At 35.4% G+C, this 144,179-nt stretch overlaps 8 protein-coding genes, 1 long non-coding RNA gene and 1 pseudogene across 15 annotated transcripts in view; 5 read left to right on the forward strand and 5 right to left on the reverse strand.

The window, feature by feature from the left end:
* The window catches only part of LOC132635850 (ATP-dependent 6-phosphofructokinase 6-like), a 10,961-nt gene extending 6,353 nt beyond the window's left edge, over nt 1–4,608 (forward strand). For 2 of the 3 annotated variants that reach the window (XM_060352426.1, XM_060352424.1), the window contains 4 exons: nt 3,154–3,202; nt 3,284–3,438; nt 4,114–4,288; nt 4,364–4,608. In XM_060352426.1, the coding sequence (XP_060208409.1) occupies nt 3,154–3,202; nt 3,284–3,438; nt 4,114–4,288; nt 4,364–4,416 (432 nt within the window). In that variant the 3' untranslated portion in view covers nt 4,417–4,608. The remainder of the gene's footprint in view (nt 1–3,153; nt 3,203–3,283; nt 3,439–4,113; nt 4,289–4,363) is intronic. The other variant, XM_060352425.1, reaches the window with a different exon arrangement.
* A 748-nt stretch (nt 4,609–5,356) lies between these two features.
* LOC132635851 (serine/threonine-protein kinase Aurora-2) lies at nt 5,357–8,725 on the reverse strand. Its single transcript, XM_060352427.1, has 9 exons — nt 8,537–8,725; nt 7,785–7,922; nt 7,202–7,348; nt 7,004–7,099; nt 6,610–6,705; nt 6,413–6,509; nt 6,154–6,271; nt 5,755–5,827; nt 5,357–5,662 (listed from the first exon to the last, which is right to left on the reverse strand). Exons 1-9 carry the CDS (start codon nt 8,576–8,578, stop codon nt 5,561–5,563), a joined length of 909 nt encoding a protein of 302 aa, XP_060208410.1. The 5' UTR covers nt 8,579–8,725; the 3' UTR covers nt 5,357–5,560.
* Nucleotides 8,726–11,959: 3,234 nt separating this feature from the next.
* On the reverse strand, nt 11,960–12,382 carry LOC132637402 (oleosin Ara h 15.0101-like). The gene has a single exon (XM_060354492.1). It carries the CDS (start codon nt 12,380–12,382, stop codon nt 11,960–11,962), a length of 423 nt encoding a protein of 140 aa, XP_060210475.1.
* A 2,253-nt stretch (nt 12,383–14,635) lies between these two features.
* On the forward strand, nt 14,636–15,424 carry LOC132638368 (uncharacterized). Its single transcript, XR_009581699.1, has 2 exons — nt 14,636–15,104; nt 15,180–15,424. It is a non-coding gene; the product is annotated as an uncharacterized LOC132638368 (long non-coding RNA).
* A 2,885-nt stretch (nt 15,425–18,309) lies between these two features.
* LOC132635852 (uncharacterized) lies at nt 18,310–24,858 on the reverse strand. 4 transcript variants are annotated; one of them, XM_060352430.1, is made up of 5 exons: nt 24,671–24,858; nt 23,149–23,269; nt 22,922–23,044; nt 22,737–22,827; nt 18,310–18,739 (listed from the first exon to the last, which is right to left on the reverse strand). In XM_060352430.1, the coding sequence occupies exons 1-5, from the start codon at nt 24,736–24,738 to the stop codon at nt 18,570–18,572; spliced, it is 573 nt and encodes a 190-aa protein (XP_060208413.1). In that variant the 5' UTR covers nt 24,739–24,858; the 3' UTR covers nt 18,310–18,569. The 4 variants fall into 4 exon arrangements, with proteins under 4 accessions (XP_060208413.1, XP_060208411.1, XP_060208415.1 ...); XM_060352428.1 differs by having other exon boundaries at nt 23,131–23,269; nt 24,671–24,855; XM_060352432.1 differs by having other exon boundaries at nt 24,616–24,697.
* Nucleotides 24,859–46,564: 21,706 nt separating this feature from the next.
* Nucleotides 46,565–47,109, forward strand: LOC132638370 (uncharacterized). Its single transcript, XM_060355281.1, has 2 exons — nt 46,565–46,781; nt 46,883–47,109. Exons 1-2 carry the CDS (start codon nt 46,593–46,595, stop codon nt 47,069–47,071), a joined length of 378 nt encoding a protein of 125 aa, XP_060211264.1. The 5' UTR covers nt 46,565–46,592; the 3' UTR covers nt 47,072–47,109.
* Nucleotides 47,110–62,752: 15,643 nt separating this feature from the next.
* Nucleotides 62,753–78,373, forward strand: LOC132635853 (long chain base biosynthesis protein 1-like). Of its 2 annotated transcripts, none has more exons than XM_060352434.1 (13): nt 62,753–63,040; nt 64,679–64,820; nt 64,910–65,004; nt 67,145–67,236; nt 68,089–68,182; nt 68,271–68,343; nt 68,478–68,610; nt 76,241–76,415; nt 76,903–77,043; nt 77,124–77,219; nt 77,338–77,479; nt 77,575–77,702; nt 77,791–78,373. In XM_060352434.1, exons 2-13 carry the CDS (start codon nt 64,706–64,708, stop codon nt 77,965–77,967), a joined length of 1,461 nt encoding a protein of 486 aa, XP_060208417.1. In that variant the 5' UTR covers nt 62,753–63,040; nt 64,679–64,705; the 3' UTR covers nt 77,968–78,373. The 2 variants fall into 2 exon arrangements, with proteins under 2 accessions (XP_060208417.1, XP_060208416.1); XM_060352433.1 differs by having other exon boundaries at nt 62,754–63,040; nt 64,697–64,820.
* Nucleotides 78,374–81,084: 2,711 nt separating this feature from the next.
* LOC132637403 (calcineurin-binding protein 1-like) lies at nt 81,085–99,780 on the forward strand (annotated as a pseudogene).
* Nucleotides 99,781–105,939: 6,159 nt separating this feature from the next.
* On the reverse strand, nt 105,940–113,121 carry LOC132635854 (protein NAR1-like). Its single transcript, XM_060352435.1, has 11 exons — nt 112,782–113,121; nt 112,237–112,322; nt 110,052–110,205; nt 109,728–109,914; nt 109,514–109,640; nt 108,875–109,031; nt 108,641–108,690; nt 108,385–108,556; nt 107,354–107,480; nt 107,160–107,251; nt 105,940–106,660 (listed from the first exon to the last, which is right to left on the reverse strand). Exons 1-11 carry the CDS (start codon nt 112,890–112,892, stop codon nt 106,508–106,510), a joined length of 1,416 nt encoding a protein of 471 aa, XP_060208418.1. The 5' UTR covers nt 112,893–113,121; the 3' UTR covers nt 105,940–106,507.
* Nucleotides 113,122–121,374: 8,253 nt separating this feature from the next.
* Nucleotides 121,375–131,430, reverse strand: LOC132637404 (uncharacterized). The gene is made up of 3 exons (XM_060354493.1): nt 129,893–131,430; nt 123,669–123,726; nt 121,375–121,644 (listed from the first exon to the last, which is right to left on the reverse strand). Exons 1-3 carry the CDS (start codon nt 131,428–131,430, stop codon nt 121,375–121,377), a joined length of 1,866 nt encoding a protein of 621 aa, XP_060210476.1.
* Between the last annotated feature and the right edge of the window lie 12,749 nt (nt 131,431–144,179).

Below are 144,179 nucleotides of genomic sequence, written 5' to 3' on the forward strand. Positions count from 1 at the left end.
ATTAGATGTACTAAAATTCAAACTATAACTGGTTTCCAGAAAAGAAGGTGCAAATTATCTTCCTAAAAATGATAAGTAAATGTGGAAGAATTTGTTTGACAGAATTCTTCACTGAATGATTACCAAATATTTCAAATGCGCAGGGGCCTCTTATAAGAACTTGTACCTTTTAACTATTCTCACCAAATAAATTCATGTAATACCAAGTAGCCATGTCCATCTTATAAAGCAAACACCATTTGAATAACTTAAAAATAATTGGTGAGGCATTATAATTGTATATATATATATTTATATTGCTATTTTATTTTTAAATACATTGATGTTTATCCATCGCTTTATGCACGGACTGCAAGGTTATCCCGAGCGAGAACCTCACGACCCAACATAGGCTCTTGGTTATGGACCTGGAGATAAAAAGGAAGAGGAGAAAGAGGGTTGTATTGGGTCAGCCGAAGATTAGGTGGGACGCATTGAACAAGGACAATGCCCAGGAGCTGGGGGAGAGGTTGAGGGCGTTGGGAGCCTGGAGGAGTAGCAGGGATGCGAGTAGTATGTGGACTACGACGGCTGCTAACATCAGGGAAGCGGCAAGAGAGGTGCTAGGGGTCTCAAAGGGTTACTCTGGCAGACACAAAGGGGACTGGTGGTGGAACGGAGAGGTACAAGGTAAAGTGGAAGCTAAGAAAGCAGCGTATCTAAAGCTAGTAGAGAGCACAGACGAGGAAGAGAAGAGGACTAACAGGGAGCTGTATAAGAAGGCGAGGAAGGAGGCGCAGTTAGCGGTTACGGCGGCTAAGACGGCTGCTTTTGGACGCTTGTATGAAGATTTGGGAGAAAAAGGCGGGGACAAGAAGTTGTACAGGCTAGCCAAAGTGAGAGAGAGGAAGGCTCGGGACCTGGATCAAGTGAAGTGTATCAAAGACGAGGGATGGGAAGTTTTGGTGGAGGATGCCCTTATTAGACGAAGATGGCAGTCCTACTTTCATAAACTCCTAAACGAAGAGGGGGACCGGAACATCGTTTTAGGCGAATTGGAGCTCTCTGAGAGCCGCCGCGATTTTGGATACTGCAGGGGGTTCAAGGTTGAAGAGGTCGAGGGGGTTATGCGGAAAATGAGCAGGGGGAGAGCGACCGGGCCAGATGAAATACCGGTAGAATTTTGGAAGAAATCGGGTAGGGGAGGCTTGGAGTGGCTTACGCGGTTATTGAATGTTATTTTTAGGACTGCGGAGATGCCTGAAGAGTGGATATGGAGCACCATGATCTCGTTGTATAAAAACAAGGGGGATATCCAGAACTGCAACAACTATAGGGGTATCAAGTTGTTGAGCCATACGATGAAAGTTTGGGAGAGAGTGGTGGAAGCGAGGATGAGGAAGTTAGTTTCTATTTCGGAGAACCAGTTCGGATTCATGACGGGGCGTTCGACTACAGAAGTGATTCACCTTGTGAGGACGTTGGTGGAGCAGTATAGGGATAAGAAAACTGACTTGCACATGGTGTTTGTTGACCTTGAGAAGGCTTACGACAAAGTCTCAAGAGAGGTGTTGTGGACATGTCTGGAAGGTAGAGGTGTTCCTGTAGCATACATTAGAGCGATTAGGACATGTATGATGGATCCAAGACCCGGGTGAGGACGGTTGGAGGTGACTCGGAACACTTTCCAGTCACGATAGGCCTGCACCAGGGTCCGCGCTTAGCCCGTTTCTGTTTGCTATAGCAATGGACGCTCTGACAAGCCACATTCAAGGAGAGGTTCCGTGGTGCATGTTGTTTATAGATGACATTGTGCTTATTGACGAGTTGCGGAGCGGTGTTAACGCGAGACTGGAGGTTTGGCGACAGACTCTAGAGTCGAAGGGTTTCAAGTTGAGCAGGACTAAGACAGAGTACTTAGAGTGCAAGTTCAGTGATGGGAGTCAAGTAGAGGACGAGGGCGTGCAGCTGGATACTCAGGTCATCCCGAAGAAAGAAAGTTTCCAGTATCTGGGGTCGATCATCCAAGGGACTGGCGAGATTGACGACGATGTCACACATTGTATTAGAGCGGGATGGATGAAATGGAAGCTCGCATCGAGGGTGTTGTGCGATAAGAAGGTGCCGCCTATTCTAAAGGGCAAGTTCTACAAAGCGGTGGTTAGACCGGCTATGTTGTATGGGACGGAATGCTGGCCAGTTAAGAAAGCTCATGTCCAAAAGATGAAGGTAGCTGAGATGCGGATGCTGAGATGGATGTGTGGGCATACCAGGAGAGATAGGATTCGGAATGAAGTGATTCGGGATAAGGTGGGTGTGGCTCCTGTGGTGGATAAAATGAGGGAAGGGAGGTTGAGGTGGTTCGGCCATATGCAGCGGAGATGTGTTGATGCGCCAGTGAGGAGGTGTGAGAGGATGGCAGTGGTGAGCCTGAAGAGAGGGAAGGGTAGGCCAAAGAAGGTCTAGGGAGAGGTAATTCGGCAGGACATGGCGCTACTTCAGCTTACCGAGGACATGACCGGTGATAGGAGGGGGTGAAGGTCGAGTATCAGGGTATAGGGCTAGTGGGGGGCTGTGAGGTTTCCTTTCTCATATTAGGAGTATTTTTATCCTGCTTCTAAGTGTTGGGTCTTGTCTATCTTTGCTGTTTTATCATGACTTCGTTGCTCTTGCTATTTCTCATTTTCGCATTATTTTGATTTGTTTGTCCGTATCTGACTCTTTTCCCTTGCTTTTCTTGTTTTCTTTTGAGCCGAGGGTCTTTCGTAAAAAACAACCTCCTTACCTTCCAAGGTTGGGGTAAGGTCTGCGTATACTTTACCCTCCCCAGATCCCACAATGTGGGATTCAACTGGGGATGTTGTTGTTGTTTGAGTAATGGTATGTTGTTACATTTTGTAAAGAGGCTGGACTCCTTCTAAATTAGCCTTTAAATACCGTACTATCTAACAGAGATACCATCATGAAATTTGTTGAACTTCTGAAACAATGCACATAAGTTGTCTTAGATTGCCGTGTATTCTTTGTATACATGGAAATGGTTCTTGGCCTGCTTTTCTTTTCATATTTTCTTGCAATCTATGGGGAAATAGTCATTGAGCTTATTTATATTAGGAGGTATTATTAGGGCCATTATGTACTAGCTTTGTACTCACCATTTTTTACTTCTTGCAGAATCATTTTGAAAAAAAGCTTAAGATGCCCATTACTCTTAAATATATAGGTGGGAAATTTCAACCATCTGAATAGCTGATTTAATTTGGAAAACTCATGCAGCTAATCAGCAATTTACGTTGTTATGCAGACCCAACTTACATGATTCGTGCTGTTCCAAGTAATGCATCTGACAATGTATATTGCACGATTCTTGCTCAAAGTTGTGTTCATGGAGCTATGGCAGGGTACACAGGCTTCACCTCGGGTGTTGTCAATGGTCGCCAAACATATCTTCCATTCAATGTAAGTATCTACATTTGGTTGTGGATCTTTCTAGTTGTATCTCCGCTGTTATTTTATCAACCCCATGGGTCAACAACTTCCGTCCCTGTGCCAATTGGAATCTCACTGGGACTTGGCTGCGAGTTATCATACCACTAGGCATAAATCTTAGTTTCTAGCTGCTTTAAATTAAGCAGCTTCTGGTCCAATACCTGGTTTTGGGGTTTAGCTTGAGAATGCAACTTATATTCTTAAAAAGATTGATGTACTTTGTTCCGTAGCTTGAGAAAGATATAATGCTTGTTTTCTCTAAGATTGGTATGAGCAGCCTGTTGTTCCGTACTTGGGGTTATGGTGCTGACCTATCTGATATAAAGCGTCTTGGTTTTCTAATTTCATGGCATAACTGAAATCAGCAACAGCTGTGTTGGTGTGTAAAAGCTGATGTTGTCACCGTCATCTTGCATGGTAGAGCTTTTTTTGCAATACTATGCTCTTAGGATCATTTTCACCACTGTGACTTGGTGGCCTAAAGGGGAACCAAAAGCCATTCAATAAATTATCCCATGGGTCTTACCTCATAAAAGAAATGCTGTGGGCACTTGTTTTATTTTGATTCGACTTTCATAGCCATTTGACTCCTGTTACTGTGTACACACCATTTTCACAAGTTCAATAAGCATATTTGCTGTGCAGCGCATTACTGAGAAGCAAAATAAGGTGGTCATAACAGACAGGATGTGGGCACGACTTCTTTCTTCAACCAATCAGCCAAGTTTCTTGAGCACAAAAGACATTATTCAAGTGCAAAAGAAGCAACATCCACCGACTCAGTTGTTAGATGGAGATAACAATGAAAATGAGATTTCAGGTAAACAAAACACTAGCACGGCATGAAATAAAAGCACCTTTTAACACTAGAGTTAGTAATTGTTTGCCACTGCAGTTGCTCTCTCTACTACCTTTGAATCTGCAATGCCTACCGTAATGTCAAGTTAATCGGGTCGTGTAGGAACTTATTTGAAGGTTTTGGATCTGTTACCGTGCCTCAGCTGTGGGCACTAACAGATGTATATTGAAGGTTTTGTTGTATCTAGTGAAGTTGTGCCAAAGCTTCGTTGTATTCATGATTATGAACCATATTTATTTCTATGTTGTGGAGGTGTTGTTCCCAAATTTTTTGTTATCTCCTCTCTGCCTCTTACACTTGGAAAATGCTGCTGTAGATGTCTCAAAATTTCTGTACCTAAACAAACATCGATTACTGATTCAAGAATTTCAAAGTTGCAGTTACCAAGGATATTACTACTATGCTCCAATTGGTCTTTTAGTAGTTGGCCTAAATTTATTCATTCTCAGATATTACCTCTTCAAGTGGTACTGGAGTTTTTGGACCCTTACCATGTTTGAAGGTATAAATAATTTCTACGAGGAAAAGGTCTAAATTGTTTTTCAACCGGCAAATTCTTTCGATGTTCTAAATTGTAATGATGGAAGGTAGCGGGTAGGCCGGTGATAGTGCGTGCATAGATTCCATTGTTATCATACAAATAAAAACAAGAGATTGGTTTGGAGAATGGGGGAATTCAAGACTATCCGTGAAGTGCATTTTAGTTTTTAAGGAACTTGCATAATATGGAAAAAAAAAAAAAAAAAAACTAACAAATGATAATGGCTGGGAATGCACATTTTCCCACTAAAAATTTTCGCTAAACCGTCAGCCCAGCCAATTTACAAGAACGCAAATATTATGCAATTTTCTTCCCAAGTGTTGTTCTTTCTGGAGGAACGCCACTTCACCCCATATCACTTGTGAAGTTTGGTTAAGTCAAGAGGAACTCACACGTAGAGAATGATGTACACACTTCAAGATTCAAAGAAATATCCAATGGGATGACAGTGCAGACAACATTGAGAAAAGGCAAAAAATCACTACATATACTCTTGTAACGAAACCCCTCCTTCATTTCATTTTCAGGCAATGCAAGGTTTTCAAAGATCACAAAGTTTTAACATGTTGGTGTGGTTATTTTACATCACAATGTTAAAGAACCCAGCTGAGCAAATGCTTCTACAGTAAAAAATGAAAACAATTGTAGTCCGCCACAAAGATTGTGAGAGTCATTGGTGATGTAAGTACTCATCATCCCTTATAAACGCCTGAAGGATCAGCATTCTGCACAAGCCAAGGATGCTCAAGTACCTTTTTCAGGGGCAGACGTTGGGAAGAGTCCTTTACAAGCATCTGTATCCCACAAACATGAAACAAAATAACAAGATAAGCCCGAGATTATGTGCTTCTGTATTTCAAAGCATCTCAATGGATTAGAGAAAAACCTGACTAATGAGGTCCTTGGCAGCTGATGAGACAACTGGTTTTGCAGGAAATTTGAGATCCACTTGTATAATCCTGTGCACATTCATAGGAAAACCTTTATCAATAATATACCTAGGAGTGTCAAGCTGGTAATATCGACGGAAGGTTTAAAATTGTACTACTTGTTGTGTTCATTATATGTGTAAATTCATTCTGTCATCTCATACTCATCAAGGCATATTTAGGGCCCCTATTTTGGACAATATTTGGTAGATAACGGTAATTTAAAAGTAACTAGTGACAGAAGAATACACACTTTTTTCTAAAAGGAGGACTTGCGTATAAATGTACTATTTCTTCTAAAAGTCCTCTTTAAGTTTCTCATGAAACTTTAGTTTACATTTGGAAAAAAAGCTCACCTTCTATATGTGTCCGAGTGTTCCTTTGCTTCAAATGGGGGCATCCCGTACAGAAACTCAAAGCATAGGATACCGAGGCTCCAAATGTCCACACTTGCATCATGCTCCACACTTTCCACTGCAAGAGACACCACACATGAAAGCCATGTATAATGAGTAACTCTGGGATAGGACTTCCAACATATCCCGTATAACAGGAAACCATGCCAATGTAACTTTTTGCATATAACATTCAATATATCTCATATAACATGCATACCCATCTCGGGTGGCAAATAGTCTAGAGTGCCGCACATAGTCCGTCTTCGATTAAAGGTATGCACTGACCATCCAAAGTCTGCAATTTTGAGTTCACCCTAACAGCAGAAATATTGAAAACAATTAATTCGAGCTCTGTCATTTCACTGCAATGCAGTGCTCTCTCATAAACTGTGTAGCAATCCTAAAATTATATACCTGTGCACCAACCAAAAGATTCTCCGGCTTAATGTCTCTGTGTATTACGTGCTTCCCATGACAGTACATGAGGGCTCGGGCCAACGATGCAACATACTGATCCAAGACCCAACATAAAGAAAAAATTTAGTAAACTTATGGTCAGTTCGAAAGTAGTTAGGCTGTGAAGGGCATGAATATAATTTTTAAAATGTTGGAGATATATAAATCTGCTCACACTCAAGGCTATCTAGAATGGGACCAAAAACTGAAAATTTAAAAGAAAAAACTCCCCATCTGCTCAATTACAAATTTTCTCATCATTCTCTAATTAAAGATTTTGAAATAGGAAATCCTACTGCCTACAGTCCAATAATAAATGTAAAAGCAGTTTTGTAATTCAACAAGAACTCACAGTTGCGGCACGTCTTTCACTAAAATATTTGCATTTCTGCAGCTCCTTATAGAGTTCACCCTTGGCAGCATATTCCAGGATCAAATACACACGTTTCTGCATTAGTAAGTGGTATCATTAGTCTCCTAAAAGTTCTTAAGACCAAAAATTGAGAACAAGCAATGCAAAAGAGGTTACACAGAAGGAACCATAATTTACCTGGTCATAAAAGTAACCGTAAAGCCTCAGAATATTTGGATGGCGAAGGTGGCTTTGTATTTCAACTTCGCGACGAAGCTGATGCTCAACCTGGGACTGTTTTAGCTGGGTCTTGAACAGCACTTTTAACGCGACAATATGATTGCTCTGTTTTCAAGAAAAAATTAGCCTTAGTATTGGAATGTGATTGTAGAATGTAATGTATATCTAATAGAATTCGGAAAATCTTTATGTCTTGTCCATAAGATATCATCCCCAACTTCCCCACACACTATCAGAAGATAGCATAGATGCTACATTAATTTTGTGATCTAGAACCCCAAGTATACAGGCACTTGCTATAGCAGACAGCTAATATTTTGAATGAGAGAACTCAGAAAGCATAAATCTTAAGCAATTGAAAGCGCTATGTTGCTCGGACTCTCTAAAAATGTTGTCGCACCCGTGTCGGATCTTCCAAAAATTCACAACTTTTGGAGATTTCGACACGCACCCGAGAGCATTTCTGAAGAGTCCGATAAAGTAAGTAGCTGTATCATCCATTCTTAACATAGAAACCATGTAAAGCTTTAACAGCACTAACCCTTTTTTCCCTAGCTAGATAAACATGACCAAACTTTCCTCTTCCAAGAGGCTTCCCAATGTCAAAATCATTAAGCGTCCACCTCTTTTTGTCACCCTCTGATGATGCCTCTGACGACGTCTGCAGAAGTTGAAAATTCTGTTGTCCATAAAAAGAAGCACTTTATTAGGAATAGAGATAATTGCAGTAACAATCAATTCTGTTGTCCATAAATCAGCAAAGATCTCAGAAACATTATAACTCAGAAGAAATAGTCTGGCAAAGTCCAAAACCCTAACTTCTTTTTATGGATCAGAGCTGAGTGAAAAATATAAATTACGCTATATGTCTATTTTTGAAAATATTTACGACCTCGTAGCCCATATGCTGAGTTTGTTACCTGATTTAGCCGATATTTGTGTTTATATATAAGGTTGATACATTATGTATAATACTTTCCCCATAGGTATAATGTTGTATATTGGGCTACATGGTGTAATAATTTGTGTTGGGCTGAGTAATTTCCCCTCAAAATCCTGGAAATCTGATAATGCCATTTCAATAACCATCAGAAAAGCCAAAAATATATAATGTAAAAGCAAAATTGGAATAAAAAATTCGTGATTGAAAGAAAAACCCTAATAATATGAGAAAGGAAGCTGGAATTTGTACAAATAGAGGAAGAAAAAGTGAAGCTGTTCCAATGCAAAAGCCTAGATTAGGGAATCCCTTGATCGATATAATACATAAAAACGGAGAGAAAATCGTTTCACCTTGTGTTGTTGCTGTGGTTGATTTTCTGTTGCGATCCCCATCCTCTCTATCTATCTACAAAGAAGAAGAAAATTGGAAGGCTAAACGGAATTGTGCGACTCTTTTGAGTTGTTGGATTTGAATATAGAGGGTGCGGGGACGGGGGACAATTTTTTTTCTCTTTCTTTTCTTACAACGGTCATATTTTCGGTAATGTGCCACCTGGAGTAATAAATTAGGAGGAGGAGCGTCGGGGGACCCACATTTAGGGGGTTTTGTTTTTCTTTTAAAGTTTTTTGGATTGACAACAACTACACCCTCCGTCTCACATTATCTCTCATTTTTTTTGTTTTGCACCCTCCTTAAAAAAATATTCCCTTCACATCAGAAAAAGTGTTCACTTAGCCTTTATGTTTTTTTGTTTAAAAAGAGTATTGAATTAAATTAAACTTATTTTTTCAAATTTATCCTATTAAGTGTTAAGTGACCAAATCCCAACACCTATTTAATTAGGGATAGTTTAGGCAAATTATTTATTTTTGTCTGGAATTTAATATTTTCTTAAAGGGTGTGCAAATGGCTAAGTTGACACTATTTTTGATCCGGAGGTAGAATTAATTATGAGGGGTATCTGACTAACTTTAACTCTTATTTATGTCTAAGTTATAATTTCTCTCTATTAATATTTACACTATTTATGTTTCATCCTCTCTATTAATGACAAAGTTCTACAAAGGGTAAAATAGAAAGAAAAACAAAAACTGATTATGCCTTGAAGTTCTAAAACAAAAAATAATTTGAGATAAATATTTTTAGTAACCGCGATAAATAATTTGAAACGAAGGGAGTATGAATCAATTAATCAACTATGCTTCAAAATAAATTAGCATGAGTTACATGAATCTTCTGTATTAATTCCAGGCTAAGTAAGTTATTTTGTTCTATACCAAATTAAATTTATTTTTATGGTAAGTTAGGAGTTTTAGAAAACTAAAAATTCTTTTATTCTACATGGACATACAAGTCTTTAAGAAAATTAAAGAATCTTAAAACTCTTGGAAAAAACTAAACCTAATGTAATTGTAACAACGATGATTAAACCTTAGTTTCAACGGATTAATATCATCTATATGAATCATTTATACTCGTTCGATTGAAGAGAAAAACAATAGAGGTTTTAGCTCTATAACAAATATTGGATAGGGACCTACTCATGATTTACGGGATTTTTTCCAAATCAAAACTTTACCACCAGAGGCGGATCTAGGATTTAAATTTTACAGGTTCAATTTTAAGATTTTTATATACTGAATCCATTATATTTTTAAAGTTATGGGTTCATATCTACTATTTATTACAATTTTAATAATTTTTTACACATAAATTTATATTTCGTGCCGATAGTTAGGGGTTCAATTGAACCCCCACTTTCTGTGCTAGTACGCCACTGTTTACCACACATGTAAACAATTTATCACGCCGAGAGGAATTTTTTATCTTCTAAAAACAGGTTGCTATCTTTCGTTATCTTAATTAGGGGTGTATATAGATCGGGTTGGTTCGGATTTTTCAAATACCTAACCAAATCAATTATGTCGGGTTTTAAAATCTTTAAACCAAACCAACATATGTCGGGTTTTCGGGTTTTCAGGTTTTTTTTTGCAAAAAACCTTCATCTAAAACATATAACTTTTATTTCAAATATTTCTTTAGTCATAGTAATAAACAACTATATAATTAAGGTGTTTCTTAAGAAAATACACAAAATGTGAGATGAGTGATGACATTGTAATAAAATATTCAACAAAAAAGATAATGAAATCGCATAAAACAAATGTTGCTAATTAAGCCATAATGAAAATGATTATCATCTAAAAATCCTAAGTCATGCTAAAATAAATATGGCTAATAAGTATTAATTAATGACAAAAATAAAATAAAGTAAGATTATGTATTTTCACTGTTTAAACCAAAGCAAAAGTAGATAACAAATATCCAACATCATTGTCCTTCCTAGTGATATAATTGAATTTCTTTTATTAGCATTAGTATTAATTTGGTTTTGGTATGAACTTTATTTGAGCTGCTAACATTATGAGCTATAAAACTTATTGGATCATTTAAAATTTTAAGTCCAAACTTGAAATAATATGTTAAAAGATACAAATTGTGAAAAAAATTAAGAAATATTTATAAATCACATTACAATTAAGTGTGTGTGTGTGTATTTTGTCGGGTTAGTTAAGTTCGTTTTGACTTTTTTTAGTTAAAATCAAACCAAACTAATTATGATTGAGCTTTTTTTTTCTAATACTAAACCAAATCAAACCAAATCACTAATCGGATTTTTTTTGTGATTTGGCTCCCCTTTGCCAAATAGAGACTTCAAGAAGCTTCTATTTATAGGCCTTGGAGGCGCTTAACTTTTTCTTATTATTCGAAATAATTGTTGTCTTAGTTTCAAAACATGCCGATGCCATTTTGGAATTGGGGCCGCCGCTAGTGATTATAAATGATATGATATACACAAATTTGATTTGGAAAGGGGCATGTATCCTTTTTTTGTAAAGAAAGAGGGCTACTTCACGAGCCGCTACTAATAATCGAAAAGGTTCACAGCTAGTTCTTGTTAACAGCGAGGATCTTTCCCTTGAATTGGGAAATGTTAATATGCCTCAAGATGAAGAGAGTGAAACTAACCCTGAAACGAAGTCAACTTATTCAAGAGTCCTCTTTAATTCAGGTCGCATTGTATCGAATTAAACCACATGCTCCGCCGCTTGTGCAGGCCCCCGTCAATTCCTTTGAGTTTCGATCTTGCGACCGTACTCCCCAAGCGGAGTGTTTCACGCGTTAGTTGGGCCCCTGATCCGCAAGTTATCGATTTGACGTAGTTTATCAATTTTGTTTGTACAACCCATAGTCATAATAGAGCAATTTTATGGAATCGTCTGAAAAAGAAAGAGAAACCAATGACGGTTCTATTGGGCTTATCCTTTTCTATTCACGAATAATTAGAAATAAAACAACAATTACTTACATATCCATTTCAGCTCATCAGGATTTAGGAATAGAAACATATCTTCGCAGCGCAAGTTTTTTCTATTCAGATTGTAAAGGGTTGTTATCATCTATTCCCTGTATAATATTTTCTCAACCTAGGCTTCGTAGATGAAAGAGTTTGAATCAATGAGCAACTTTGTTTAGGTACAAAATAAAAGGCCCTTATCTTGATTCATATATATCAGAAAGGAGCAAAATACAAACTTAATTTTTGACATCAACGGTTGACCCTAATTGAGACAACGCTATGCCTAGATCAGTAGGAACAAGACGGACATAATTCTTTTTTTCCCCTTTATTATTATGAGGATAATAATCACAAAGTCTAAGATAAGGTAACACAAATTGCACTTGATAACTGATTTTCCCACTCCAAAGTATTAGGCTTGAGTAGTCTCCTGGCCCTCGTTCTGCACAACTTGTCCACCCGCTTTAGTTCTTTCCTTCATATCCCGGGCTTTGCTTGCAATCCTCATCCTAGTAAAATCAAGTTGGTCTGCCCAAAACAGGTGTCTCTCACGGGCGTTCCTATACATCCAGAATGCGGAAGTTAACCCCCCTATGCCAGACCCAACAGAGAACAAGAAACCGGCAGTGCTCAAGACCAGAATTATCGCGGCCGGAACAAGAATTGGGCTGAACAGGATCAGGAATGGAGCGGAAAGGATCAGAAATATAACTGTTCCTGCAAAGGTAAGACTGGACAAGCCTAGCAACGCAGCACCAAGTGTTCCTGCTGCCATGAACCTCATGCCTTCGTAATTTGGAGGTGATCTACGGAGTGCTTTCTGCTGATCAGACATGGCTAAAATTTCTATGAGAGGTTGTGATACCTTTAGAAGGAACTGAGAATGAATGCAAAGGACTAAGAGAGTTGCATTTTATAGTATTTTTTGTGATAAAGTGGGGGGACCCAAAGGACGTATGGACGCACAGTTGGCATCATCTTCTTGGGTGGTGTGAGACATGAGGGGGTCTAGAAAAGTGTTCGGCATGAGCCGTTGGTTTTATGAGCATTCAGGATCAAACGTTTGAGCCCGTTTGGATTGGCTTATAAGCTATTTTCAGTTTTTTTTTAGTATTTGATTGGTCAGCTTAAAGTTATTTTATGCTTAAAATAAACTTAAAAAAATAATTAGACTCATTTGACTTACTTTATTTAAAGCAGCTTATAGACTGAAAACAGCTTATAAGCCAAAAAAATAAGTTAGACTATCCAACTTATTTTTTTTAGTTTATAAATTGTTTGCAGTTTATAGGCAGATAAGCCCATCCAAACAGGCTCTTTGTTAAAAAACAAGGACAAATACCAAGTACGCACGCACATAGAAGGGAAATAACGAGGAAAAAACTTCAAAATTCTTAACAAGGAATTCATATTTTAATTGTATAGAAGCATGGGTTTAGACCCATGCTTCGTCGTCCGTCCATTAAAAAAAAAGGGTGAACCCCATACTAAACAACATCAAGCAATATAAAAAAAATGGACTCCATATTAACAAAATCAAGCAATATAAAAAAAAAGTGAACCCCATATTTAAAAAAAAAAATAATGTTAAAAAAAAAGTACAAATTTTGTATTCGTAGCAAACACTAAGATAATAAATTTTTAGATACGGAGTACAAACTAACAATGTTATATTAATCGTTTTTTGAACATAGTATATATATATATATATATATATATATATATGTATAAAAACAGTGCAAACTAATAATGTCAAAAAAAGGGGTGGGCCCCATACTAAACAACACCAAGTAATATAAAAAATAAAAAAGTGGACCCCATATTACCAAAATCAAGCAATATAAAATTAAAAAAAATAAACCCCATATTAAAAAAAATGTTAAAAAAAAAGTGCAGACTTTGTATTCGTAGCAAACACTAATATAATAAATTTTTAGATACGGAGTACAAACTACAATGTTATATTAATCGTGTTTTGAACATAGTATATATATATATGCATAAAAACAGTGCAAACTAATAATGTCCTGAAAAAAAAAAGTGCACCCCATATTAAAAAATCAAACAATATTCATGTAATTTCCAAAGTATCTCATTAAGTCAATAATGATGGATTCATTGCCACATGCGTATCAATCCATTAGTGGGAGCAAATAAAATTATTGTACAACAAAAAATATGAACCTCATATTATTGCTTTTCTTCAAAAGGTTAAGTAGCCAAGCCATACAATTTTTTTTTTTTTTTATATTAGCCTGAGTCTAATCTAAATATTGAACTATTGTATTTGTTATTCCGTCATGTCATTTATTTGTTATGTTTACTAAAATAAATATACTTACAATATTTATATTTTAAAATAAGATAGAATTTAATTACTTTTTCATTTTTATTCTTACTCTAATAAATGTGAAAAGAGATTAATGTCGTAAAAAAAAAATATATCAAATGGAGATCAAATAATGAATAAGGTAAATTAGTCAAATTATAATTCTAATCGACGTTTTCTTAAAAAACCATACAAAAGACAACATGACAAGTAAAATGAGCTAAACCGAAAATATTTACCAAAAATTAAAAAAAAAATATTTCTTCGTTTAAATAGAAAATCAATTTCTACTTTGTTTCGTTTTAAACATATAAAATTAATTTAATAATTTGAATTAGAATTATCCAAATCAAAATTTGATAAAAAAAATAATAAGTATTTTACACCTTTAAATTAATCAAATTAAAATTGAAAGTACCAACTGATGCTTAAATATTACTATTATTTTATCTCAAAGAGAGGAAAATAGTTTCCTTTTAAACAAGTCTTCTCTTTTAAAAAATATTAATAAATTTTTGCCGATTTTATATTCGTAGCACACACTAATATAATAAAGTTTTAGATACAGAGCAAAAACTCTAATGTTATATTAATCATGTTTCGAACATAGTGTGTGTATATATATATATATATATATTATCACTATCTAAATACAACTACATATACATAGATAGATATACTATAATCTAAAGTGTTGAGCTCGTGCGCAGCACAGGCATAGGCCGTCTAGTTATTGTTTAAAAGAGAAAAAATCATGGCATAACTGAAATCAGCAACAGCTGTGTTGGTGTGTAAAAGCTGATGTTGTCGCCGTCATCTTGCATGGTAGAGCTTTTTTTGCAATACTATGCTCTTAGGATCATTTTCACCACTGTGACTTGGTGGCCTAAAGGGGAACCAAAAGCCATTCAATAAATTATCCCATGGGTCTTACCTCATAAAAAAAATGCTGTGGGCACTTGTTTTATTTTGATTCGACTTTCATAGCCATTTGACTCCTGTTACTGTGTACACACCATTTTCACAAGTTCAATAAGCATATTTGCTGTGCAGCGCATTACTGAGAAGCAAAATAAGGTGGTCATAACAGACAGGATGTGGGCACGACTTCTTTCTTCAACCAATCAGCCAAGTTTCTTGAGCACAAAAGACATTATTCAAGTGCAAAAGAAGCAACATCCACCGACTCAGTTGTTAGATGGAGATAACAATGAAAATGAGATTTCAGGTAAACAAAACACTAGCACGGCATGAAATAAAAGCACCTTTTAACACTAGAGTTAGTAATTGTTTGCCACTGCAGTTGCTCTCTCTACTACCTTTGAATCTGCAATGCCTACCGTAATGTCAGGTTAATCGGGTCTTGTAGGAACTTATTTGAAGGTTTTGGATCTGTTACCGTGCCTCAGCTGTGGGCACTAACAGATGTATATTGAAGGTTTTGTTGTATCTAGTGAAGTTGTGCCAAAGCTTCGTTGTATTCATGATTATGAACCATATTTATTTCTATGTTGTGGAGGTGTTGTTCCCAAATTTTTTGTTATCTCCTCTCTGCCTCTTACACTTGGAAAATGCTGCTGTAGATGTCTCAAAATTTCTGTACCTAAACAAACATCGATTACTGATTCAAGAATTTCAAAGTTGCAGTTACCAAGGATATTACTACTATGCTCCAATTGGTCTTTTAGTAGTTGGCCTAAATTTATTCATTCTCAGATATTACCTCTTCAAGTGGTACTGGAGTTTTTGGACCCTTACCATGTTTGAAGGTATAAATAATTTCTACGAGGAAAAGGTCTAAATTGTTTTTCAACCGGCAAATTCTTTCGATGTTCTAAATTGTAATGATGGAAGGTAGCGGGTAGGCCGGTGATAGTGCGTGCATAGATTCCATTGTTATCATACAAATAAAAACAAGAGATTGGTTTGGAGAATGGGGGAATTCAAGACTATCCGTGAAGTGCATTTTAGTTTTTAAGGAACTTGCATAATATGGAAAAAAAAAAAAAAAAAAACTAACAAATGATAATGGCTGGGAATGCACATTTTCCCACTAAAATTTTTCGCTAAACCGTCAGCCCAGCCAATTTACAAGAACGCAAATATTATGCAATTTTCTTCCCAAGTGTTGTTCTTTCTGGAGGAACGCCACTTCACCCCATATCACTTGTGAAGTTTGGTTAAGTCAAGAGGAACTCACACGTAGAGAATGATGTACACACTTCAAGATTCAAAGAAATATCCAATGAGCCCGTTTGGATCGGCTTATAAGCTGTTTTCAGCTTTTTTAAGTGTTTAGCTGGCCAGTTTAAAGTCATTTTGTGCTTAAAAAAATAATTGGGCCCATTTGACTTAGCTTATCTAAAGCAGCTTATAGGCTGAAAATAGCTTATAAGCCAAAAAAAATAAGTTAAACTATCTCAACTTATTTTTTTTAGCTTATAAGCTGTTTGCAGTTTATAGGCATATAAGTCCATCCAAACAGGCTCTTTGTTAAAAAACAAGGACAAATACCAAGTACGCACATAGAAGGGAAATAACGAGGAAAAAACTTCAAAATTCTTAACAAGGAATTCATGTTTTAACTGTATAGAAGCGTGGGTTTGTATAGACCCATGCTTCATAAAAAAAAAAAGGGTGAGCTCCATACTAAACAACACCAAGCAATATAAAAAAAATGAACTTCATATTAACAAAATCAAGCAATATAAAAAAATAAAAAATAAAAAAAAAAAAAAAAAAAGTGAACCCCATATTAAAAAAAAAAACAATGTAAAAAAAAAAGTACAGATTTTGTATTCGTAGCAAACACTAATATAATAAAGTTTTAGATACGGAGTACAAACTAATAATGTTATATTAATCATTTTTTGAACATATATATATATATATATATATATATATATATATATATATGCATAAAAACAGTGCAAACTAATAATGTCAAAAAAAGGTGTGGGCCACATACTAAACAACACCAAGCAATATAAAAAATAAAAAAAAGTGGACCTCATATTAACAAAATCAAGTAATATAAAATTAAAAAAAAAATAAACCCCATATTAAAAAAAACAATGTTAAAAAAAAAAGTGCAGACTTTGTATTCGTAGCAAACACTAATATAATAAATTTTTAGATACGGAGTACAAACTATAATGTTATATTAATCGTGTTTTGAACATAGTATATATATATGCATAAAAACAGTGCAAACTAATAATGTCCTGGAAAAAAAAGTGCACCCCATATTAAAAAATCAAACAATATTCATATAATTTTCAAAGTATCTCATTAAGTCAATAATGATGGATTCATTGTCACATGCGTATCAATCCATTAGTGGGAGCAAATGAAATTATTGTACAACAAAAATTATGAACCTCATATAGCTTTTCTTCAAAAGGTTAAGTAGCCAAACCATACAATTTTTTTTTATATTAGCCTGAGATCTAATCTAAATATTGAACTATTGTATTTGCTATTCCGTCATGTCATTTATTTGTTATGTTTACTAAAATAAATATACTTACAATATTTATATTTTAAAATAAGATAGAATTTAATTACTTTTTCAATTTTATTCTTACTCTAATAAATGTGAAAAGAGATTAATGTCGTAAAAAAAATATATCAAATGGAGATCAAATAATGAATAAGGTAAATTAGTCAAATTATAATTCTAATCAACGTTTTCTTAAAAAAACATGCAAAAGACAACATGACAAGTAAAATGAGCTAAACCGAGAATATTTACCAAAAATTTAAAAAATAGTATTTCTTCGTTTAAATAAAAAATCAATTTCTACTTTGTTTCGTTTTAAACATATAAAATTAATTTAATAATTTAAATTAGAATTATCCAAATCAAAATTTGATAAAAAAAAGTAATAAGTATTTTACACCTTTAAATTAATCAAATTAAAATTGAAAGTACCAATTGATGCTTAAATATTACTATTGTTTTATCTCAAAGAGAGAAAAATAGTTTCCTTTTAAACAAGTCTTCTCTTTTAAAAAATATTAATAAATTTTTGCCGATTTTGTATTTGTAGCACAGACTAATATAATAAAGTTTTAGATACAGAGCAAAAACTACAATGTTATATTAATCATGTTTTGAACATAGTATGTGTATATATATATTATCACTATCAAAACACAACTACATATACATAGATATACTATAATCTAAAGTGTTGGGCCCGTGCGCAGCACGGGCATAGGCCGTCTAGTTATTGTTTAAAAGAGAGAAAAAAAATCCCGGTTCCCTCAAGAAAGAAAGCAATATGTGAAGGAAGTAAGGTGTATCACATGTATCATGATGCTTCTCCCGGTTCTAAAATAGGGTTAATTCCTTTCTGCTAATAACAAGGGGCACATTTATGAACAGAACCAACTAAATGTTAATTCATTTTGACAGTATCACATGAAAATTTTGTAAGTAGAACTTTATTCAAGCAAGAAAAATGATAGGACAAAGTAACTCCAGGTTTACAGCCAAAAGAAGGAAAAAAAGTACATAAAGTGAGAGATAGGGTGCGACAACTGCATCAAGTAATGATGCATATCTTAATCAATCATTTGCAATTAACAAAACTAGCTTACACTGGTTAGAAAATTTTCTAATGCTTGAACTCCACGATCTACTACCCATTGTCGAACGTATGTGACTGGTGACAATTACCAGAAATGATCAAGAGTCCTTAGAAATACCATGACTAGCAGCATTTAATCCTTGATTCCCTGGTAGAAGATATGACGGAAGAAATGACGGGATTACAAGTGCCAGTGCCAAGCAGAGAACCACTAACACTACGACATACCATGCTTGGTGAGGGATGCCCAGTAGTAGCTCATCACATACTGCCATGGAAATGCACATGATATTAGTAAGACACTGTGTAAGAGTCAATTGAAGATACTTACAAATACACAGCAGCCAAAAACGGGTAAGACAAGACTGTTGGACGGCAAATGTATCACGACATGGTTCATAATCATCAAGAAAAGCTGTTCATTTGACCATACTGTAGATGACAACAGTCATCTAAATGTTCTAAACATCAAAGGCAAAAGTAACAGGAAATCCATGAGCTGCCCACAGCTTCACAAGTCAAAATTTAATTGAAGGTACGATCACATTGTAGATAGGCCAATATGGATAAGCAGATAAATAATTGAGCTGAGAAGTTTTCAACTAACCAATGCTCCACAATAGTTATTACAATATTTCAACATCAAAGAAAAGGGGCACGGAATTTAATGAGACAGCGGCTGCGGCATTACAGAAGTCACAGCTACTCTCTGTCAATTAGTTGGAACAAACCAAAGTAAGGACCTCATAGAACTACAGATATTTTAGCTACAAGCCACTATTTAGCCTACATTTGCAATCCCTATCATCTCAACCAAGAACACAAGTGATGACTCGAAAATGTTACAACATTTAACACATTTCTCCTTATTTGAATTGAATGCCTTGAGTGATATTTTATTGCTCGGAATTTGCCTGATTATGTTTGTTTTGGTGCTAGGTGTAATTGGAACGAGGAATGATTTTCCGCTTTTAAGTGTCAAAAGCACACGAAATGAAGCTCAAAATCTCACAGCCACAGCAATGAAACTACATATTAAAGGCATAAGGACAAGAGGAGGAAAAGGGGAAATCCCTAGGGAGAAAGGTGAAACAGCAAAGAGCATTGTGTTAATCTCAGTGTGCCGTGATGGCTTAGTGCAAGGTATTGGAAAATTGTCCTAGACAACGGGACACATCGAGATAAAAAAGAATATTAAACTACACAAATGCGACGCATTGAAACATGAAAGATTAATGAAGTCGTACTCAAGTGCATACAAAATCGCACAGTGAAAAATGATTTCTTCAGCCCAGAGCACTGGATAAGTTGAGGGAAGTATTCCGCCAAGGGAAGTTCTATCTTTCCCTTTTTGTGCATAAGCTATAAGTAATTGGGGCTTGTTTTTGGGGCACTCATTCAGAATTCTTGTGAGCTTTTGGAGACGAAACCATCATTCAGGTTTAATCCTCCTTTTCTTCTCTATTTGTATGAGTTCTTTAATCAAATCTATTGTTGTTTTCATGTCCATGCATAACTAAACTCTCATTCTAAGATTATGGTGAAATTGACGTGGACGTTATGCCTTGCATTCTTATTCTTATAAGAAATTATGCGTAGTATGCTTTTACAGAGTTATTTATTCTTTTTTGTCTGATTGTTTGGCCAACAGTTAGGCACCATCTAGGCACCCTGGTTGAACTTCAGAGAGCATATCTAGGGTTGCTTTCAATTGAATAGTGTAAGTTCACGTAACACATGTCACCTCGCTTAGGTGGTGCTTTACTGTCGGTGCTAAGATACAAGGGCATCAACCGTAGACTCTGTCTTTAAGAAGACAATGGTAGACAACAAATATAGTTGGTAAGCTAATAGAAAACATTATGAATGAGTTTTTAATTGTTAGGAAGACAAAATCAGAAATTTAGTACCATAAGAAAACTAGCCCCGAGAAATATAAAATTGTATTTTTTTGTCACCTAAATCAGAAATTAAAATGGTTTTACTTGATTGACATCATTTTGTTTTGGACAGATGGGAAGAAATCACCAAGTGTTTTGTCCTTTCGTTGAGTTTTGAACCTGAGACCTCATGATTTTCAACACACTTCATTGACCACTGCGCTACACCCTTGGGTGCTTGATTGACATCTTTTTTACTTCATATATTTCGCTTAAATATAATTTTACAATTCATTTGTCCAAACAAATATAGTTAGTGTTTGTAGTTCCCTTTTATTGCATTAGATATAAAATATTTTTTTCTTCATTAGCGCCGCTCGTGTTTTAAGTACCGTCATGTGCTTAAAGCCTCAACAGACTTTGGCGTTTTTCTTCACTTTTCGCTTTGGACTACTTTGTTTACTAGTTATGTAATCAAAAGCTTATTTCAACTTGAGAACCGTGAGAGAAGATAAAACAAACTTCAGTTAACTATTCTCATTCACATTAGTTTTCATCTTACAATTTCGAAGTTCAAACTAAGCAAATTACTTATTTTTCTCAGATATGCTAATATTAATGATTAAGAGGATACAACTCGAAAGATATAACTACATAGGAAAGTAAGTTTTAACAGAATGTTAATATCTAAATATAAAAATGAGAGAGACCACGGCTGATATACAAAAAACGAGCCTCAATTCCTATTGTGATCAGGGGAGGGTTTATCCCCATGCCCTCGTCTCCTTTACTCTAGTAAATAATTTTTTCTTTCTTTTTGACGGAGAAATGTTGGTCAATCCACTAGCTGACTCACCTTCCAATCTACCTCCTTAAACTGCCAGATAGTAAGGGGAGTGGCTTATTTTTTCCTTGTTAATCTTGGACAAATAGGTCACAACCTGAAGATTGGTGTGAAATGTGCTAACCAGACTAAAGCTCTAAAGCAACTTGGCTATCCAGAACTGTGTGGTTAACAAAAATCAACCTGTATTTAGCTTTTTCTATTGTTTCTACTCCAGATTAGAAATATCTATACTTCTATGATACCTTTACTAGAACACTGCTCTGAGGCTTCTTACGGCAAAATATGTGACAGGTGCAATTTGTTATAATAGGACTTGATGTTATCAACTCTTTAACATTCCATACCTATTTTATCTTGCAATGCTCCCTTCTTAAGGGAGCGAAGGGAGCATCATAAAGTACCTGCTTAAATTGAACCTCCCAAGACCAAACACATCTCCTGAAAGGAGTTTGCTGCTAACCAATGGCTGCAAAGGCCACTGGTGACAGCAGCTCTCAGAGCTCTGCAGATCATGGCTCATAAATTCTCATCGCCATAATAAACTCTCATCCTATATCATAGAACCTCCACCAAACTAGATCGTTTTAACATCTCCAGCTCAGCACTTAAATATGCACAAGACTCCATCTTTTTTCCCACATTATACATTTCGCCCACCAAATTACCTTTCTTTCTCTTCTTCAAGTGACAAGTAACAATGGAAATCTTTATAGAACCTATTAAAATTCTAGCTCTTTTTAATAGGAGCAATAATAAAAGAATCACCAGATGATTGCAAAGGGCTTCACATGTTCTTTGTTCTTCCCTTTGACAATCTTATGCAACAGGTCTTGGATCTAACAGGGTCTACTTGAAACTTTATTTTATCAAGTGAAGTACGCTTTCATTACATCAATCATCCAGAGGATGCAATTGACTTCCAAAAAAAGTCAAATCTCCTGAGAAGCAAAAACCTCCGAACTACTCAAGGAGCTCACAAAGTTTTAGAGATTTAAACGACTTGACAGTTGGTACATATAATATTAATTTTCTTTGGTATTTGATACATGCTTAAATGGAGCGATATGGGCGATTCATACAGACAACAACTTTCTTGGGATTGGGCATTGTTGTTGTTGACTTGTTGTTATGTGGTGTATCCATATAGCTGATAAGAGCCTAGGTAAATTTCAATAATGCATACCTTCACATTTTTCTGTTTACCTAAATGTATTTCCTAGATCAACGAGTGTTATGTAAATAAGCCTTTGATTTTGTGAATTTCAATTTATTAGCAGGTGTTCGGTTATTGCATTTATCTTTCCTTTTTCATTTGCTATGGCAAGTGACTCAAAAACACAAGTCATACGTGAAGGTTCTTAATTCCTTCCCACTTTTTGTGGGGGTTAAAAGGAGGTTAAGGTGTGTTTGAAAATTTAGCATTACCAATTCGCTTATAAATGATAACAACTTCAGTGAATATTACCATCACATGTGAGAAGATGATTAAATATGTTAAATGGAACTTTGAACTATCTAAATTAAGGGGAAAAGTTTACCTATATTATATATGATGTGTTTCCTCTCCTTTACCCCAGGTATTGCAACAATTCCCTCAGGCTCCACATTTACCAGGACAAATGTTTCACCCTGTAACAACTTCCATTATCAGTGCCTTTTCAGAGGTAAAAATGAGCAAAAGAATAGACAACAATCAATATATATCATGCAGACATAAACAAACCTTGTCACCAAGCAATTGAAGACTGTCCGCCTGAAAAATAATCTTTTCAGTATTCAGTAACTTCCTACCAACATTTAGCCCTGAACTTCCTTTACTTAGTTGTAGAGTGAAAGTAGCTGGTATCTGTTAGATGTTCAGCAGCAAAGGTTTAAGATTTAAATACCAATAGTATATACAAAACTAGCAGGTAAGAATGCAAATGTACATACAGAAGCAGGATATGAGACCTTCACTTCATACCACTTATTCAAATTCAACCCTTGCAGTGCATATAGTCTCGATCCAGATTGTAATGGAAGAGTTTCCTTCATTAGCTCCTGTCCCACTTGCAAAACTTTCACATCCATCCTATAACATTATGAATTTTAACTTCTATACAGTGTAGGTGTAAAACATATTTACTTTATGCAATAATTTAAGGGAAAATCTTACGGAAATGTACCCTACGGCTATCTAGTTTACCAAACACGGCCAAAGTATACACTGCTTATACATTTCGGCTGTATAGGTAGTATATAGGTATGTATATTTAGAATAAAATATACACTACCTATATACTGTGTACATATTTTGTAAACTAGATGGCCGAATCGTATTTGGCTGTAAATTTCTCATAATTTATAGAGCAATTGCAGGAAAAAGTTATACAAATTCCTACTTCCTAAGAAGGCGATTAAAATGGCTACTACTGTCTGCAGAACTTTTCTCTGGACAGGAAGTACTGACAGCTCAAGAAAGGCATTAGTTGCATGGGAAACTATGTGCAAACCAAGGAGTGCAGGTGGTTTGAACTTAATTGATCTTTATGTGCGGAATAAGGCTGCAATCTGCAAAATGCGATGGGCAGTGGCACTCAAGAAAGACACTTTGTGGATTCAATTGCTCCATAGCTTCTACATAAAGAGACAAGATATCACAACTATGAAGACCCCTGAACAAGCTTGTTGGCTTGTCAGGAAGATATTTGATGCTAGATCCTGGTTTCCTCGTAACAACTGCATCACTGACTTGTCAAAAATGGTCACAAGAGGGAAATTCAGGATCAAGGTGGCCCCAGTAACCAGAAGGTAGCATGGAAGAGCTTGAGTGAGCCAGGGGGTTATCCCAAAACGCCAGTTCTTACTTTGGTTGGCAATACAAAGAAGACTTGCTACAGTGGATAGACTAGAGATATGGGGTATTCATCTGTGTGCTCTGCAACACAGGAGAGGTAGAGACATTCTCTCATTTGTTCTTCAGTTGTGACTATGCTAAGAACATATGGAAGACACTGTTAAATTGGATGAGGAATCAGGATCACAGACAGATTGGAAGCTGGGAATGTGAAATACAATGGCTCTCTACTAAAGTGAAAAAGATCAAGCCTAAAACACATTCTATTGCTGCTTGCATCTATCAGGTTCGGATGGAAAGAAATACAAGAGAGATTATACTGCAGCTGCACATCAAGGGACAACAGCGGTGTTCTTCAAATTCTACTGTAGATAGGAATTAGCTTTAGACTCCAAAAAGCTAATTGGTGTACAAACTACAAAACGAAATTTCCCAATTTGACCCTGCAACTGGAAATCATTAAAGCCTATAGTTAACTATCCATAATAAGCATGGATTTGTAACCTGGAAAATATGCTTAACGGTGTCAAACTTATGTATATCTCACTGTATACAAGTTAAATCCAAATTGCAAAACTCACATAATGATCATTTTGTCAAAAGCAGCAAGGTAAAATTGTCAAGATTCGCACTTACGTGTTTCCATGAGTGAATGACACAAGTATCAGAATAGAGATACTTAACAGTGAAGGTGAAAACCTCATACTTATTTGTGGTCCTCAGATTTTCAAAAATGGCAATTTTTATTACGAAAATATACTGTGATTGGGGATAGGGTTTTCATTCCTCGCAGTTGCAGGTGCACTGATGTCAATATTATATTATTACGAAAATATAGCCGGTTCTACCGGTTCAAATGTCACTTTAAAAAAAAAAAAAAAAAACTTTTTATATACTATTTCTGTATTTGCCACTTTCTTTTGAGGAGTTTGCACCCTATTCTTTTATTTTTATGGATTTTCCCATGATCTTTTCACTTCATTGCAAAACCACTTAAGAGTTCGTGGATAAGAATAATACAAGGGACAAAGCAAGATTGCATAGAATAATATAGGCCCCGTTTGTCAATGGTTTAAAAAAAAAAATCACTTTTTTTTGAAATTTTGGAGTTGGAGTTGGAATTGTGTTTGGCCGTAGTTTTTGAAATTATAGTTTTGGGTGAAATGTAGTTGTAAAAAAGTGAAAAAAATTTGAAAAACAAGTTCTTTGAGTTTTTGGTATTCCGGAATACAACTTCAAGTTGTATTCGGAATTCTCATGGCCAAATGCTGATTCCGGAAAAAAGTGAAAAAAAAATTCAGAATAAAATGAATAATTCTTATGGCCAAACGGAGGCTAAAAGTTCAATACATAGTTTACCCCTGCGCTTGTAGTCAAATCCGTTTTACAAACTGTGATTTCATGGGGAACCTTTTACACATCAAAGATATCTAATTAAGTTGTAGCTAATATATATCATTTTATCTACTTAATTCATGCGTGTTTTGCCAACAAAATGAGAGCGTGAAAGTAAAAACAAGTTATCAAAAAACTAAGAGTGAAAATAAGTATACATGTTTATATGAAAGAGACCTGTCAAAAAATAATGGCAAAAAAGATTTAAATTATCTAAATATAAGCCCCATAAAAAAAAAGGAATTTTCAAAAGCTCAAAATTTATTTACACTTCTTGCACCATTTCTTATCAATAAATATGATGGCGTCACTATGTTTACTCCAGCAATCAAAATTTTCATGATCATTGAACGATCCCTCACTATTAAGTTTAATTTAAGAGGCCCAAAGAAGTATCACCTAATTTCTGTAAGAGGTTCAAAGAAATAAAGTACGACAGCAGCGATGAAAGAACATATAACTAACGACTTCGAGTTCAGAATTCCTATCTAGATGGAAATCACCATGACTTCTTGTCAGAAAGACCCAAATTTACCGATAATAAGATTCACCGATGATATTCCAACTAGCACAAGCATTTTACTAGAGATTAAAGTAACTAATTTTAATTTAAACATCTATGTGCTTATTTGAATTTAAGAAACAAAAGTAGACTTTTTGAAGACGGTTACCGGAGGAAAAGGGGGGTCGGTAACCTCCGGAAGAAGACAGATATTTTAAAGAAAAAAAATGGAAATACAAGTGTAATCGTAATTTTAAGTATTTTATAATATGTTTGTGACTTTTGGTTTTGGGTCTTTTATCTCTTTCTATGTGAATAAATAAAAACTCAATTTGGATCAGCCCACTTTTGCCCTAAATCCCACTATCATGCTACATATATAAGACCTCTTTAGGTTTGATTTTTCAGAACACAAGAGTGAATTTACAACAACATACAGAGAGAAATATTAATTTTCGCATAAAAATAGCTACAACAGTCCGCTTCAAATTGTGATTCACGCTTCATTCCTTGTCCGATTCAGTTGATTATGGATCGTTTGTTCTTCTCATCTTAATATTGATTGGGGACTAACCAAGGTAGATTTGGAGTCCCATAGCCCCAGATTTTGGCTCATGAACAGTAGCAGCATTTTGGTGATTTTGCTTTTTTTCTTCTCTAGTTTTGGTGTCATCTTTTATCTAATGTTGCTCGTTGTTTTGACACTTGTTTGGTGGCCAATTTGGAGAACATTATTGTAACTTTTGTTGATTTTCGTGGAGTTATTGTGGGCCGAGGTCCCGTGGTTTTTCCTCTTCACATTGAAGGGGTTTTCCACTTAAATTTGGTGTCTCTCATTTGATTACTTTGCTTGCTATTTTATTTGTTTGGTGGCTACCCGTACATTCATTTGTGCTTAAAATCAATTTGCTCTGCTTGTTCAAATAGTGTAGGAAGTTAGACTTGGGTATTCTTACACTATTAACGTGTCGTGCACTTTGTAGTCGTTTTTTTTTTTTCAACAAAGTGATATCAGAACTTGTGGTTATATTTGATTGTGATATTTTTATTTGAATGATGGAGGCAAATAAGAGCAAGGTGTTTTGTTTAAATGGAAGTAATTACCGTGTCTATAAAGGCAAGACGAAAGATCTTCTTTTTGTACATCAAGAAAATACATTTACCTGTGTTTGCTTCTAATAAACCCGAACAAATGAATGATGAGGATTGGGATTTTGAGCACTTACAGGTTTGTGACAATATCTAGACAATGGGTTGAAGACAATGCGCGTAATCATACTGTGAATGAGACACATGCTAGAAGTTTGTGGGAAAAGCTCGAGACACTTTATTGCTGAAGCAAGTAATGAATATTAGATACAAAGAGGGAAATCCTATTTTTATCATATAAATAATTTTTAGGTTGTCCTTTAGCAGCTATCTAGAACGGGTGTAAAGTTTGATGAAGAAATATAGAGATTTCGGCTTTTGAATAATCTGCCTGGCTCTTGGAAAAACTCTTCCTGTTTCCTTGACCAATTATGCTCCTAGTGGTGTTGTAACTAGAATATGCTAAGAGTGATATTTAAATGAAGAGATGAGAAGATGATCTCAAGTTTCGTCTTCTGCGACTTCACACTTGATGTTTTGGTTATTGAATACAAGGGAGAAGCAATTGTAGAGGTAAGAATGACAGAGGCAACAGTAGAAGCAAGTCAAGGTTCAGGTATAAGAATGTTACATGTGGCTATCGAAACAAGAAGGGGCATATCAAGAAATATTGCTACAGGCATAAGAGAGATATGAAACAACAAAATAAAGATGGTGATAATGAACATCGTGCTGCTAAAGATAATCTTCTTGTTGCATGTGGTGAAATAACATCAATCTTGTTTATGATAAGACTAGTTGGTGTGGATTCAGATTCCACTTCTCATATCACACCAGAGAAAGAATTATTTTCTTCTTATACTCTAGGTAATTTTGGAATGTTAAAAATGGGTAATGATGATGAGGTTGAAATATTTGATATCGGTACAATTTGTTTGAAAAGTAACAATGTCAAACATGCCCCAGATGTTCGCAAGAATTTAATCTCTGCAAGAAAGCTTGATGAAGGTTATTATAGCACTGTTAGTGGTGGCTAGTGAAAGCTTCTTAAAGGTTCAATGGATATGGCTCGAGGTAACATGTTATCTAACTTGTACATATTGCAGGGCTCAATTTCTAGTGACTCAATAAATTTGGTGAAAAATAATAATTCATCAGAGTTATAGCATATAACGCTGGATCAAATAAGCGAGAAGGGGATTGATAATTTGGCTAAGAATAATTGGTTTTCTGGAGTGAAACAAGCAAAGTAAAAGAGATGGGTTCATTACTTAGCCAGAAAAGAGTTTCTTTTCAAAGTCATCCGCCTTTAAGAAAGTTTTATTTGTTGGAGTTGGTACATTTTGATTTGTGTTGTCCTATTAAAGTAAGGTCTCATGGTGTGTGGTGCATTTTACTTTGTGAGTTTTATTGATAATCATTCTCGCAAACTCTAGGTATTTCGTTTGAAGTCCAAGAATCAAGTATTTAGTTTAAGAATTTTCTGGGCTTGGTTGAGAGACAGACATGGAAGAAACTAAAATGCATTCGCTCAAATAATGGTGGTGAAATATTGAACATTTTGATCATTATCGCAGAGAGCTATATATTCAGCATCAGAAAACTACTTCAAGGACTCCTTAATTAAATGGTTTAGCAGAGAGAATGATCTAGCTGGGAAGATTAGATGTGTGCTTTCAGATGCTAAGTTTTCAGATTCCTTTTGGGCAGAAGCACTTAATACTACTGCTTATGTTATCAATTTGTCTCATACTGTTGCTTTGGATGGTGATGTCCCTAATAGATTTTGGTTTGGTAAGGATTTATCTTATGCTTATCTGAGATTTGAGGGTGTAAGACTTTTGTATATGTTCCTAAGGATGAGAGCAAAATCTGGATGTTAAAATCAAGCAGTGTATCTTCATTGATTATCGTCAAGACGAAATTGACTATCGTTCTATGATCTAATTGAGAAGAAACTTGTTAGAAGTCGTGATGTTGTGTTCTTTGAAGACTACTAGACAATTGAAGATTTTGAAAAGGCTGAGAAGGTTGATTCTTGGAGCAATGAGATCTTGATGTTGATCCAGTTCCTGCGAGTATGCACCTGAAGGAAATCTTCAAAATGATGGAAATCAAATCGATAATAAAGTTGGTGATCACGTCCAGAATGACCAGCAGGATGTTGTTGATGCTCTAGTGCAAGATGAGGTGGTTAGCCAGCAACCAGCTGCTATTGATGCTCTATAGAGATCTCTCAGAAGATTTATTAGAGAGAAAACACCTTTATCTTATCATTTTTTCAATAATTATGTACTCTTGAGTTACGGAGGAGAACCTGGAAGTTTTGATGATGCCATGGATGGTGAAGAAAGGTTCGTTTGATGCTATGGAAGATGAGATTAAATCTTTACATGATAACCACATTTTTTATTTGATGCAAAAGGTTCGTTTGATGTTTTGGAAGATGAGATTAAATCTTTACATGATAATCACATTTTTTATTTGATGCTATGGAAGATGAGATTAAATCTTTACATGATAATCACATTTTTTATTTGATTAAGCTGCCAAAGACATAAAAGCTTTGAAAAATAGGTGGATTTTCAGGGTGAAACACGAAGATGACAACTAGGGGTGTTCATGGTTCAGTTTGGGTTGGTTATTGATTAAAACCATAACCAAACCAATTTAATCGGTTTTTAAATATCTAAAACCATACCAAACCAAATAAAATAATAACCACCGGTTTAGTTATTGTCGGTTTGATCGATTTTTCGATTTATGACTAGCAGCCATGAGACTTATCAGAAAACATTAAAAGTTGAAAAAGACATGTCTTTTTTTTTGTTCAAACGATAACTTTTATTTATAGTTTAAGGCGGAACATATATCATAGAAACATTTTCACTACTAGTGATAGTGTAGTACTCAAGTTACCCAAAGTTGCTAAACTATTACATATAGAGCTAAAAACTAACTTAGTAGTGGTTGCACCATTTTTGTCATCTTAATACACATACATGGAAATAAAGTATAGCATAAGAGCTTTTAGTTGTTATTACAAACATACATATTAATTAAACACAAAACCTAAAATTCAAATTAAAATATATGAAATAAAAAAACTTTGTGTAATGATCCCAAACTTCAGATGTTTTTCTATCATTATCCCCAAGGCTAGGGTCTCGACTACAAGGAGTTGTTCTTTTCTGCTTTTTAGGAGGATTACCCATGGAAGAAGTATTAAGGCATTACCATGTGCTTGAGTTGCAGCAAATGCTGATGTTACTGAAGTATCTTCTATAGGAACCTCCAAATCTACAATCTCTGTCCTTTACATATGAAAAATATTAGAAGTTTAGGACTCATTCAGACAAGAAAAAAGAAAGGTATAAATTCGGAAAAAAAGAAGAAGAAACAACCTAAAATCAAATGGCTGAAAGAGAAAGGCTAAAAATTTAAGTTAAAGACATTAGATTCTAACGTGAGCTTCTGTAAGTTGGTTTACACTTAACACTTAAAGAGTTAAAAGACTTGGGCTTGGACATATTCTTAAAAACATGGGCCTTAAACAATCATGTGAAATAAATAGACCAAAAATCAAATTAATGATAAAAAGGTATAAACTATTTATAATTATTTATGAAAAACAAATAATATACATATAAATAATTATAAAATTTATGTATATAATTTATCTGTTTGGTTCGGTTATTTATTCAGTTATTTTTTATAAGAACCATAACCAAACCAAATATTGTCGGTTTTTAAAATTATAACCAAATCAAACCAAATCAAACCAAATGTCAGTTTTTTTATTCGGTTTGATTATATTTTCGGTTTGGTTTTGGTTTTAACCAAAACCGTGAACAGCCCTAATGGCAACATAGTTCTATGGTACAAGGATAGATTAGTTGTATAGGGATGTAATAAGAAAAAGGATGTTTATTTTGATGAGGTATTCTCTCCCGTTGTGAAGATGTCATCCATTCGCCTGGTTCTAGGCTTAGCTACAAGTCTAAATTTAGAGATTGAGTAAATGGATGTTAAAACTACTTTTCTCCATGATGACTTAGATGAAGAAATTTATATGGAAAATGGTTTGTAGTCAAGGGTAAAGAGAATTATGTTTGCAAATTGAAAAAGAGCTTGTATGATCTAAAAAGCTCACAGGCAGTGATACAGGAAGTTGATTCTTTTATGAGTCAACAGGGCTTCAAGAAGACTTCTTCAGATCGTTGTGTTTTTGTGCAAAAATTCTCTGATGGTGACTTTATCATTTTACTGCTTTTTGTCAATGACATGCATGTTGTTGGTCATAATGCTTGCAGAATTCAAAAGTTAAGTGCAAGAGTTGAATAAGTATTTTGCTATGAAAGACTTAGAACCAAAAAAACAGATTCTTGCATGCAGATTGTCCATGACAGAGAGGCTAAAAAGTTATGATTATCACAAGAGAAGTACATTCAGAAAGTACTTCGCAGCTACACATGGATAATGCTAAGGTTGTCAGCATACCTTTAGCTATGCACTTTAAATTGAGCATGGAGCAGTATCTTTCTAGTTATGATGACAAAGAAGATATAAAGAAAGTTCCTTATGCTTCAGATGTTGGCAGTTTGATGTATGCAATTATTTGTACAAGACCAGATATTGCTTTATCGGGGTAAACACAAGAAGCCACTGGAACCAAAGGAACGATCTTTATCCTACACTAACCTATGTAGTTTCGGGCGAATGACACACAGACAAACGCCTTCTCTTCGAAATAGTACTCCCAAAAACATTTCATAACATATGGCTTATTATCCCCTTTTTCATAAACATCATGTCGTGTGGCTCCTTAGTTGATATATTCTTTCATTCAGAATCATAAATTATATATAAGTATAATCAAAGCTCATAAAATGCATAGTCAACATTTGAAAAAGCAGATGCCATCATTTAAAATAAGTAAGACACATGAGAAAGAAGTTCTTAAATTTAAGTCATACTTGAATCGATACAAACTCGAACAACATGATTTCATTGAATTCGAATTGCACGAGGTACATGAATAGAGAAGACAATGAATTGAAAGGGATATGACATTCGGAGTTTAATCAGTGGACTTTAATTTGGAAGGTTTGCCTTACATACCTCAAGTTCTTCCTAACTAAAGTTATCTCGCAAGTTCCAAACGACCCAATAATGTCAATCTCGTCTTCATCTTAAAAGTCTAATGCCAAACTTTTGATTCTTAATTGTCGTAGTTGAACTATACGAATATTCTACCTATATGCAGCTTTTTGGATCAATAATTTATTAGCTACATAGTATTCTACCTATACTTAGATTAAGGAACTGAAAAAGCAAAACAATAAAAGTGTATATTGATAAAGTTGAAAAAAGAAAAAGAAAGAACTTAAAATATACATGTGGTATTGTAAGTTAACACCATCCGGTAGTATTAGACGGTGAAAGGGTCTTATTGCTTTTCCAAAGAACCCCTTTCGTAGGAGGAATAACCACAAATATGAAAGGGAGGGCCGACTTACGAGTTTAGGTTTCAGGAAAAGTGTAAGTATCCTCTCACTTCATATAATGGAATTTGATCTTCTTCCCCAAATTCTAATTCACAACAAATGAAAAGCCCTCAGTTTTTTTTTTTTTTTTTGAAGTTATTGCATCCTTTTTTCATAATTTTAACGGTTTTTTTTATAATGTGATTGGACTGTTACTTTCTTGAAGTTGAAAGGAAGAAACTTTGGCAGAAAAAATCATAACCCTTGATGAATAGACGTGAGTTTTGGGATGTGGATCTTTAATTTTTATAAAAGGGCAGCCCGGTGCACTAAGCTGCCGTGAATCTTTAATTTTTATAATTAATTTAAATTACAAACAAAAGAGAAAAGTTAAAAAAATAAAAAAGGATAAATAGAATTCCTTCAATATGAGATATGTCACATCCCCATCCTTAGGCCCGAATGACAGGTATGCGTCTTAATCTTTCTTTCCATTATAGTGTTCTTTAATCTATACAATAATGTCAAAGCTACAATTAAATTAAGTTACAGGAAAACATTGAAAGGTATTAACTAGTTCCCACTTATGTTTAAGCTATTATGGTTGTTTACTCATTTATAAATTTTAATAGGTGTTCTTGTTACAGAATTTATAGACTTAATTACATTAGTTCTACTTTTGTATTTTGATTATATCTTACATCACTTCAGTACATGTTAACTGCATTGCTTTAACTTATTCAAAATTGATTGTATAAAAAATTCAATTGTTTTCTCATTGTCGCCTGATGTCATGTGTATTAGAATTGTTGATAGTTGCAGATTGCCTACATTAAGGTGCTCTTAATGTTTCAACCGTAAGGACTGAATGATTGTTTATCAATCTTCTATTTTGAGATGATTCTACTAGGGAAAGACAATTTGTAGGCTTTAGAGGTTTTCTTAGCAATTCAGTTACTATCTTACACACAGAAAGTAATAAATGCAGCCTATCCGTTTTTAAATTGTTGATTCTTCTAACTAAGCATGGGATTAAAATAACCCAAATTGAAATTTCTTACTATTTCTTTCTACAGACATAATCCAACTTATAGGCATTAATAAAGCGCAATCATAACTTTAGTGATCAATGGGTCGGTTGGATCAATATGTCGGTACCCAAACCTGAAGGTAGACTTCCCTCGCCCTCTATCTCAACCAACTACTGAGACAATAGAAATTCACAGAGATGCAACTAATCAAGGACTATATTGATATTTTTATAAGGTTTATGCCTACGATTAAAAAATTAAGAGCACCTTAAAGGCAGACAATCTGCAAGTGTCAACGATTCTAAAACACATGACATTAGGTGATAATGAGAACACAACTGAATTTTCAGTTACAGTCAATTTTGAACAAGTTAAAGCAATGCGATTAACATGTGCTCAAGTGATGCAAGAGATTATCAAAATCCAAAAGTAGAACTAATGTAATTACATCTATAAATTCTGTAACAAGAACACCTATAAAAAATATATAAATGAATAAATAACCATAATAATTCAAACATAAGTGGGAATCAGTAAATACCTTTTGATGTTTTTCCTGTAAGTTAATTTAATTGTAGCTCTAACATTATTATATAGATTAAGAAAACCATAAGGAAAACAAGATTAAGTCGTGTACATGTTAATCATTCTTATTCATCAATGCGGAAGCGCGTTGCAGGAGTGCAGAGCGTTTGACTACGTCTTCCTCTTATTGTTCCTCCTACAACTGACAGTTGAATGAGGCGATTGCCTTCTGGTGGAGGATATGAAAGGGAATCTAGCCGTATATTTTATAGGCATCAAGCCTTGACCTAATCAGACTCCCATAATAGGCTTTTTAGGTTTTCAACTGGGCCTACACTACTGCATACATCAATAAATGAAGTGATTCAGGCCCAACAATGAATCTGACATGTAATCGGTCCAAGTCATGTCCACCGACTATATTTGTTTAGCCCATTTTATAAACCACAATAATCAAGTTAATGTTAGTCCACATTTAGTAAAATTCCATAACTCCCACACTTGGACACCATTAACTTGATCTTAAATTTTCAAAAGTTAAAACGATATTTTATTTTATAAAACGAGTCTCGAGCTAAACAAACAGTGACTACAAGTATTTATAGTGATGGAACATCATTTCGAACATGATCCAGTCAAACAAGACTATCGATTTCAAAATGTAGCAGTACTTGCATCAATCAACGATACAATACCAATCAACAATTATAAACATTGTAGTCTTGCTAATATAGACCCAACAGTATGGTAGTGTAGCAAGAAATAACCAACATGGACTCTAAATCAATTTAATTTACTGATGTAACATAGGAAATGCTAGTGCTGAGGATTTGTACTTTGCCAATCTAGAAATTTATGTCCAAGATATGGCTCTGTTTTGATTTTTCCATTATAGTGTCGCCTTGATAATAAATTTAATTTACTTACCAAAAAAAATGAATATTCATTCTCAGTCACGATTAGTTGAAGAATATCCACAGAGGCAAAAATCTTCAAGATTTCTGAAAGGACGAAACAAGGATGCATTAAAATACATGCCAATTTTTCCACGTTTAAGTATTTCAAACAATGAAGCATTGAAGATGCATGTTAGGGACAATAGTAACTAATTATGAAGGATTATACGCCCATTAAATAAATTTATTAAAATGTGTTATCTTCATTTAATATGTAATTGATGGCTTTCCAAGTAAGCATAGAAACTGTTCGGGACATTAGTATTATATATAAGAATGTTATTTGGGTAATTCAACTTTTTGTTTTTGAATCTATTTTTAGTATAATTTGTGTATGAAATTCTTGAGAAAGTACAGTAGGGCTGAATTCTTTCATTTATGTTGAACCTCTTTTAAGGGAATTACTTCCCCTTATAGGTTATTCCTGTAGTCCAGGTTTATTAAGTGTTAATTTGAGTTGATATTTATGTTTATTTTAAAGGTTCATTCATGTCCCTGAATTGGGCTTATCTTCAATTCTATCTTTTGTTTGCTTCATTTAATTTTTGCATTTTCAATTGCATTACAAGATTTTTTTACATACTCTTTCTGCCCATTTTAATTGTCGTTTTCGCTTAAAAAATTGTTTAAAAATCAGTGTCACTTCAATAATCTATATATAATATAAAGCTAGGAATAGACAAGGTGATGTGGCACCTCTCTATGGCCTAGAATTATATTTATCTTTTTTCTCATTTTTTTGGTTTTTCTCTAATTTGTTATTTTATTTTTTCCTCCTAAATGGCTCAATAATTAATACTCCACTTCCTGTTTTTTCTCCCAACTTTCTCATTTCTCAATTACAGTTTCGGCTGTGCATTTAATAATGCAATAAAGAAAGGTTCGTGTCATCGTGCGCAAAAAAATTGTCGCTTGCTGTATATTAGTAAGTCCTTCTCATGATGCAAAAATATGACGACTTTTAATATTATGGGATTAATTTTATATTTATTAGCTATATGATAGTATTCAATGAGAATGTAATGAAGTATAGAAAATGAAAAGTTTTCTACGTAACAGTTAATTACCATTAACTATAAGAAGTTATGAGCCGATTACTATTATTTTTGCCTTCTTATTTCTTCTTCTACAAATTATGAACTTCGCTAGCTGGTCATGCAACCAATTTTATTGCTCCAAATTTTTCATGTAATTGACAAATTATAAGATAAAGAAGGTGGATCAATGGAGCTGCGTCATAACTCACTCACTCACTCACACACACAAAACATCGAAGCTCGGCGAAAAAGATGGCCGAGAAGAATTCGAAGCACAAAGGGTCTCAACTTGAAGCCCAAGTTATTGATCTCAAAGTCGTTTGTCCCATCTGTAAAGCTTCAAACTTCACCTCTATTTTTCGTTTTCCTTCGATATTCTTTTTAGTATAATGTTCTTGTATGTAAATTAGTACATGTTGATGGATTGATCCACTTTCTTAACGAATTAGCAAATCGGGCTGTAATTCGACTGGTGCTTTCATGTGGGAGTAATAATGGGAACCCTAAGAGGTCGTTTGGTTGCATGTTAGGAAAGAGTTATTCATGTATTAAAACTAGCTAATTTGGTAGCTTTTAATTGCTTTGTATAACATTCAGCAAATAATGTTTGATCACCATTGAACAATCTCACATAAATAATATATATATAAATTATGAATTATTTTACAAGGGAGAGTAGATGAAATAACTAATGATAATGATGCAATGAAAAAATGTTGCTTCGCCTATAAGAAGCATTTTTTATTAAAACAAAATAGAAGTGGCAGTGCAGGCCAAGATTGATGGTCAAAGATTTCAGAGAGTGTGTTTGACCCTTTCATTTAATTATTTTAGATTCCATGAAATGCCCATATTGTAGCTGGGCTAGATACACAAACATGGGTTACAAACAAACAAGAAAATGTAGAAAATATAAAGATACGCAGTTTTTCTTGCAGTCAAATTACGATACAATATATATGTATATCTTTCCTCACTGCTTCTATCATCTCTTTTTTAATTATCTTCCCTTTTTTCTCCTTATGTAATGCCTAAAATAGGCTTAGGTACTAAAGTACACCTCCACTTTGTTTTACTTTTTATTTCTTTGGATTCAAAAGGAACTCAATACTCCGCAAATGAAACAAAGGAGCGGTATATCATAAAAATGTAAAGACAATACTAATTTGAGGTTTTCGGAGTATGTTTACTAACGTTCGTGTTCTTTCTTTCGAATATATTGTAATATTCTGCCTTATTATTTGATTTTTTACGTCTTCGACTATATAATGGTGTATTTATTAAACATATAATATATTTTTCATGTTTTTAATATGTTTTGCATAAATTTATTTGAGGTAAATACAATGTATACATTTACCTTTGTAGGATGAAACCATAAAAACTTAACTCTCTGCTTAAAGGAAAAAATAGATAATTAAAAACAAAGGAAGAATATATTCTATTTTAAAAACTTATATTAGATATCTGTATATGCTTAATACTTTTTTTAAACATATAAGCTTATATAGCTTAATATTTTTTTAAATATATAAGCTTATATATTTAAATTTGAACTTTTTAAAATCAAAATGTTCCTTTCTTTATAAAAATAAAGAGAGTAGTTTCACGATGCAAAAAACATCTTCAAAAGACCAAAGACTTTTAGATTGTTCAAAATTACAAAACACATAAAAATTAAGTACTAATAATAAGCTGAATTAAAACTCGAAATTTGATATATTAAAATTGAACACTTAAAGAGTCTTTAGAATATTTTTAGCACTCGACTTTTACAAAAATTGTTTGATAAAATTTACAAGTTACTTTATAACTGCACGAAGCGCGAACAAATTCACTAGTTCAAGACTAAAGTTAACACTTGTTGCCAACTATATCCTTAATATTAAAGAAGTAGTCTTGTAAATATTGCACAATCTCAAAAAGCATCTAATATATAGAGGCAATTTAGTAAATTATAGGGAAAATACATTAAAAAAAAAAAAAAAACCCCAACGTCTAGCCAGATTAATTATGACGCACCCAACCTTTGCGGGCGACCTATTACCTCCCCTAGCCTTATTTTTTCTGTATTTTTGTACTTTTTTTCGGCTGACATGGCACAAAAAAATTTCATACCCAGGTGCACAGGGGAGAGTGTTGCACACTCTCCACCACATCGGCGCCACATCAGTGCCACCTCGACGCCACGTCACTAAACCCTTCTTCTTCTTCTTCTTCTTCTTCTTCATTCCACCCACCATTAATTTTATCCTCTTCACCACTAACCCCCAACTTTAATTCACAGAGCAATTGTTATTTTCCAGACACAGTGCTAGTCCAAGAAATCATATGACATGCCGAAGTTATACAAATACATAGACAAGATTGACAACAAAGAAATTAAACAAAACTTCAAAGTAAAAATGCTCTACAAGATGTGTACTTTAATGTTCCCTATCAGTTCAACCAATGCATAAACCACGACATAGTACTGCCCAAAAGCGTCAATTTCATCAAATTCACAGCAGCTTTCCCATCAGATTTTACTTGCAAACTAATTTTGACTAACAAATCATCAACATACAAAAATTTCAAATTCAAAATTGGTAACTCAACAACATTTTCGACTACCCATTTCAGATTTAAGAATTCGATTACTCCATTTCAGATCCAAAAATTTCAGAGATTACATTCTTCAGTTTCCATTTGTTCAATGCTTTGGCTTAGTGTTGGCATTTAGCTAAAATTAACATTTTGGAAGTGCCACTGGTGATGAAATTTCCAACCATGACTTAGTGTATCATAAACAATATCTTTCAATTTACTTCCATCCTGATCCCACCTTGATGTGTTTACTCACTTATGCCGATTTTCCTTCTCGCTTGAGAAATAACAACCAAGATTTATTTTTGAGTTTGCTGGTTCCCCTCGCAGTTACTCTCTTAAATAGACTGAAAAGAAAACCAACTTCCTAGAAATTGATGCTACCTAAATCATGGCTGATGCTTTTTTGATTTCCTCTAATTTTTCTATCATTGGAGGAAAATGTAGGATTGAATTGACAAAAATGGAGTTTCGGAAGTGAAGAAAAAGAATGAAGAAGAAGAAGATGGGTGGGGAAAATAAGGGATGGGGTGGAATGAAGAAGATGAAGATGGGTGGGAAAATGAGGGGTGGGGTGGAATGAAGAAGAAGAAGATGAGCGGGGAAAATGAGAGGTGGGTGGAATGAAGAAGAAAAAAGGTTTAGTGACGTGGCGCTGAGGTGGCACTGATGTGGTGCCGATGTGGTGGAGAGTGTGCAACACTATCCCCTGTGCAACTGAGTATGAAATTTTTTTGTGTCATGTCAGCCGAAAAAAAGTACAAAAATACAGAAACAATAAGGCTAGGGGGTAATAGGTCGCCCGCAAAGGTTGGGTGCGTCATAATTAATCTGGCTATACGTTGGGGGGTTTTTATGTATTTTCCCGTAAATTATACCTTCTTTGAAATGTCTTTTCTTGAGGTAAGGGTCTATCAGAAACAACCTATTCATCTCCCAAGGTAGGGATAAGGTCTGCGTACATTCTACCCTGCACAGATCTCACTTGTTAAAATATAATGGGTATGTTGTTGTATACCTTATTTTCTTATTTTTAATGAGCGTGAAAAAAAATTAAAACTACAATTAAAATGGGACATAAAAAGTAAACAGTAAGCTAAGAATCGTTGTCGAGTGAATGATAATAATCAAATATTATATATCTTACCTATTTTAAGGAAAAGTATGTCGCTGAACATTTTTATATATGTTATACTAATAGAAATGTATTTTTATTTAATGCTATCACCATAAAGTAATACATGACTATGAGGCTATGACACAACAAAAGCCCAATCATGCTGAAATACAATTGAGCTAAAGAAAATTTCAAATTCACGTCGAGCGAACTGAGTAATCTTTAATAGGAAGCTTTACCTTCCAAAGTGGTATTAATCGAACTCCAAAAGTAATTACGGGCCATTATCATCGGATGTGAAAGTAAGCGCGAAAATTTAACTCAAGGTGACATTCAAGTCTTATACTTACTAGAGGTGACAACTTTGACCAGCCCAAGTCAAAACCCACTTAAATTGTGATTAAGTTAATTAGGGTTCAAAATGTAGTTTTAAAACTTGTTACAAAATACAAAAAAACCCCAACTTAATCCCAAAAATCTCACCATCGCCCCCCCCCCCCCCAATCCTCCTCCTCCCACCCCTCCCACCGCCCTCTCCCTCTCCAAAAAAAAAAAAAAATTAAAAAGTTTTGATATTTTTTTTTGTTTTTTAACCAAACCTCCCTCCTCCTCCCACCCCTCGCTCCCTCCCCCCGCCTCTTCCTCTCCCCCAATATATATATATATATATATATATATATATATATATATATATATATTTAAAGTCTTCAATTCTCTTTTTTGTTTTTTCACCGCCCCCTCCCCCTCCCCCTCCCCCCTCCCCCCCCCCCCGGCCCTCCCACCGAAAAAAATAATTTTTTTTTAAAGAAGTTTTGAAATTTATTTTGGTTTCTTACTCCACCCACCCACCCCAAAAAAAATTAATTTTGTTTACAAAAAAAGTTTTTGATTTTGATTTTTTGCACCACCCAACCACCCCCCACCCAAAAAAAAATCTTGAAAACAAGTTTTGAATTTTTCTTTTTTGTTTCTTAATCCACCCACCCACTCCGCTACCCCGCTCCTCCTCTTTTGATGTTGTTTCTTTCTTCTTTTATTTAGAAAAAAGTTGCTCAAGAAAAAGAAAAAAAAACTCACCCAATTTACATAATTTTCGGACCGGATTTCATTCGTGTGGCACTGGGCATTACTTCATGGTTTATTGCAATTATTCATCTGGATATAGCTGCTGATTTACCAACAATTTACAGTAGCAGTTACAGTTGTTGCAACAAGTGCTAAAGATGTTGTATAAGAGCATCTGAATTTATTGCAACAGTTGTTGTAGTTTTTGCAACACTTGCAACAATTTATGCAGTTGTTGCAACTTCTATACTAATTTGTTGCAACAACTGCTAAATTGTGTATAAATAATTTAGCCTACTTGTTGCAACAACTGTGAAAGCTGTTGGACAACTTCTACTCTTTCTAACAACTTACTGACTAGTCGCAACAAATAAACTTCTTGTTGCAACACCTACATAGCTTTTGGACATATTTTACAGTTGTTGGACAGAGACAACCTAAGTTGTTACCAACAACTAAGTGATCAGTTGCAACAACTCATCTAAGTGATATGTTGATCTTGTTCAAATCACTAATCTATGTTCTGTTGTTAATAAATTGCTGAAAAATTTCCAACAAATAATAAATATGTTGCAACAGCTCTGTAACATGTTGGGGTTTTTCCAACAAGTAACTTGACTTGTTGCAACAACTAGTTAGCTGTTGAACATATCACAACTGTTAATTTGTACTTTTGGAGCCCTAAGGGGGGCTAACGAACAATTATTTATAAGTTTGTATTTTATGTTTTTGGTGGATTATGATGGATGATGAACATTATGATTTCAGTTGTTCAAATTATGTTAAGTAGTTTCAAACAAGTCATAAAGTCATTGCAATAATCAAAGAAGTTGTTGCAACAGATTCCTCATATGTTGGAAAAAATCAAAAAGTTGTTGAGGTTGTTGCAATAGATTCCTCACCTATTGCAACAGCTTCCTCATGTTCAGTAGTTTTAAACAAGTTACAAATCTGTTGGTAATAATCAAATAGTTGCTGCAGATGTTGCAACAAATTTCCTATCTATTGCAACAAATTAAACAACTATTGAAAATAATCAAAGAGTTTCTTTGAGTAAATGGTTACAACAACTGAACAATCTGTTGCAACAGATTCCTGACCTTGTCGGTAAAAATCAAACAATTGAGTAAATTATTGCAATAGTTGAGTAATCTGTTGCAACAAATGTCTCAGATGTTGCAACAAATCAAATAGTTGCTGAAGCTTTTGCAACAAGTTACTAATATGTTGCAATAGATGACTCAAATATTGCAACAAGTGACTTATCTGTTACAACAAATGGCTCATCTGTTGCAACAATGTACTTAGTTGTTGTAAAATATTCACTCTATTGATCACTAAATATCAGTGATTTCCTTTGTTTATCACTAAATATGGGTGAATCAAGTAGTTCACATCAAATCACTTTAATAATCACTTGATTTAGTGCATAGTGACTTAGTTGATCATTTGTCCTGACTCAAAATACCATCAAATTGATTAAGTATATATATTGATCAGTAAATATTATTGGTTTCCTTTTTTATCACTAAATATGGGTGAATTAAGTAGTTCACATCAAATCACTCTATTGATCACTCGATTTAGTGCATAGTGACTTAGTTTATCATCTGTCCTGACTCTAAATACTATCAAATTGATTAAGTATATACATTTATTACTAAATATCATTGATTTTCTTTGTTTATCACTAAATATGGGCGAATCAAGTAGTTCACATCAAATCACTCTAATGATCACTCGATTTAGTGCATAGTGACTTAGTTGATCATCTGTTTTTGACTCAAAACACCATCAAATTGATAAAGTATATATATTGATCACTAAATATCATTGATTTCCTTTGTTTATGACTAAATATGGGTGAACCAAATAGTTCACGTCAAATCGATCTAATGATCACTCGATTTAGTGCAGAATGACTTAGTTGATCATCTGTCTTGACTCAAAATACCATCAAATTGATTATATATATATATATATATATATATATATATATATATATATATATATATATATATATATATATATATATATATATATATATATATATATATATATTGGTTACTAAATATCATTAATTTCCTTTGTTCATCACTAAATATGGGTGAATTAAGTAGTTCACATCAAATCACTCTATTGATCACTCGATTTAGTGCATAGTGACTTAGTTGATCATCTGTCATGACTCAAAATACCACCAAATTGATTAAGTATATATATTTATTGATCACTAAATATGATTAATTTTCTTTGTTTATCACTAAATATCATTGATTCTCTTTGTTGATCACTACATATGGGTGAATCATATCATAGTTGTTTGAACAATTGTAGTATCTGTTGCAGCAAGTAACATAGCTGTTGAACAAGACATATCACTTGTTGGATAAAACACAACAAGTTACCTAGTTTCCGCAACAAGTCCTTCCGCTTGTTGTAAAAATTCAAACAACCAACCTAGTTGTTGTAACAAGTCGTGCCACTTGTTGGACAAACCCTAACAAGTAACTTAGTTGCTGCAATAGATTTGTTAATTGCAACCAATCCTGTACTTATTGGATAAAGTCCAACAGATAAATGGTTGTTTCCACAAGTCCTCCTATTTGTTGTGATATGTTCAACAACTAATAGTTGTTGCAACTAGTCTTGTCACTTGTTCGAAAAACCCTAACATGTTACAGAGCTGTTGTAACATATTTATTACTTGTTGGAAAATTTTCAGCAATTTAGTAACAACAGAACATAGATTAGTGATTTGAACAAGATCAGCTTATCACTTGGGTGAGTTGTTGCAACTGAGCACTTAGTTGTTAGTGACAACTTCGGTTGTCTCTATTTCATCCAACAGCTGTAACATATGTTCAAAAACTTATGTAATTGTTGCAACAAGAAGTTTATTTGTTGCGACAAATCAGTGAGTTGTTAGAAATAGTAGAAGCTGTCCAACAGCTTTCACAGTTGTTGCAACAAGTAGGCTAAATTATTTATACACAATTTAGTAGTTGTTGCAACAGATTAGTACAGAAGTTGCAACAACTGCATAAATTGTTGCAAGTGTTGGAAAAACTACAACAGTTGTTGCAATAAATTCAGAAGCTCTTATACAACATCTTTAGTACTTGTTGCAACAACTATAACTGCTACTGTAAATTGTTGGAAAATCAGCAGCTATACCCAGATGAATATGAAATAAAACAATATTGTTTTACTTACCAAATGAGCGGAAATAACCCATGAAGTAATGCCTAGTGTCACACGAATGAAATCCGGTCTGAAAATTAAGTAAATCAGGTGAGTTTTTTTTTTCTTTTTTCTTGAGCAACTTTTTTCTAAATAAAAGAAGAAAGCAACAACAACAAAAGAGGAGGAGGGGTGGCAGCGTGGGTGGGTGGATTAAGAAACAAAAAAAAAATTCAAAACTTGTTTTCAAGGTTTTTTTTTTGTGTGTGTGTGAGGAGTGGGTGGGTGGTGCAAAAAACTTTTTTTAAAACAAAATTAATTTTTTTGGGGTGGGTGGGAAACCAACAAGAAAAACTTTTCAAAACTTTTTTTTAAAACCAAAATTAATTTTTTTTGGGAGGGTGGAGGTGGTGGGGTGTTGGGTCCCTAGGGGTGGGGGGAGGGGGGATTTTCCCCCATCAATTTTAGGTAATTAGGATTTTATTAAGTTGAGCCAAAGTGTAAAAAATAAAAATTGGGGGCAAAGTGCTAAAAATAAAACTTAGAGCTAAAGTGTTAAAAACAAAACTGTTGGGCAAGTCAGAATATGGTCAAAAGTCCTTAATTACTAATCCAAATATTATCACCTCTACTCAATAAAAAAAACGTGAGTCACCTCCACTTAATTTTGAAACTTTTTAGTCACCTATAATTAATCTTTTTTTTGCACGGAGTGCCCTTCTTTTGGGCTGGTCTTTATATTTTGCCCCTCACTTATGCCTTTTTTAATTTTTGCCCCTGCCGCCTGTTTAATGAAAGTGTTTTGACGAAATTACCCTTACCCCATTAAAACCCTTTCTATTTCGTCGTTTGCCCTTTTCTTTTCTTTTTTTTGCTTCTTCGTTCCTCCTCTGTTTTGTGTCTGTCTTATCTGTTCTAAAATTTAGGTACGAATTTGGATCTTTTGCTCATTTCAATATTTGTTTTTATGTTAAATTATTTTTTGTTGAATTGATATCTTTGTCTTCATCGTTTTTTATATTTAATTATCCTTTTTTATTTAAAATTATAGTGTTTTGTTAAAGTGTCTGTATGATTTTTTGAAATTTAGTTTCGTTCCCTATGTATATATTTTGTTTTTTTGAATGTCGTATTATGAATGTCGTAATATGTTTTAGTTGATTTTGATATGCGTTTTGGTTTTCTCTTTGTTAAGTCTTTGAAGTTTTGCCTGTGAACAACTGTTTTATGTTGTTGCTATTGTTTTTGTTTAATAATCTGGTTTTTGTGAAGAATGTGTTTGTGCGAGGCGGCATATGCCTGTTCCGGCAGAATTTTTGTTTTTTGAAACTGAATTTATGCCTATTCCGGCATAATTTCATGATTTAAGTTAGTTTGTATGTGTTTTGATTTTATGGTGTTTTTTTGTTTGTTAATAATGTTGGTTTTTATGAAAGTTTATATGTTTTCCTGATTATAAACTTTAGTTTAAACTTTTTGGTGTTTTTTTTTGTTTAGTAACCTATGTTTTCATGAAGACTGTGTTTGTCTGAGGCAACATATGCCGGGTCCGGTAGATTTCTTGAATTTTGAAACTGAAGTTATGCCGGTTCCGGCATAAAGTTATGCCTGTTCCGGCATAACTTCATGAATTAAGTTAATTTATGTGTGTCTTGGTTTTTTGGTGTTGTCTTGTTAATAATTTTGGTTTTTATGCAATCTTATGTGTTTTTGGTGTTGTTTTGTTAATAATGTTGGCTTTTTATGCAATCTTATGTGTTTTGGTTCTTTCTTCTATTATGCAGGTATTTGTGTACCAGTCTAGGGGCTGATTTTTTATTATGGTATATGTTAATTATTTTCATTCTCATTTTTGGTTTATTCTTATGTAAATTCTTGGTTTCTGTTGACATTAATTTTTCTTTTATAGGAGGAACATCCCTTGGTTAAGTTTGAACACTGGGTTGAAGGAGGTGGCATGTGGAGTGGTGATTTTCATTTTCGGAGTTTGATTTTATCCTTTTTGAGTGTCTCTCAATTGGACTTGTTGAAAAATGGTGTGTTTGGACAGTTTATGGATTTGGTTGATGTCCACCTGAGTGATAGTATTTTCCATTGCTTGATCTTATCGCAACTTTCATCTAGTAATGATAGTGCGTTAAAGTTTAAGATATTTGATCGTGTGTGTGTATTTGATTCCGAGTCTTTCCGTCTTATTACTGGTTTGGATTCTTGTGTTGGCGATTTTAGTGTTGTGTCTAGCAGACCAATAGATTGTTGAGACTTTATTTTCCAAATCAGGATAGAATAAGGTTGTGTGATCTCAAGAGTTTCTTACAGATCAAGTCAAGTAATCGTACTGGTGATTTTTGGGAAGATCTAGTGATCCTGTTAGACTTGCTGAGGTCTATATAATGGAGAGGGTTTTGTTGGGTCGTAACGAGAATGGAGAGGGTTTTGTTGGGTCGTAACGAGAAATGTGTTGTTAAAGGTCATCTAATGAAGATAATTGATGATGACAGTCTTCGAGTGTCTTATCTTTGGGGTTCTCTTAGTTTTAATCGGTTGGTACGGTCGATTCGTGGTTGTGTGAAGACTTTCAAGAGCATGCCATCTACACGTTATATGATTAGTGGTTTCCCTTACGCTTTAAATGTATGGCTGTTGGAGGTTTTCCCTATCTTTCGAGGGTTTTCAAGTTTTCATGGTCTGAAGTCTCCTCGTATGTTGTCTTGGGGTCCTTCAAAGCAAGTTGATTATAAAGTTATTACTGATAATTTCTTCCATGCTGAAAAAGTATGTGTTTCCCTTTTGTTGATGCTTCTTTTTCTTGGTTCTTTTCCCTCTTGTTATTTTTTATGTTTTTGTCTAATTGATGTGTTTATATTGTGTTATAGAGATTCAAGAAATTTATTGTCCATGTTGTTGTTGTTGGTACGGAACAAGAGATGATGGATTATCCAGTTGCACTTAAATTTCCTGATGATTCAGGCCCTTGTTCTTCCCGTGCGGTTTTGCCATCTCAAGTTACTTCTCAGATAGTTGATGTAAGTTGTACTTTGCCTTTTGTGTTTTTGGTTGTTTAACTGAATTCTGAGTTAGAGGCCTTGTGGTAGAATATTTTAGTAGGAGACATTTTTGTAGTCTTTTCTGTTTTGGTTATGAAAATTAAAGTTTATGCCCCTTAAGGCATACTTTTTGGTTTTGCAAACGTAGAATCTGCCCTTTCCGGCATACATTTCTCCTTTCATATTTCAGTTCTGCCCCTACCGGCATACTGTTCTCATTTTGAGACTAATTTTAGTAGGTAACACATTTTGCAGTCTTCTCTGTTTTGGTTTTGGAAATGAAAGTTTATGCCCCTTGAGGCATATTTTTTGGTTTTGCAAACTTAAAATCTGCCCCTTCCGGCATACATTTCTCCTTTCATATTTGAATTCTGCCCCTACCAGCAAACTGTTTTCATTTTCAGACTTCAGTTCTGCCGGGTCCGGCATACTTGTTCAACATTAATTTAATGACATCAAAAGTAATGTGTTGTTTTATTGATCTATTATACATGGTGTTTTGTCTAGTGTGAAGAAGCAACTTGATGATGAACGATCTACAATTGTCAATCAAGTAAAGGTATGGCTTTTTATTTTTTTTATTTTTGAGTTTGTTAATATGATATGTATACTTTGCATGCTGCATTCGTTGTTTTTGTTTATTCTCATTTTCTTTTCTTCTTTGTTTAAATTTTTTTTCGTTGTTTTGTAGTCTTTGGATAGCCGTTTCGAAGAATTGGATAAAAAAATTGTTGGTGCGCTTAATGTTATGGATAGCTTAGTTCGTGTACATGATGAAACAAAGTCATGTGTAGCAGCTTCTGAAAGTGCTAAAAGAACTTATTTAGAAAGTAGACTTGACAGTTTGGAAAGTAAATTTGATTATGTGATGCATTGTGTTGAAAGTTTAGTTCGACTGCATAGCGAAAACAAATCTTGTAAAACTTGTGCATCTGGTAAAAGACAACCTGATTTGGGTTATTCAGTGAATGATGAGGTGAAGTTAGATGCACATCTTGGAAAAGATTTGCAGGAATGTATGGAGAATATGCTTTGTAAAGCAAGGTCTACAAAAAATGAGACGCCTCCCATGCTCGATATGTTCTGTGATTCTGCTGTTTCTTCATCAAGTCAACTGTCTGATAAAACTCAACCTCTTTCTCAGTTTGAAAAGGAATTTGTGAAAGAAAATGAAGACCGCGCAAAAAAAGAAGCATTTAAAGAAATTGCTGCAATTAATAATGCTTTTCAATGCGGAGATTATGAGTTTTCTTCTAATGAAGCATCACAAAATGTAAATGAAGTAGCAGCTGCTGTTGAAGATAGTAGAAAACGTCCGAGATGCGAAGATGGAAACAAAGAAGATGATGGTTATCCTAATTGGTATTTGCTTACACCAAGCAGTACTCCAGTTGAGAAACAGTTGAGTTCTACTATTGAAGATATATACTGTACTGCAGAAGAGTTAGGAAAGTGAATTGATTTTTTTGTTGTTATTTACAGCAAGTGTTATGTTATTGTGTTTCCCCCTTTTTTCGAATGATGTATATGTAAATTGGTCTTTCATTTCTGTACATATAATGAAGTTTCACTTTTTCAAACTGTGCTCTATTGTAGTCTGCCTTAACTGGCATACTTTTGTCATTTTTGTGAACAGATGTTCTGTCCCTTCCGGCATACTTCTAAGATGGAAGTAACTATTTTTCCTAAAAATAAAAAAGATAATTAAAAAGTGACTCTTGTTCCAAAACATCTCGAATAAGTGCGACAGTTACTTCCAATTAATGTATTAATTGTTTTGTTTTAAAATAAATAAAAATGGAAAGAAAAACTGAAAAATTCTTTGTATTTTTGTCAATAGTTGCGACAGTTACTCCAATTTAAATTTGAGTAACTGTTTTTTGTTTAAAAAAAAAACTGCAAAACTTGTTGTATCCTCATCCAATTGAAATTCAAAGAGCTTAATATGCAAAAGTCAAGCCAAATAATCTTGCCGCCTCCGGCATAAGTTTGCCCGTTGGGAACAGAAGTTCTGCCCCTTCCGACATACTTCTAAATTCGTAGTAACAGTTTTTTTTCCGCTAGAAATAAAAAAAGATAATTAAAAAGTGACTCTTATTCCCAATATCTCTAATAGGTATTGCTACATTTACTTCCAATTGAAAATGTATTAATTCTTTTTAAAAAAAAAAAAAACTGAAAAACTCTTTGTATTTTTGTCAATAATTGCAACAATTACTTCAATTCAAATTTCACTAACTGTTTTGGTTTTTTTTTGTTTAATATGTATTTGCCCGCTCTTCTTGTAATTTACTTTTTATTTTCGTTTGTTCACTTTAAAGCTAAAGAAGGCAGTTGCTTTGTCACGTTTCCAATATCATCTTTATCAGTTTTTTCATTGATTTCTCTTAGTGGGGTTTCAATTTCATCTGTAAGTTATTAGTTACTATTTTATTACTTGTTGATAAGTTATTTCCTTCAATTGTTTGTGTCTGTATTTTATTTGAATAGGGTTTTCTGTTTTTTTTTTCTTTTACGTTTTTCGTAATGCATTGTGGTAATGTATTTTTGTTGGTAATGTTTTTTATGTGTTTTTTTTTCCTGTTTTTTTCCTGATTGAATTTTATGTTTTGCTCATGTCAGTGTGCTAAATCATGAGACGTCAATTTGGACAAGTTGCTGACTATTATATTCCTCCGGAAGAGTGGACAGACACACGCATCAGTGCTGTATGGCGAGGGGATGAAAAGTTTGTTAAATTTGTTGAGAAATTTCTTACAAAAGAACAGTTGGTAATTTTGAAGAATCGTCCTTTTGGGAAATTTATGGAATTACATAATATAAAAATGTCGGGTATCTTGGTGAATTTTATGTTGTTGTCGGAAGTTCAGTGTTCTGAAACAAATGAAATGCATTTTAACATACAAGATAAACTTGTGACATTTACAGACCAATCATTTAAGAGAGTCACTGGGTTATCAATTACTGAACCTCCTAGATCTTTCTATGCTAAATATAACAAAACCAATGGCAGTCGTCTTTTGAGAAGATATTTTGGTGTTGAAGATGGTAAAAGGAATTTGGAAATGAGGGATTTGAAGAATGTGATGAGTGCTGAAAATGTAGATTTTGAAGATGACCTTGATGCGGTGATGCTAGCAGAGGTATACATTCTTGGTCGTGTTTTATTGGGCGGTAGAATTGATAAGAAGGTATTGTGACAGCATATTGTATACATAGAGGACAATGAATTGTTTGAGCATTTTAATTTGGGGTCTTTGTGTTTTGCTGAACTCCTGAGGTGTTTCAAATCAATATATAAGCAAGGGATAAACAGACATACCATTGATTATGGTGTTGTTGGTTTTGTTTATGGCTTTAGCGTTTGGGTTTGGTCTAGGTTCAATGACTATAGCAGACAATATGTTGAAATTATTGACGATTGTCGTGAACCTTTGATGTTGTCATATGTCAGTAATAAATCTCCACATTTCAAAGATGTCAAGAAATTCCTGGTATCCGAAGAGTACACGAGAGGAAAGGTAATGGTGTTTATTGCCCTTTACTTTTCGTGTCAACTTTTAATGTGGTTTTCTTTTTCTATTTTGATGTAATTATTATTTATTGTTGTATGGATTTTATTTCAATAGCGAGGTAAAGGGGTGGTTGATGAATCTCCGGACAATTCAAGTGGTGATGGAAGTGAATCTGAAGATGCCAATATTGCTGGCAAATCCACTGAAAGCTCTTCTCTAGAGCGTCGCATTGAGGTATTTCTCATTGTTCCTGTCTGTTTTTCCTCTAAAAGTTTTGTTCTTTTTTTTCTCTTGAGTTTAACACTTTGCTGTATTTGTTTATTTTCACAGTTCCTGGAAAATGTTTGTGATATTAAATTGGATAGGATTTTCAATAATCAACAGCAGGAGAAGGTCCGAATGGATCAGCTGATTTCTGCTCTGCAAAAAGCAGGATTAAATTTTGAATCCCAAACTGCTCCTGATGCTGAAAATGTTCGTCGACATGTTGATTCTCCTTGTCATGTTGAAAAGGGTAGACGCAAGAGTGCGAGATCTGTTCGTAAAAGTGTTGTTGCTAAAAGGAAAACTAAACAAGCCAGGTCTCGTAAAAATGTTGAGCAATCTTCCATTGGCCAACGAAGAAGATCGGTGCAGTCTCATGTTAGTGAAGATATTGCTGATATTGAACATGCATTTTGGGATGTTGAAACTGCCACCGGAGACGAGGGGGGCGACTCGTTTGGTGTTGATTTGTCTAATGTTGAGGCTGAAAGTAATCAAGAAATTCAGATGGAAGATGTGCAAGCCGTTTCTAGTGAAAAAACCTTTGATGAGACAAAGTTGGGAGGTAAAATCCGGTTTTACAAGAGAAGAAAATTACACAAGACAATACAAGATGTAGATGTTTCTCCTAATCTATGGCTTCCGGATGGTCCTCAATCTACAAATGTGGCAGCTGATAGGGACAATGCATTTGAACATGTTTTTGGAGAAGGCCAAGCAAATGTGACATGTCCTATGGAGACAGATGTTGAACAAGTTCAATTTCTAAATGCAACTGAAAACGTTGAGGCTGAATTGCCTTCAGTAATTTTACATTTATACTTTGTTATTTTCTAAACCTAAGTTGCCTGGCACACTTTTCTGGCAGTTAACACTTTGTGTGCTCTTTTTTTGTTTTGCTTATGCAAATGATAGTTTTGCCCCTCCTGGCATAATCCCCCCTTTTATTTCAAACTCATGTTCTGCCTACTCCAGCATACTACCTTTTTTTGTAAAGTTACATTTCTGCCTACACCGGCATAATTTTACTTTTTGAAACTTAGCTCTTACCCCTTCCGGCATACTTTCACATTTTATTTTGCAAACTCATGTTCTGCCTCCTCTGGCATACTCATCTCTTTTAAAAAGTTATTTTCTGCCCACTCCGGCATAACTTTACTTTTTGAAACTTAAATCTTGCCCCTTCCGGCATACTTTTCCCTTTTTCATGCATAAGGTTTGCCCCTTCCGGCATATTTTTCAAAATTTGTTGATAAATTTTCCTTTTTGTGAACCTAACTTCTGCGTGTTTTGACATAATTTTCCATCTTTTACCACTTGCAAAATTTATTAATTTTTTATTTTAATATTTTTGCTTCGATGATGGATGTTGTGTTTCTTAATTTGTTACTTTATGTAGGTTGTTGTGGAGGAACAATTGGGCGGTGAACAACTTCGTGACGCCAATCATGAAGAATCCAACGTATCTCCACCAAAAGGAGATATGCCTCAAAATCTTGAGCAAACAGCAGTTGAAAATCGTGAGACTATAAGATGTGAAACACCTGAAGCTCAAGTTTCTAAAGAGGGTGGTAAACGCGTTGTTGTTCCTCATATTGGTGTTATGCCCGAGCCTATTAAAACGGTTGAGCCATTGAGGACCGAACCTGCCAATGCAGACGCGGTTCAAGTCATCACTCCAAGGGAGTCTGCTGTTGTTGATGGAAAGGGTGATAACTCTCAAGGAATGGAGGACAATTTTCGATATGTGTCCTTTGAAGATATTGCAAATGTCGCTTCTTCCGCTGTCAAAGAGAGTACTGTTATTCAACTCATCCTCTTGCTGAAGAAGAACCTATTGTTGAAGTGGCGGAAGTGCTATCTTCCTTGAAGACAAGGCGCCAGAGAAAAAGGAAAGCAGTGGGTGATACCCCGGCGCCCGGATGGATGCTATATTCTGCACGTAGTGATCTTCCTTTTGAGTCACGGAAGGACGAAAGTGACTGGAATGAAGAGTACAGAAGGATGTGCCCATTCCATTACATCAAAAGCAAAGTTGCTGTGAACTTTTGGAAAAAAATTATCAATCCTCGAAATCTTCCACCAAGTAACTTTCGACCTACTGGGTAAGTTGTTAGTTATGTGTGTGCTTTCTTGCATTTTTCCTCCTTATTTTGGGTTTATGTTTTTTTCTTTTTCAGTCTTTTAAGTACAATCTCTGTATTTTTGCCCCTTCCGGCATACTTTTCCCTTTTTCAAGCATAAGGTTTGCCCCTTCCGGCATATTGTTCAAAACTTGTTCATAAATTTCCCTTTCTGTGAACAAAACTTCTGCCTGTATTTTTGTAATTTTTGTTCCATTTTCTTTAATCAGGACTGAAGACGAGGTAATGTATCCTGCAAAGTTGAACCAACTTAGTGAAATTTATCAGTTGGGCGATTTTAAGCCAAAATATAGGATGTTTTTTTTGGATCTGTACCATGATGTCTATGCACTTAATGATGAGGTTCGTGATTGTCTTTTACTTTTTCTTTTCTTATTTTTCTATTAGTTATTGCTTTTTGCTTCCTTTTTTTTTGTTTATCGCTGAATCGCTATTTGTTTTCCCTTAACACAACATATTGATGTGATGCTATATTATTTTAGGAAGAAAATGATGTATCATTCTCCAGTTGTCAATGCTGTTAAGTACACAACCGTAGATATGATGTTTGATCAGCTTGTGCAATTTGACATCAATAGATACTACGAAGACCCGGTTAATTACCACTGGTTTGCTGGCGGCAGTGATGATGCAATTTTGCTGAGTAATATTGTGTATGGGCGAAGAGGAAAATGTGGTATATCATGGGAGAATGTCGACAGGGTATTAATTCCTATTCGCCCAGGATATGATGATCCTAAAACAATTTCTCACTATGTACTTGCTGTTTTCATGATTGATGAGCGTAAATTGGTAGTTTATAACTCACTCACTCAATCATAATGATGATCATTTGGTTCGCGTTGTCGAGGCCTACTGTGGTATGATCCCTAAGTTGTTGATGGTCAATGATTTTCAATTATCCAGGCCATCATACAATAACTTCAGTAATCTAACATATACCTGGGCTGCCTGTCCAAAGCAAGGATCGTACGTTTCATTCTTATATTTTTTAGCTTTTTCCGTTGTTTTTTTTTTTATTATTGTTTTTGCTTTTCTGTTGTTCTAAAACATCTCTCTTTTATGACTTTCAGAGATTATAATTGTGGTCGTTTTTTGATCAAGTTTGCTGATATGCTGATTAGCGGTCAAAATCCTGCTGATTGGGATGGTTCTGGTTTGATGGACTACATGAAAGAGTGGTCAATCAATTTGGTTTGTCATGGGAAAGATAAGCTGGAAAAGGGTTATGACACGCCACCAGATACAGCTGGAAGTGATTATCATGAGCATAACGATATGGAGTGTGAGTATGACATGAAAAAGAGAGCAAGATATGTGAAGAAAGCAAAAAAAATAGTTTGTTTTAGTTGAGCAAGATCTGTGAAGAAAGGAAAAAATAGTTTGTCTTAGTTATTTTTGCGCTATGTAATTTTTTTTCGTGCTCCCTTGTCTTTTTTGTAAATGTTATAAGATTGTACAGTTTGTTTGTGTTATAAATTTCAACTTTAAGCCCCTTTATAATTTGATGGTGTTCATTTTTAATCTCAACTTCTTTGTTCATAAAAGCTGTTATTTTGTTGAAAATCCAAGTTATACCCTTTCCATCACAACTTCATGGTTGTTATGTAATAGAAGTTTGCCGGGGTCGGCATAGTTTCTCATTATGTAAATAGAAGTTTTGCCCATTCCGGCAGAATTTAAGTTCAGAAACTTGCCATAACCAGCAACAAAGACAAACCCTTTGAAGTTATTGACCAGCCAAAATGCATTTATTGGGGATTATTTGTGACGGAAAGCTGTTATTTTGTTGAAAACCAAATTTATGGTGGTTATTTAATAGGAGTTTGCCGGGGTCGGCATAGTTTCTCATTTTATGAACAGAAGTTCCACCCTTTCCAGCAGAAATTAAGTTCAAAGAACTTGCTACAACCAGCAACAAATACAAAACCTTTTAACTTTTTTGAACAGTCAGAACGCATTTTATTGGGATTAGTTGAGACGCCATAATTGTTGTTTTAGTATGAATGAATTTTTATTTTTAGTCTATGTTGTTGTTGTTGTTGTTGTTTTTTTATTTTCCTCTCCAATATTTGTATGAATGAAATTTTGCTATGAATGAATGAAATATTTTACTTAGTGTTAATTGTATTGTGCTGAATGTTTTATCCAATTTTCCAGCATTTTAAAATATTTTATAAACAACAAAGCACATAAGTATGCCCCTAACGGCATACTTATTTATTTTGTAAGCGGAAGACCTGCCGGTTCTGGCATAAATGTAAAACATGAAAACAACAGAGAGAAACAATATTGTTATGTCCCAAGGCATACATCTATTAAACTTACCAGGATGTAGTCTTTGAGATACCAATTTTCTTTTCCCGGCAAAAACTGTTATACCTGCCACAGGAGGCATAAATTATAAAACTGGATAATTAAAGTTGATGATTTTTTTTCTTTTTCCTCAATGTTTTATGGTAGAGAATTGTAGATTTCATGTAGGGACATTTATCTTTTGCTATTATATAGTTTTTTATTATCAGCAACAAGAAGATAACAACTTAGTAAAAGAAAATAATAAAAGAAAGAATGGACAGAAGAATAAATGTGTGATAAGATGCTTGAAGTCTCAGTCTTAGTAATACCAAAGTTTTGCCATTTCTTTCAGGCAGAGTGTGCATTATGCGTCAAGAATCATAAGATAAATTCATATAAACCATGTATAAGAGTGTGATGTTAGGATGCCAATTTCCTCTTCCTGTATCTTCTTGAATATGGATTGAGAGTTGGACTGTGGTTACAGGTTGCCCTAGTGTGTCCAAAGAACTTGCATCTACCACATCTGTATGTGTACTTTGTCGATTCTCTTCTTGGGCGATATCTTTTTGTTTGTTTTCTTCCAGGTCTTATTTTAACATCAGGCAGCGTTATTTTAATATCCATAATGTTTTGTGGAATAATCCATGAGTCTTGATTTCCAACTGATAGTATTTCACCTTTGTATGTCTCTTGGCAGGCTTGTTTCTTGAACCAGTCCGCACAGTATGTAGATTTTGGCAAACTTCTTTTGTCTATAACTGCCATGGCATGTGTGCATGGTAACTCGTCAGTTTGGAACTCCAAGCACTCACAAGTCATATTCTTTAGGTCTACATTGTATTGATATCCTTCATCTTTCACAACAAATTTGACGGGAGTTATGTTTTCTACCTGTGAAAATTGACAATATAAATGAGTGATATTTTTTGTGGCAATTTTCAGATTATGTGAGAGTTATGCCCTTTCCGGCATACTTCCTGTACAGTGAAAATAAGAGTCTGCCCCTTCCGGCAGAACTAAGTATAAAATAGGGTCATAGTTGTTCCTTTGTCCAGCTTAATTTTTGTGTTTGGTTAATTTTAAACTATACATTTCTCATAAAACTAAGATTGAAGTGTGTGTTGGTAAAATCTACTTACTTTCATTGTGAGCATAAAAACAGTGTCATAGTTATGCCTTTACCGGCATAATTCCATGCTAGTTAAAATAAGAGTCTGCCCCTTCCGACAGAACGAAGTATAAAAATAGGGTCATAGTTCTTCCTTTATCTAGCATAACTTTTGTGTTTGGTTAAAATTAAACTATGCATTGCTCACCAAACTAATATTGAAGTGTGTGTTGGTAAAATGTACTTACTTTCATTGTGAAGCCTCTACTTATCTTTTCAAGCAGAATCTTTTCAGCTCAACATGTCAGGTCATGGGACGGTCCTGTTGCATCCAATTTTCTCTGGGAAAACCAATTTTGCAGCTTGTTCTGGATTTAATCAATACATGCCATTATTGGCAACTCCCTTGCTTTCCTCAATACAGAATTCATTGTCTCGACATTGTTTGTTGTGAGTATGTTGTAACGCCTGTTGGTGTGGAATGAACGTGCCCATCTTTCCGGTGGTTCTTCTTCTATGTATTCTGCAGTTTTTGGGTCGATTTGTTGTATCTGTGACATATAGGTACGAAACTCTGTCTGTTTATAGGTAATTGCTGCATTGTAGAACAGTGATAGGATCGCTTCGGATGGGAAATATTTCTGCAAGTTCTTCTCCATGTGGTAGATGCATATTCCATGCTGGGTATCTGGATACAGTTCTTTGATTGCAGTTGCAATTGATGCGTGGCGATCGGAAAGAATTGATAGGTATTTGTGCGTGCCAAACACCTTTTTCACGTGTCTGAAGAACCACCTGTAGGATTCATTATTCTCAGAGTCTGCAATACCAAATGCGAGAGGAAATATGCCGTTGTTTCCATTTTTTGCTACTGCTACATGAGCACACCGCGGCATTTTGATTTCAAGAAGGTTGCATCCACCATCATTACTGGTCTGCAGTGTTTCCAACCCTCAATTGATGCTCCATAAGCGAAAAAAGTATACTTAAACTTATTGTCAGCGGTCCATTTGATGTTAGCATCTGTTCCAGGATTTCTTAATTTCATCATGTGAAGATATTGCGGTAGAAGTGTGTAGTTATTTTCTGGGCTTCCTCTTATGACATTATAAGCGTGTTGGAGGGAACGCCATGCTTTGTGGTAACCAATGTGCAAGCCATATCTGCTTCTCATTTCTTCAATGACAAATTTGGGTGTTATCTCTTGTAGTGTATGGCGTACTAGGTCTGTAATGTATTCCGCTATGACTTTTGAAGTTGCATTCCTCATGTCAGAGGTGATAAAATTTATTGAACAACTATGTCTCTTTTCAAAGTTAACTACTTTGAAAAGTTCTGATCCTCTGAACCTTGAACTGTGGAAACGCCAAATGCAGGTTGGGTCAACACATCTGATGTAATATCGTTGCGTGCATGACTTTTCTACCTTGTACTGTTGATGACGAGTAATTGCAATGTTGTTCATGCATTTTTTCACACGGTATCTTTGTCTTTGAATAAAATGCCAACTTCTATTTGATCAATCGATGCACTAGGTGTCAAAATTTGTGTATCATTTTGTATCCTCTTCCTCTTTAGTGTCTTTATTTTGTTGCATGGCTGTGTTTGTGTCTCTTCAACTGTCGTGCTCGGAGTAAGTGATACAACATTCATTGAAGTTGGATGCTGAGAAAGGTCATTGTTTCAAACTTGCTCAATGTTTGGCGGTTGCCATTGTAGCTGCTGAGGTGTCTGGTTAGGAGTTACTATCTTGCTCTGCTCATGTGGAATCCCAAGGTTATGTCCAATAGGGCTGTGTTGTTTGTCATCCAATCCAACTTCAGACATGTCTTCTTCATAAGCAATGCAGAGTTGTTTGTCAATTTCCTCTATGGTTTGTCCTTGTGTCATTAGGATAGAGTCATTATGATGTTCTTGTAATGGGTTGTTCTCCGCATCAGCTGAATTGAACTCTAATATGAAACGGGAATTCCTGAAGTTGTCATTGTTGTTGAGCAGGTACAAGCAAGTGTGAAGATCAATGTCGTTTGTTACACGCATCCCTTTGGATGTTTTCTCACTGGTGTCAAACCATATGTTGGCCTCTTTTTGCTGAGTATCTTGTGTATGTCCCGCAAATATCTGTTGAGTGGATTGTTGAAAATTTACACCATCATTGACAAGTATTAGCTTGGTTTCATGATTAACATAATTGTAGGCGGCGTCCCATTTGCCGTTGAAGGCTACGCAGATGCATCTTGGTGTCATTTTTTTGTTAAACTTCCTGCATAAAGAGAGATTCACTTGAGAAAAAACCAAAATGAAATGTATTTAAGTTGTTAGTTTTGAAAATTTAAGTTCTGCCCTTCCCAACAGACTTTGTATGTAAAGTCATGAAGTATGCCTGAAACGGCATACTCTACCATTTTATAAACAGAAGTTCTACCGCTACCAGCATTCTTCAAAAACGGAGTAACTGTTTCTGCAACAGTTATTCCAATGAAATTGCAACAGTTATTTTCATGAAACTGAAAAACCTCCTCTGTCTTTATCCAATTTAAATCAAATCCATGCAACAGTTATTCCAATTTAAAATGGACTAATTTATACTTCTATATAAACCAACACAACTTTTGGAAGAAGGAAAAAAAAAACACTTTACTTCTGAAAACCGGATATAATCACATACAAAATGAACCAAAATCAACATATTGTACATGTTAATGGTGGCCACGGGCAAGCACATGAACATGCCCATCTTCATAACCAAATCCATCCTAATATTGCAAATTTGCAAATTACTCATAAAATTGCTGATATCAAAAGAGACATAGATTTTCTGAGGGCTCTTTACGGTGCTCTAAGTAAAGAAAAAGATGATCTGCGAAGAGAATTACGATTTGTAAGGCAGAGGTTATTCCAGCACACTGGCCAAATTGACGATGGGGCAATTTGGAATGGGTACACATGAAATTAGAATTGATGATGGTAGTTTGGTACTTATGAAGTTAGGATTTTATGTTTTGTGGACATATATATATTTAAATGTATGTTAATGAAGTGTAAGTTTCTTTAGGTTTGTAGAATTTTACTTTAATGGCTTCTAAACAGAAGTATTGCCTTCTCCGGCATACTTGTTCAGAAGTTTGTTCAGAACTTTGCCTGTAATGGCATACTCTACTACTTTGTAAATTGTACTTTTGCCTCCTCCGGCATAAGTACTTTTTGTTTTGCTTAACATAATGCAGTAACTGTTTTTGGTTTAAAAAAAAAAAATGAAAACCTCCTCTACCTTCATCCAATTTAAATCAAATGTCTGCAACAGTTATTCCAATTAGAGGATTGACGCAACTGGACTAATTTATACTTCTATATAAACCAGAAATTTTGCCTTCTCCGGCATACTTGTTATGAAATTGGTTCAGAACATTGCCGGTAACGGCATACTATACTCTTTTGTAAATTGAACTTTTGCCTCCTCCGGCATAAGCACTTTTTGTTTTGCTGATGATAATGCAGTAACTGTTTTTGGTTAAAAAAAATGAAAACCTCCTCCACCTTCATCCAATTTAAATCAAATGCCTGCAACAGTTATTCCAATTAGAGGATTGACGCAACTGGACTAATTTATACTTCTATATAAACCAGAACTTTTGCCTTTTCCGGCATACTTGTTATGAAATTGGTTCAGAACATTGCCGGTAACGACATACTATACTCTTTTGTAAATTAAACTTTTGCCTCCTCCGGCACAAGCACTTTTTGTATTGCTGATGATAATGCAGTAACTGTTTTTGGTTAAAAAAATAAAAAAAATGAAAACCTCCTCTACCTTCATCCAATTTAAATCAAATGCCTACAACAGTTATTCCAATTAGAGGATTGACGCAACTGGACTAATTTATACTTCTATATAAACCAGAACTTTTGCCTTCTCCGGCATACTTGTTATGAAATTGGTTTAGAACATTGCCGGTAACGGCATACTATACTCTTTTGTAAATTGAACTTTTGCCTCCTCCGAATACTTGTTCTAAATTTGTAAACAGTTTGACTTAATTCAAGTTTAAATCGATAAGCATTTCCTGATTTAAATTGAATTTACTATAATTACAATTTCAAGTAAATAAGCATTGTATACTAATTTAATTAAGGTATAAAGTAATTAAAATCAGAACAAAGCAATAAATTCAATCAATTCTATTTTGCTGATTAATTTTATCATGCGCAATGTTCAATCTGAGCTGTATGTCATCTGTTTCTTAATAATCAGGTCGTAGAAGATGATTTTTTTTTTCAAATATTAACAATCTAAACTCAATAAAATCGTTAAATTGAGTTAAATTAAGATTTGTACCTTTTACTGATGTTGTAGCAGCAAAATCAATTGAGAAATCTGGCTTGAAACAACGATTTGAATAATGTGAAAAATTAGGAACGAAGTTGGGCTGGGTTAACGATATGAAAGAAGAGAAGGATTTGAGAATAACGATATTTATTTTTATATGTAACGGTTAGGGGTAGTAATGTCTTTTTACTATGTTACTTTTGCTCGGAAGGGCAATAATTAAAGACCACTATTTTGAGGGGCAAAATCTAAAGACCAGCCCAAAAGAGGGGCATTCGCCCCAATTGCCCATAATTAATAAGCCCATGAATATTTTTCTACTTTTTTCCGAAGTGGAATTTTAGAAATCATGTTTGGCCATAAAATTTTAGAAAATTCCGAAATTTGTAAAACACCAAACAGTTGTTTTCATTTTTTTCCACTCCAAATTATTCGCAAAAATTCAAAACAACTCCAATTTCTATTCATGGTCAAACACAACTCTTATTTTCAAATACCCTTTTTCACTTTTGAAATAAAAACTTTTTTCACTACTCACAATTTTTCTGTCCAGATGGGCCCTAAAAAAAGAAAAATTTCAGGGCTCAAAATTGAAATAATGACATTCTCAAGTTCCAATTTTATCAAATTTCCCCTAAATGAACCCCTGAACACAATTTGAATTTAGTCATGCTCCAACACGGGTATGAAACGACTGAGTCAAAAACAACCAAAAAAGACATGATCAAGTTGCCAAATTGCCACCTTTGACATGTCAAAAAATGTTTGACCAGTGTTTGATTGTTCAAGCTTTTGTTTCTCCCCCATAATAAGATCTTTGCTTTTTCCTGGTTCTTTCCTTCTTCAACTAAAATTTTACTAATGTTTCGTTGATTGCACAATTTTCATTACGCAAGTGTTAAGAACTAGAAAAGTATGCCGGAGGAGGCAGAAGTTCACTTTACAAAAGAACAAAGTATGTTGTTGAGGAGGCAGAAGTTCACTTTACAAAAGAACAAAGTATGCTGTTAGAGGCAAACTTTCATTTTCATGAGCAAAACAAAAATTTACGCAAGTGTTAAGAACTAGAAAAGTATGCCGGACGAGGCAGAAGTTCACTTTACAAAAGAACAAAGTATGCTGTTAGAGGCAACTTTCATATTCATAAGCAAAATAAAAAAGTACACAAGTGTTAAGAATTAGACAAGTCTGCCGGAGGAGGCAGAAGTTCACTTTACAAAAGAACAAAGTATGCTGTTAGAGGCAAACTTTCATTTTCATGAGTAAAACAAAAATTTACGCAAGTGTTAAGAAAAGTAAACTTCAAAGATTCAACAAAGAGAAAACCAAAACACATATCAAAATCAACTAAAACATATTATGACATTCATAATATGACATTCAAAAAACCAAAATATATACATGGGGAACGAAACTAAAGTTTAAAAAATCATACAGACACTTTAACAAAACACTATAATTTTAAATAAAAAAAGATCAATTAAATATAAAAAACGACGAAGACAAAGATATCAATTCAACAAACAACAATTTAACATAAAAACAAATATTGAAACGAGCAAAAGATCCAAATTCGTACCTAAATTTTAGAACAGATAAGACAAACACAAAATAGAGAAGGAACGAAGAAGCAAAAAAAGAAAAAAAAAAAGGCAAATGACGAAATAGAAAGGGTTTTAATGGGGTAAGGATAAATTCGTCAAAAAACTTTCATTAAACAGACGGCAGAGGCAAAAATTAAAGAAGACATAAATGAGGGGCAAAATATAAAGACCAGCCCAAAAGAAGGGCACTCCGCGCAAAAAAAAGTTTCACTACTCACAATTTTTCTGTTCAGATGGGCCCTAAAAAAAGAAAAATGTCAGGGCTCAAAATTGAAATAATGACTTTCTCAAGTTCCAATTTTATCAAATGTTCCCTAAATGAACCCCTGAACACAATTTGAATTTAGTCATGCTCCAAGGCGGATGAAACGACCGAGTCAAAAAAACAAAAAAAGACATGATCAAGTTGTCCCTAAATGAACCCCTGAACACAATTTGAATTTAGTCATGCTCCAAGGCGGATGAAACGACCGAGTCAAAAAAACAAAAAAAGACATGATCAAGTTGTCAAATTGCCACCTTTGACATGTCAAAAACGTTTGACCAGTGTTTGATTGTTCAAGCTTTTGTCCCCCCCCCCCGATAATAAGATCTTTGCTTTTTCCCGGTTCTTTCCTTCTTCAACTAAAATTTTAATAATGTTTCGTTGATTGCACAATTTTCATTAAGGATCTGCTTTTAGAGATTTTCAATATCCCAGGATCTCATCTGTCAGCTTTCTTAGGTGAGAATTTTACAAACTGAAATTCTTCAAAGCTTTAATTTTTTTTTTTTTTTAAAGTTGTATTGGCTATGTAATAGGAATAGTGTGAATAATTGGACACCCACGTTAGAATTTGAGCTCAATTTATGGATGAGAGTGAGTTCTTGAATAATGGGTACTAAGATTTAATTTGATCTTCATAGGAATTCCTATTATAGCTTTCCAATCATGTGTTTGTTTTGTATGTCTAGTTCTCACTTTATGTAGAAAAAAAAGCTTTCTTTAATGACTAAGATGGCCCTTTTATGAATTAATGTCTAATCAAGCCTGTCACATTTTGTTTTTAGCTTTTAATTCTATCTCAGATCTCTGGTTGAAATTTATCAATCTTTTTTAAGTGATCGTATGTACATTGAAGGATCTGCATTGTGCATAATCATTAATGAGTTAGATAGATGAATTCAAGAGTCTACTGGCTGTGTAGAGGATTGATCCTAATCAGTATTACTTTTAAATCTGTTTTTATTTCTCTGTTAAAGATTAAGTTTTTTGGTTCTTAGCTTACTTTACGTGATTTACTTTTATCTAATGCAATCTTGTCAAATATGTGTATTCTCAAGTTCCTTCAGTTTTAGTGCTTTCTTTTTATCCATGAGCAGAATTTAAAAATGACTGTCGGATATTGCCTGTCAAACTTTATGCTTCTTGTCCTAATGTAGTTAGAATAATCACATTAATAGTTGCATTGATAGTTATCTTCAGTCTCATCTGTATAGTGGACTGAATTTGTTTATGGTTATGTGAATGTGTAGATCATCAGTTTGTTTAGTGAATGGGCAGTGGTCCAACCTGGTTAATTTGGCTATTCTATGTTCCATGATTTGATTGTTTCGTTGTCCTGCTTAAGTAATAATACTAAGACTTGCATAATTGTTCAGGGCATTAAGTACAATGAAAACCATGGAATATGAGAAGTTCTATAATCTACATATAAAAAGTTGAAGGAATACAAATTAATATATTTTGAGTACTTCAATATTTGAATGATAAAATACAGCCCTATTGTAAAATTACCATCCACATTGTCATTTTAGTTCCTTTTCCAAACTGCTTTGAACTGTTTTTCCTCGAGCCAAGGGTCTATCGGAAACAACCTCTCTACCTCCAAGGTAAGGGGTAAGGTTTGCGTACACTCTACCCTCCCCAGACCCCGCTTTGTGGGATTACCCTGTGTATGTTGTTGTTGCATTGTCATCTTAGATATGACATGTTTGCTGGACAGTGCTGGATTCACATATCATGAAATACTCAAGTTGACATCTGGCAAAGTCTCTCAGAAATATATTGCGGGCACTTGCAATATAAGATTTTTGTGTAAATGATTGACTTCTCCAAAAAAAAAAAAAAAAGGAACAAAAAGAAGAAGAAGATATTTGTATAAATGATTCACTTATCCTAAAAAAGAAGCGTGAAGATCTCCTATGTAAATGAAAATCATTGTTATTATTCGTGCTATATATTCTCGGTGCTATACTACTGAATTTCCTCTTCCTAGGAGTATTTCTCTTTTCTAATTAACCTCATCACTAACTCTTGAGCATTACAGAGTGGGGGAGAATGTGGTAATAACCATCCTGATTTTTTTTTTATATTTGTAAGTTTGTCTGTATTTTCCAGGTTTAGATAATGGATTCAACAGTGTCAATACTTGCAAATGTGGTGAGAGCTACATCTGATTGGGTGAGATCAGTCTTTGAGTTTCAATTTGCAAGAGCTGTGATATTTGAGGTCAACATTGGAGGTAGTCTCTTCATTCTTTGGATGGTTATCACCTCTTTGTTTTTAGATCCCATGTTGTGACTTAGACATGTCTTGCTATTTTTCCTGTAGGACATCTATTTGTGGAAGGTCTTCTCCTGGTGGTCATCCTTTTCCTATTGTCTCAGAAGAGTTACAAACCACCCAAAAGACCATTGACAAAGAAGGTTTGTCAGAGATCTGCATTTTCAAATGTCAATAACCCTGTGGATATTATGTCTTCATCGTTGTCTAAAGATTACCGTGCTCTCTTATTTTGTACCCATTCTTGATTATAGTTTCAATTTCTGTTTCAACTGAGGATTAACTCTACAGGGTTGGCGTTTAACTAAGATGGTGATATTTATTCTAGAACTTTATTACTCGTTTCTACAATGTATATTGGGAAAGACATTAGAAAGGACTTGTCGTCTTGTAACTAATATCCCCTTCCTACCATGCTGATATATAATTTGCTGAATATAAACCTTCCGTGACTGAAAGAAATTTGAGGCTTAAATGTTACTTTAAGTGATGCACTGAACTACTGTCACATCTTGAGGTTATAACCTATAGCAATCAATGAAGGTTGTAAAATAACTTATAAAATATAATTACCTCTGGGTACTGAATTATTGATAAACTTTTTTTTTTTTTTTCGAAACTGGTAATGTTGTATTCCTCACTCAGCATTAAGAATATGCTGGAGACCTCCAAAAAGGTAGTAACAAGCTAAAGCAAGAAAGTAAGTAATTACAGTAAACCTAAAAGATCTACTAGCTGTTCAGCATCTTCTATACAATGTTCTTTACTCCAAAAGTAGAAAGTTGCATTGCAGCTCCCGTTGATTTTCAGAATGCTGTTGAATCTATCTTCAAAGTTTCTCCAATTCCTCTCCCTCCAGATAGTCCACCAGATACAGTATGAAATTATTCTCCATCACTTCTTCTGTGTTTTGCTTTCCCTCTCCTAATCCAGCAACCTAACAAGTCTGCTATGAGCTCTGGCATTGACCATTTGGTCTCAGTTAGACTGTGGGATAAAGACAAAGCTGAGATGTTGACTTTGCAATGGAGAAACAGATGGTTATTTGTCTCTATAGCCTCATTGCTTGCATGCATCTGGACACAATTGGCATTCCTTTTTCTGTAGAATCTCATGAGTGAGGCAAGCTTTCCTGATGACTAACCAAGCAAAACACTTAACTTTAGTAGGAGGCTTACTTTTCCATATAGTAGGAGGCATACTTTTCCATACTTGCTTCCATGGACCTATTTTATTCTCAGGCATCCTGGAGACCTCCTTCCTATAAATTCTGTTTGCGGAGAACTTGCCATCCTTATCATGTTTCCATCTAATGGTATCATCACCTGTAGTAGTACCTTTGAATCCATCAATCACCTGCAATAGCTCCACAAACCTGCCTACTTCCCAGTCATTCAGATGCCTCCTAAAAAAGTTGTTCCATCCCTGAGGAGACCAACTGTCAGCCACTGTAATCTAAAGGTTAGTGCATATATTGGCCAGATCAGGGAAAGCTTGCATCAGAGCTTCCTGTTCAATCCATAAGTCCTTTCAGAATAGATATTTTAGTACCAGTACCCACCTCATAACAAGTATTCGTTGCTAATCTAGGCCAAAGATTCCTGATAGATCTCCATACTGATGTTCCATAGGTGGTAGCAACTGCATTGGTACACCTTTGCTCTGTCTGGCCATACTTATTCAAGATTACCTCCTTCCAGATAGCCTGAATTATTGTTAAACTTATGCAATTTGCATGTAAACTGTATCATTTCCTCGCACTTCTACTAATCCTAATGTTAAGCTCTCTAAAGCTAAGTTGCTCGGACTCTCCAAAAATGTTGCCATATCCCTGTCGGATCCTACAAAATTACACTACTTTTGGAGGATCCAACACGCATCCGTCGATATTTTTGAAGAGTCCAAGCAACATAACTCTAAAGTAGCTTCGATATGTGATGCTGGGTATAAGTTTTGCAGTTATACATCAATTAGTATTTAGGCTCTAGATAGGAACATGCATGCTTCAGAAACATCTATGTTAAACATATGCATAAGGAGTCCTTTCAATTTACATATGCATAAGGAGTCCTTTCAATTTTGTTTAGCCATCCTTTTCCTATTTTGTGTGCATCACATGAAAATCCCTTTAAATGTATTCCATATGCATCATAATGAGAGTCAAGAGAATCATTCCGTGTCCCTGCCCCCAACTCTTGTCCGTAATGAAAGCAAAAATAAAGAATGCATACAAAAATGTCCTTCAACTTCATCCGCGCTGATGAATGCGTTTAAGATTTTCAGGAAATTGATGAATTATGTGATGAATGGGCCCCGGAACAACTTATCCCTTCCATCACTGATGAGATGAAACGTGAACCTCCAGTTTTAGAAAGGTGGGAAAGCTGTTTCTCTTTTCCTTCTTTTAAACACTCTGATAATTGTATTTTGTTCTGCCTTATAAAGAAAAATTGCATTTTATTCAGATGATTTCAGTTAGATTACTCTTTCTTTTATTCAACTGTATGCATTTGGAGAGTTAGAAATTTCACCTAGACCTATATGACAGAAAAGGAAACTCTAAAGGGTTTTACATTCTCTTTAGTGATATTTTTTCTGTTACCGCTCACCCCAGCTTTACATCATTTTAAAGTAGATTACATTTCCTTATCAAAAAAAAAAAAAAAAGAAAAAAAAAAAACAGATTACATTTAAAGAACCAGTTTAGTATTTTCTTGGTTTTATTTTTCTTGTATTAAATGATTATTAGATGGCCATAAGGATAAAAGCAATTAAAACCGTTGTGCTGTGCTCTTGCTTGCTAGATTCAAATGTTATTTGATAAATAAAGGTTGTTCTATCTGTGAAACAGCATTGAGATGGTGCTGAATATGCATTGCTAAAAGCTTAGCTGCCTCTACAAATATAGGGAACCTACGAACTCCAACATGGTATCAATATCATATACATTTAGCGTGCTACACCAAAATGCGGAAAATTATGAACAGCAGTTTTCAGAGATCTTATCTAGAGTTGACTTAATGCAATGGCTCAAATATGCTAAGCATAAGTTATAAACAGTTTCCTTACATTATGAGCTGATAAGTAATGTTACTGAAGCAGCAATTATCAGTAGAAGAGCTTTTTTTCTACCTATTGTTCCCAAGTTTTTGATAGATGCTCAAGTTATCAAACTTGTAGGAATGAATAGCTTGATGTATTGCTTCTCATATCTTGTGTTTGTTCAGTGCTGCAGGGCCTCATACTATAGTTAATGGGAAAGATGTAGTGAACTTTACTTCAGCAAATTACCTTGGATTATTAGGAAGCCAAGAATTACTAGTAAGGTTATCTTCATTATTTACTTAGCGGTTATGTTGTTTTAGTTCTTGAGTAGAACAGAGCATTCACATCTAATGTTAAATGGCAGGAGACTTGTACTACAGCTCTAGAGAAGTATGGTGTAGGTTCTTGTGGTCCCCGGGGATTCTATGGCACAATTGGTATAATTTGATCATTTGTATCTGCTTACTATTCTACAGTTACATTTTTTTGAGTAAAACTATTCTACAGTTTCATTGCACTCCTCGCCTTCATTCTCATCGAAAATCAACTGATTATTCTACATTTGATGCAGATGTCCACCTTGATTGTGAGGCTAGAATAGCAAAGTTTCTGGGAACTCCAGATTCCATACTATATTCTTATGGACTTTCTACGATGTTCAGTGCAATTCCAGCATTTTGCAAAAAGGGAGATGTTGTTATTGCGTGAGTATTTACATTCTTTAGTTATTGAATGCTTCATCAGTAGTCCAAGGTTTTAGTTTGAACATAAGATGTTGAAATTACATTGACTTTTCTGAACTATGGAAAGAACCAAAGGCACAAATATGCATAAAAGATCAGGTTATATTAGATCAGTTTCCATGCCTTTTTCCCTTAATTTTTTTTTTTTTTGATGACATGAGAACCCGCAGCCGCTACCCTTCGGGTGCGCACAGGGTAAACCCAGCTCTTGTGCAATAGCTCGCAAACCACACAGAAGAGATAACCCGTACTAGGCAAGCCCCGTGCGATGAGCTCGACCCAGAAGGCAAATCCCCTGCTGTCGTAGGCAGGGAGTTTCGAAACTGAGACTTCCATTATGAAAGCCCCATGCTCAACCAACTGAGCCTAACTTTTTCTACGTTCTGCTTTTTCATCATCCCTCCTTTCTGCCTTGTCAATATTTGCAAAAGACAAAAGGTATGGGAGAATAATTGATATAGTATTCCATGAAATAACCTTCTCTCTTGAGCCGAGGGTCTTTCGGAAACAGCCTTCCTACCTTTCAAGGTGGGGGTAAGGTCTGCGTACACTCCACCCTCCCCAGACCCCACATTGTGGGATTCTACTGGGTATGTTGTTGTTGTTGTATTCCATGAAATAACCAGATTATATACATGTATGTAGTACTCTAAGTATGGAAAGAATTAAAAAGAAAATCCTACAAACTTGCTATCAATCCCTAAGATTACGTATCTGCTATCAATCTCTGAGATTATCTGCTATCAATCCCTAAGATTATGTTATCTATGTATATTACAAAGGAACATGACTACATTCATTTTTTAACACTCCCCCTCAAGCTGGAGCATATATATTGGTCATGCCCAGCTTGCTGCAAAGATAATCAACTCGAGGTCCATTCAACGCTTTTGTGAGCAAATCAGCTAGTTGTTCTCCAATCTTCACGTAACCAGTGGAAATCAAGTTTTCTTGAATCTTCTCACGAATAAAATGACGGAAAATTTCAATATGTTTGGTTCTTTCATGATACACTAGATTTGAAGCAGTGTGGAGCACAGCTTGATTATCACACCAGAGTTTTGATGGAGTAGGATGTTTCAAGCCAATTTTATTTAAAAGATGATGTATCCACATAATCTCACACGTAGACTGTGACATAGCTCTGTACTCGGATTCTGCATTGGATCGAGATACAACACTTTGCTTCTTACTCCTCCATGATACTAGATTCCCACCAACAAAGACACAATAGCCTGTAGTAGATTTTCTATCTATTTTGGATCCAGCATAGTCAGCATCTGCAAAACATTCCACACGAGTATGACCGTGATTGCGAAACAATATGCCAAATCAAGGACCTCCTTTCAAGTAACATAGAATCTGTTCCAAAGCTTCCCAGTGTTTGACTGTAGGTGCGAACATGAACTGACTAACAACACTTACCATGGAAGCAATATCTGGACGAGTCAGAGTAAGGTAGTTTAACGTCCCAACTAACTTTCTATACCTCTCTAGATCATCAAAATAATCGCCATCGTCTTTCATAAGATACACACTGGGAGCCATTGGAGTACTGTAGGGTTTGGCTGCCAACTTTCCAGTGTCTGGCAGCAAGTCCAGTATATACTTTCTCGGAGACAGAAGAATACCCTTCTTGCTCCTATTTGCTTCTACTCCCAAAAAGTATTTCAACTGGCCCAAGTCCTTCGTATGAAACCTAGTATACAGGAAAGACTTGAGGGAAGAGATCCCCGCATAATCACTTCCTAGATACAACAAGGAGGATACTTCCTGCTGTTGATTGCCGATAGAAGACTGAGTGATCGCATTTGCTCATTTTCAGCCCAAAATCTTGGACTACCTTACTAAGCTTACCAAACCAAGCCTGTGGGCTCTGCTTCAAGCCATACAAGGACTTCTACAAATGACAGACTTTGCCATACTCCCCCTGAGCAACAAAACCAGGTCTCCATATACACTTCCTCTTGAAGATCACCATGAAGGAACGCATTCTTGATATCCAACTGATGTAAAGGCCAATCCTCAGAAGCAGTTAGAGAAATGAACAAACGAACAGAAGTGAGTTTGGTAACCGGGGAGAAAGTATCTGAATGATCTACCCCACAAGTTTGAGCATACCCTTTGGCCATAAGTCTAGCCTTAAGTCTTGCTATGGAACCATCGGATTAACTTTAACTGTGAAGCCCCACTTACATTCTATTGGTTTCTTTCCGTTGGGTAAATCCACCAAATCCCACGTGTGGTTTTCCTCTAAGGCATGTATTTCATCTAGCATTGCATCAGACATCCAGGATGATTCAAAGCCTCCTTCACTGTTTTGGGTACAGAGATGGAGTCTAGAGAAGCAATCAAGCATCTAGACGTAAAGGATAAACGATCATAGGAAACAAAATTAGCAATGGAATATGTGGACTTGCAAGTACGTGTACCTTTGCGAAGAGCAATAGGGAGGTCAAGATTTCTAGAGGATCAGGTGGAGGAGAATCTGATGACACATGAGCTGGTGCAGGACATGTATCATTAGTCTCTTTTCTCCTTGGGTAAACTTGAATAATTGGCGGCCTTGCTAGCGTAGATGAAGCGGGTGCTGAAGGCACAATAGTCGATTGGTGCTCAGTAGAAGAACTAGGAGACAGAGGAACAACATTGTTCAGTCAAAGCACGAGTAACCTGATAGACTAACCACTCATCTTCCTCCCCCTGACTCCTCCTCCTGACTCGTAGAAATGGGAGGTACATAGAAGAATAGTGTAGTCTCTGAAAATACCACATCAGTTGACACTAGATACTTGCCAAGTTCAGTGGAATAACACCGATACTCCTTCTGAAGGCGAGAATTACCCAGGAAAACGCACTTCAATGCCTTGGGATCTAACTTGGTAACTGATGGTTGAACATCTCGAACATAACATATGCTTCCAGACACCTTAGGTTCCACCGGAAATAGTGACTTGTTTGGAAAAAGAACACTAGAAGGCACATTACCTTCAAGCACAGATGGCATGCGATTAATTAGAAAACAAGCCGTTGAGACTGCATCTGCCCAAAATTGTTTAGGAACCTTCATTTGGAACAAAAGTGCTCGAACTGTTTCAAGTAGATGCCTATTCTTCCTCTCAACAACTCCATTTTGAGAGGATGTATCAACACATAAAGATTGGTGGAGAATACCGTGTTGTCTCATGTATGACTAAAATAATTCTGACATATATTCTTTAGCATTGTCACTTCTTAGAATACGTACCGAAGTATTGAATTGAGTTTTGACTTCAGCATCGAAGGCACAAAAGTGAGTAAACACTTCAGAGCGGCTCTTCATAAAATAAATCCACGTCATCCGAGAGAAATCATCCATAAAAGTGATAAAATACTTATGCCCACTTTTGGAAATAACAGGACATGGTCCCCAAACATCAGAATGAACTAACTCAAAAGCCGAATCAGCCCGCTTATTAACCCTCAGACTTAATGGGCTGCTATGATGTTTTTCAAATCGACATGACTCACATTCCAATGAAGAAATATTTTGGAACTGGGGACAGAGCTTCTTTAACAGAGGTAGAGAAGGATGTCCCAATCCACAACGTGCTTCAAATAGAGAGACGACACTAGAGCAGGCAAGAAACCGAGGCTCCCATTCATCAAGGATGTAGAGATCATCTGATAGATGTCCTTTACCAATAACCTGATTCGTCGTAAGATCACGAAACAAACAATGATCATGAAAAAAACGAGATATAACAATTAAGGTCTCTAGTAACTTTGCTAAAAGAAATCAAATTAAAGGCCAACTTTGGTAGACTTAATACAAATGACAGGTTAATAGTGGAGGTTGGCTTAACAGTCCCATATCCAACGCTGTTACAAGTTGATCCATCAGCTACAGTAACTTGAAAGGGTGCTTTGTTGTGATTGAAAGCTAGAAAAAATATTAGGATTACCTGTCATGTGATTTATGACACCTGAATCAATCACCCATTTATTTGAAGAGGTGATAAGACATGTTTTATCTGATTCACCAAATGCATTAACTGAAGTGAATTCCTTCAGTAATTTCTGATATTGAGAGAGTTTCGCGAACTACTCGGCTGAAATCAAAACCATTTTGTCAGATAATGAATTAGAAGCAGCAACGACTTTAGACCTTTGAGTTCTCAGATCTGATCGAGAGTCTCCCAGACCACTATGGCCTTAAAATCAGAAACAAAGGGGATGTTGACCGGAAAAGACACGGCGATGTCGGAGAAGCCAATAGATTTTCCAGAAAGCAACCCAAAAATCAATGGACGCCCAGGTCGTCTTCTTCGATACTCTGTTTGAAAGTTCCAACGAAACAACCTTATCGAATCAGCTCCAAAATGACTCAAACTTCAGATTTGAGTACACAATCAGATCTCCAACAAAAATATATAGCACCCACTCGAAATTCCAGAATTTTGAAGCACTAGCTTCGCTCGAAAATGGCGGACAATCGAGCTTCAGATTTCAGATTTCAATCCGGACCCAGGTACAACGAAATGGATTCAACACACTTAAACAATCAATTTCTCAATCACAGAAATGATATTCAGATTCAAATTCGAAATAGAAAGATAGAACTTTCAACCACTTCCGACGAAAACAGTAACTTCTGGCGAAGTCACAGTGACTTCCGGGAAAGCCACAATACCAACTCAGACATTGGCTTGGATACCACGTAAAAGACAAAGGTATGGAAGAATAATTGATCTATTATTCACCCGCAAGGGTGGCTCAGTTGGTTGAGCATAGGGCTTTCATAATGGAGGTCTCAGGTTCGAAACCCCCTGCCTACGGTAGCAGGGGTTTGCCTTCTGGGTCGAGCTCGTCGCACAAGGCTTGCCTAGTGCGGGTTACCTCTCCCGTGTGGTTTGCGAGTTATTGCACAGGAGCTGGGTTTACCCTGTGCGCACCCGAAGGGTAGCGGCTGTGGGTCCCATGTCATAAAAAAAAAGATATATTATTCCATGAAATAACCAGATTATATAAATGTACATAGTAATCTAAGTATGGAAAGAATTAAAAAGAAAATCCTACAAATCTGCTATCAATCCCTAAGATTACGTATCTGCTATCAATCTCTGAGATTGAGTATCTGCTATCAAACCCTAAGATTATGTTATCTATGTATATTACAAAGGAACATGACTACATTCATTTCTTAACAATATCCTTTTATGTTCTGGTATTTATTTATGTAGGATTTATCTTTATTTTTTGGAAAATTAGTAGGTTCATTCTCATGTGAGGCTTGAGGTGAAATGAAATACAGAGAACCTTTTGCTTAATCTATTTTTATAGGGAGTCAACCAAAGTTAGATCTACAGAAAACCCTCTATAGAGTAAGGTTTTTATAATAAGTAGAAGTAAGTGTAAATATTCTATAAGTTTAGGTCCCATAAGATGAGTTAAGGTGAACTGAGATTGGATGGGATCTTGGTGCTAATGCAGATAATTAAGATATTTAGGTTCAGTCTTCAATAGAGAATGAAATGATAGATGAATATCTAACACATAGAATTAAAATAAGATTGAATAAATGGAGGAGTATTGTGGGAATTGATACAAGTTTTGTGAGACCAAAAATCTTATATTGGAGCGAATATGGGTCTGCACGGCTAATATATTCACAAGATGAGTTTCGTAGAAATGAATGTTAAGATAGATGTACATGATCAGATAAAATTAGAAATGACTATAGTTAAAAATGACGTAAGTAGCACGGGGAGGATGGGACCTGATGAAAGTAACAGATTCATGTAACAACGTTATAAAAAGTCTTACCGCTTTTACGCTTCAATGAGGCAATGCGAAGCAAAGGGTTATCACTCATGGATGAGGCCATGCACTTTAGAGAATGTGGGCCTTAAGTAATGACACGCAAAATGGTCCAAAAGAAAAGTGGCGGTTCTTTGAATGTCAACTTTCAGGAGTTGGATTATCATTGAAATTGTTGTACATTAGATACTGAAATTAGTTATTTGGTTGCAATTTTATTATTATAGTACTATAATCATGTAAGTTTGACATTGATTTATTTTTTAATAAATTGTGTGCTGCAATCTAACGAAGCATGTGCTTCACTTCTTGCTTGTCGCTTCAAGCTCCATGGAATTTGTCTCTAAATTACTAAAACTGGAGTAATTTGGGGTTAAATAAAAAGAGCTTAACTCTAAGATAGAACCCTTTATTTAACCCGAAATTACTCCTAACCCATTTAATTCTTTGGCCCTTTAGGGTTGGGTTGGGCTGGGCCAGCCCATTTTGACACCTCTACACATCATCTGTCTCTATACTTAACCGTTTTCAGCGTGTGTCACGTACCATACAAGAGTTTCTACCATATGTATGCATGTTTGATAAACCTCTATTATTCAATCAAAACTAGGTTTTAGTGCCTACTAGGAGCTTTTGTGGCCATCCCGTTCCATTTCCTTTAAAAATTATTTTTAGTGCCTAGAGTCCTCTTCCCTTAGAAATAGAGGTATACTGTCTGTGTCACCAAATTCTCTTCATTTGATCTCTCTAAGCCTTCTCCTTCTTTATTTTCTGAGTGTTTTTTTTTTCTATTACTCATCCTTTCTTTGTTCCCTCAGCATCTAGTATGTAGATATAGCTACTTTGTTCTGTCATTCATCGTTATACTGCTTACTAGGGAATTTTATGGATATTACTGTGCTATAACCTAAAATTTAGGGCGTTAACCTTTAGACTCAAGGGAATTATGTAATTTGGCAAGCTTCTCTTATAACTTTTTGGCTCTTTGATATTTAAACTCTGTGTCACGGCAATATGAATAGAGAGAGGCAAAGTATCTTAATGGTTATATGCCTAGACAAAAAGCTTCTACTTCGACTAATATTGCATTTTCTCCATCACTGAACTTATTCAAAATGTATGAGCTCATCTTGCTTCTCTTTGGGAATGTTTACTTTGTAGAAAGTGCTTTCTCATGAATTCGCATAATCAGTTACGTATAAACATACTTGATACGTTGAGTCTATTTGCTGTTCAGCTGCAAAAAGGAATTTTAGCCTATAAAGCTCTTTCCGAATGCACTTGCCATGTTATGCATCTGTAGATTAGCTTGTTTCCTTAAAATTGGTTAAAAAGTTATTTTTCTGTTCCTTCCGTCCTTTTTTTTTTTTTGTGGGGGAAAGGGGGCGGGGGGGGGGGGGGGGGTGAGGGGGGTGATTTCCCTCCTTTCAGTTTACTTTTTAGGACTTAATTTTAGCTGTGTCAAAAAATCTATTGTCTTACTTTTCTTATTAGTTTGTCCCAAAAAGATTGGCACTTTTCTATATTGAGAAACAATTTAACTTTATGAGAAGATTTACAACCACACCAATATCTAAGGCTTGTTTTGGACCACACATTTGAAAAGTCTTCCTTTATTTCTTAAACTCCGTGCCAAGTCAAACTAAGACAATTTTTTTGGGACGGAGGGAGTAATTAGTTTTCCGTTTGCTAGTGTTAATTCTGATATCAAAATATATAACCCAAACATTGCTATCTGTCATCAAATCTCACTATTATTGACATTGTTCTGCAATCTTTCTTTGTCCTGTAGGGATGAAGGTGTCCACTGGGGAATTCAAAATGGCCTTCAGCTCTCTAGAAGTACCATCATATATTTTAAGCATAACAATATGGAGTCCTTACGAAATACTTTGGAGAAAGTTACTCAAGAAAATAAACAAGCTAAGAAGCTACGGCGATATATTGTTGTTGAAGCTGTGTATCAGGTATCAACTGTTTATGTTAATGGAAAATATTAGTATGAAAGAGTAACTCTGATTTCTTATGCTTGGTAGCAGAGTGGTGGTTGAAGCGAAAGTTGTAGGTGTAAGAAAATGGGAGCGATTAACTCTAGGTATATGCAAAAAATGAGCCTCATGCAAACTGGCCCGGAGAGGATGCAGAATATACCAAGTCCAATATTTATGGTGTTTGGAAACTTCTTTAAATTAATTGGATAACTTCCACGGCGTTCTAAATCATTTTCAAGGTTTTGTAAGTAAGTAAATCATCAAGGAAGATGGTTTTGGGGTTGCATATTGTGATCTTGATGTCCTTCTTATCATCGACAGAACTTTTTCTTTATGGGGATAACCAACTCGTTGCTACCTGTTAAAACTCAGCCCCCCCTCCCCCTCCCCACGCCACCCCAGCGCACTTCTCTACTATGGAAATTGTACTTTTCCAGATTTCGTTTATGACTGTAATTTGCAGAATTCTGGCAAAATAGCTCCATTAGATGAAATAATTAAGCTGAAGGAAAAATATCGATTCCGCGTGTTGTTGGATGAGAGCAATTCCATTGGTGTGCTTGGCAGTTCTGGTAGAGGTCTAACTGAACATTGTAAAGTTTCGGTATGTTCATCATATTATTTGGTTAATTAACTTTGTATATCTGTTTACATCCATCCTCTTATGGAATTATCCAATTGCAGGCTGACAAGATAGATATAATAACTGCGGCAATGGGACATGCATTGGCCACAGAAGGTGGGTTTTGCACCGGAAATGCTAGAGTCATTGATCACCAGGTACTAAAGTGTACTCTATCCACTGGTTTGAGTAGTACTAGTTCATGTTCTATTTCCACTAATTTCATTTTCATGATTTTCATTTTTGGTTGATGGTTTATTTTGATTAAATTGGCAGCGTCTCAGTAGTTCTGGTTATGTCTTCTCTGCTTCATTGCCTCCGTACTTAGCAAGTGCTGCGATTAAGGCTATTGATATCGTGGAAGAAAAACCTGAACTTCTCGTCAAACTGAGACAAAATATTGCTATGTTGACTAAAGGTCTTTGTCCCATACTGATTACCTTTTTCATCTCTCTTATCCCCATTATGCGAGTCTGAAGAAAACATAATTTTTTTTTTTTTGTATAACTGCAGGTCTATCAGATATAAATGACTTAGAAATAGTCAATGATCCGCTCTCCCCCATTATTTTCCTTACATTAAAGAAGTCCACTGGTTCTTCAAAGGGTGATCTACAATTGCTTGAAGATATAGCTGACGATGTAATTATTAGCTTAATGCTGCTCATTACTTTGCCATCTATAATTTTGAACTCATCATCTGAGTTTGTTTTCGTGCAATCATATGTAGGTCTTGAAGGAAGATTCTGTGTTTATTGTGACTTCAAAGAGATCGACTCTTGATAAATGTAAGCTGCCTGTTGGAATTAGATTATTTGTCTCGGCAGCTCATTCAGAATCTGATCTGGTGAAAGCCAGCAAATCATTGAAAAGAGCAGCAGCATCACTATTGCCAGTTCGCGATTGATAGGACTTCACTGCTTTTCCCTTCAGAGATGCCAGTACCAAAGGAACCAGAAAGCCTTTCATTGAGGTTCCATCCTTCATCGGTATACTGGTATAATATTGCATTCGTTTGTCCCTTTGCTGGTCTTTCCATTTTCCACATCAAAGCTATCGATGGATCTAAACGTTCTTGAGATTGCATGGTGACAATTGTTTTGCGACTATAGAAATTCTTTTGTCCAAGACTTTACTTTCATTACCTATTTCATAATTTGTTTATAATGGAATGAAGAAGAGAAAAGTGAAAGGTGGTAGTAGTAGTAGTAGTTGAATAGTTGAATGTATAGACAGATTTGATTCTACTTTATTGGAGTATGAAGTTAATTTTTGTTGATTTGAAAAGATGGAAAATTCTGCTTGTGGTTCTATGTACAACTTCTTGTCATTTAATGGGGATGTCACCTAGGACGGTTTTGCATTTTCTGAATTAAGTCCTATTAAAAATCACAAGATCCTATCAAACTGCCAAATACTAATTATTCTGAAACGAGTAGATGAGAAAAAGTTATTCTGAAGTGAAATATTTGTCTACTGTCCCTTCAAATCTAAAAGCACATTGATATCTAAGATAAAACTCACTTTGTTTTCAAGAGTCCATATGATAGATTAAACTTATTTCTGCTGAGAAATGAATTCAAGAAGAGAAACTTAAAAAAAGACTAGCGTTTAGTTATTGTGAAAATGATCTTGAAAACTCAGGTTTTTCGTTTTTTGTTTGTCAATGAACATTTGAGAAGTTCATTCGATTTTTTGTTTTTTGTTTTTGTTTTTTGGAAGATCTCCAATTTGTCAATCTTTCGATAACTCAACAACAAATTTGTTCAAGCAAATATCGACCGAGATGAGAAGCAAAAATTAATGTATGAGATTCTGAAATTGTTTTGGTGTAGTAGGATTTAAACGTTACATAATTTACGAGATTCATAATGGACAAAAAGTTTGTAAGGGACGATCAAACTAAAGTTACACTATGTGACATTGACATGCTTACATCTATTACCGATGCTATTCGTTCTCTAGCTAAGTATTTTTTATGCTTCTTCAGTAAAGGAAAACTGTAATTTGCAAATAATATTCCTTAAAAGATGATATATCACGTAGTATCATTGAACTTGTCCAACACCATTTGGTTTGACATTTAAAGAATTCATCGATAGTTACTCCCTCCGGTACAAAGTAAGTGTTCCTTTCGAGACTTTTTCACACCCTTTAATAAAACGCTAACTCCCGTAAGAAAATACTAATTTCTATAAAAGAATAGGTATTTTGACTAAACTACTCTTAATTAATAAATCGTTTGCCTATTTATTGACTTAAGTAAATAGGGGCAAACCAAAATGAAGTTAATTTCGTCTTAATTACATAAAATTAACACTTATTTTGAATCAAAATAAAAAGGCAGGAGGGAGTAAAAATTAATACAATCAAATTCCGATTGGTTCGGAAAGAAAAAGAGAGAATCTCATTTGTCGCCCAGATTTAGGAATTAATGCACGTTGTGTTAAAAGAAATTCGCATGAGAGAGTACAGTCAAGCCTCTCTATAATTATCATTCGTTATAACAACATTTCACTATAACGACTTGATTTTCTCCGGAACAGATTTTTCATGTTATATTTTACTTCTCTATAATAGCATTCTGCCTATAACAGCAATGACATCCATTATAGCCGTACACTCTCTGTAAAATTACCTCTCTATAACAACCATACTCAAATAGCGTGTAATAATATTTTGTAAGAAATATATTATGTGACAACAAAAGTGTCGATGAAGAGCCTCAACCTACTGCAACTCGGAGATAGAAGAGTCAACTGTTAAGCACTTAGACATCCTTCAAGGAAAAGCTATTGAATTTCCTTTTGCTAAAAGTTTGGACAAAATTCTTCGCCAATTCAAGCGTCATATTATCACTAAGAGACTAGAATTTACGAAACAACCTACAATTGTAGAGTTCTTACGTCAACTTTGAAATATTTAAATTCTCAATTAATTTAAAATGCATATGTTCCATAGATTTTAATTATTTATCTGTGTGGTACAACTAGTTATGGATTTAGTAGTAATTTATTAGTCTTTTCAATTTTTAATTTATGAGATATGAAAATCAATTGAGATTTTAAAATTTACAAGTATATTATTTTTGTTTATAACATAAAAAGTACAAAAAGTTAATTGTGTGCATATTTTTGTTTATACCAGCTAAATGAGATCCACATATCGAATGCCAGTATACATGCATAACAACACTTCACTATAACAGTCGTGAAATTTCAGGACAAACGCTGTCACTATAAAGAGGTTTGACTGTATTTCCAGTTATTTGAAGTTTTTTCCAGTAAAATACCATTAAAGGAAAATATTCTAATTTTGCAAAAACTAATTTCATTTTGAAGAAGCTAACTCGAAAGTCATTGGTCTTTCTCATTTCTACCTTGCAATGTAGTGAGATTTGTGGAGTTAATTATCTCTTTACACTTATTTTCGTAAATATTATTCCTATGAAAGATTAAAATTTGTGGAATTAATCATATCTTTACACTTATTATATTATAGAAATTGTTCCTACGAAAGATTATAATTTGGATACTTTTCTAGCACACGATTTGCGGCTCTAATGTGGAAGATCAAATATGTAGTCCACGATGCTCTTGTAAAATGTGTGCTCAGTTATAAAATTTATTAATTAATTCAACTAAAATACTAATCCCTCAAGTTCAAAAAGAGTGTCTACTTAGTCATTACACACCCTTTAAGAAAATACTAACTCCTCAGAAAAATAAGTAATATGACTGAACTACCCTAATTAAATAAATACTGAAATTTGATCACTTATCATTTAATAAGGACAAATTTGGAAAAATAAAACTAATTTTGTCTTAATTTGTAAGTGTACACTCTTCTTGAAATAATTTTTTTTTTTTGTTGCTAAAATGACACTTATTTTGGGACAGAGAGAGTATAATTTACTACTAATATTTCTTATATAGACCAAATTTATCAAACAATAACGTTTAGCTTTTAATTTAAAAAGTATAAATTAAATTAAAAGCTAATTATATTTGTCCAACAAAACTATCACTTTTGTAATTACACTTTATTAAGTTACGACAAGGACAAATCCGATTAGAAGATTGCTTCCCAAACGGGGGAAAAATCAAGAATCCCAAACAATTGGACATAGCAGAAAACTGGTAAAACAAATTGGAGAAACATATTATTCCCCGCCCAATTCTTGAATGGATTAGAGTTCAACTCAGCTCATACTTGCTTGTTTCTTGCTACAAAATGGTAAGCTATCAACACCTTTAACTTCTCCCTCTATATCTTTCAACTGTGGTTCTCACTGATTCTTTCTTCTTGTTATGTTTTTTTCCCTTCAAAAATTTGGGTTTCAGTTTTCAATTGCAGCTATCAATGATACAGACTCAATAAGCCAATGGGAACCTTTAGCCCCAACCAAAGAAGCACAGGTAAACTTTCTCCAGTTTTTTTCTTGCTTTTGCAGTTTTTTATGTGTGTGATTTACACGTGTTGTTGGTGCAATTGTTGTCTGAGATTAAATGGGGTTTCTATATGGAAAACAAAGATAGTTCTTGGAATGCAGAAATATAGTCTGCTTAGTAATTGAGATTCAAGAATTATTAGTAGTAAAGAGCCCCTTGTGTTTCAGTACCCTAATTTTGCAAGCTTAAGATCTAAAAACAAAATAACTTTTTCTACTGAATGTTTACTTGATTATCTTCCTTTGTCAAGCATTTAAAATACTAGTTGCATTCAAGGGTGGGAGCCAAGTGGGTAGAAAGAGGTTCATCCGAACCCCCTTCGGCGAAACAATACATTATATACACAAGTTTAATGTTTATTATGTATATATAGCTGATGTTGGATCCCCTTGGTTTCTCCATGTGTTTACTTCTTTATATTTTGATCCTCCTGAATGACTCCGCCACTAGTTGCATTAAGACATTATGAAGCATCTCTCTTTTGTTTTTTCGTTTCCCTTTTCCTCAAAAGTTGGGGGACTCTATCTACTACGCATGCAATCTTGTGATCACTTGTTTCTTATATGGGATGATATTTTGTTACAAACTTTATTGTTTTACTGTGATGAAGAGCAAGCAAGGAGCTATTTAGATTTTCATCTTTTTACAATGGATTTACGATTTGGTTTTTGCAGGAATTTCATTTATCACAAACTTACCATGAAGGACTTTTGAAACTGGAAGCTAAAGACTATAAAAAGGCTCGTGAGCTTTTGGAGGCTGTATTAAAGGATCCTCTGGTCGCAAATTCACAGGTACGTGCTGATGGTTACCTTGAAATCACCATCTTTTGTACGGCATCCTTACTAATGATTAATTTTCTTCTTCTTATTTTGTGTTTCCATTATAGGTGGATAATAATTCTAGTGATGGTCATCTCTTGCAGCTCAGGTGTGTTTGAGACCTAACTTCTAACTCGAACTACTAGTTCTAATTTTATTATAATTTCGTGTCTTACTCGTTCCTGGCTACTACTTCTCTAATAATCTAGAATAGCAAGTGGACTACCATCTCTTCTAGCTGGCTTTAGAACATTTTCCATTTAATTTTCTTGTGCATTGAAGCCCATTTGTTGCTCTTTCCCTCTATCATTGGTAGTCGAAATTTTGCATTATTGTTAGTGAGACTATGTTGAATTGAAGATTTTAAAGATATCTAAAAGAGCATGATGCAATAGAAGGAGACTATGTTGAATTGAAGATTTTAAAGATATCTAAAAGAGCATGATGCAATGGAAGGATTCAGTTTGAGCGTCTCATTTTAGAAAATTAATGCGCCTTTATGCATGTTGAAGACAAAATTAAGTTAATAAAAGTGTGCTTTCTCTAACAGTTTGAATTGTTCGATGAGACGGCCGGACACTTTAACACGGTATCACAACAAGCAGAAGCCTTTGGTTCAAGTCTCATCATTACCAATTATTTAAAACAAAAAGAATTTTCACACACTTTAAGAAGTATGTGAGAGGGCCTGTTGAAGACAAAATTAAGTCAATAAAAAGTGTGTTCTCTCTATCAGTTTAAGCTTTTAGATAAGGTGGTCACACACTTTAAAACATAACATGGGACTTTCACAAAAATGTATTCCCTCCCTCCCAGTTTATGTGAAGGTAAATATCAGGACCCTGCGTTTAAGATATCATATATGACTCATATGCTTTTCTTAGTAAAGAAACGTTAGTGTTGCACAAGGGAGGAGGAAGGGGCAAAGGGAAATACTCCCTCTGTTTCAATTTATGTGAACCCATTTCCTTATTAGTCCGTGCCAAAAAGAATAACCTCTTTCTATATTTGGAAACAATTTACCTTTATGCAATGATTTATAGCCACACAAAATATATGTGACTCATTTTACACCACAAGTTTTAAAAGTCTTCTCTACTTTCTTAAACTCTGTGCCTAGTCATATGGGTTCACATAAATTGAAACGGAGGGAGTACTATTTATGGGGTTTGAACCTTCGACTTACCCGGTGAAAGTGAGGAATATTTCTGTTGATAGGTGGTGGTGAGACTCGAGATGTGGACCTCATCTTGCTTTGGTACCATATTGGATTTTGTGACCTGCTTAATCTATTGGTAAAGATGCGACACTTATATTTATTTCTTATAGTTTGCAACATAAACCAAATACTCAAAATAGGGGCATTGGCACTTCTCAGAGCTTTAAGCATGAAGTTCACCCCTCATTTGTGCAATAGGAGATGTAATATGGTTGGTTGTGGATTTTAATAAACTAAATAGTTCCCCTATAAATGCCTCAAATATAATTGACTACTAATTGTAAATATACCCTTTTTTTTGGATAACTGAGAAATTCCCGAGGGATAGTGGAGCACGGTCCGAAACTCAGTGGATAACGGGCCCGCCTCAACCCTTCTCCTCTTCTATTGACAATCACTTTTATAAACATTACTTTTATAAAACATCTATTTCTCATGTTGGTTTGCTGTACTCATTCACATCTCTGCAGATTTTTGGCACTGAAAAATCTTGCCACTGTTTTTCTACAACAAGGTGCTCCTTACTACAAAGATGCTTTGCAATGCTATCTTCAGGCCGTAGAGATTGATAATAAGGATTCTGTTGTCTGGAATAAGCTGGGAACTTTAGCATGCTCAATAGGAATGTTGAGCATTTCCCGCTGGGCATTTGAACAAGGGTTATATTGCAGTCCCAATAACTGTGAGCATTTTATATTATCGTTTAAGTTCTTATAAGCTTCCTTATATAAGCTTTTCCTGTTACATGATTTGACTGTTAAAGAGCTCCCATATACTCCTTATGCCAGAGTCCTCTTACTATATCTTTAGCCTTTGCTTCTTCTTGACTAATGTGCAGGGAATTGCATGGAAAAACTTTTAGAAGTACTTATTGCTATAGGTGACGAGGTTGCCTGCCTTTCAGTTGCTGAACTAATTTTAAGACACTGGCCTTCCCATTCTCGAGCTTTGCATGTTAAAAGAACTATTGAAGAGTCTGAACCAATTTCATTTGCACCAAGAGGGATAGACAAGCTAGAACCTAAACATATGCGGCTGAAATTCCCAGAGAAGAGAAAAGCTGCTGGTGATGACCTTGACGAGGAACCAGTTTCCAAAAAATTGAAGCAAGATTTGGAGTTCTGCCTTCCAGAAGTTTCCTGGACAGCTCTGGCCAGTGAACTCTTGAAAATTTTACGTCCATCAATTGAATCTAGTTCTGAACTTGGACTAGGGAACGGCGTATCTGGTGATGTTAGAGTCACCATTAAATTGTCCAGCATACCAGAAAAATCTAAGGATCCTTCAGGAAGGATAGATGCACCCTCCACAGCTGGTGAAAACAGTTGCATTTTGGATTACAGGTCTGAGAAAGGTAGTGTTAGTGGAGAAAAAGAATCAAGTATTTGTGGAGAACACCCTCAAGAAAGGCGAAGCAGCCGCCTGGAAAGGCTTAGAAGCCGTAAACCAGACAAAGAAGAGTTAGATTTTGAGACCAACAGGGACCTCGCTAAAGTTGTAATGCAATTTCTAGGACCCTATCTTGTGAATCAAGCAGGACTTGCAGACCAAGCTGAGGATCTTCCTAATTCACCAGACACAGAGTGTAGTGATGTTGTTGAATTTGTCCTGAAAACGACAAAAAATCACGGTGCTTACCACTTGGGTCACATGCTCCTGGAAGACGTTGCCAGGCGAGGCATTTTGTCTCAGGATGGCATGTCTAAATTTTTAGATCTGGAGAAGGTGACAAGGTTTTGGGGCCAGGAGAGGACTCCTGAGTGCAATTTGTTTCTTGCTGAGGTATATTATGATTTTGGTTTGTGTTCTTCTGACACATCAAAAAAATCTAGCTTGATGTCAGAGGCTTCATATCATTTGTGCAAAATAATTGAATGCGTTGCTTTGGACTATCCATTCCACAGTATTGGCAGGAAAGAAAGCTCTTCAACGAGGGAGCATTGTCAGAGTAATGGTCATAGTGAATATCCATTTAGTAAAAATCATGGGTTTTGGGTTCGCTTTTTTTGGTTAAGTGGGCAATTGTCTCTATCAGATGGCGACAAAGCGAGAGCTCGAGAAGAGTTCTCTATTTCAGTGGAGCTTTTGACAAATAAGGAAAGCAAGAGTGACTTCGTTTTCTTGTCCCACTTAAAATTGCATAAGAGGCTGACTGTCAATAGAATCCTCCATGAGATTCATCTACTGGAGGTTGATTTTCTAATGAAGGATGGTATCCATCAGTTAGTTGAGAAAAATTTGCACTCTGAGTGTGTAAAGGCACTTGCTCCTCTTCTCTTTTCCTCAGAAGAAGTCCGTGCTGAATCATCATGTGTCACCAAACATACAGGGAGAGGTTTAACTTCAACTGAACTGTCTGCCTTAGATATTTTAATAAAAGGATGTGAGGAGACGGAGCCATTGGACATTGAGGTCTATTTAAATTGCCACAAAAGGAAGTTGCAGATGCTCATTTCTGCTGTTAGTGAGGAAGAAAATCAGTTTTCTAACCAGATGAAAGGTTCAAAAACGTCATCTGTCTCTGACACAGAGTCAAATGAAATCCCAAGTGACCTCTGGAACTTGATTGCTCAAGAAGTGAAGGCAACATCTCAGTGTGCCTCAAGGATAAAGAGCATCACAGACCCTTCTGAAAACTCTGTAAGTCAGTATCATTTTTTTGGCCATTTTTTCTTCATTATTGCAGATGCGTTGATCTTTTAATTTCTTTTTTAATGAAAGATGCTAGATCACTATCAATATCGAGACGAATGATAATTTCTTTATGATGTGATGGGAAAAAACCTTGCATTCAAATAAAGAACCTTAGACAAAACATACACAGAACGAACCTTTCTTTACATTTTTTTTTATTATACATAGGGGAAAAGGAAGGGGAAATGAGGGAGAGGATCGCAAGGTGGGGAACAAAACCCTCACCAGCACCAACACGGTGAAAGTTCAAATAGCCAATCAATCCAACCAATTGAACTACAAAGATTCTCAATTTACCAGTTTTCAAAAAAAAAAAAAAAAAAAAAAAAAGCTACAAAGGTTCCCCTTAGAATGAACTTTTTATTGGAAGTATAAAAAGTTTGAACTTGTCATTGGCTTTTCTTGGTTTCAACCTGGAACCCCTCGCCCCCCCCAAAAAAAAAAGAGAGAGAGTGACAGAAGATTAAAAAATCGATAGACTAGCTTGTGACAAGTTCCTCACTGTCAATGAGCTATGGGTTTTGACCTCACATATTGGAGCACTAGAAAAACATGTAATGCTGATCAGTGTAATGTCGTCTGCACCACCCCACATGTAGTTTTTTTTTTTTTTGATGAAGTAAGAAGTTTCCATTAAGAAAGGCAACTGGAAGGTGCCATTTACAAAAGCAAAAGCTTGGGAGCTTTTGGGGCAAAAACAAAATCTAGTAAGCTTTTGGCGAGGAAACTAAGTTAGACTATGCAAGAACCATGGAGCTAACAAAGTCCAGGTAATTGTCAATGCTATTAACAGGGGAGTGAAAGCTCCAACTGAACAAAACTACTAAACATCTAGCTTTTAGAGTATGAAGAGGAGTTGAAATCCCATCAAAACACCTGCGGTTTCTCTCATTCCAAGTAACCCAAAAAATGACGGCAGGAACCATCTTCCAGACCTTTTTGATGGCTTTGTCAACTCTCCAATGATTCCAACTGATATATGCTTCCTTTATGGACTGCGGCATGGTCCATACTAACCCAAAAATAGCAAAAAAGAAGCTTCAGATCTCAGCAGTGACTGGACAATGTAGTAGCAGGTGGTTGACAGTCTCCAAGCTTTTGTGGCAAAAATAGCATCTATTAACTAGAGTTATTTTCCTTCTCCTGAGGTTATCCTGTGTAAGAATAGCTTCCCTGAGGGCACACCATGTGAAGCATGAGACTTTGAGAGGCATCTTTGTCTTCCAAACATGTTTCCATGGCCATTCCTCTAACAGACCGTTCTGAGAGCACAAAAGATTATAACTTTCTTTGACGGTGAATCTCCTTTGTTTAGAAACTCCCCATAAAATCCTGTCAGGTGTTTGATCATCCATAGTAAATTCCCCAAGTGATGCTAGAAGAGCAATCGCGTCGTTTATCTCCCAGTCATTGAGATTCCTTCTAAATGCAGGCCTCCAGTTATTATTCTCTCTGTACTCTGCAATAGTTGCCCTCCGATTGATAGCAATTCGGTACAAACCAGGATACCACCCCACATGTAGTTGAACATTTGCATGCTACACTTAGCTTACTTTTAAAGCTTAACATACTGCTGAGAGTACAATGCTTTTTGTGAAGTTTTAGGGGGGTCTCTAGGATTTCAATCACGAAATATGTGAGATTTGGTTTGTTCAATGATGTTATGTCTTCAGGTTTGTGAATTATGCTGATAATTGTTACGTATAGCATTGGAGGGAAGTTGAGGCAAGAAAACACTAGTTGATTTCTTCCCATCTACCTAAGCCTTGGTGGGCAGATTTACCGGGTACCTGTGCTGGTGGGAGGTTGCAGGTACCCGGTGGAATAGTCAAATTGCGAGCGAGCTGGCCCGGACACCACCGTCATAAACAAAAGTGTTAAAGTATAGCATTGATCTTTGCAACTTTATCTCATAGTTGTTGGCTATTTAGTTGTCTGGTAATTCTACTAGAAAATTTGAGCATTATGCATTTTGTTTATAATTATTATTGTAGTGATGTCCTTTTCTGGTGATGCTTATTTTTAATGATGCCAGCACCTAGTTTTCTAAGAGCTAACTGGACCTGGAACTTCACAAAGTAAACAAAGAGAAATTTGATAGTTTGAAGATGTAGATAATGCTTATTGTAATTTCTTTTCTGGTGATTCACTTTATTGTAATTTCTTTTTCAATTTGTTTGTCCATATATTTGTTATTCATGCTTATAATTTTTAGTCTTGGACTAAACATATAATATTTGTATTTTTTCTCCATTTGCGCCTTTTTTCATTTAAGCCTACACTTTATTAACACTTCGTGCTTAAAGCCCCAACTGACCTTAGAGCTTTTTTGCGCTTTTAGCTTTTGATGACACCGGATGTAGATTTCTCATTTGGTAAATAAAAGTTATTTAGTTACCAAAAAAATTTAGACTTCAGTTTTAAAAGATTTTAAGGTTAATGTTCATGTAAGGAATCTACATATTAATTCATTAAGGAGGATACTAAGAGAAGAACTTGATGAGATCTTTGAAGAGTGGGGGACTTCTGCTATCTCGTCTAAATATGCGCTCTCGTTATCTACTTATATCTTTACTCTATACAACAACAACAACCCAGTGTAATCTTAGTGGGGTCTGGGAAGGGTAGAGTGTACGCAGACCTTACCTCTACCTTGAGAAGGTAGAGAGGTTGTGTGTGATAGACCGAGGGCTCAAAGAAAAGTGAAAATGAAAAGGTGAAATAGGAAGGCAGCAGCACAAGCATAAAGAACAAGAAGATAATAATCTAAGAAATCTAAGAATATAATAATCGAGGCTAAAGAAACAACAGGTAGTAATAGAAACCTAAGAATGTGAAAATATAAGAATAATATTAACACTCTGGGAATGGAAAAGAAATGCGCCTGTCTACCTATTAACTTTCTACCCTAATTCTTGACCTCCACACTCTCCTATCAAGGGTCATGTTGTTGGTGAGCTGAAGTTGTACCATGTCTTGCCTAATCACCTCATCCCAATACTTCTTAGGCCTACCTCTAACCCTTCTCAAGCCCGTTACGGCCATCCTCTCACACCTCCTAACCGGGGCATCTTCACATGCCCAAAACATTTTAATCTCACTTGCCACATCCTGTCATCCACGGGGGCCACTCCCACCTTGGCCTGAATATCTTCATTCCTAATCTTATCTCTCCTGGTATGCCCACACATCTATCTCAGGATCCTCATCTCTGCTATTCTCATCTTCTGGACATGGGAGTTCTTGACTAGCCAACACTCTGCCCCATATAATATAGTCGGTCTAACCACCACCACTCTATATAACTTTACTCTATATTATTACTAAATGAAACCTCAACGCGAAATGTTGTCCTGACTTTTTGGTCCTTTAAAATATATTTCACATTACACATAATTTTCATTTAATTAGTTACCTAATATTTAAGATTTTGAAATCAACAAAAGTTTTGCTTTAAATCTTTTCTTGTATGAACTACAGAAAAATCTAATATTTAAAACCTTAAAATCAACTAAAATGTTCAGCTTATGTAAATCTCTTTCTTGGCCTCAAAGTGAAATGTTGATTGACTTTCTGTCCCTTAAAAATAGATTTCATATTAGACAAAATTATCATTCAATTATTTTTATAATATTTAGACCTTAAAACCAATTTAAATTTTGTTTTATATAAAAAATTTCTTATTTGAACTATGTAATATAACTATATATAATTCACTTCATGTTAATTTTAGGAATAAGATGAAAATTAAGAATTTCATTATCTTCAATTAAATAATTCAAGAGCAATTAGTTACTTTACAACAACAACATACCCAGTATAATCCCACCAGGTGGGGTCTGGGGAGGGTAGAGTGTACGCAGACCTTACCCCTACCTTTTGACGGGTAGGGAGGCTGTTTTTGATAGACCCCCGACTCAAGGAGATGAAAAAGCATCAGTAATATAACAAGCAGTAATAACTCAAGATAATAGGACGACGTAGTAAAAAAGAACAAGCAATCCAAAGCAGTATAGCAAGACATGGCAAACTACTATCAAACACAAGGGCCTACAAGAGTAATACTATGACTACCAGTATGCAAGGATAAGTGGGAAAACACTCAATTACTAACTAACCCTCTACCCTAATTCGTGTCCTCCATAGTCTCCTATCTAGTTACTTTGAGGAGAAAATTGAATTGATTTGAGAAGTTTTGATCGATGAAATTGTTTTGAGAAGTTTGGATCGATGAAAATTTCTATGTCAGTAACTATACTCACATATATAGTGATACTATTGTGTAGAGTCAAAGATCTAAACATGCTCAATCAAGTTTTCTTGTGTCATTGGAAATGTTTCTCAAGGTATTTACTTATGTTTGTATCTCTAATTTGTTATTCAAATTAACACTCAACCTTTTTTAAACTAATTTTATGCTCGGGAAGAAAATCATAGACATGCTCGAAGGGAATAGGGAAGATGGAAGTATATCTGTTTGTACTTTGTACCAATATTAGTTTGAATATGATTGATAAAAGAATTGTCAACGCAGTGGAAGATTTTTATATGGGAAAAGAATTATAATTATATTACATAATAGGAAATGTTTTATAAAGAAAACATTGCGACTTGCGTTGTATCCTAACTCAATGAGTAAATCGTTTTGAGAAATTTATAAATAATATATTAAAATTGTGTTTGCGTTATAAAATAAAAACGTAAATTCCTGAAGATAGCAGATTTCACTTCATAACTGAAGTAATATTACAAATAATATTTAATTTACTTGTAAATTATCTATTGTGAAGCAAGACATTGGGTGGAGCAGTAAATCAATCATTCCTCAGACCTTAACAATAAATATCAATTAAAAGCTCTACTAAATTAGGACGCACTACAAATTTGAGGCAAATTAACCAAAAGTCCAAATGTTAAAGAGGTAAAAAGGGCATGCGAAAGGACCCTCTGAGAAAAGTTCTCGAAATGTACTATTATTTAATAAAATAATATTTCTGGTGTAAAAAACTAAATTAAGTGTACGAAAAAAACATAATAAAAAATTGGAGTATCATCTTGTTGATATGAGGTCTAAAGACACCATTTAAAACCTAGCAGATTTCACATAAGACTTAATTATTTTCGTATATCTTCCATTATTACTAATTATTTTACATAATTCAAATAAGAAAGAGAATTTAATAAGTTAAATCGTAGTTTGATTTTAAATTCCTAAATATTAGGAGTTTCTACATATAGTTCAAATAAGAAAAGATTTAATAATCAAAATCTTAGTCAATTTCTAGGTCCTTAAATATTAGAAAAAATAATTAAATTACAATTCTATCCGATGTGAAATCTATTTTCAAAGAGTTAAAAAAGAGAACGACATTTCACTAAGGTGTTTCATGCTGTTTACTATATATAGATAATAATTACCTTACCTTATCAAAAAAGCTTTTGTTGGAGTGAAGGGGGACGTTAGCGCATTTCTGGAAGGACATCTCACTAAGGGTTTTCATGTTTTTTAATATATAATATAGACCTTATCGAAACAAAAATTGTTGGGAGCTAAGGGGGACGTTAGTGCATATCGTTCTTACAGTCTACATGTGATTGCTCCTACTTTTTTCAGGCGGAGATACATGAGTTATTGGCATTAGTATATTATGATGGTCTTCAGAATGTAGTACCAATCTATGATCAAAGATCTGTTGTGCCATCCAAAGATTCAGCATGGATGATGTTTTGTCAAAACTCAATGTGACACTTTCAGAAGGCCTTTGATCACAAGTAAGTCTGTTTGGTGACTCCATTTCCCTTGATTATTTCTTCATCTAATGTAACCTAATGCAATTTCAGGGAGGATTGGTCTCATGCATTCTATCTGGGAAAACTCTCCGAGAAGCTTGGATACTCACATGAGACGTCATTTTCATTCTATGCTAAAGCTATTGCTTTGAATCCATCTGCTGGGGATTCATTCTATAGGATGCATGCTTCACGGTTGAAGTGACTTTGCACATGTAGGAAACAAGATGAGGAGGCCTTGAAGGTTGGTGCTTTTCTGAAACTCACTTTATCTCCTCTCCGTTTCCTCTTTTATTGAGACAGTCAGAAGTGTAAGCAAGCTATGATACAAACAGTTGAGTATTGATAGTCGTGAAGATAGCTAATTTAATTTTAGCTCTTCTCGTTTTTTTTATAGACCTAATCTATCCCAATTGTATGTAAAATTTTGAGAGACAGCAAAGCCACATTTCAAAATATATATACAAGCTCAACAATAATAGTTTCCCTGGATTCTTTTAAACATGGCCCGCTTAGAGTTGAGGTTTGTGTTATAATACTCTTCTCTAATCAGCAGCCCATATAAGTTCATGAAATTCAGTAGCATGTGCGTAGTTTCCCTTTTTCCTTCACAGCTCATCACAAAAAAGTTCTCAAAAAATAACTTGACCATTGCATTTGGGAGAGGGCGTACTTAGCATGTCTAAACTAAAATGGTTTCTTCTGAATATTTTTAGTCTGTATGCCCCTTCTCTGACTAGACTTGGTAATAGTTGCCTTTTTCAAGTGGTCATTTTCCATGTCTTAGGAGGACTGTTGTTGACTTAATTAGTGCCTGGATGCATTTTAGGTTGTTGCTGCGTACTGTTTCAATCAACTCAGGATACTATGATGGATATCCTCAGTAAGGTTTGCCCATCAGTTTCAGAATCGACGTGCTCTGAGGATAGAACTCCCAATGCCTACTCTGTCAATGATGGAAAAGGGGATTCGGATTTACTTATGGAAGGCGCGTGGCAGATGCTTTACAATGATTGCCTTTCTGCCCTTGAAATCTGTGTGGAAGGGGACCTGAAACATTTTCATAAGGCTAGATATATGCTTGCTCAAGGCTTATATCGAAGAGGTGGAGATAAGGATCTACAGAAGGCAAAGGATGAACTTTCCTTCTGCTTTAAGTCGTCTCGTTCTTCATTCACAATAAACATGTGGGAGATAGACAGTATGGTCAAAAAGGGAAGGTAAACATTTCCTTTTTTTTCTCACTGCTGTCATTTAGGACATAGAGGAACCACTATGACAGCATTTTCTGATTCCTTGTAGATTGTTCTCTTTTTATTTAGGGAAGGCCTTTCTTTTAATTGAATCAAAGTCTTGGTGTTGAATATCACACCAAATGTTATCAGCTTTTAACATATGGTGTAAAAGGATTGGCATCACGTCGACATAAACTATTGGAAAGATCAACACTGAGTTTCCAAAAGACCCATTCAAGTATCTATATAATAAGACATTCTCTTTCCACCAAAAAAACTAAATGGAAGAAAGGACACCCTTGAATGTCCTTACAAGTCTTTTCCTATTGTTCCTTTCTCACAAATCATCCAAAGCACACATTGTGAGGAATGAAGCTAGCCAAGAGAAGATTGAGGAAAACATTGCTTGATTACTCCCTCAAGCTATTAGGGGTTTAAATAGTGAAGTCTACATGTTCTAAGAAAGGAAAGAAAATCAAAATTACAAATTACAGGAAATAAATCAATCTAATTGATTTTGGTTTATCCTAATTGATATGTACTATACTCGCAAGATCCTAACATTCCCCCTCAAGCTGGCACATACATATCTTATGTATTAAACTTGCTGTATATGTAACTTGTTTTGAGAAGGGTAAGGGACTTGGTGTATATATCTGCAAGCTAATCTTTTGACTTGACGGACTTTATGACAATGTCTCTTGAAATTATCTTTTCTCAGACGAAATATCAATCAATTTTTATGTGCTTGGTCCTACATGAAACGCTGGATTTGATCCAATGTCAAGTGCAGCCTGATAATCACACACAAGTTCAATTTGGCCAATTTGTCCAAATCTCAGTTCTCTTATAGCAATCACTTGATTCGATGAGTTCACCTGTAGCCACTGCCATAGCCTGATATTCTGCTTCTTCACTTGATCGTCCAGTTACGTGTAGTCTGTTACTTTTCCAAGAATAGATGCCCTCAACCATAACTCTAGATCTGGATATATTGTATGTCTGCCCAATCTGCTTTTGTATATCCAACAATATGTCATGTCCTCGATCTTCGTAAAGTAGTCTTTTCACGGAACATATTCCAATGACTATCACAAGGAAAATTCAAGAATTGACTTACGACAATCATTAGGGAAACAATGTCAAGCTGAGTCATGGTGAGGTAATTTAACTTGTCTATCAACCTCCTATATCTTCCTGGATCATTCATAGGCTAAGTTGGTGGAAGGTTAATATTTTGATCGATGGAGTATCAATAAGCCTACAGTCTGTCATGAAAATGCCTGATCTGGATTGAGCAACCTCAATACCTAGGAAGTACCTGAGCGGACCAAGGTTCTTGATTTAAATTACTGAAAAAGGATGATGCTTCAACTTGGTAATTTCCTCTTCATTACCTGTGATAGCTATATCATCAATGTAGACCATCAAATACAATCTGGAGAGAAGTGACGATAAACTACAGAATAATTAGATTCACTATGAGTCATAGTAAATTCCTGGATAACCGTGTTAAATTTGTCAACCACACTCGATGGGATTGCTTAGGTCATAAAGTGATCGTCGTAGCCTGCACACCATGTTACTGAACTTCTCCCAAACACACCATATTATTTGGTCCTATGCTCTTGCTCTTGTTTGAATTTACTTTTAGGTTTCACACGCAGTGATAAACTTGTTTGAATAGTACTTTTACGATTCAAGGTCCATGATAAGGCTCAATGGCCTTGGCCCTTTTTTGGACAACCTTGAATTTCAAATCAATGTCAATATAGAGTCGTACTAACACCCTTTGACACTACTATTACAAATCTTTTCGAATTGGTGCTTCAACTTCTTTTTTGCCATCTTCTCCTATCAAGGTTATCCTGGATCGTCTGAGAATGATGTAAATTGGGTTTTCTATCCTGCAAGGTCTCTCCATTTCTTCTGGAGATCAAAATGGTTATCGTTACTCTCTTTGATCACTGCCAAGTTTTCTGACAGGCTTTTGTCCTTGACGTCGAGGTAACTACCGCATAAATCCTCTACTTGGTGGAACAGCTCCCTATGACCTAGCCCCTAGGTAAACGAGTCTCCTTTCTTCTCAGACCGGTGCGGCCTATTTGAAAAAAACATCCACCAAGGAGCAAGATTTACCCCTCTTCCCATGACTATCTGTAAATGGAAAGTGGAAAAGTTTAGGGAAATCTTCTAGTTTTCACTTTAAGACAACAGATACTTTCAGTCTTCACATGCTCAACCTGCTCACTCTGTGAATGTTTCCACCAAAGATGTGTTCAAGAAATATTTATCTCAAGCATCCCAAGCCACTAAAATATTGTTTTATTATGTAATCTTTTGTAAGTATCCATTAATGGACAAAGATGCTCATGCCACTGCTTCCTAGTAAGATTTTGAAATGGCAGCCATTTTGCAACGCCTCCTACAATTTTGTTGGCTGGCACACAAATTTCGTTGGTCACACTTCATGTACACTAGGCTTGAGTTATGTACGGTGTCAGAGTTTTTATGTGTTCATTTGCTTGCTGGAACTGAGTCAATTGATTTGACTATTTAAATGTATGTCTCAATTTTTCATATTGTCGGGCTTAAGCATTTGCAGAAGCTAGTTTATTTGCGACACCCAAGAATAGGTTATATCACTCACAAGTAGGAGAGAAATATAAGTCACTATAACAACTTAGGGAAATGTGGAAGTCGATGAGAAGACTGACAGGAACTGAAGTTCAATTGATGAATGCCTATGTTTGTTAGGGAAATGTGAGGTTTTTAGGTTGTTCTAGTCAGCAAATGGTACAGTGATGGCAAGATTTTATTTCATGCACCTGGTGAACTTGGTAACCATGAGGGGCAAAGTCAATTAATCATGTTCTTAGATGAATCTCTTTTCAGGTCCATTACTTGGTCAGTATTGGAGCCACATTTCTTGCCTCATTAGCTGATCATTTCCTTAACTTCATATTGCAGGCGCAGAACCCAAGGTTGCTCAGGGAACAGGAGAGCCCTAGAAGTTAACTTGGCAGAAAGTTCTCGGAAGTTCATTACTTGCATCCGCAAGTACATACTATTCTATTTAAAACTGCTGGAGGAGACAGGAGACATCTGTACGCTTGACCGGGCTTATTTCTGTCTTCGGACAGATAAGAGGGTACTGCCATATGAATTGGCTGCATACATCGTTCACAATGACTAGCAGCATTAATGATTAGCCTAATGGAAAAAAAACATATTGTTCTTTGTACACCTTCTCCGTATTGCATTGCCCTTTTTGAGGTTGCATCTATTAGTAAGCCTCTTTGAGGGTAATTTAGAAAATTCACAGCTTTATTATTTATAAGAAGGCATTTCTACTAGCTAAATTTTATGTGCAGTTTTATTATTGATAGGGTAGCATTTCTCAAGCAATATCTTAGAGCTCTACAAGTTGGAATAATAGTAAATATTTTTGTTTGACAAAAGAATAACAGTAAATATAAAATGCAAAGAGAGTTGATTTACCATGTATAATGCCATGGAAAATAATGCAGGAAAAACATAAAAAGTGCTTGGAAGAACATATATTTTAAGTTACATACATCTGCTTAAAATTCCTATTTTGTGATATTCTATTTAGACCCTCATTTCTTTCAATTCTCTCGTTGTTGCCTGTTCCGTTGGATACCGGCATGGAACCTAAAGCTCTGCCCATACTTTTAGATTTAATTAACTCATCCCACTCTTTTAAATTTGGTTATGTCTCCATATCTTATTTAATCAAAACTCCCTTGTCTAACATATATATATATATATATATATATATATATATATATATATATATATATATATATATATATATATATATATATATATATATATATATATATATATTTCATCCAGTTCTCCGTCTTGTCTTGAAGATCTCATTCCAGTTGCCCTTGGACGATACTTAAAAGGCATTAATTTCATCTATACATCAGACTGGTAGTACGTCTTGTGGTGCTAGCAACCCTAGTGAGCATCATCTAGAGAAAATGTTCTCTCTGTTCATGGAACAGGTCACCATGTGGTCTGATATTTGTGGCTTGCCTGAAATAAAGAGCTCTGAGTTGACGGAGAGCTACTTATTTGGGTAAGTCCTTTTGAAGTGACCCCAACTTTATGTGTGCTGTAGTAACTTGAAGTTTTTCTGTCGTCTCCAGCTTTGCTTACATTGCAATCGAGAAAAAACTTGTTTTCCGTCTCTATAGTAATTAGAAAAAGTTTTTTTCCCATATCTTCTGTAGTCTCAATATTGATCTACACCAGTTGCAAGATGAAAATTGCTCATATATAAGAACTATGTTCAGGTATAATTATTTTCTAGTATGGTAAACGCTATTTTGTTTTATTTGTGTTTTTGATGTAAAAGAGACATCAGTTAGAAGGATTTTTTTTTGGATAGTTATTGTCATACCTCTTATATTGGCATCGTCTTGGCGTGATATGCAATGAATGAATTTGGTTATCAAAAGAAAGTTGTATAATTTTGTTCCTATAATTGTGTTGGTGCACAAGTAGGAACTGCAAGAAATAGATATAATTTGATAACTATCTGAATAGGATTAGTACTTATACATGTGTTAGTTGGCTAGTTGTTGAATATTCTCATTACAAATGCTTGTACCTATCAGGATAATGTCCTTGGGTCAAGTACTTTATATATTTTTCATTTTTGCGAATGTATGAATTTTTCAGTGTATCCCAGAAGTGTCTCTGTTGTTTATTCATCCGAGTCCTAGCTGTTAGATTGGGCTTTGAATAATAAAAATGATACTATGAGCATTTGTGGAGTACAGTTTCAAATTCCTTAAGCTATATCCCCTACTTGCTTACACTTACAGCAGTTTGCTTATACATAAACCATTCTGATGTTCATTGCAGATATCTTTATCGATATATCCAGTCTTTAGAGCAGAATATCAAAGTTGAAACGCTTGAAGGAATAAATGAAAAGATACGCAAGCGTTTGAAGAACCCAAAGCTGTCGAATAGTAACTGCGCAAAAGTTCATAAGCATGTTTCTGCTGCTTGGTGTCGATCACTTGTAATTAGTATGGCTTTAATAACGCCTTTGCATTCAAGACTCTCCAGTGAAATCCAAGGTCCAAATTCGTCAGCTAATGGATTAGATAACTCACAACTGCTTTGTGTCGATCTCCAATTGGATGAACTATGGAGTTCATCTTTTGAAGACATGAATCATTTGAAGGATCTTGAGAGGAAGTGGAACCCCTCATTGTCTAAAATAAAAAATGTAATAGTAAAGAGAGCTGCAGATGAAGATCTGGAAACTGCTTCTATATTGCTTAGGTCTTGCTATAATTTCTACAAGGACACATTTTGTGCATTGCTCCCATCAGGTATAAGCCTTTATATGGTGCCATCGCAATTTGCTACAGAAACATATATCCAACCTGGGATAGACGCGGTCGACATACTCGATATGAACACTTCACGGAAGCTAATTTTGTGGGCCTACACACTTCTGCATGGCCATTGCACAAATGTCTCAACTGCTATTAAGTATTGTGAAGAAACTTCCAAGGTATTACATCCATCCTTGTCGAGTCCGTGTAACATAATTCTATTTTGCTTCTAACATACGATACTCCTTTCTACAACTCACTCGTACTAGTTCAGGATTTTTTTGTTTGTTCTTTGGCTATTAAGAGCATGTAGAAAAAGGTTAAAAGGGAAAAAAAGGAAGATATCATTTCTCTACAACTGATGAATTTGAATGCTGCTTTCGATGCAGTCAAGGATTAAAAAAGGAAGTGGCAGCTTGTTGTCTTCAAATGCAAATGCATCTCCTGCCACACCTTCCAATATAGGTGATATACTAGTTTCATAATCCTTGTCAACGTCAAGTGGTGGATACATATTTGTTTCCTCTCCAAGCTGATTGGTAACTATGTTGTAGGTGGAGGAAGAGATGGGATGAGTAAAAGCTCTGAACCAGATGTTTCCCCATTATCAACTCCGGGCAATGCACCATATTCTGAAACCGACGGATCACAAAAAGTTACACCTCCCAGTTTGCCAGGAACTGAGAAGCCAAGCGCCTCTTTCTCCACAATGGGGGACACGATGGATGCATCATCGACATCTCTGCCTGAAGTAGAGAGCACCACTTCTCCAAATGCTGATCAGGGGCAGAAGGTTTTGTCGGCTGAACCTGGAAACATTTGATGTTGTACGTCATGCTTTAGCTAATCTGTTTTGCAACTTTTCCTTGTGACTGGTCTATTATTTTATGTAAGCAGTTCCTTCTTTTCTTGAAGAGCCCGTCTTTCTTTCTTTCTTCTTTCTACTGTTTTTGGTGTCAGAGGATACAAATATAGGTTCTTCCCCTTGTATTGTATCGCCTTGTACCTATTCTGACTGCTCTTGCTGAGAACGATTCTATGTATTTTTTTTCGGTATAACCAAATTTATACCATGTATTCCCCTTGTACAGGTGCTATTTAAAACCTATCTAATTTTTCCAAAGTTTTTGAATTTTAGCCGGAAGAGGGTAACTTTAGACAAAATCAGCGCTCCTATTTCTTCTTCTGCTGCTGCTAATATGAACACCCGTATTCTGCTTGAATGCATAATTAGCTACAGATTTGGATATCATGTCTGGTAAACGTTGCTCGTCTCTTTCATTCACTCTCTTTCAATTAATTTGAATGTTGTGAAGAGAATATGGGTCAAAGGAATGGTGTTTCATTTATGAAGTGGGATCCTCATGCTTCAAATGCTTTTAGTACATTAATATCCAAGCTAAATAGTTTGCTTCCACAGCCAAAAATGCAAAAGTTCAAAACTTGCAATAATTTTTATACCATCTTCTGACACATGAGTTTGAAGTTAGGTGTTGGCAATTCTAAAGTTAGACCCGAAAGAATGAAGTTAGAAATTAACTCGTGATTTTGAACTTCAGTCCTGTACGTCTGATATTGATTTTGAGCTGGCTAAATTTTAAAAGTGCTGTAAATTTGGTTAATCTTAAATATGACCTTAAAACGGCTATTTGTGCACTTTACCTAAATCTTTTGATATTCGACACCCGTGAGCTCAACTAATTTGAATTCACGTTGTAAGTGGCCAACTAAAGGGGAAGCGATCCATATTAGGAGTCTCTCCATTCTCAAGCTCAAACTCGAGATCTCAGATTAAGGAAAAGGGATCTCATCCATCCTACTACATCCAGTAAAAGGTCACATTTAAGAACCCTGCTTTTTGCCTTTTTCTTTTTAAACTCCGGCTCTGGGATGGACTTACTAGTTACTATGTTCTTTTCTATTTTGTTTTGATTTTATTCTTTGGAGTCATTTCTTTTTCTGGCCATGCCTCGGCTTAGCGCTTTACTTCAGGTTCCACGGAAGAATAGGTTATGATCATCCCCTACTCCAAAAAAAGAATATGTTGATCATGCTTGTGTGAAGAAAAACATACAATCCACACAAACTGGAGGTGACAGGATGTTGGTGGATGGTGGTGGCATGGAGTGAGAATGAGGAAAAATATAGCTCTCACGCACCTAGAGTAGGTGTTTTACACACAATGTCGTGTGTCATCATTGTGTTCTAATAGGTACAGTTTAAGCATAGATCAGGGGTCCAATAAGTCGCCTTAGTTCAAGTGCCCAAATGAAAATTCTTGACAAGAAATATTCTTCATAAATTGGTCAACACTCGACAATGAAGCTTAACTATGCTTAGGTTATATTTAATTCAAATTACAGTCAAATTTCTATTGCAGCTTTGTTTGTCCAAACTTTTTTCTTTTTTGCATGCGGTTGTTTTGCACCCATAATAGCATTTGACATTTCAATTTTATTTGAATTTTATAGACCAAAACTGTCCAAATATTATTTTTTCAATTATTACTATTATATATAAGCGCTGATCTGAAACTTTTGTCGTCCTCACACATACCATAGGGACCCACAGGGTTGTAAATTGCATACGTGGTTGTTGTGTTGCTTACCCTTTTTCAAATTCTCACTTTTGCAAACTCCCACTTTTGCATACGTGGCACTTGAAACTGTTCTTTTTTGCTCCTTATTAAATTACTTTTTACTTCTTCATCCCAAAATATTTTTATATAATTATTGAGTATCTAAATTTTTAAAATATTAGATTAATCTAATTTAATTTAGTTTCGAAGATTAATCAAATTGCTTTTCAAAAAATTGAAATGTGACAAATATTTTGGGATGGATGAAGTCTATTATTTGTCCTTATATATTTGGGTAAAAATTTATACAACTTTGGAGCCAAATTTTCTTTTATAACCGGAGGATTTATTAGGTCTTACTCTATCCTTTATTAAACCTCCAATATTTTGCTTCTTTAGTGAACTCATATGTGTGTGTAAAATCTGTCCTAAAATTATTTTTAGGTATAGTTTTAAGAACTTTTACTTTATTAATGTATTTTAATTATTATTTATTAATATTCGTGTATGATCATTAGGTTTATTTGTGTAAAAACTCAAAACTAAGATTATAAATATGGTTGTATGAATTTGGAGTTATTGAAAAAATTTGTTGCCTTAGGTGATTCTAGAAGATGAAAACATATTTTAAGTGAGTTCAAAATAAACACAAAATGAGTTTGAAGCAGGACAGAGTTGGTGTGTCAGCTACGAATTTGGTCAATTTGGTCTGATTCGGTAGCGCTTTGGTTCAAATTCTGTATTAATCTTAAAAATTCACTAAGTATGCATATATTATTAGTTTAGGTTAAAAGAAATTAGGATCAGAAGTCATAAACTTCAAATTCTGACGCCACATCTGATTTGATGTAAATAATTTCATCAAAATGAAAGTTAAGATATTAAAAGAGTGAAATGAAAATTTTGCTTTTATATATTGGAAATATACTTATTTGAAATTTTAATTATTATACATTAAAAAGTGCAAAATAAATTATATTTCTTTAATTAAGTTATCTATTTCTACAGGGGAATTTTCAGAAATGTAGAATTCGCTAACTTACATTGCAAAAGTATAGCCCAAAACTTACATTGCAAAAGTATAGCCCAAAACTTACATTGCTAAAATATAGCCCAAAAACACTTTTATACAACGTTGTATACTTATATACAAAAGATAGTTACATTATGTATATCGGTGTATGAAATGTATAATGTGTAGGTATATACACTAAAAGATATAATTATACAATATTATACATGAAAATACGCACTTATACATTTATACAATATAGTATATGTGGGTATAAACATATATCTAAACTGGTTTTGAATAAGAATTGCACTTTTATACAAGACAGATATATTTTGTATATAGGTGTATAAAAATGTATAATAGTGTATAAGAGGTGTGTATATGGGTGTATGCACACCTCTCATTCACTATTATACAATATTATCCATTATTATACAGAAACTAACTATAACACCACCAACGACGGAGTAGCAGTAACCACCAGCCATCGTCGAAGTTCTGTTCTCAAGCGAACTCCAAAACCACCGACGAAGTTCGATGAGCAGCAACATAATTTCTCCCTTTGTTCATCTCTATCTCTCCCTCGACGAGATCAAGCTAGAGTTCCGGCGAAAACCACCAGCTACACCAACTCGCTCACCACCACCACCAGATCTGAGTGAATTTTTCGGTGATCGAGAGAGAGGCGGCGCAGCAGAGAGAGCGATAGTGAGAGAGAGGAGGCAAGAGAAAGGAGGCAGAGAGAGAGAGAGAGAGAGAGAGAGAGAGAGAGAGAGGGAGGAGGAGGGAGATGGAGTGGGTCATTTTTTATAAGATTTTAAAAAGTGGGTTCCCTAATTACCATACAATGTAATTCTTTATCTTGAGTTTGGGCCCGGGCTTAGCACGGGCCCTTGCGTAACTAGTTTATGTTATAAAGATAATGAGATTATTTAAAATAACAAAAAGTATTCATATTTCATTACTGAAATACAACTTGGTAGTCAAAAGACGCTTATGTTTCCATTTCATCTTTTAATTTCTCTTGTTCCAAGTTAACAGGAGTTTGGGAAATTTGCACAAAAATAGTTCTGCACTACTATTTAATTTTTGTTCTTAGGAATCAAAATTATGCCGATCAGGGCTTAAGGGCACGGGGCATAAGTTAGTACGATATTATGGTGTGGAAATATAAAGTTATGAAAAAAGTTGGTGTCTTAATGGACAAAACTTAAAGACCAGCCCAAAATAGGGCCTAAAGTGCAAATGACCTGTAAAGAGGAGGAGGTGAGTTTGAATAAGCTAGTCGAGCCCAAAGTTGAGAATAAGCAAAAGGTAAAATTACTCAAATGACTACCTTATTGTAGCTTCCTACCATTTGTAGCTATCCTTTTAAATATTATCATTTATAGTTACATTTTGGAAAAATAGTGTATGTTTTTGCGTGTATTTGTTGCCAACAAATACATGAGAACACGGTAAAAAAAACAGAATCCTTGATTTTAGCCTTTAACGGTGGAGCTATTAAATTAGATATTATTATTATTTTTTTGATGTATTTTAGTGATTTGTTTTTTTGCTTTGATGTATTTAAGTGATTTTTTTTTTTTGCTATAATGTATTTCTGTATCTTTTTTTTATTTTATGTATTTCAGTGATTTTTTTTTTTATGTATTTTACTGATTTTTTTTTTTTGTTTTTGATGTATTTCAACTACATATGACGCCAAATACATTCAAATTTTCGTGTATTTGAATGGATTTCAACAAATACATTCAGATACAAGACAAAAAATTTCAAATACATGACAAATACATTCAAAAACAGTGTGTTTGGCTATTAACAAAATACACTAAAAACTACACTCAACAAATACAAAGACAAATACATTAAAAAACAGTGTATTTGTGAGATGTAGATTTTTTGAATGTATTTGTATTTGGCTTTTAATAAATACACACAAAAATACAGAAAATACACACGGCTAGATCTGAGACACCACCACCACCAACAAAAACCCTAGACACCACCACCACCACCAAAACCCTAATCTAAGACACCACCACCATCAAAAACCTTAATCTCTCCACCACCACCAAAACCCTAATCTCTCCACCTCCACGTCATCTTCTTCTTCGCCGCCATCTCAAATCAGTGCTATCGCCGCCACCACCAAAAATACACACGGCCAGATCTGTGTCATCGCCGTCTGCACCCTCTTCTTCTTCCTCGCCGAGTCTTCATTGTCGTCGTCTGCATCGTGTGCCATCTCAGGCCACTCAAACACCCGCCGATCACCGGATAGAGTGAAAAGAGAGAGAGGGGTGAGCACAGAGGGAGAGAGAGAAGAGAAAGGGTCGGCGCAGTTGTGGTGGTGGTGGTTGAGAGAAGGGGAGAGAAATTTTTTAGGATTTTGAGAAATGAAAAATCTAAAATGGATAGTGATTGGGAAAAAAGAAAAATATATGTATTTGGGTATGTACTTTTGATATAACTACCAATTGTAATTTAGAAAAGTTAATTAGCGATTAAATATAATTAAATAAAAGGGTAGTTAATATTAATAGTTAGGTCTTAAAAAAAGCTACAATGAGTAAAAATTCCTAAGCAATCAGTCATTCAAAGACTCCTTCCTAGAATCAGCACCAATTTTGATGTTAATTGGTATTGAAATTGCACTACTGGTAGCTGATTCTTTCTTCTTTTCACCTTCAGAGTGAGAACTAATGGGGCATTGATTATGAGAGCCATATGTTTTAGGAACAAAATGAAGAAACTTAAGCCTCTTTGGTGACTGGTCTAGGAGCAGGACCTTAATGCGGTAGCAAGTGTACCGGCAATTTATCTCCTTAGTTTGAAGACAACTTATTGGATTAGTTATGTTGGGATTAGTTATACTAGGATTAGTTATACTAATATTATTTTGTATTGATTGTTTGGTTTGTTGTATTAAAATTAACATGTTTTTTAAATTTTTTTAAGAAAAGGTGGTTTATTTACAAAAATATGCTCCACCTTATTTAGTAGAAAAAGAGTTTGAGCGATCTCAGGGCTATTTTTGTCATTTTCATTATTTTATCCCGAGATAACTAGTCCTTGGATTGTTATTCCACTCTCTGTCAGGGATAATTTGTCCCAGTACTATTTTTATCTTATCCTACAATGAGTGACCAAACAAGGGATATGATCATACTAAATTCTTATCTCAGGACTATTTATTCCTTATCCATCATAACAGACGACCCGTTAAAAAACCTTCACATGACCCGAAAAATAAAATAACCGATTCAGCTCACTGTTTTATCCTTGGAAAACAAATCTAGCAAGGAAGCACTGAGGTCAAAGTTTTGGAATCCAAAGCGTCTATGTTGGATTTTGAAGTGTTAGAAAAATGGAAGTAGATCCTAGATCTTCTCACAAAATACACTTTTCAGTAGTTCAGTCAAAACAATTCTTTCCTGAACATATACTCATTATTATACCTACCAACGATCACCACTTTACCCTTCAGTTTCTTCAGATATGATAATCCCAGAAAATGTACAGTGATTGAAGAAACCTAAGGTTCTTTCAAGTTTCAACTTTCAAGTGCAATTTTGTGTGAGATTTATCTCAATCCCTAAGCTCTATATTTACTCTTTTGTACGTTAAGAAGATATTGGTCGGTACTAATATTTGATATGAGAGCTTCAGCTCGTCTGCAAACATCAAAATGAAAAGTTTATTGTCTAGCTTAATATTACCAAAAGGCTATATACCTTCTCAAAGAAAAATATTACAAAAGGCCAACAAGACTCTTTAACATGTATGTGCTTGTTGCGCCATAATGGAAAGCAGAACTAAGAAAGGCAGCCTATGAAAACAAATACGATTACACTAAGACTGGTGATATTATTTACCATCGGCATAAAAAAAGTTGCCGCCTTTTCTAACGGTACAAATAAATACGATTGAGGGTTGTGGGATATGACACGTACAATACAACTACTCCCAATCCAGATGGGGAATAATGTTAGCATTGCGACCTAAACTATTGTGTAATGTGCAACACAAGTACAAACACAATATATTTGCAGTATGGGTGAAAGTGTGAAACACGTCCCCTGCCAAAATTGGACTCTCAAAATTGTGGTGCATGGCCTCATGACCATATATCGCGAGCACTTTGGATCAATGCAGTGTAATATCAAAACCCTCTTTGGATGGTCTTGCAGAAAAACACCAGAAGGGAACACTAGGAACCTAGCCAACCAGTTAAAAGCTGATATTTTGCATTTTTCACCAGTTCTGCAACTGTGAAGTGATACTTTTCACTACAGGATGATATTCAGTATGCAAGTACTTCTTTGCTTTCTCTGAACCAGGTTGCTCAAGCCACTCAGAATATAGGCCTTTTATGATAGGATTGTTGAAAGGATCAGCAACGACAACCTGAATCATTAACAAAGAGCACGCAGAGGCAATTCAGTTTCATAAGATCAGAAAGTTTAAGCATAAGGAAAACAAATAGTTCTCACGCCAATCATGCTTTGCAACTTCTAAAGAGTTCACCATTTTCTTTCATTTGAATCTGCTTCAGAGATGAATGTTCATAAACTTCATCTCGTAAAGAAGGGGAAAATATATAAGCCAAAACAAGCAGGTCTGTATAACAGGAAGAAAAAAGGCACAGTCGGGGAAACACTCAAATAAATCAGCACAAAAGAGAACTTCCATTTCATGTTTGACTACTAGGGAGTAGTCAGAGATGAATCTCCCAAGCTCTGCAATTCAAGTTACACATAGTATAGTTCCTTGACTTGGCACAAATACAAGCAAAGCCTTCAAGCTGGAGAGGATATTTCTAGAGTCTAAGATGGTTGTAATATGACACTGCGCCAATCATCAACTAGCTATACAAGCCAAAGAATCCAATTATGACATGACTTACATTTTCTACATAAGCCGTCTCCAACAGCTGAATCAACTCTTTACCAGACTGCCCAGGTTGTGGCTTTATTTGTCCGCCACCATTTAAGCATCCTATAATCAAGAGGGAGGCAATTAAAGCCAAACAAACCGTTAAAATTGATGCAAGAAGGTTCAGAGTTATTATTCACAAAATAGAAAGATCTCGAATATGACCTGAAGGGCATGCCATGATCTCCAAGAAATGGTAGTCACACTTCCCCATTTTCAATTTCCTAACAACATTCTGCAGGTTGCGGAAACCGTAACATAATGCAAATTTCAGGACAGATTTATCATTCACCTGGGTCATAGACATCTTGTCAGTGGCTGTCAATGGAGAACTACTCTTGTGGCAATTGCTAAAAACTTTCAACTACATACATATAGTTAAAGCCCTAATAATCTTAGTTCTGTCTTGGGAAGCTGGGAGTAAGACTAGATAACAATCAATTAGCAAGGAATTGGGTTTAATAAGGGATTATATAACTCAATTGATAGAATCAAGCTAGGAATAGCTAGATTCTTACTTGGGTGTTCATTCATTAGAACTTAAAAGCATTCTATTAGGTTTGGGAGGGACTTAACTGGGGTACGCCCATTACTTTTAGGAGAAATTATTGGGTAAATTATAACTAAACCATAATCAACAAACCAAGCGATTAAACAAGATAAGAGATTCCCATTAGCTAAAGCAAATAAACTAGGGGCTACAACCGGAGTGCCTTTTATCACTTTGATTTAAACTCTTGTTAGTTATTTGGATGATTTCAATTCCATTGCTATTTTTAGTTAAATTCAAAACCAAACAAATATTGCAGTTGGACTTCAACTGAAGATCATTTCTCACTAACAAGTAATCAGCCAGACACTTCATATTTGATCCTTGTCGGATTCGACTAAGACTCACATCCAATTATATTTGCAATCGACTGCTTAGCCTTTGACGACTTGAGTTGAGCTATAACACCCGCCACCAAGAACAATAAAGCTTGACACGAGCCATCCAATTAGCGGCTCCACAAAAATGACAAAAACCAAATCATATCCTTTTTAACAGATAGAAACTCTTAAACAATGGATGCAATTGTCTACTCAAAAGAAGATATCATGCCAGCCTACAGGCACTTAATTCAATAAAGATTATAGTGGCATGTTCAAACATTCTATAAAATCATGCTAGCACGACAAAACTGAAGCGAACTTACTTTTAGGCTCACTTCTTGGAAATCAGAGTTCCTTATGGTCTTGAATGCTATAGGGCCTTTAACTTCCTGATCTAAAAGCACTTTACCAACATGACGGTAAATGGTCTCTGCATATCCTCCAGAGCTTCCGTGAACCCCATAAAGATGGCCTTCCTCATTGATATTTGCAAACCTATAGAGAACATATATGCACTCAATTGTAAAGATTTGAATCAAGAAATGGAAGTATCACGGTAAGGTGTATAAAAGTGCTTACAGTTTATCTAGGGGTGACTCTTCCATGGATTTAAAATCAACTGCTTTTAACTACATCAAAGAGGAGAGAGTTTGACTATGAGTGAACAACAATGCACCATTTTTAAAGAACAAATCCTTAAAAGGGTGAAACAAAAGATCGAAAAGGAGAACAATTGCAAGTATCCAAATGCAAGCTCTCTCACATTATTGCTCTGTGCATAAGGGATACTGAGAAGCAGAAAACTTTCTTTACCTGTATCAAATCCAAAACCTCTCCTGTTGTTAGAACTGAATCAACCTCCGTAATTTTTTCACTATCTGTGTCTACTTGAAACACAAAGTCCTCACGAGCAGCCTCGAGCTTCTTGTCATAACATGGCATTACAGTCACATGGTATACATCCTCTGGTCTGTTCACAGAACAAAAGAAAGATCTATCAGTCAACCAGTGACTCTGATCAGATCCAAAAACTAACAGCTCGATTTTAGGAACAATATAAAACCTTTTAACTTTTTACCAACATACATCGAAATCATACATGCTGAAATATCAATCTGCCAGCAATTGATTTGCTTCGTAAATGAATAAAGGAAAGGTTTTTCTGAAAATTGTACGTAGGATGCATAAAATGGATGGGAAGAACAGCAGGCAGTAAAGGTGATTGCTTAGCACATATTTGCAATACAGCAACATTTTTTTTGAAATGGTAAGTTTGTATTTATAACAGCACTAAGAATGTGCAGGAAATTTTGCAATACAGCAACTTATGACTGATTCTTCTAAAAGGTAGACACGTAGAGTCCAAGCATTACAACCAACAACACCAGAAATGAAAGATTACAGTTTACAGCTGATGCGTAGTGCTTAAAAGACGAGATGACAACAAACTACCTTACACTTAGCTTTTGGCATATATAATTCTTGACAACTGTTCCAATAGTTTGTTGGGGGCTCTTGACTGAAGAAATGTATGGAAGAATGTAAGAACCAAGGGTCTTTTCAGCATAGCATATCCAACCTGTAATTTCAACGCCAGTAGAGTTAGAACATATCGTAGAACATCAAGTAAGATATTATTAAGATAAACAAGTAATGAAGCCATTACCTGGACATGCGGAAGAAATCATAGGCAAAGGTGGCTTCGACTCCCCACTACTTGTACCTTGGGATTGTTTATATCTCACCATAAACTCGTTACAAGATTCTATTAGGGTCAAGTCTCTACTGCAGCTGGTATCAAATATAGCTTTCACACCCAGAGACTTAAATAGTGTTGTGAGCTTCCTGAAGACCTGACATAAGAAGTACAGGCTCATATTATTTTCAAACAAATGCAAAAAGATGGAAGAATCACAGCGGTCATATCAGGTGAGAAGATATGCTGCAAAAAGTGAAACTACAAAATGAAAATACCAACATCAAAACCAACCTGAAGTGAAGAAAGTCCATAATGAACAGCGAGAGAGGCCCTGGACTGGGGAGAGATAGAGACAATAACTGTCCTTCCCTTTTCCAAATTGGAAAGGAACTCATCTAAACTCTGCTTCTCAAGCATGACTGTTTCTGCTGACGTAATGCACCCACTGCAATTAGGATCAAGCTTAGTTGCTCACCAATGTTAAATCTTATATAGAGAGATAGGTATTTTTGCTTTTAATAGACCAAGCAAGAAAATTCAAATACAAAGTAACGATTAAATAAAAGTAATGATTATCAAGTAATAATTTTCTGAGTTACTTTATTTTATTTTATTTTTAAATATAACGAAACATTTTTCTGAGTAACTTATAGACTGGACTAACAGCAACAAGGAGCAGCGTCTGAGCCTTAATTTAGAAATGTAGCCCAAAATTCCTTATTACCAAAATAATGGAAAGGCTGGAGTTATTTGAATCATCATAGTTGATTTATAGTTAGGTACTTGGGGCCATTGTTGTTAAAGGATCACTCAAAGCGTGCTTAAGCCTCTGAAGCTTGGTGAAGGACAAGTTGTACACTTCGTCTCACTTAGCCGGCTCTTAGTGTAGGCATCAAAGTGCTAAGACATGTGCGCTTTCGCTGATGGACTGTTTTTAAAAAGCACAATACTAGCAATAAATATAGTTGACAAAATGATACCTTGATTGTTAAGAAACCGTGGTTGAACTTTGGCGATTAAGAATAAGAAATTAGAAATTTAGTATAAGAAAACTGGACATTAAAAACAAAACTACATCTTTTATTCTAAATCAGAAATTTAAAATAGACTTTTGAGCTTGATTGACATGATTTTTTTTATTTTTTTTTAATAGGATTGATTGACATGATTTTAACTGCATATATATAGCTTAATTATTGCTTACATTCTTTTGTCCAAATAATTATTCTTTGTGTTTATAGTTAAATTTTCTTGCTTTACATTTCCAATTTTTATATTTTTCTCATTAGCTCTTTTATTCGCTAAAGCCCCCAACTTAGTTGCGTTTTGTGCATAAAACTCCAATAGACTTTGGTGCTTTTGCAACTTTGCTTTTTGACTATTCTGGTTAGGGCTAATTTGCTTGAATGTAATACTGGAAATTATACCTGACTGGTTGCTAAATTTAAAACCTGCATAATCTCAGCATTAGTTATTTACAATTGACATATTATTTTAACATAGCTCAATGTGGCTCACGTATTAGGAACACACTGTATTAGAGATTACATGACTTGAGAAAAATGACCTTTAACTATTACATTGTTTTGTTAATCATCTCCTACTTATCTCATTTGTTTCTAATGTTATTAAAATTACAAGTTCTATAGTAACATTTTCATGTTTAAAAGCGTAATGCCATACATTTTTTTCTTAATAAGCGACAATTTTTTTGATTGTTTAGCATGCTACATTTTAATATCCCTCATAAAATGTTCTGTATCTGATATAAATAAAAAAACGTTAATTATTACTCTATAAAGGACTCCTAGTTGTTTTTACTGACGTGTGATGATTAACAAATATCGAGATTGGAGAACATGATATACACTGCCTATCTAGATTTAATACAAAGAACCAAACATCAGTTAAATAAATACAATAGTCCGGTGATTATTATTCACCATACTACCGTCGTTGCATTAAAATCACTGTATATCTTGTCCAACGATCTGTTACTCCTACCCAGATTCTGCACGACACTATAAATCGGGTGCATACCTCTACATCCTCACTATCTCACCTCTCTCTATCTCTCTCTACTCAGCTCAACATCCATCTCAGGCATAAAAATTCCAAGAATCTAAGACTCTCTACCCAAGGTAGGGGTGGGTAAGGTCTGCGTACACTCTACCCTCCCCAGACTCCACTTTGTGGGATTTCACTGGGTATGTTGCTGTTGTTGTTGTAATCTAAGAGTCTCATAAGCTGCTCCACTGTTTTTAATTTCTTCAAGTTATCCATTGTGGACGGAATATAATAGCTAACTATGACATAACTTGTTTTTGTTTGCTCGGCCTTTCCATAAACAAAGGTTATCCCGAGATTAGTGAGTCAACATTTTCTTTGCTTCAATCATATTCCTATTTAACGACCAGCCAATTCAGGGCATGGTTGCTTAGAACAGTATATCTGAGCAAGAGAAAAGAGGTAATACCTGCATGCCAAGCAATCTTTGAGGGAAATTTTGACAGGTTCTTCTTTTTGTACTGGTTTGCTCAAAGCTCCAGCTTTTCCCACATTCTGTTGATCCACCAAAGAAAAACATTAACCACATCAGTTATAGCAACAGTATAATACTAAGTAGGAGCATCTATTCTTCAATATCATCAAAACCAATTGCAGCCCTAAGAAATACAAGTCAAATTTTCAATTCCACCCTTAGGCAAAATACATGTTTTTTTAACCATAAAGGTTTGACTTTTCCCCAAATCCTACAAGTCTAAATTCAAATAAACATGAACAAAATCCAAGGCCTTTTTTTCTCAATTATTTGATAATTATTAATATCAATTTTAGTATTTGGATTACTGTTGGTATGGATCCTTTTAGTGTAAGAGAAAAATGGATAATTTTCCAATCAAAATACTTTCTATCTGAGATTTTGCGACAGTGAAAAGCTCAGAAATCAAAGAATTACATTTACATAGGCAAGGGTACTTCCACTAGAAAATCTGTGTATGAAAAAAAGAAGATATGTACCTTAAGGGATTTAGAAGAATTAGCATTGAGGGAAACGACACAGCCTTGGGAGGGAGCTATGTAATCATTCAAATCCCCAATTCTCAGTGTGGCAGAGAATTTCTGCGACATCTCCTTAAGGGCTAGCAAAGATTTCTGTATAATAAATTTGTTAAGAGTTTCTCTGATATTTATTAACTTAAATAAATATCAAAGCAGGCTTAATGAGAGAGGGAGTTGGTGCGCAGGTTTGATATGTTGCTCAAAGCGCAAACAGGCGGCGGGCGGTTGCCGTTAATCTGACCGTGTGTCGTCTGTTCTCTAAGAAAAAACAAAAAAGAAAATTGTTCAAAATTTTTAATAAAATAAATTTCATATAAATGATAGTACATATTTAATTGGGCAATCTGCGCGAATGCCCCTCTTTTGGGCTGTCTTTTGATTTTGCCCCTCAAAATCGTGGTCTTTAATTATTGCCCTTCCGAGCAAAAGTAACATAGTAAAAAAAATATTATTATCTTTAACTGTTACATATAAAAACAAGTATCGTTATTCTCAAATCCTTCCCTTCTTTCATATCGTTAATCCAGCCCAATTTCATTTCCAATTTTTCACATTATTCAAATCGTTGTTTCAAGCCAGATTTCTCAATTGATTTTGCTGCTACAACATCAGTAAAAGGTACAAATCTTAATTCAACTCAATTTAACGATTTTATTGAGTTTAGATTGTTAATATTTGAAAAAAAATCATCTTCTACGACCTGATTATTAAGAAACAGATAACATACAACTCAGATTGAACATTGCGCATGATAAAATTAATCAACAAAATAGAATTGATTGGATTTATTGCTTTGTTCTGATTTTAATTACTTTATACTTTAATTAAATTAGTATACAATGTTGATTTACTTGAAATTGTAATTATAGTAAATTCAATTTAAATCAGGCAATGCTTATCGATTTAAACTTGAATTAAGGCAAACTGTGTACAAATTTAGAACAACTATGCCGGAGGAGGCAAAAGTTCAATTTACAAAAGAGTAGAGTATGCCGTTACCGGCAATGTTCTGAACCAATTTCATAACAAGTATGCCAGAGAAGGCAAAAGTTCTGGTTTATATAGAAGTATAAATTAGTCCAGTTGCGTCAATCCTCTAATTGGAATAACTGTTGCAGGCATTTGATTTAAATTGGATGAAGGTAGAGGAGGTTTTCATTTTTTTTTATTTTTTTTAACCAAAAACAGTTACTGCATTATCATCAGCAAAACAAAAAGTGCTTATGCCCGAGTAGGCAAAAGTTCAATTTACAAAAGAGTATAGTATGCCGTTACCGGCAATGTTCTGAACCAATTTCATAACAAGTATGCCGGAGAAGGCAAAAGTTCTGGTTTATATAGAAGTATAAATTAGTCCAGTTGCGTCAATCCTCTAATGGAAAAACTGTTGCAGGCATTTGATTTAAATTGGATGAAGGTAGAGGAGGTTTTCATTTATTTTTTTTAACCAAAAACAGTTACTGCATTATGTTAAGCAAAACAAAAAGTACTTATGCCGGAGGAGGAAAAAGTACAATTTACAAAGTAGTAGAGTATGTCGTTACAGGCAAAGTTCTGAACAAGTATGCCGGAGAAGGCAATACTTCTGTTTAGAAGCCATTAAAGTAAAATTCTACAAACCTAAAGAAACTTACACTTCATTAACATACATTTAAATATATATATATATATATGTCCACAAAACATAAAATCCTACCTTCATAAGTACCAAACTACCATCATCAGTTCTAATTTCATGTGTACCCATTTCAAATTGCCCCATCGTCAATTTGGCCAGTGTGCTGGAATAACCTCTGCCTTACAAATCGTAATTCTCTTCGCAGATCATCATTTTCTCTACTTAGAGCACCGTAAAGAGCCCTCAGAAAATCTGCCTCTTTTGATATCAGCAATTTCATGAGTAATTTGCAAATTTGCAATATTAAGATAGATTTGGTTATGAAGATGGGCATGTTCATGTGCTTGCCCGTGGCCGCCATTAACATGTACAATATGTTGATTTTGGTTCATTTTGTATGTGATTATATCTGGTTTTCAGAAGTAAAGTGTTTTTTTTTCCTTCTTCCAAAAGTTGTGTTGGTTTATATAGAAGTATAAACTAGTTCATTTTAAATTGGAATAACTGTTGCATGAATTTGATTTAAATTGGATAAAGACAGAGGAGGTTTTTCAGTTTCATGAAAATAACTGTTGCAATTTCATTGGAATAATTGTTGCAGAAACAGTTACTCCGTTTTTGAAGAATGCTGGTAGCGGCAGAACTTCTGTTTACAAAATGGTAGAGTATGCCGTTTCAGGCATACTTCATGACTTTACATACAAAGTCTGCTGGGAAGGGCAGAACTTAAATTTTCAAAACTAACAACTTAAATACATTTCATTTTGGTTTTTTCTCAAGTGAATCTCTCTTTATGCAGGAAGTTTAACAAAAATATGACACCAAGATGCATCTACGTAGCCTTCAACGGCAAATGGGACGCCGCCTACAATTATGTTAATCATGAAACCAAGCTAATACTTGTCAATGATGGTGTAAATTTTCAACAATTCACTCAACAGATATTTGCGGAGCATACACAAGATACTCAGCAAAAAGAGGCCAACATATGGTTTGACACCAGCGAGAAAACATCCAAAGGGATGCGTGTAACAAACGACATTGATCTTCACACTTGCTTGTACCTGCTCAACAACAATGACAACTTCAGAAATTCCCAATTCATATTAGAGTTCAATTCAGCTGATGCGGAGAACAACCCATTACAAGAACATCATAATGACTCTATCCTAATGACAGAAGGACAAACCATAGAGGAAATTGACAGACAACTCTGCATTGTTTATGAAGAAGACATGTCTGAAGTTGGATTGGATGACGAACAACACAACCCTATTGGACATAACCTTGGGATTCCAGATGAGCAGAGCGAGATAGTAACTCCTAACCAGACACCTCAGCATTTATAATGGCAACCGCCAAACATTGAGCAAGTTGTAAACAATGACCTTTCTCAGCATCCAACTTCAATAAATGTTGTATCACTTACTCCGAGCATGACAGTTGAAGAGACACAAACACAGCCATGCAACAAAAGAAAGACACTAAAGAGGAAGAGGATACAAAAATAATACACAAATTTTGACACCTAGTGCATCGATTGATCAAATAGAAGTTGGCATTTTATTCAAAGACAAAGATACCATGAAAAAGTGCATGAATAACATTGCAATTACTCGTCATCAACAGTACAAGGTAGAAAAGTCATGCACGCAACGGTATTACATCAGATGTGTTGACCCAACCTGCATTTGGCGTTTCCACAGTTCAAGGTTCAGAGGATCAGAACTTTTCAAAGTAGTTAACTTTGAAAAGAGACATAGTTGTTCAATAAATTTCATCACCTCTAACATGAGGAATGCAACTTCAAAAGTCATAGCGGAATACATTACAGACCTAGTACGCCATACACTACAAGAGATAACACCCAAATTTGTCATTGAAGAAATGAGAAGCAGATATGGCTTGCACATTGGTTACCACAAAGCATGGTGTTCCCTCCAACACGCTTATAATGTCATAAGAGGGAGCCCAGAAAATAACTACACACTTCTACCGCAATATCTTCACATGATGAAATTAAGAAATCCTGGAATAGTTGCTAACATCAAATGGACCGCTGACAATAAGTTTAAGTATGCTTTTTTCGCTTATGGAGCATCAATTGAGGGTTGGAAACATTGCAGACCAGTAATAATGGTGGATGCAACCTTCTTGAAATCAAAATACCGCGGTGTGCTCATGATAGCAGTAGCAAAAGATGGAAACAACAGCATATTTCCTCTCGCATTTGGTATTGCAGACTCTGGGAATAATGAATCCTACAGGTGGTTCTTCAGACACGTGAAAAAGGTGTTTGGCACGCGCAAAGACCTATCAATTCTTTCTGATCGCCACGCATCAATTGCAACTGCAATCAAAGAACTGGATCCAGATACCCAGCATGGAATATGCATCTACCACATGGAGAAGAACTTGCAGAAATATTTCCCATCCGAAGCGATCCTATCACTGTTCTACATTGCAGCAACTACCTACAAACAGGCAGAGTTTCGTACCTATATGTCACAGATACAATAAATCGACCCAAAAGCTGCAGAATACATAGAAGAAGAACCACCGGAAAGATGGGCACGTTCATTCCACACCAACAGGCGTTACAACATGCTCACAACAAACAATGCCGAGACAATGAATTCTGTATTGAGGAAAGCAAGGGAGTTGCCAATAATGGCATGTATTGATTACATCCAGAACAAGTTGCAAAATTGGTTTTACCAGAGAAAATTGGATGCAACAGGACCGTCCCATGACCTGACATGTTGGGCTGAAAAGATTCTGCTTGAAAAGATAAGTAGAGGCTTCACAATGAAAGTAAGTACATTTTACCAACACACACTTCAATATTAGTTTGGTGAGCAATGCATAGTTTAATTTTAACCAAACACAAAAGTTATGCTGGATAAAGGAAGAACTATGACCCTATTTTTATACTTCGTTTTGCCGGAAGGGGCAGACTCTTATTTTAACTAGCATGGAATTATGTCGGTAAGGGCATAACTATGACACTGTTTTTATGCTCACAATGAAAGTAAGTAGATTTTACCAACACACACTTCAATCTTAGTTTTATAAGCAATTTATAGTTTAAAATTAACCAAACACAAAAGTTATGCTGGACAAAGGAACAACTATGACCCTATTTTATACTTAGTTCTGCCGGAAGGGGCAGACTCTGATTTTCACTGTACAGGAAGTATGCCGGAAAGGGCATAACTCTCACATAATCTGAAAATTGCCACAAAAAATATCACTCATTTATATTGTCAATTTCCACAGGTAGAAAACATAACTCCCGTCAAATTTGTTATGAAAGATGAAGGATATTAATACAATGTAGACCTGAAGAATATGACTTGTGAGTGCTTGGAGTTCCAAACTGACGAGTTACCATGCACACATGCCATGGCAGTTATAGACAAAAGAAGTTTGCCAAAATCTACATACTGTGCGGACTGGTTCAAGAAACAAGTCTGCCAAGAGACATACAAAGGTGAAATACTATCAGTTGGAAATCAAGACTCATGGATTATTCCACAAAACATTATGGATATTAAAATAACACCGCCTGATGTTAAAATAAGACCTAGAAGAAAACAAACAAAAAGATATCGCCCAAGAAGAGAATCGACAAAGTACAAATACAGATGTGGTAGATGCAAGTTCTTTGGACACACTAGGGCAACCTGTAACCACAGTCCAGCTCTCAATCCATATTCAAGAAGATACAGGAAGAGGAAATTGTCATCCTAACATCACACTCTTATACATGGTTTATATGAATTTATCTTATGATTCTTGACACATAATGCACACTCTGCCTGAAAGAAATGGCAAAACTTTGGTATTACTAAGACTGAGACTTCAAGCATCTTATCACACATTTATTCTTCTGTCCATTCTTTCTTTTATTATTTTCTTTTACTAAGTTGTTATCTTCTTGTTGCTGATAATAAAAAACTATATAATAGCAAGAGATAAATGTCCCTACATGAAATCTACAATTCTCTACCATAAAACATTGAGGAAAAAGAAAAAAAAATCATCAACTTTAATTATCCAGTTTTATAATTTATGCCTCCTGTGGCAGGTATAACAATTTTTGTCGGGAAAACAAAATTGGTATCTCAAAGACTACATCCTGGTAAGTTTAATAGATGTATGCCTTGGGACATAACAATATTGTTTCTCTCTGTTGTTTTCATGTTTTACATTTATGCCGGAACCGGCAGGTTTTCCGCTTACAAAATAAATAAGTATGCCGTTAGGGGCATACTTATGGGCTTTGTTGTTTATAAAATATTTTAAAATGCTGGAAAATTGGATAAAACATTCAGCACAATACAATTAACACTAAGTAAAATATTTCATTCATTCATACAAATATTGGAGAGGAAAAAAAAGAAAAAAAAAACAGCAACAACATAGACTAAAAATAAAAATTCATTCATACTAAAACAACAATTATGGCGTCTCAACTAATCCCAATAAAATGCGTTCTGACTGTTCAAAAAAGTTAAAAGGTTTTGTCTTTGTTGCTGGTTGTAGCAAGTTCTCTGAACTTAATTTCTGCCGGAAAGGGTGGAACTTCTGTTCATAAAATGAGAAACTATGCCGACCCCGACAAACTCCTATTAAATAACCACCATAAATTTGGTTTTCAACAAAATAACAGCTTTCCGTCACAAATAATCCCCAATAAATGCATTTTGGTTGGTCAATAACTTCAAAGGGTTTGTCTTTGTTGCTGGTTATGGCAAGTTTTCTGAACTTAAATTCTGCCGGAATGAGCAGAACTTCTATTTACATAATGAGAAACTATGCCGACCCCGACAAACTTCTATTACATAACAACCATGAAGTTGTGATGGAAAGGGTATAACTTGGATTTTTAACAAAATAACAACTTTTATGAACAGAGAAGTTGAGATTAAAAATGAACACCATCAAATTACAAAGGGGCTTAAAGTTGAAATTTATAACACAAACAAACTGTACAATCTTATAACATTTACAAAAAACACAAGGGCGCACGAAAAAAATAATTACATAGTGCAAAAATAACTAAGACAAACTATTTTTTTCCTTTCTTCACAGATCTTGCTCAACTAAAACAAACTATTTTTTTGCTTTCTTCACAGATCTTGCTCTCTTTTTCATGTCATACTCACACTCCATATCGTTATGCTCATAATAATCACTTCCAGCTGTATTTGGTTGCGTGTCATAACCCTTTTTCAGCTTATCTTTCCCATGACAAACCAAATTGATTGACCACTCTTTCATGTAGTCCATCAAACCAGAACCATCCCAATCAGCAGGATTTTGACCGCTAATCAACATATCAGCAAACTTGATAAAAAAACGACCACAATTATAATCTCTGAAAGTCATAAAAGAGAGATGTTTTAGAACAACAGAAAAGCAAAAACAAAAAAAAAATCAACAAAAAACAACGGAAAAAGCTAAAAAATATAAGAATGAAACGTACGATCCTTGCTTTGGACAGGCAGCCCAGGTATATGTCAGATTACTGAAGTTATTGTATGATGGCCTGAATAATTGAAAATCATTGACCATCAACAACTAAGGGATCATACCACAGTAGGCCTCGACAATGCGAACCAAATGATCATCATTATGATTGAGTGAGTTATAAACTACCAATTTACGCTCATCAATCATGAAAACAACAAGTACATAGTGAGAAATTGCTTTAGGATCATCATATCCTGGGCGAATAGGAATTAATACCCTGTCGACATTCTCCCATGATATACCACATTTTCCTCTTCGCCCATACACAATATTACTCAGCAAAAATGCATCATCACTGCCGCCAGCAAACCAGTGGTAATTAACTGGGTCTTCGTAGTATCTATTGATGTCAAATTGCACAAGCTGATCAAACATCATATCTACGGTTGTGTACTTAACAGCATTGGCAGCTGGAGGATGATACATCATTTTCTTCCTCAAATAATATAGCATCACATCAATATGCTGTGTTAAGGGGAAAAAAATAGTGATTCAGCGAAAAACAAAAAAAAAAAGAAGCAAGAAGCAATAACTAATAGAAAAATAAGAAAAGAAAAAGTAAAAGACAATCACAAACCTCATCATTAAGCGCATAGACATCATGGTATAACTCCAAAAAAAACATCTTATATTTTGGCTTAAAATTACCCAACTGATAAACTTCACTGAGTTGGTTCAACTTTGCAGGATACATTACCTCGTCTTCAGCCCTGATTAAAGAAAAGGGAACAAAAATTACAAAAATACAGGCAGAAGTTTGGTTCACAGAAAGGGAAATTTATGAACAAGTTTTGAACAATATGCCGGAAGAGGCAAACCTTATGCTTGAAAAAGGGAAAAGTATGCCGGAAGGGGCAAAAATACAGAGATTGTACTTAAAATACTGAAAAAGAAAAAAACATAAACCCAAAATAAGGAAGAAAAATGCAAGAAAGCACACACATAACTAACAACTTACCCAGTAGGTCGAAAGTTACTTGGTGGAAGATTTCGAGGATTGATAAATTTTTTCCAAAAGTTCACAGCAACTTTTCTTTTGATGTAATGGAATGGGCACATCCTTTTGTACTCTTCATTCCAGTAACTTTCGTCCTTCCGTGACCCAAAAGGAAGATCACTACGTGCAGAATATAGCATCCATCCGGGCGCCGGGGTATCACCCACTGCTTTCCTTTTCCTCTGGCGCCTTGTCTTCAAGAAAGATAGCACTTCCGCCACTTCAACAATAGGTTCTTCTTCAGCAAGAGGATGGGTTTGAATAACAGTACTCTCTTTGACAGTGGAAGAAGCGACATTTGCAATATCTTCAAAGGACACATATTGAAAATTATCCTCCATTCCTTGAGAGTTATCACTCTTTCCATCAACAACATCAGACTCCCTTGGAGTCGTTACTTAAACCGCGTCTGCATTGGCAGGTTTGGTCCTCAATGGCTCAACCATTTTAATAGGCTCGGGCATAACACCAATATGAGGAACAACAGCGCGTTCATCACCCTCTTTAGAAACTTGAGCTTCAGGTGTTTCACATCTTATAGGCTCAAGATTTTCAACTGCTGTTTGCTCAAGATTTTGAGGCATATCTCCGTTTGGTGGAGATACGTTGGATTCTTCATGATTGGCGTCACGAAGCTGTTCACCGCCCAATTGTTCCTCCACAACAACCTACATAAAGTAACAAATTAAGAAACACAACATCCATCATCGAAGCAAAAATATTAAAATAAAAAATTAACAAATTTTGCAAGTGGTAAAAGATTGAAAATTATGTCAAAATAGGCAGAAGTTAAGTTCACAAAAAGGAAAATTTATCAACAAGTTTTGAAAAATATGCTGGAAGGGGCAAACCTTATGCTTGAAAAAGGGAAAATTATGCCGGAAGGGGCAAGATTTAAGTTTCAAAAAGTAAAGTTATGCCGGAGTGGATAGAAAATAACTTTCTAAAAGAGATGAGTATGCCGGAGGAGGCAGAACATAAGTTTGCAAAATAAAATGTGAAAGTATGCCGGAAGGGGCAAGAGCTAAGTTTCAAAAAGTAAAATTATGCCGGTGTATGTTATATCCCATTTTAACCGGGTTGAAACGAGTACAACATATTGGAGATTCCTAAATTTCTTTGTTTTAAGGAGTCGCCACCTAATTGATTTTAAGGTGAATTAGGACACCTAATTATTAACTAAAGTAAAGCTAACTAAACCTCCGTTAATAGTCTACTTAACCAGTGTGATTCTAGGTAAGGGTTCTATATTATCCTAAAGGGAAGGGGTTAGGCATCCTTTAGAATCCGTTAACTACGGCTATCTGGCCAAACTTAGGTTAATTAATTAATGCTAAATAAGACGTTTTGAAATTTTAAGAAAAAAAGGCTAAGAAGGGTTGTTAAGGTTTTAAGGAAAATACAAGAATGTTGCTCAAGATAGGATTTAAATATAACAATTTGCAAAAAAAAAAGATTTTAAACGCCATTTAAAATAAAACTTATAAAGTTGCTAAGGCTTTAAATAAAAAAAGCTATTTAGAATGAGATTTGTAAAAATGTAATAATTTCAAATGCCATTTAAAATAAACTTATAAATAATAATGCTCTTTGAAATAAGGTTTACATATAATATATAAGTAGAAGAAAATGCGAGTTTGTGCAATGTTTTAATAAATATTTGAAGCAACTCTAACGATGATGTATTAATTGGCTTTGCATTTTAGAAGTACAAAACAAGGTTATGTTTCATTAACTACATTTGACTGAAATATGCACAATTTGGGATAAACCTTAAAAGATGTCTACAAAATATTCTTTAGTGGCGTTTTAAAATTCCCAAGATAATAAAATATGATTCCTTTGACTCAAAAAATATGAATTTCATGCTATCGAAAATCAATTATCCTAAAAAGTAAATATTATAAATACTACAAATAACTTTAATATAAAAGACGAAAATGCAACTTACGGAACTAATTATTAGTTTTCCTTAGATTGACTACCCATTACTAAAACTGAATCTACTAATTCATTAGGATTTATCTAAGTTAATAAGATGAGGTTAGTTGTACAAGATAAGAATACACAACAATAAAAATAAGGGAGAGGGAGAAGGAAGAGATAAAATGGATCTGGCCCATTTAAGGCCCAACTACTGGAATTATGTCCAAGATTGGGCTTAGGCCCAGTTTGGGTTACTGCGACCCATGGCGGCTGCTGGGCTTGGGCCCAGGATTCAGCTTCCTATTTTTGACTGCGGATAGGGGCTGATTTGAAGATGACTCAAGAGGAATGTTTCGTTGGGCTTTAGCCCAACACTGAATGCCGAAGAAGACGAGTCCATTAGACTCGTATGCGATGGTCATGCATAAAACAAAAGAAAAGGATTAGAATTTAATCAAATGAATAAGATCAAAGCACGTAAATTATACACTCAAAGCGGATTAGACGTATGCCGTATATAACTCATGTATATTCCATACTTACATACATATAGCCAATCACGCACGCTTGCAATATCGGAATCATAACTAGGAGATCGAGCAAAACAGCCAAACCGAACATGCTCTACAGATTTGATTTTTTGCGCTTCACTAAATATAGCAATTCGACATCAGTCGATCAATGACACCCCCCTTAAGACATTCATAGAATTCCCTAAGATATGCTTCCCATTATAAGACATAATGTTTTAATAATTGGTTTAGACCAGTAGACCAACAGAGAGGACCAGTAATCTGCAATTGAAAGAAACACTGCTTAGTAATCTGCAATTACAATACTAGTATTGCAAATTAAGCCAGCAATGTGCACTTTCGCCCTTCTTTTACGAACATACCAAAAGACAAAGCTTAGGCTTGGAAACAGGTTTCACAGAGCAAATAGACAGAGACTAGACTCCTTCAACATCATTCATTTAAATAAGCAGGCATTTGGCTAAGTCTATTGGAAAATTAGTTCATGTATGCAATAGCACTGCTTAGCATTTACAAAGGGAATTAAAGAAGATCCATCCATTGCAACAATTAAGAAGCCATGATCATAATGAGGTGAGCATGCTCTCAACAGGTCCTTTCGGGCAGTTCATGTTAATATCTTATTCTTAAAGTTGTATGAGACACAAACATCATGAAGGGGAGGGACACTGTGATCTAAATTTGTTCATGGATGAACACAATTTTAGCGAGAAAAGGAAAAAAATATCACTGATAAAGTTGGACCCTGAAAATAACATTCAAACACAACCTTGCAGTTAACTGGTAGGCTATTCAAATCCTTACACTATCATAAACTCTATTAACTAACATGATAAAACTTAAATAACTATGATGGACCATCACTAGTAAGAACATATATGAGCAAGTGGCATAAGGTTTTCAATTAATCCATAAGTGACACAGCAAAATGCCAGTTAGGCACCTAATCAATTAGAGATAACTAAAAGATAATACATTCTTTCATATGTGCTAGGCAGATCCCTCCATAGGCTCAGGTATGCACCGAACATCAAATCCTAATCAAATTTGAGCTAAACATGATAACTACTGCCACATCCATACCAAAACTAAGCTCTTAAAACTAGTCCCAGACTAAATTAAGCACATAAGAAACTATATAATCACAGAAAATTAAATATTACTAAAATTAAACTAAAAGGAGAAAGATTTACTTTTGTTCAAATAATACATTGTCTGAAAGTCCTAAAGGCCATGGTCTCTTCTGTTATACCTCAACAGATTCATCAAAAAAAAGTATACATTACATACCACTGGTGAAGCGGTTTTCCTTTTTTCTTTTATAAAATGTTAACAACATACCACATACAAACATATTTTCCACAAGCTAGGTGTAATCCTTAAGAAAGTAAAGAGAGAGTATTAATGCATATTCCTATACGGAAAGTGACTCAACCCACGCAGAACATATTTTGCGTCTATGGTGACATTTTACAGGCAGGCTTCTACTATTACAAAAACAGAATCACAAACGCAGAATCATGAACACACAACCAAGAACTAAGCGGAACTAAAAGGAATAGCACCGACCTTTTTCGGGTGCAGCGAAATGAGGCAGGAACTCGTCCTTAGGGGTTTTATGGAGATTTGAGGGGTTTCAAGAACTCGTCCTTAGGGGTTTTCCGATTCCAGAACCTTAATTTTCAAAGGGGCTCTGTGATTCGAAAAAAAAAGGCTACAAAATAGGGGGTTTTGGTCACTGGAAAACCTGGTTTTTTGCAAGGGATTTTTTCCGTCTCAAGAAACTGTTTTCAAGGGGGTTCTCACTAATCCAAAAATCCTCCTCCTATGGATGATGGAACGAATATTTATAGGCTGATTTAGGGTTTGAGTTTGAGAGGAGCGGGGACAAAGGGAAGTGGAGGACAGGCGAAGGTGGAGATGACAGTGAGAGTGGAAGGGACAGAGGAGCGTGGGGGGCAAGACGGAGTGTGGTGGCAGTGGGAGAGAGAGGGGGGGAGATGAAGAAGATGAGAGGAAGGGAAAGAGAGGCGGAAAAGAGAAGAGGAGAAAATGAAGTTTAGGGTTTCCCTTATCTTGAAACGGAATGGGCCGGACCCGGTCCCTTGTGGACTGGGTCAATTTCTTTTGGACCGGGTATTAAAAGAATGGGCTAGTGAATTAAAGCATGGACTGGTCCTAAAAATTGGGGTAAAAAATATGGGCTGGTCCAAAAATATTTATGAGTTGATTGGACTTTGATTTGGGGTCCGATAAATCAAAAATACGGACTGAATGCAAGGAACAGTTTGGCTTCTAATTTTAAATAAAAGACCAATTTAAATTACTTAATATAAAATGTGCAATTATTAATACTCGGGTAATAAATTATATGCCGTCATAATAGCAGTGCAATAATATTTGAAATTCAACAGTAAGTAAATGTTGTTATTTAATTATGCGAAGATAAATGCGATGCGTGTGCGTAAGACGGTAAAAAATGCTGAAATGATAATTATGATAATACTAGTAATAATAAAAAATAGTAACAAATAATAATAATAATGATAATAATAATAGTAATAATAATAATGGTAGTAATGACGGTACTAAAAGATAATGACAGGATAATGAAATGCCGGTATTAATAAAAGCTAATAATTATAGTAAAAAATGCAAATAATTATTTTTTTAAAGTTGCCAAAATATTAGAAGCGAAAAATAGGTATTTTGGAGGAAAGGTGGGACAAAATTGGGTGTCAACAACTTGTCCCTCTTTGCCCGGTAATGATGAAAGAGTTGTCGGGCAAAGACGTTGACTTAGTAGCCTATTTTGTCCCGGCTAAAGGATTATGGAGGACTAAGGGTAAAGAAAATTACGGCCGAACTCTGGTCTCTGAATCGCCTACATATCTCGGGCTGTACGAGAATCAGGTCGTGTGTAGTTCTGGGATGACTACGACATCTATGACTGGCAACTCACGATTTGATGCGAATCTTAGCAAAATATTGTCCCAGTGTCGAGTTATGATGACACTGGTATTGTGATAGAACTCTGAAAATTGAGTGTGCTGGAACACGAACGGGATATTTTGGAATTGGAGCCGAGTGTTCGAGGTAGATCTTTGACCCTTGTCGGAAAGTCTGCCTATCCTTCCCGACGTATTGCCCCAGTTCGCTGCCGAAGAAATAGTTCCGCGTTGCGCTAAAGCTCCTGCGAAACTTTAAACTAGATAAAAATAGTCAGTAAAAATAAATATTGGAATAAAGCGATACAAGTGCGGTGCGATGCGGCTGCGAGCGCACGCAGGAGCATTTGAAAATAATAATAAAACAAGGCAGGTGCGGTGCGGTGCGATGTCTTATGCAGAAATTTTTCAAAGGGCGGTGCGCAGCCTTATGCGGAAACTACAAAGGGCGGTGCGCAGCCCATGCGACATAAAAGGCGGTGCACAGCCTTATGCAAAAAATTTAAAGGGCGGTGCATGGCCCAGGCAGTATATGAAAGCGATGCAAAGGGCGGTGCGCAGCCTTATGCGGAAATTTAAAAGGGCGGTGCATGGCCCCGGTAATATATGAAAGGCGATGCTTAGCCTTATCCAGAAATTTAAATGGGCGGTGCGCAGCCCAGGCAATATATGAAAGCGATGCAAAGGGCGGTGCGCAGCCTATGCATCATATGAAAGGCGGTGCACAACCTTATGCAGAAATTTTAAAAGGGCGGTGCATGGCCCAGGCAATATATGAAAGCGATGCAAAGGGCGGTGCGCAGCCCATGCATCATATGAAAGGCGGTGCAAAGCCTTATGCAGAAATTTTAAAAGGGCGGTGCATGGCCCAGGCAATATCTGAAAGCGATGCAAAGGGCGGTGCGCAACCCATGCATCATATGAAAGGCGGTGCACAGCCTTATGCAGAAATTTTAAAAGGGCGGTGCATGGCCCAGGCAATATATGAAAGCGATGCAAAGGGCGGTGCGCATCCCATGCATCATATGAAAGGCGGTGCACAGCCTTATGCGAAAATTTAAAAGGGCGGTGCATGGCCCAGGCAATATATGAAAGCGATGCAAAGGGCGGTGCGCAGCCCATGCATCATATAAAAGGCGATGCACAACCTTATACAGAAATTTAAAAGGGCGGTGCATGGCCCAGGCAATATATGAAAGCGATGCAAAGGGCGGTGCGCAGCCCATGCATCATATAAAAGGCCGTGCACAGCCTTATGCGAAAATTTAAAAGGGGCAGTGCATGGCCCAGGCAATATATGAAAGCGATGCAAAGGGCGGTGCGCAGCCCATGCATCATATGAAAGGCGGTGCACAGCCTTATGCAGAAATTTTAAAAGGGCGGTGCATGGCCCAGGCAATATATGAAAGCGATGCAAAGGGCGGTGCGCAGCCCATGCATCATATGAAAGGCGGTGCACAGCCTTATGCGAAAATTTAAAAGGGCGGTGCATGGCCCAGGCAATATATGAAAGCGATGCAAAGGGCGGTGCGCAGCCCATGCATCATATAAAAGGCGGTGCACAGCCTTATGCAGAAATTTAAAAGGGCGGTGCATGGCCTAGGCAATATATGAAAGCGATGCAAAGGGCGGTGCGCAGCCCATGCATCATATAAAAGGCGGTGCACAGCCTTATGCGAAAATTTAAAAGGGGCGGTGCATGGCCCAGGCAATATATGAAAGCGATGCAAAGGGCGGTGCGCAGCCCATGCATCATATGAAAGGCGGTGCACAGCCTTATGCGAAAATTTAAAAAGGGCGGTGCATGGGCCAGGCAATATATGAAAGCGATGCAAAGGGCGGTGCGCAGCCCATGCATCATATGAAAGGCGGTGCACAGCCCGAAATGTCCTATTTTTGGGTGGAAGAACCCGTGTATCCTGTTTTAGGGTGGACGAACCCAAGTATCCTATTTTAGGGTGGAAGAACCCAATATATCCTATTTTAGGGTGGACTAACCCAAGCATCCTATTTTAGGGTGGAAGAACCCAATATCCTATTTTAGGGTGGAAGAACCCAACATGTCCTATTTTAGGGTGGACGAACCCGATGTATCCTATTTTAGGGTGGAAGAACCCAATATCCTATTTTAGGGTGGAAGAACCCAATATATCCTATTTTAGGGTGGACTAACCCAAGCATCCTATTTTAGGGTGGAAGAACCCAATATCCTATTTTAGGGTGGAAGAACCCAACATGTCCTATTTTAGGGTGGACGAACCCGATGTATCCTATTTTAGGGTGGAAGAACCCAATATCCTATTTTAGGGTGGAAGAACCCAATATATCCTATTTTAGGGTGGACTAACCCAAGCATCCTATTTTAGGGTGGAAGAACCCAACATGTCCTATTTTAGGGTGGACGAACCCGATGTATCCTATTTTAGGGTGGAAGAACCCAATATGTCATATTTTAGGGTGGACGAACCCAAGCATCCTATTTTAGGGTGGAAGAACCCAATATCCTATTTTAGGGTGGAAGAACCCAAGTATCCTATTTTAGGGTGGAAGAACCCAATATGTCCTATTTTAGGGTGGACGAACCCAAATGCTGTGCATTTGCAATCAATAATGTTGTGCCTTTGCGGGGCATTTGAAAGTAATAATGCAATGCAGGTGCGGTGCTTTTGCAGTGCGGAACGTTTGAAAGCAGTAGTGCACATGCAGTGCGGGGAATTTAAAGCAATAGTGCATATGCAGTGCGTGGTATTTAAAATAGTAGTGCATGCAGTGCGGGGAATTTAAAGCAATAGTGCATATGCAGTGCGTGGTATTTAAAATAGTAGTGCATGCGCAGAGCATTTGAAAGCAATAATATTTGTGCGTGTTATAGGAAGATTCAAACCGCTCGATGCGCAGTCCCTGCAAAGCTGTAAGCATACTTCGGCTTCCGCAACTGGAAGCCTAGGTGATATTTCACCTTGCTAAAATGTTTCCATGAATAAAATTCCTGCGCTCAAAGAAAATTATGAGTTTCGAAATTCGTGTTGATTTTGAATCATCCTTTGCTTCATGACTTTCGTGATGTTTTCTTGATGCTAAGATTCGTATGCCGTGCATTATCGTTGAGGAGTAGCTAAAAATCGGTTCTGCGTTACTCAAAGAAAATTTGTTAGTATAAAAGGAAGTGCTTGCCTTGCGTTAAACATTGAGCTTTGGCTTTGAATCTGCGCTTCTTGTTGCTATGCTATTGCGGAAATCTGATTATGTGAATATGGCTTGGGATAAGCCGTCTGCAAAATTTCTCCAGTTCGGCTATGGGGGAATTGGAATTTTTATTTATTGAGACCGGACCCAACATGGGCGCCTACGTATCCTGCTACTAACAGGAATCAGGTCGACCGTAGTTCATTAAAGTCTAGAAAAGATTACAAGATAGCGGCTATTCCTAAAGATGGGCATGTGGAGAATGATATTCTCGAGTGGCGAGATGATGTCCCTGTCAGTCTGCGCGCTTTCTTTTCAAATGCCTTGGTGCCAGTTTCGATGAATCACCCTTAACAACAGTTGTCTTTGTGTTTGCAATATTACCGGTTGAAGGCTCTAGCTGTAGCTTTATCTTGCCACTTCCAATCATGCTTTGAATCTTAAATCTTAGTGCTGGACATTCTTCAATGTCATGTCCTTGAATGTTTGAGTGATAAGCACAACTCTTAGATAAATCAAAGTTTGGCGGTGGATGCTTACGTATAAATCCCTTCTTTGGTTGTAGAATACCCTTAGCACTCAACCTCTTAAATATATTTGCCAATGGTTCATTTAGAGTAGTGAAGAAAAATGATTTCCTCTTCTTTTTATGTTGAGAGCTTGATTGTGCTTGGTGAACCCGTCGTTGGTAGCCTTGCTGGGAGTTTTGCTGACGAGGACATTGCATAGTGGCATAAGATTGAACAATTTGGTGATTTTTATGGCATTGCGCTTGATGCATAGTCGTGGAAGCAAATTGGTTTTGCTTCATTTCACTTTGCAAATTTCCTAGTATCTCCGCTTGGAAGGTTTGGTGAACGGCTTGTGTTGCTGAGCTATCTGTAATTCTCCCTTCTTGAATGGCATTTTCCAGTTCTCTACCAATCCTAATCAAATCAGAGAAGTTGTGTGCACAAGCTCCGAGCAACTTATCATAATATAAGTCTTCCTGAATTTGGATGAAGGTTGAGATCAATTCCCTCTCGGATAATGGAGGATGTATTTTTGAAGCTTCTAACCTCCATCGTATGGCATATTCTTGGAAAGACACATGTGGCGTTTTCTTTATTCTAAGCAAAACGGCTATGTGCGGATCGCCTCCATTGTTAAACTCGAATTGCTTTATAAATCCGCGGGCCATATCTTCCCACGTAAGCCATTTGCTAAAATCTTGTTTAGTGTACCAATAGAGTGCTGATCCTGATAAACTTTGAATGAACAATCTCATTCGTACGGCTTCAATATGTCCAATACCAATTAATCTGCTGCAATAGTCTTTTAAATGAGCGACGGGATCTCCCTTCCCATTGAAAGTGTTAAACTTAGGTATTTTGTACCCTGACGGAAGCTCAACGTTTGGATGCACACATAAATCTTCATACTTCAAAATCTGGAAATTCCTTGAACATAACTCTTCATTAACGACTTTCCTCAAATTGTGGAATTCTTTTCCCAAATCTTCATGGTAAAGCGACTTGATTTCCTTTCTAGACCTCCTATATGGGGATATTGCCAGTTCGTTTTCCTTACTTTTTCCGAATTGAGTGGTGGCTATGGAAAATTGAGGATTAGGAATTATCACTACTTGATCGGGAGTGTAGGTTGAAGGCATTTGTGGAATGGTATAGGTAGGATCTAAGTGAGGCGAAATGGCTAAGGAAATGTTGCAAATTGAGCTGGAAGTTGAGGTTGTGTTAGGAAGAAGGCTTAAGGTATTTCCCAGATTGACTACAATATTTTTTCGAACCACCTTTCCCTTGCTATCATTTTGTTCTTGCACCAAACCCATACCGGTGTTGAAAGCTTCAAATCTCTCTGCCATTATAGTCTCGTCCTTAATACAGATTCGCAGCCAAAACAATGTTCAATGCCAGACAACCAATTTCGGCATACATTTTTTTTTTAAATTTGTCCCAGTTTTAGGACGTTTTGAAAAGATGTCTTGGGTTGCATTCCAAAATTGTCCCAGTTTCATGCTCCTTCGTTTGGGGAATATTAAAATTTGTAGTAAATAAGACCGGGCCTTATATAGGTTGCCTACGTATCCTGTATCCGACAGGAAATCAGGTCAAACGTAGTTCGGGTGGTGTGAAAAAAGTTTTTTTTTTTAATAATGCAAGAGATTAGCTTAGAGAAGATCATGATTGATCGGGCGCAAGACAGTTGAATTTAATATACCCAAGAGTTACGAAGCACTGGCGGGTTGCAAAATGTCAAGGACAGGAGACCTATGAGATTGTCCTTCGACTTGTATGCCAAAAATCGAAATTAATGGGTGCGCGAAGATAAATTTCAGCGACCCAGAATGACGCGATTGACTGAGCGAAGACTCCGCAGAAGCAAGGTACTTGAACAGTAATTCTTGAACAACTTGATGGCAAAAATCGAACAAATATCGAGAAGTGCCATTTGATAGATTGGACCAATAAATTTGGACATCTACCAATTTAAGAAACGATAAATGCTGAAAATGGTAGAATTTGAAAGTAAAAGTTCCATGACGTAAACTGAGTGCAAAATGGATTCTACGAGGCATGGAGCTAACGGGTCAAATGTTTCGTCGTTTGAGACAAAAGATCATACCCGTAAAAGGACACAAAAGGCTCTAGAATTTGTAGTTTGATGCGAGACAAATTGTTCGACACTAATAGATTTGAGTAACTAAGCAAATAACGATAAGAGAATGCCTATTAAAACAAAGTTGGAATGATAAGAGTTAACTTTAAGGATTTTCAAGGCTAGTTCATGTATGCGAAAATTAGGAAATTTTCTCCGACGATTAGAAATTTGTCGGGAGTCATGCTAAGAATGCGAACGATCTCAAAGGTGCTCTAGAGTGGCTAAAGTGCGCTAACCGCGGAATAAATAGTTTTTTTTTTTTTTTTGAAGTGAAGATGATGCAAAATAATTAATGAACAATATGCAATTGTGCGGCAAAGCAAATATGAATTTTACTTTTCTTCTGAAACAAAGATGATGTTAGTAAATATCAAGTAATAACTTTTCACAAATAAATTCAAATAAGAGCCTTCAAATAAATTTAAGTAATGAGCTTGGCATCAGGTGATAATCGCAAATAAATTCAAAAGCGAGCATATTGCAAATAAATTCAAGTAAACCACTTAGCAAGTAAGCACGCAACTTAAAAGCTTATAACACAAGTATATAAGATAACAGTCACGCATGTTAATACGCAGGGGACCTCCTTATGCCCGAGGTAGGCCTAACGTGTATTTGAAAGATGAAGGTGCCATTATATGTCATCCCATTTGCTCTTTAATTAATTAAACGGGTCTATTCCCAAAATGAAGTACATAAATATTTTTAAGCTTTATTACATGCCAAATAAGAAAAGAAAAAATATTCCTAAAAATAAGCTAAGCTCAACTGCGACCAAGCTTCTTTCAAAAACTGACGATCTTCATGGCTATCTGCATCACAAAAGGTTAGTCAAACCCCACCATCCTAAAGTTTAATTAATTAGAGCAATGGTCGATATTTGGCCCAATCAACTTCAAATAATGCACACATAACATGATAAGCGTCGCTTGGGGTCATGAACCCACTTGGACATTTGGACGAGGTTGACTAATGGACTTAATACGCCTTGGGTATTAAGCCTTCCTAGGTTCGTGCATGTTCTTAAAAAGGGTTTTGGCTTAGCTTTATCTTAGGCTGACTAGGAGTTGGCTTCCTATGACACAAGGTTCCCGAGCGGACTACTCGAGTGAGAAGGCTACGCGGTCCCCGTTACTCGGGCACCCCGCGCATACGCCAACTCTCCTAAAATTTGGATTCTACGAAGAAACATTTGCGGGTGCGCAAAACACACCTCGCGTGTACGTGTGATAGTGTGAGTTTTCCAGAAGTGGAGGAAATATGAACGGAATGCCAAATTAAGGAAAGCAGTAACATGTTATTACATAGAAAGTTTCACATAATAAAGCAATCACTTAAAAGAACATAAAAGAACACGGCAACAATAAAAGCAAACATAAAGAAAACAACTAAACATCCAACAAATTAATTATTAACCTAAGTTTGTTATGGTTAGAACCTAGATTTCCCCAGCGGAGTCGCCAAGCTGTTATACCCCATTTTAATCGGGTTGAAACGAGTACAACATATTGGACATTCCTAAATTGCTTTGTTTTAAGGAGTCGCCACCTAATTGATTTTAAGGTGAATTAGGACACCTAATTATTAACTAAAGTAAAGCTAACTAAACCTCCATTAATAGTCTACTTAACCAGTGTGATTCTAGGTAAGGGTTCTATATTATCCTAAAGGGAAGGGGTTAGGCATCCTTTAGAATCCGTTAACTACGGCTATCCGGCCAAACTTAGGTTAATTAATTAATGCTAAATAAGACTTTTTGAAATTTTAAGAAAAAAAAGGCTAAGAAGGGTTGTTAAGGTTTTAAGGAAAATACAAGAATGTTGCTCAAGATAGGATTTAAATATAACAATTTGCAAAAAAAGAAGATTTTAAACGCCATTTAAAATAAAACTTATAAAGTTGCTAAGGCTTTAAATAAAAAATGCTATTTAGAATGAGATTTGTAAAAATGTAATAATTTCAAATGCCATTTAAAATAAACTTATAAATAATAATGCTCTTTGAAATAAGGTTTACATATAATATATAAGTAGAAGAAAATGCGAGTTTGTGCAATGTTTTAATAAATATTTGAAGCAACTCTAACGATGATGTATTAATTGGCTTTGCATTTTAGAAGTACAAAACAAGGTTATGTTTCATTAACTACATTTGACTGAAATATGCACAATTTGGGATAAACCTTAAAAGATGTCTACAAAATATTCTTTAGTGGCGTTTTAAAATTCCCAAGATAATAAAATATGATTCCTTTGACTAAAAAAATATGAATTTCATGCTATCGAAAATCAATTATCCTAAAAAGTAAATATTATAAATACTACAAATAACTTTAATATAAAAGACGAAAATGCAACTTACGGAACTAATTATTAGTTTTCCTTAGATTGACTACCCATTACTAAAACTGAATCTACTAATTCATTAGGATTTATCTAAGTTAATAAGATGAGGTTAGTTGTACAAGATAAGAATACACAACAATAAAAATAAGGGAGAGGGAGAAGGAAGAGATAAAATGGATCTGGCCCATTTAAGGCCCAACTACTGGAATTATGTCCAAGATTGGGCTTAGGCCCAGTTTGGGTTACTGCGACCCATGGCGGCTGCTGGGCTTGGGCCCAGGATTCAGCTTCCTATTTTTGACTGCGGATAGGGGCTGATTTGAAGATGACTCAAGAGGAATGTTTCGTTGGGCTTTAGCCCAACACCGAATGCCGAAGAAGACGAGTCCATTAGACTCGTATGCGATGGTCATGCATAAAACAAAAGAAAAGGATTAGAATTTAATCAAATGAATAAGATCAAAGCACGTAAATTATACACTCAAAGCGGATTAGACGTATGCCGTATATAACTCATGTATATTCCATACGTACATACATATAGCCAATCACGCACGCTTGCAATATCGGAATCATAACTAGGAGATCGAGCAAAACAGCCAAACCGAACATGCTCTACAGATTTGATTTTTTGCGCTTCACTAAATATAGCAATTCGACATCAGTCGATCAATGACACCCCCCTTAAGACATTCATAGAATTCCCTAAGATATGCTTCCCATTATAAGACATAATGTTTTAATAATTGGTTTAGACCAGTAGACCAACAGAGAGGACCAGTTTCGGACGATGTGGATATAGAGAAAAAAAAAATGAACAATCAAACAGGGATTTGATTAGATAGATTAGATGTAGGCAGAGCATATACGGGACATCTAAAGTTGGCATGAAAAAACAAAGGTTTACAGACGAAACAACATGCCCACATATATTTATTGCTACAAAGACATGAAACCAACCACTTACAAGACTAAAACAGAAACGACTACTGAAATTGAAAGAAACACTGCTTAGTAATCTGCAATTACAATACTAGTATTGCAAATTAAGCCAGCAATGTGCACGTTCGCCCTTCTTTTACGAACATACCAAAAGACAAAGCTTAGGCTTGGAAACAGGTTTCACAGAGCAAATAGACAGAGACTAGACTCCTTCAACATCATTCATTTAAATAAGCAGGCATTTGGCTAAGTCTATTGGAAAATTAGTTCATGTATGCAATAGCACTGCTTAGCATTTACAAAGGGAATTAAAGAAGATCCATCCATTGCAACAATTAAGAAGCCATGATCATAATGAGGTGAGCATGCTCTCAACAGGTCCTTTCGGGCAGTTCATGTTAATATCTTATTCTTAAAGTTGTATGAGACACAAACATCATGAAGGGGAGGGACACTGTGATCTAAATTTGTTCATGGATGAACACAATTTTAGCGAGAAAAGGAAAAAAATATCACTGATAAAGTTGGACCCTGAAAATAACATTCAAACACAACCTTGCAGTTAACTGGTAGGCTATTCAAATCCTTACACTATCATAAACTCTATTAACTAACATGATAAAACTTAAATAACTATGATGGACCATCACTAGTAAGAACATATATGAGCAAGTGGCATAAGGTTTTCAATTAATCCATAAGTGACACAGCAAAATGCCAGTTAGGCACCTAATCAATTAGAGATAACTAAAAGATAATACATTCATTCATATGTGCTAGGCAGATCCCTCCATAGGCTCAGGTATGCACCGAACATCAAATCCTAATCAAATTTGAGCTAAACATGATAACTACTGCCACATCCATACCAAAACTAAGCTCTTAAAACTAGTCCCAGACTAAATTAAGCACATAAGAAACTATATAATCACAGAAAATTAAATATTACTAAAATTAAACTAAAAGGAGAAAGATTTACTTTTGTTCAAATAATACATTGTCTGAAAGTCTTAAAGGCCATGGTCTCTTCTGTTATACCTCAACAGATTCGTCAAAAAAAAGTATACATTACATACCACTGGTGAAGCGGTTTTCCTTTTTTCTTTTATAAAATGTTAACAACATACCACATACAAACATATTTTCCACAAGCTAGGTGTAATCCTTAAGAAAGTAAAGAGAGAGTATTAATGCATATTCCTATACGGAAAGTGACTCAACCCACGCAGAACATATTTTGCGTCTATGGTGACATTTTACAGGCAGGCTTCTACTATTACAAAAACAGAATCACAAACGCAGAATCATGAACACACAACCAAGAACTAAGCGGAACTAAAAGGAATAGCACCGACCTTTTTCGGGTGCAGCGAAATGAGGCAGGAACTCGTCCTTAGGGGTTTTATGGAGATTTGAGGGGTTTCAAGAACTCGTCCTTAGGGGTTTTCCGATTCCAGAACCTTAATTTTCAAAGGGGCTCTGTGATTCGAAAAAAAAAGGCTACAAAATAGGGGGTTTTGGTCACTGGAAAACCTGGTTTTTTGCAAGGGATTTTTTCCGTCTCAAGAAACTGTTTTCAAGGGGGTTCTCACTAATCCAAAAATCCTCCTCCTATGGATGATGGAACGAATATTTATAGGCTGATTTAGGGTTTGAGTTTGAGAGGAGCGGGGACAAAGGGAAGTGAAGGACAGGCGAAGGTGGAGATGACAGTGAGAGTGGAAGGGACAGAGGAGCGTGGGGGGCAAGACGGAGTGGGGTGGCAGTGGGAGAGAGAGGGGGGGGGGGGGGGGAGATGAAGAAGATGAGAGGAAGGGAAAGAGAGGCGGAAAAGAGAAGAGGAGAAAATGAAGTTTAGGGTTTCCCTTATCTTGAAACGGAATGGGCCGGACCCGGTCCCTTGTGGACAGGGTCAATTTCTTTTGGACCGGGTATTAAAAGAATGGGCTAGTGAATTAAAGCATGGACTGGTCCTAAAAATTGGAGTCAAAAATATGGGCTGGTCCAAAAATATTTATGAGTTGATTGGACTTTGATTTGGGGTCCGATAAATCAAAAATACGGACTGAATGCAAGGAACAGTTTGGCTTCTAATTTTAAATAAAAGACCAATTTAAATTACTTAATATAAAATGTGCAATTATTAATACTCGGGTAATAAATTATATGCCGTCATAATAGCAGTGCAATAATATTTGAAATTCAACAGTAAGTAAATGTTGTTATTTAATTATGCGAAGATAAATGCGATGCGTGTGCGTAAGACGGTAAAAAATGCTGAAATGATAATTATGATAATACTAGTAATAATAAAAAATAGTAACAAATAATAATAATAATGATAATTGTTATACCCCATTTTAACCCGGGTTAGAGCGGAGTACAACATATTGGAGATTCCTAAATTGCTTTGTTTTGAGGAGTCGCCACCTAATTAATTTAACGGTGAATTAGGACACCTAGATATTAACTAAGGTAAAACTAACTAAACCTCCGTTAATAGTCTGCTTAACCAGTGTGATTCTAGGTAAGGGTTCTGTATTATCCTAAAGGGAAGGGGTTAGGCATCCTTTAGAATCCGTTAACTACGGCTATCCGGCCAAACTTAGGTTAATTAATCAAGATTAAATATAGTGTTTAAATTTTAAGAAAATAGTTTGTACATATTACTAAGGTTTCAAAGGAAAATATAATAGTGCCGTTTGAATTAACTTGTAGAAAAATATAGTAATTTTATAAAGGAAATGCTGAGACTTATAAATGCTGTTAAAAAACTTTGAATGCGAAGAGTAATGCTATTTTAAAAAAAATATGACTTGTAAAAAATATATAATAATTTGTGTAAAAGGAGAATTTAAATACTATTTAGAATAAGGTTTATAAATTGTTGCTAAAGCTTTAAACGAAAATATAATGATGCAATTCAAAATGAGACTTACAAAGAAAAATAGTTTGCATATAAGTAATAGCTTTTTTTAAATATAATAGTTTGCATATAAGTAATAGCTTTTAAATAGAATGCAAAAGAGGTAAGTTTTCTTTTTCTTTATTTAAATATGTTTGGCTAAAATATGCGTAATTGGGTGACTCTTAAAAGTGTGTTCATAAAATATATTCGAATTTATATTTACACATTAGTGACGTTTTGGAATTTCTAGGATAGTAAGAATAAAATATGATTCTTTTAACTCAATATGTATAGCCATGCTAATTTACAAATCAATTAAATAAAACCAGAAAAGAAGAGAATAAAACTTATGGAATTAATTCGTAGTCTTCCTTAAACTAACTACCCGTTACTAAAACTAAACCTACTGATTAATTAGGATTTATCTAAAACTAATAAGAACAAAACAAACAAAGAGTTAGTTGAATAATATAAATTTATATGCACAAAATAAAACAAAGGGGTAATAGGTATCAAATGGGCCAGCCCATTCGGGGACTGCTGGACCCATTTCTGTTGGGCTTCGGCCCAACAGTTTATTTTTAATTGCTGGGCTGCTGCTGCTGTTCCTGTGTATCGGGCTTTGGCCCAGAATATTGGTTTCTATTTTTTGCTGTAGACAGGGATGGACCGAGAGAAGATCTCGTTGGGCCTTTAGCCCAACACCGGATGCGGAGAGGGACGAGTCCTTTGGACTCGTATGCGAGGTTCATGCGAAAAAGAATGAAAGACGGAGATTAGTATATGATCAACAAGGTTAAGCATACAAACATATAAATTCAAAACAGACTCCGTTAATTATATATGCTATGTATATCCAAGTGCATTTCACGAACACAACTTCAATATGCATTGATATACAGATCTCAAACTGACATATACTTGCGACAAACGCACAAAATTTAAGCAAACCCAAAACTGAAATATAGACTATGCTTTTCACGCAAATGACGTATATATATATATATATATATACATATTAAGTATACTTAGAGTATACATACGCATAATTCGTAAGCAGACAGCAATGGTGCGCACATACGCATTATTGGAAGTTAACTAGAGACTTACTTGGAGTCACACAACATATAGAAAAGCAGTAGAGTAGTCAAAGAGATAAAGAAGACAAGTATGAGCACACATGTGAAGTTAGAAAAACAGAAACAAATGGAGGGCCCGGAGTATTTATTCAAATCAGTGATATTTCTGTTTTTTTTTTCTAAGAAGGCAGCAAAGTTATAATAACAACCATTACATCAAGTGTAGCATATATGCTCATTCTAAAACACTAATCCATTAAGAATACTTTAAGAGTGATCAGCATGCTTGACTGCAAACAACATCAACAAAATGACAGACAAGGAAGAACCAAAAAATGCTACAGCTCAGAAGGTATCCCAGCTACAGGAAAAACAAGTCCTGGACACCTATCATGCCCAATACACTTAGAGAAACATGTATATGGGAAACTTGAAGGGTCATTTGGAGTTTGCACATTCAATCTTTTACTCAGCTCTAATGCATTGTGATGTGTGATCAACTGATGACCAAACTGCAATTTTGTGACACACACAGAAAGAGAGCTGGAACTAAACATAGATAAAGATGCATATTCAGGATTCAACTAAGACCAGTTCTAGAAGTGGGAGGCAGTTGATGGCACAATACAACAATAAAAGGAATCTGTATGGTTTAAGTTCACTTACTACTTAAATGTAATCATCAACTAGCCATTTCGAAGTAGATGAGCATAGGAGTTACAAACACAGATTAATACAAGCAAGAGAGGAGAAAAGCATAACTAGTTATTTCAAATCTATTTTTTAACACATAGAGGACCTGAAGACTAGATGGGATTAATATCTAATTCTTATTTGGATCATGGTTAATGAATGAACCAACAGAAGTCCAAACCTTTGCACTTAGAGCATGCTTGCATGGACACAAGGCTTTTAACAGCAAGTTCTAAACTAGACAAAGTTAGGGTTCAAGTACCTATATAGCCAGTTAAAACTCCAGTTTAAATCTTCAACATGATCATGTCAAGCTATTTAATGAATGTCAGACACCAAATAAAACACAATAGGAGTGCTGCCAGCTCCAGAATAGCCTAGAACAAGGCACTAACATGAACATGCATTTGGAGAGAATAACAGGTCATTTTTTAATGGCAATACCATCTGTAAGCTAATGTGGATTTTCTGCAAGCAACATAGATGGCATATTTTAAATCAAACTTGACACTACCAGCTTAAGATTTTTTCTTTCAACCTCTCAAGAGAAATACTAAAAATGGTTTAAGGTTTCTAAACTTTCTTCCAGAAACAGCATTCGAAATTCAATGAAAAGAAAAAAAAAAAAGAAACAAGTTGGAGTTCTTACTTTGGGAGAACAAATATAAATTAGTTTTAGATCAAAGCAGCCTCATGCCAAACTTGTACATAACTTATTATCAAGGTTTAACATACAACAAATTTAAGCTCCTTAAGGATTAACGTCATTTGAAATAACCATTCTATATTGACCTGCAACCAGACATATACATGCTTAACTATGACTTTATGCCACCAAATACCAAACAGCTATTTAGGAATCAGGTAAATCATCAAAACAGGCTACATAAGCATTTTCAGTGATTCTGACTAACCAAGACATCCAAGCCAGTACAATGCAATCAAACTATTCACTTACACAAATCGACGAATCCCTAACAGACAATGTGATAAATGCAGGAGCAGAAACAGCATACACTTCTATACTTTACATGAGCTCACACAATTCCAACAAAGCCATACACAAGTCGATTCTAGCTCGTTAACTTAACTAACATACAGCCAGATTCAAGTAATTTAAGACCAAACCTATACTTAATAAAATTTAAAACTAATAACATCTAAACCATGTCACATAATAATTTAACTGAAAAAAACCACTTAAACCATGCTTAACCATAAAAACATATTAACCTAACAAGTAACCAACTACTAATGACGAAAGAAACCAAAATGATAAAAATGCAAAATAAATGAAAGGGGTTTACTGACCTTTTGCAGGTGCAGCGAAATGGGTACGGGGCTTCAGATCTACCGTTGAAACTACCAAATCTGAGCTCGCGAGGCTTAGATTCCCAACACCAACAGAATCAGATAAAAAAAATGTTTGACGTATCTTTTTGACTCGATTATTACAACGAACTACAAATTTGATATTTGGGAAATTCTGTGCGTCTGAAGACTGGTAATTTTCAGAAGATTTCCGTTGATAACAAAAAAAACTTATTTTTTTGTAGGGGGTTTTGGGGGTTCCAGAACTGTATGCCTTTTTTGGGGGGGCTTTCCAACCTCTTCGAAAAGATTTCGTTCTTTTTTTCGATATGATTTTTTCGGGCCTTCCTTTTTCGATTCCCCCCCTTTTTTTTTTTGGTGAAACTGGGAACAAGTCTTTATAGGAACGACTAGGGTTTGCTAAAGAGAAGAGTGCGAGGAGAGAGAGGAGCGGGGGGACAATGGTGAGTGGAGAGGCGGGGAACAGGGCGTAGTGGAGCGGCGGAAAAAGGAGGAAAGGAAGGAAAGAGAGAGAGAGAGAGAGCGGCGAAGGGGAAGGGCAGGAGAGAAGCGGCGGAGGGTATGGAGGAAAATGAAGGGGAAACCCTAAAAAGGGTTTCCCTTATTTGGCTGAAAAATGAATTGGACCCGGTCCATTTGTGGACCGGGTCAAATTATAGACTGGGTATTAAAAGAATGGACTATTAAATTAAATATGGACTGATCTAAAAATTTGAGATAAAAAATATGGTCTAGTCCAAAAAATATTAGGAATTAATCGGACTTTGATTTGGGGTCCGGTAAGTCAAAATACGGACTGAGTGCAAGAAATAGTTTGGCTTCTAAATTTGAATAAGAGACACATTTTGATTGACGATGTACTAAGGGTGCCAGAATATCACCTAATACAGAAATATGTAATTATAAAAAGATCCGGATAATAAAATTATATGATGTTGCAATGACCGTGCAATAATATTTAATAACAAACGCTATCATTAAAATGTGCGAAATAAATGCGATGTGTATGCGCCAGTTGGCAGAACGTTGAGAAATGCAAGTTTCAATAATACTAGATAATAGCAGCAAATAAATAGCGGTAGTAATACTGCTAATAATGATAACAATAATGATAATGGTAATAATGATAATGCTGATGATAATGGTGATAAAAATAATAATAGATATAATAATAATAGTAGATAACAAATATTGATAATTAATAACAAATAACATTAATAATAAATATGGTAGTAATTAATAATAAAAAAATGACAATTATTGATAATAACAAAAAATGATAATAAATTAATAATAATAACAGTAATAGTGGTAATAATAAAATAATAATGATAATAATAATAAGAAATAATAATGATGATAATAATAATAATAAATAACAACTATTGATAAAACAATGATAATAATTAATAATAATAAATAACAATTATTGATAAAACAATGATAATAATTAATAATAAAAATAACGATGATAATGATGATTAGTAATTAATAATAATAATAACAATAATAATAATAATAATAATAATAATAATAATGGAAATAACAAGAATAATAATAATTAATGACAATTAGTAATAAAATGATAATTTAAGAATAATAATAACAATAATAATAATAGTAATAATAATAATAATAATAATAATAATAATAATAATAATAATAATAATAATAATAATAATAATAACTGCAGCGGAATAATAAAACGTGGGTGTTAATAAAAGACTAATAATTATAGTAAAATTTAAATGCATATTTTAATTTCTCAAAACACTAGAAGTATTAATAGGTATTTCGGGGGAGAGGCGGGACACAATTGGGTGTCAACAACTTGTCCCTCTTTGCCTGACAATGATGAAAGAATTTTTGGGCAAAGACGTTGACTTAGTAGCCTATTTTGTCCCGGCTAAAGGATTGTGGAGGACTAAGGGTAAAGAAAATTACGGCCGAACTCTGGTTTCTGAATCGCCTACATATCTCGGGTTGCACGAGAATCAGGCCGAGTGTAGTTCTGGGAAGACTACGACACCTATGACTGGCAGCTCATGATTTGATGCGAATCTTCGCAAAAAATATTGTCCCAGTGTCGAATTATGATGACACTGGGTATTGTGATAGAACCCTAAAAATTGATTGTGCTGGAATGTGAACGGGAAATTTGAATTTGGAGCCGAGTGTTCGAGGTAGATCTTTGACCCTTGTCGAGAAGTCTGCTTGTCCTTCCCGACGTATTGCCCCAGTTCGCTGCCGAAGAAATAGTTCCACGTTGCGCTAAAGCTCCTGCGAAACTAAAAACTAGATGAAAATAGTCAGTAAGAATAAATATTGAAATATAGCGACGCAAATGCGGTGCAATGTCCTTATGCTTTAATTTGAAAGGGCGGTGCATGGCCCATATAATGTATGAAAGGCGGTGCTAAGGGCGGTGCGCAGCCCATGCAGAAATTTACAAAGGGCGGTGCATGGCCCATGTAATAGATGAAAGCGATGCAAAGGGCGGTGCGCAGCCCATGCTGAAATTTAAAAGGGCGGTGCATGGCCCATGTAATGTATGAAAGGCGGTGCTCAGCCTTATGCAGAAATTTACAAAGGGCGGTGCATGGCCCATGTAATATATGAAAGGCGGTGCATGGCCTTATGTAGAAATTTAAAA

The sequence above is a fragment of the Lycium barbarum genome, chromosome 4, assembly GCF_019175385.1.
Source record: "Lycium barbarum isolate Lr01 chromosome 4, ASM1917538v2, whole genome shotgun sequence".
NCBI classification, from domain to species: Eukaryota; Viridiplantae; Streptophyta; class Magnoliopsida; order Solanales; family Solanaceae; genus Lycium; species Lycium barbarum.

Coding starts and splice junctions, on each gene's coding strand:
- LOC132635854 (XM_060352435.1), bottom strand. CDS start 112,892: ATGTCGCAGAAATTCTCTGCCACACTGAGAATTGGGGATTTGAATGAT. Junction 107,481..108,384: donor TCCAAGAAGTGAGCCTAAAA/GTAAGTTCGCTT, acceptor TCTATGACCCAG/GTGAATGATAAATCTGTCCT. Junction 106,661..107,159: donor AGACGGCTTATGTAGAAAAT/GTAAGTCATGTC, acceptor TTAATGATTCAG/GTTGTCGTTGCTGATCCTTT.
- LOC132635853 (XM_060352434.1), top strand. CDS start 64,706: ATGGATTCAACAGTGTCAATACTTGCAAATGTGGTGAGAGCTACATCT. Junction 68,183..68,270: donor TAGGAAGCCAAGAATTACTA/GTAAGGTTATCT, acceptor GTTAAATGGCAG/GAGACTTGTACTACAGCTCT. Junction 77,220..77,337: donor CTAGAGTCATTGATCACCAG/GTACTAAAGTGT, acceptor TTAAATTGGCAG/CGTCTCAGTAGTTCTGGTTA.
- LOC132635852 (XM_060352428.1), bottom strand. CDS start 24,738: ATGAGGTTTTCACCTTCACTGTTAAGTATCTCTATTCTGATACTTGTG. Junction 23,045..23,130: donor AGGTCTCATATCCTGCTTCT/GTATGTACATTT, acceptor AACATCTAACAG/ATACCAGCTACTTTCACTCT. Junction 22,828..22,921: donor TTCAATTGCTTGGTGACAAG/GTTTGTTTATGT, acceptor AAGTTGTTACAG/GGTGAAACATTTGTCCTGGT.
- LOC132638370 (XM_060355281.1), top strand. CDS start 46,593: ATGCCATCTACACGTTATATGATTAGTGGTTTCCCTTACGCTTTAAAT. Junction 46,782..46,882: donor ATTTCTTCCATGCTGAAAAA/GTATGTGTTTCC, acceptor ATTGTGTTATAG/AGATTCAAGAAATTTATTGT.
- LOC132637404 (XM_060354493.1), bottom strand. CDS start 131,430: ATGGCAGAGAGATTTGAAGCTTTCAACACCGGTATGGGTTTGGTGCAA. Junction 123,727..129,892: donor TCATCGAAACTGGCACCAAG/GCATTTGAAAAG, acceptor TTGTAATTGCAG/ATTACTAAGCAGTGTTTCTT. Junction 121,645..123,668: donor TCCTCTCTGTTGGTCTACTG/GTCTAAACCAAT, acceptor TACTTTATGTAG/GTTGTTGTGGAGGAACAATT.
- LOC132637402 (XM_060354492.1), bottom strand. CDS start 12,382: ATGTCTGATCAGCAGAAAGCACTCCGTAGATCACCTCCAAATTACGAA.
- LOC132635851 (XM_060352427.1), bottom strand. CDS start 8,578: ATGGGGATCGCAACAGAAAATCAACCACAGCAACAACACAAG. Junction 7,923..8,536: donor AACCACAGCAACAACACAAG/GTGAAACGATTT, acceptor TATGGACAACAG/AATTTTCAACTTCTGCAGAC. Junction 6,272..6,412: donor CTATTTGCCACCCGAGATGG/GTATGCATGTTA, acceptor TGTCTCTTGCAG/TGGAAAGTGTGGAGCATGAT.